The sequence below is a fragment of the Podarcis cretensis genome, assembly GCF_951804945.1.
Source record: "Podarcis cretensis genome assembly, chromosome: 8".
Lineage (NCBI taxonomy): Eukaryota > Metazoa > Chordata > Lepidosauria > Squamata > Lacertidae > Podarcis > Podarcis cretensis.
In genome coordinates, this window is record NC_137177.1 from 51,974,247 (window position 1) to 52,095,734 (window position 121,488).

At 46.9% G+C, this 121,488-nt stretch overlaps 1 protein-coding gene across 6 annotated transcripts; it reads left to right on the forward strand.

Annotated features, from left to right (window-relative positions):
• The first annotated feature begins 474 nt into the window (after nucleotides 1-474).
• On the forward strand, nucleotides 475-119,547 carry ZFPM1 (zinc finger protein, FOG family member 1). Of its 6 annotated transcripts, none has more exons than XM_079988722.1 (10): nucleotides 475-896; nucleotides 59,514-59,645; nucleotides 65,988-66,083; nucleotides 97,600-97,733; nucleotides 109,290-109,395; nucleotides 112,035-112,244; nucleotides 112,897-113,121; nucleotides 114,054-114,098; nucleotides 116,065-116,220; nucleotides 117,232-119,547. In XM_079988722.1, exons 1-10 carry the CDS (start codon nucleotides 857-859, stop codon nucleotides 119,514-119,516), a joined length of 3,429 nt encoding a protein of 1,142 aa, XP_079844848.1. In that variant the 5' UTR covers nucleotides 475-856; the 3' UTR covers nucleotides 119,517-119,547. The 6 variants fall into 6 exon arrangements, with proteins under 6 accessions (XP_079844848.1, XP_079844851.1, XP_079844847.1 ...); XM_079988721.1 differs by having other exon boundaries at nucleotides 476-896; nucleotides 114,003-114,098; XM_079988724.1 differs by lacking the exon at nucleotides 475-896 and adding an exon at nucleotides 3,975-3,993 and having other exon boundaries at nucleotides 114,003-114,098.
• Nucleotides 119,548-121,488: the final 1,941 nt, after the last annotated feature.

Consider the following 121,488-nt stretch of genomic DNA (forward strand, 5'->3'; position numbering starts at 1 on the left):
CTGTGGCATTACTTGTTGGGGCGCCAGTGTGGTTTAGTGGTTAGACTGTCGGACTAGGATGTGGGTCAAATCCCATCTGCCTACAAAGCTCAGCCACCATTTCTTAGCCCTAGCTAGCCTACCTCACAGGCTTGGTGTGAGGATAAAAGGCTTCGGGTGGGGAGAAAAACCATGGAAGCCAACTCTAATCTCCGCGGAGGAAAGGCAAGATATAGAATGCGAGCAATGAATTAATCAGATGGGTTGAATCACCGCGGAGGCTATGCCATTCGGGTCCTCACCTCTCCCCAATCCCTAATTTACTCCCCGCGCGGCTGTAGCTCCGCCCACTCCCCCTTCTTGCATCCACCTTATCCGGTGGGTGTGGCTAGGATCCGAGCGGCTGCCCTATGAGCGGCTGCGCCTGGGCCCTGCTCGCTCCGAGACCACGCCCCTTTGGAACGTTCGGCGGTTTTGATACATTTTCAGGTTCCATTGAGAAAAAAACAGACACGCGCGCAGAAGCACCCGTAGAAATCTTGCAGAACGGGAGCCGGGAGGAGGAAGAAAGAGAACGAGAGAGCGGCGCTGCGGGAAGGAAGCCGGAGCCCGCCGAGTGCCGGATCGTCAGCGGGGGACGCCGTCGCTGGCGGCGGCGGGAAGCACCAGAAGACGACGCGGAGGAGAGCGACGGAGGCGCCACCGCCGGGCGAGCAGCCCTTCTCCTCCTCCTCCTCCCGGCCAGCTCGCCCTGCTTGCCCGCCGCCCAGCCCTGGGAGCGCCGGGTGGGCATGAGAGCCGCGAGCCGGCCGCCCCCCGCCAACCTGCCTCTGCAGCCGCCGCCGCCAGAGGAAGACGAAGCCGCCGCCGCCCCGCGATGTCCAGGAGGAAGCAGAGCAAGCCCCGGCAGATCAAACGTGAGCAGCGCCGCCTCCCCGACAACTTTGCTGTCCGCCCGCTCCCCTCCCCCGTACACCCCGTTCTTGGCCGCTTCCCGCCCGGGCTCGGAGTAACGTGTCCCCCCCCCATCCCGCTAATTTCTTCGTTATTTGCTTTTCTGTGTCCTGTCCCCCCCACCCCCATGGCCAATGCATCTAAAGTTAGTGGTCGCGGTTCCCCCCGCGCCTTCCCAATTTCCAGATGTACTCAGAGTTGGTGCTTGGAGACTTCTTCCTCTCCCCACACCCCGCCAAACTCTGAAGGGTTCTCCTTCCCCGGAGGTTTTCTCCCTCCACCCTTCTTGTATATTTCTGACTGGGAAATACTCCTGCCTTGCGGCGCGCTTAGACACCCCCCCCCCCTCGCCGACGCCAATTATCCTGGAGTGACAAGGCGTGTGTCTGTGGGGCGGGGGGCTTTCTGTCCCCGATCCTTTCGACGCGGGGCTAATTGCCAGGGACCGTCCTCTTCTCCACTTCCACGCTTCCACCACTTTGATCTTTACCTTTTCCCGAAGGCTTCGGGTCAATTTCACGTCCCACTTCCATGCAACTCCTGGATCGGGTCCTCCCCGCTCCATCCCCCTCCCAATAATCTTCCTTGCTGGTTTAGGTTTTAGGTCAATCCTAAGAGTCTCCGGGCGGGAGGGGGGATTGCACGATCCCATTCTAGTCCCTCCCCCGCTGCTCAACCGCCTGCCTTTTACTTGACCCTCGTGGGAACGAACTTGGCAGTCTGCGGGGGGGGGGGATGAGGCGTCATTTTGACAGCTGCCCTGTAGATGGAGGCGGGGGGGGGGCGGCGGCGGCGTTGTCGCTCCTTGTTTGTCCCCGGATAAGAGGAACTGCTACCACCCCACCCTCGCCAGCAATCCTTCTTATTTACACAATGACCATTCTTGGAAGCTCCCCCAGAGCCTCCTCAGAAAGCGGCAGCCTGCAAGCCAGACGACCCGGTGAGGGTCTCTCTCGGGCTCCGCGGCGGCAGAAGTCCCCCCTTTTGGGGGGTTGGCGGCGCGATGTCCTTTGCCCCCCCCCCGATCTTCCTGCTCCATCCCCGCCCCCTCCTCTCCTCCTCCCCTGGTGCGATCGCCAGGCCGATAGAGCCGCCCCTGATGAGAGCCGAGATAAAGGCTTTAAAATATTCCTTTCTGCAAGTCCCGTCCTGATAAGATCGCCCTGTCGGGATGGGCTGAAATTGCGATCTTATCTCGCGCTTGACTCACTCCCATCTCGTCTTGCATTAGGAAGCCTCATCTTGAGGGACTTTTGCAAATGTTGGCGGTGCGTGTTTTTAAAGGGGAGGGGGCTTGGGAGAGGGTCTTCCTTAGGAAATTTCTTGGAGGGGGGAGAAAGTTGAGGGGCTCAGACCCTGGTTAGGTTTTAACTATCTGTGCCTGGGACATTTGGTGCCTTAAAAACACCTGCCTCTGAGTGTCTGCAGAGTGCGTTTTGGTACTCATCATTTATATCCTGATGAGCTTGTTGTCCCTGGAGGAGGAATAACAGAAAAAGGAAGTGAGAAGATTATATCTTCTGAACTAGGTGGGTGTAGACTTGTGAGTTTCACAGCACTCTTCATCAAGGAAAATGCTTTCGCATGTGCATCATTGAGGCATTGAGATTTGTATTTGTGGCCTTTGGAGGTGTGGACAGTTGAAGTGCGTGCTGTGGACGTGATGCTCATTGAAGGAGGACCCTCTGATAGTGTCCGATACAGAGAATTGTGTTGCTGGAAATCACTGGAAGTGAGGCCCCCGTGAGAATGTATCCACATGCAAGGTACAGGAGCAAGCTCACTGCTGATAATGGGTTCCCAACCAGGTGAAGAGTTATGTGAAAGTTGGAAGCTTTCATAGGCCATGCTTGGACCAATCATGGACCTTTATCCTATTTTACATCTCCTACTTGGTCATTTCTTAGTAACTATTACTGCATCTGGAGAAAAGGAAATAGTTTTGGTTTCACTTGACTATTTTTTTAAAAAAACAAAGTTTTTTTTTAAGGTACATGTTACAAAATCCCAACTCTCCCCCACTTTTCTTTTTTCTTTTTTGCAGTTGTTATATATTGGAAATTAATAAAACTGCATTTTTTAAAAGGTACATTTTAATACTCTGCTAGGTTGTGGGAAAGGGACGCAGGTGGCGCTGTGGGTTAAAGCCTCAGCGCCTAGGGCTTGCCGATCGAAAGGTCGGCGGTTCGAATCCCTGCGGCGGGGTGCGCTCCCACTGCTCGGTCCCAGCGCCTGCCAACCTAGCAGTTCGAAAGCACCTCCGGGTGCAAGTAGATAAATAGGGACCGCTTACCAGCGGGAAGGTAAACGGCGTTTCCGTGTGCGACTCTGGCTCGCCAGAGCAGCAATGTCACGCTGGCCACGTGACCCGGAAGTGTCTCCGGACAGCGCTGGCCCCTGGCCTCTTAAGTGAGATGGGCGCACAACCCCAGAGTCTGTCAAGACTGGCCCGTACGGGCAGGGGTACCTTTACCTTTACTTTAGGTTGTGGGAAGGGTCATCAAACCATAGAGATGTAGAGAGCTAGAAGGGACCCCTCAAAGGTCATCTGGTCCAAACAGTCCCAACACACACTGTCCCCCATCCAGTTTGAAACCATGCTGGACCCTGCTTAGTTTTGCAAATGTGCCAGGAATTTTTATTGCTGAACCACCAGGGGGTGCTTGCAAGGTTCCAGGTCCAATCCCTGGCACCCCTGCCTGAAACCCTGGCGAGCTGCTGCCAGTCAGAGTAGACAGTACTGAGTGAATTGGACCAATGTTCTGCTTTTGGATGAAGCGCCTTCCTATGCTCCATTCCCACAAGTTCTCTTGATGATTCTTTCTCCTCCTTGCTCTTGTGCTGCTGGTTATCTTGCCCTTCCTTGATGCTTCCGATCCACATATCCATAACCCAATTAAGTTTTGGTAATCCTTGATGATTTCCATATCCGGGAACATCAATGTTAGGCACCACCCTCTCTGCAAGTTTAACTCTCCTGGGCATTCATATTGGTGTCTCTGGATCAAACAGTTCTCTTGAGGTTCTCAAAATGATCAGTCAAAGGTGGTCTGGATTCAGGTCAGCCATCTAGGAAAGTGATTGTTTGTTTTGGGGGGGGGTTATGGGGGATTTTAATATCAACTACTGGAACATTCCCACTGGCAGGTTTGACTGCTTTTTTTCTGCTCCCTTCCTTCCTGAACAGATCTTAGCCGCTGATAAGGCAGAGAGAGAGAGATGTGTGTGTGGATAGGGAAGCAGGGCCCCATGTGATAATATTGCTTTATCTTCCCCTGGAAATAATTGCTATACTAAGCTGCATCTACCTGTTTGCCTGCCTGAGGTGATTCCTTTTACTGATAAGAACAAAGCAAACTTTTTTTTTTAGGGTGATAGTTGCCCCTGCACACACCCCTGCAATTTCCATTAATTTTTCTGAATATTCAACTTCTTCCTTGCCTCACAACAACTTTTTTTGCTTTAGCCACTCCCCTTGTTTGTGGGGGTGGGACTTTCATGCCATCAACTGCTTCATTATGTTGGATGTCTTCTATTTGGGGGGGAAAGCCATAGCTCAATGGGAGAGCATCTGCTTTGCACGCAGAAAGTCCCAGGTTCTCTCCCCTTCCCAGCATCTCCAGGTATAGGGATGAGAGAGACTAGTGCCTGAAACCCTGGAGAGCTGCTGGCAGTCAGTGTAGACTGTATTGAGCTTGGTGGGGCAACACTTTCCTATATAATAATAAGTTTGTAACAATCTGAGATCCTGCTGGGTTGAAAAATGGGTACTAAACCTCTTATATAAGGGGAATTGGCTCGATTTGACAGGTTTCCACCCATCACAGTGGAAAACCAATGTGAGGAATTTCCCATGTTCAATATGAGCTTAACTCTCCCCCCCCCCAATGCCTCCCCTGCCTCAGTTCTTTAATTTCCCCAGGTTTCAGTCCAGGAACATATGAAACAATAATGAGTGCTTTTGCGCGCATGCAGAGCGCATCTTTCCCTTGAAATATTTGGGATTAGGCATATGAGCTCCTAGTTAGAAGGAATGGGTTGCAGGTGGGATTATATCTGGAACGCTTGAAGAGAATGGGAGGGAGGCTAAGCCCCAGGGGTTTCTGCGATGATGTTTTTGGCATTCAGCTGTGCTGTGCGAAATGCTCCCAGATTCCCTCAAATGATCCCGTGACGTGCGTAATCTGTACACGAAGAGTGAAGTTCACGAGGGGGTTGAGGGGCTGGTCACGTTCGTCCATTTATTTTTGTGTAACTGGAGGATTTGTGGGTCTGTGTGAATTATCCAGTGTTGGGTGCAAACCTTTAAAAGAAGAAGAAGAAGGGAAACTTCTTAATGACAGGCAGGCTGGGGGGCTGCAAGGAAGGCCAAGCGCTGCTTCAGTTGTGGGCTTAGGAGAGGCGCAAAGTGATCTGCCTGCTTCTTTTCTTTGGCCGAGGAAAGTGGCGCCATCCAGGACTGCAGGCCTCTTAGCCGCCCCCTGGCACATGCCTAGCAGAGATCCTGTGGCTTCCATCTTCCGGAAGATGCCGTTTGTTTGGGTGGTGTGTCTTCCTCTCCCCCCCCCCCCTTTTCTCCTTTCAACTTTCCACCCTGTTTTGTCTTGCCAGGAGTTGTTAGGTCTTTCTGAGCTGCTGTTGTGCATTAATTTCCAGCTCCTTTCTTGTCACCCCCGTGCGCTGTTCTCCGCTTAATAAGGAGCCAAAGGTGATCCGAAGATGGATTGGGATGTTTGCAGGGATGGGCAGCTCTGTGAATACATTAAGCTGACTTGCACTTGAAAGCTCCAGGCTGCTGCTGCTGCGGCTCCTCCTCCAGTTTCTTCAGAGATGCGAAGGGATGATAAAGTGGAGGATGTTGATGGGAGGCCAGATAGAGATGGCCAGAACTGATGAAGGGGTTGGAGATGGCAGATAGGCACCCTTTATTGTCCCCACCCCACCCTCCATTGGCATGAAAATGGCAGTCAGCAAGAACACAGGGCAGTGAAATACGTGGGTGTTTAGAAAAATTGTTCTTTTTGTTACTTTGCTTTCTCTCAAGGGGGAGAAAAGTATGCATGAGTTAAGGCTCTTGTAACTGAGCTGCAGACCTTTTTTTCCCCTTTTTCTTTAAGTAGATGTCAGATCATCTCTGCCTTCCTGATTCATATCTGCTGACTTGAGTTTGCTTCACTGCTTCTTGGCTCCATTTCTATTCTCAATCTCCCCCCCTCCCCCCAATGCCTGATGTGAAATGCAGATAAATTTGAAAGGAGGGGGAGGAAGCCTGGGAGATTGACAGAAAGTGATTAGATGAAGATGAGACCCTGGATTATATTTAACCAGCTAGTTGGTGTACGTTGTTATTATTATTATTACTATGATAATGAATTGCTTCTCAGGCCACAGATATGCTGCCGTTTGTTTGCATTTTTTAAATAGGAAAATACTATACTAGTGGTTCCCAAACATTGCACATTTATTCAAAATTCAGTTATAAAACTATTTGGTTTAATTAATTCAACCAAATTTATGAACTTGGTCCAGTGATGCCAGATTTCAAATTCTGATAGTCGTTTACGCCTCCAGCACCCCCCTCCAAGCACCCACTTGCCTCTTAGTGCCCCCTAGGTAATTTCAGTGCCCCGGGGGGCTAGTACCACTCACTTTTGGCTTTGCCACAGGCGACACTTTGCCTGCAGGTCATCTCGAGTAGGACCGGGAGCGAACCCCGTCTGAAGTCCTGGGGAGCCACTCCTAGTCAACGTGCCATGGGGAAGTCAAACATTTAAAGCACACAATTCATTCCAAAACTCCTGGGAATTGTAGTTTACCCATCAGAGCTACAGTTCCCAGCATCTTAACAAACTGAAGTTCCTAGGATTCTTGGGGGCGGGCAGAAGTCATGTGTGTAGGATGTACTTTCAGTGTATGGCGTGGATCTACCCCTATAGACGGCCCAGTGGTCCGACTCATTCTAAGGCACCTTCCTAGGAAGATGTCAGTCAATCAACCTGGTGGGCTTGTATGTGCAAAGAGTCAGTTTTCCTTCTGTCCCATCCTGTGGAGGATGTGTGTGCCTTCCGAAGCGCCACAGCAGTTACTAGCCGTGATTGTTCACTACAGAGATGACTAAGAAAGTTGTCCCTTACCACTGGCGGTGTGAAGATCACTCCGATTTCCACTGGAGTTTAACCACATCTGTCGTTTATGGTTTGTTTATTTTGGGGCCACCCCTCAGCTGAGGTGCTTGTGAAGTGAGGGCAGTGCACAATAAAAATGATAATACAATAAGAAGTAAAAGTGCAACCTGAGAAGGGCCCAGCCTTGGAACCAGAGCATTTTCTTTCTTATAGCTCTCAAGAAGAGGAGCCTTCCTGGACCAGACCAAAGGCTTGTGTAGTGTAGCCTCCCATTTCCCAGGAGTAGGCAAGGTGATGTTTCCAAACAGGTGCCAAGAACCCCTGTTCCTCCTCAGCAAGAGGCATTGAAAAGCGTACTGACTCTGATATTGGAGGTAGAGTATAGCCTTTGTGGCTGCAAGCCATCAGTAGCCTTACACTTCCCAAATCTGTCCCAACCCTGTCTTAAATTGTTGGCCATTGCTGCATTTCATGGTTGTGAATTACGATGATGTGCTGTCTAAAGGAACTCTTCCCTTTGTCTGTTCCACATCGCCCACCACCCAGCGTCAAATCCAAACAGCGGTAAAAGGTCGGCAGAGCAGTTTGAAAGCCAGCTTATGTTATGTGCTGGCCTAAGAAAAACTACTTTGGAGAGAAAATTGTATCACGGCTGATGCCAGGCAGACCCTCTACCCTTATACTGCTCCTTTAGCTCACTGTGGCCTAGTAGGGTTGGGGAAGCTTTGACCCTCCAGCGTCAGCTGGATTCCATCTTCCTTCAGCACCAGGCAGCATGGACAGTGGTCAGGGATGATGGGAATTGTAGTCCAGTGACATCTGGAAGGCTGCAGGTTACCCAGCCCATGCTGCACTGGCTGGCAGAAGACTGATGGCTGTCAGAGGGATTATGCCCCTGAATACCAGTTTGCTGGAAGTCGCAAGTGGGCAGGGTGCTGCTCAAGTCCAACTTGCAGGCTTCCCACAGGCATGTGATTGACCCCTCTGAGAACAGGATGCTGGACGGGTCACTGGCCTGATCCAGCAAGCTCATCTTCTGTTCTTAAGGAACTTCTAGCTAGTATTTGCTGAATCTCAAGAGGTACTATTCCGCCCCTTTTTTTCCTCTGAAAAATATTTCATAAGCTATTGTTCCATTATTGAAATGTTGCAGTCTGATGAGCAGAATCCTTTTGGGAGAGATATCATGGCTTTTGAGAGACAAGTCCCTCCAGCTGAGGGCTGGGAGGCTTGGCTGCTGCAATAATTAGGACTTGGTAGATCCCATTTCCTGGACCCTTTTTATTTTTTAATGCCATTTTTCTGCCACAAAGGCCTTTTGAATAGTTCACTGTCTAAAGTTTAAATGTTTGTGAAGGGTTTGTTTAGAGCTCTTGCTTTGTATGCAAAAAGGCTCAGTGTCCAATGCCAGGCATCTCTGGCGAAAGAGGATTCTTGTGGCAGACTCCCTACTAAAAAGGCCCAGACTGTGGCAAAGGATAATGTCACTGTGGCAGCAGCAGCAGCTTTTCAGATATGCTTTTGTACATCATGTGTACATATGGTGATACACTTCCTGAATTATCCTGGGTTCATAGCATTTAGGACAGCCTCCCCCAGCTTAGTGCCCTCCAGACCTTTTGGAAAGTTAGGGCTTTCAACTGGCATTTGGTTGGCCACTGTGAGAACAGGGTGATTGATGGATTAGGTGGGTCTTGGGTCTGATCCAGCAGGGCTCCTGTTATGTTCTTACGACCACAACTTCCATCATCCCTGACCATTGGCCATGCAGGCTGGGGTGGATTTAGGCTGCTAAATGTGAAGATGCAGGGCCTTCCACTTGGCCCAGAGCAAACTAGAGAAGATCAAAAGGAGCACCTGGGGGGAGTTAACAGCCTCATTCCAGACCAGCTTCTCACCTGTTTTCAGTGACAAGCCTTGTGTGTGTGGCACATGGCAATTCCCAGGTTGAGAGGCAACCAAAGCATGATAGACTGTACCTTTGTCAAAAAGGAAGTCCTCCATCGTACAGTGCATAATTAACCTGATAGGTTAGATACATCAAGATGGCCTTAAAAGGGATTGGACAAATTCATGGAGGAGGAAAGGGGCTGTTGATGGCTACTAGTCATGGCAGTATGGAACCTCCAGGTGCAAAGGTAGTCTACTTCTAAATACCAGCTGTGACCAGACATTTGTAACTCAGTAGCAGAGCATCTCCATTGCATCAGATGGTCCCTGGTTCATTCCCTAGCATGTTTAGGAAGGGAGTGTAGTGCCCCCCAAATGAAGTCCTGGAGAGCTTCTACCACTGTAGGTGATACTGTGCTTGGCGGACCAATAGCCTGATTTGGTAGAAGGCAGCTCTCTTGTGACCCTAGCTGCTGGAAAGGCTGTTCTTGTCATGCCCTGCTTCTCCGATTCCTGGAGGCTTCTGGTTGGCTCCTGTAGAAGCAGGATGCTGGAGTTGATGCACTGTCAGACGGATCTAGCAGGGCTCTTCCTTATTTCTTCCTTCTTCAGAATATGGCTGAGTCTCTAAAAGCCAGAGTATGGTGTGAAGGCGCATGAGGCCACCACCTTGCTTAAACCTAGCACATCTGGATCAGTGTTAGGGTGGGTGACTGCTAAAGAACCAGATGTATGCCATCATGATGGGAGGAAGTGAAAAGCCAGGCTGCATCCCGGAGCACTCTTCTCACACGGCAACGTGGTTCTTTGAGAGTGTGCATCCCGGTCGCACATCCCTGCCACATATCTAGGTCAACCAACCTGTATAGCATTTGCATCACTCTCCTGTCTGTCTGGATGTTGGGTTCATCTGTCCTCATCTTATGCCGACTTTGGGCGGTCCATTTCCAGAGCCAAACCTGATGATGAGAGTAAAGGAGAAAATAGAGCTAAGTGTCAGGTGTCATCAGCATACTAGCCCCCTGAATGACCTTGCGCAGCCGCCGCCGCAGCAGCAGCATGTGGCTGTTGAAAAGCATGGGAGACAGGATGTGAGTCTTCAAAACTCTGTAGGACAGTTCACCCCAGGAACAGGGGAAGTTTCCCAGTATTGCCGCCTTCCGAGGTAGGAGCAGAACCCTGGCCAAGCATAGGCTCCCATCCTGTCCTAAACTGCGGAAGGATACTATGGCTGTTGGTTATTAAAAAGCCACCAAAAGACCCAGGAGAATCAATAGTGCCACAGTGTTTCTCCTGGTCGAGGTAATCTACCAAAGCAAGAAGGGCAATTAGTGCTCCATAGCCTGATGGAAATAGACCCAGGTAAACAGTTTCCTCCCAAAGTGCTTGAAGATAACATCCTAAGAGCTGGTCTGCTGGGGGCCCATCTAGTCCAGCATTCCTTGCTGACAGTGGCCAACTTGATGCTGAAATGGGAAGTCCAATTGTGATTTCCTGCAAACTGGTATTCAGAAGCATTTCGAATCCTCTTTTAAGGCTATCTAAGTTGGTGGCCACCACTATGTCCCATGGCAGCCAATTCCATATTTTAATAAAGTGATGGGTGAAGTCCTCTTTGTCTGTCCTGAGTCTCCCACTACCCAACTTTATTGGCTCTGGTATTATTATGAGAGAGGGAGGAAAACTTGTCTCTGCTGGATCCACTTCTTAAAAAACACAAAGCGCGTAATTTTACAGAACTCTATTTGCCTTCTCCCCTTTTACTTGCACCCCCCCTTCCCCAAACAATAAAGTTGTCGTGCCTTTCCAACCGCTTTGGCCACGAATGAAGCCCGTAAAACACAAGGCAACTTTGGCCCCAGCTAGCTGCTGGATGCTCTTCCCCCCTGCCCCGGTTCAGCCAGCGGTGGCAAGCGCCCTGTGGAGGTTTGGCACGTAATTGCTTTCACTATTAAGGGTTTTCAGAGAGCAGCCTTAAACGCAGCGTCTCTCTCTCTCTCTTTCATTCCTCTTCTTTTTTGGCTGGAGCGTAGATGCTGCGTTGAGTTAAGGCAGTAAAAGCTTGATTGTAACTGGGAGCTGATGGTGACTCCGATAAGGGGATCAGAACATCCAGCTATCAGGCCATGCCGGGGCTTTAATTTTTAAACCCACTTTTCTGTGTTCTCCTGGGCTTTTGCCCTGGCAATCGGCTATCTAGTTGTTGTTTTTTTAGTGTCCCCCCCCCCCCCGCCAAGGTTGCTGCAAGAAGTCAATCAGATAAGTGCAACCGTAACTATAAAGACTATTTTAATACCTTCGTCCACCCTTCATCCTTCATTTTTGTTTTCTGCTCCTCCCATCAGGTTTTTCTTTTATTTTATGACAAACCTACATAGCAACCTCAAGGTGCACCCTGGCACCAGTTGTTTTGTTTCTCTCTCTCTCCTTCTCTTTTGTTCTGCTGTTTGATAGTTGTGGACAGCTGATAATAAAATAAAAAAGAGAGAAGAAGTCAGGGAGCTGATCCCTAGGCGAGATAGCTGGTTACATTTATTAACTTCAAACACGGGAGTGTGGGCACACACAGAAAATGATCAAACCTTTTGGCAGCTGTGTATATGCGTTTCTGCAAGCAGTTACAGTCCTGGGCTCTTTAGATTGAGGGGAATGATAAAAGCCTGCAGATTGATCTGGTTGCGATTGGGTGGCTGTGCACATTTAAAGTTTTTTAAACAAAATCAAAAACACGCACGTGCACACACATACACCTCTCCAAACAAAGCAAAACTCTCTTGTGGGAGCACGGAGGCAGAAATTGTCTGTAAAGTTTTGTAGGAGCATTTCTCGCCTCCCCACCCCGTTCCCCGAAACCCTCCCCCCTTTCCGTTTTTTGCTTTCTGCTGAAGCAGATCTGAGCTGCTGATAAGCAAGGGACTCGATCTCTCCTCTGATAAAGATTGCCAAGTAAGATAAAGGTTTCCTTATCTCTACCAAACAGACGGCAGCAGGATTCGCCTACTACAATAACAGACCCTGGAAAGGGGAGGCAGGAGGGCTCCAACGATTTGTTCCATTGCAAATGTGATTAATGCAGGCATTTTAATTATCTGATTGAGATGGGGAGGGGAGAGAGGTTGAGCCCTTCCCCACACTCTTGCTGTAGTGCGCGCATATATATATATGTGTGTGTGTGTGTGTGTGTGTGTGTGTGTGTAATATAATGTGTCCTTTTTCTTTTCTTTTTAGACTTGATTTCTCTTCTGGGTCTGTTTATCAGCCCCAGATGTTGCTTCGTTCGAAGTAAGCTTTTAGATCCTTATCTTCCATTCTGCTAAGTGTAGCAAATATGTCTTTTTAATAAACTCGAAAGGCGAGTCTTAAATGCTTGTGGATAGTCCCTGAGCTGTGGTACGTACGGTGGTGTCGCTTAGCTGTGTTACCGGAAAATCCGAGGGCTCCCTTGGACAAAAAGTAAAGACACCAACCAGAGTAAATTGGAGCAAATCAGCAGCCTGTAGGCTTGGCCTTTATTGAACTGTTGCAACAGGGTGCTCCCCTCACTTGCAGGTGAGAGAAAAGACACAGAAAAATGGTGTGCAAGACCTTATAAAAACTTTTGAAATTCCCCTCCTCTAGGTCAAGCCCACCCCCAGAAACATCATGCATACATTACAGAAAGGAGGGGTTGAGGGAGGAGTTGCAGTGGTAACCTGAGTGTCCTGTCACCTGGCTGGTTCCCTTCTCTCCCCCTCCCCATGAGTCACTTCCAGGAGACAAAGGGGAGTTTGCAGTTTCCTGCCCCCTGAGGGAAGATCTGATCAGTGTCCTTTGTTTCAGTCCATGCTGAATCCACTCCCATATGCAAGCTCTTTGTGATCTTGATTGTCTTCTGTCTGGGATCATCAGGGTTGGCATAGCCATAACTGGGCAGGGCTCCTGTAGATGTGCTGGGATGGTGAAGGGATTATGGCTGCCCTGTATCAAACCTTCCCCATTTTGTAGTCCTTCCTTCATGGAGTAAAATAAAAATGGAACAGTGCAAATCCGATGTATGGTTGCTTTTCTTATGAATTTATAACAGAAGTGTGACGTATGTAGTGTGTGAGTGTGAGTGTGTGTGTGAAGTTTGTACAAACAGAATGATTGGGGGGGGGGGGGGTCCCTGCTACAGCTGGCAGTTAGGTGACTCTTGTCCTGGGTCTGACCTCTCTGCTGCAATGCTTTAGACTGAGTGGCTCTTGCTTACGGGTTGAGCTTAATCTCTTGCACCCTTACTTGGCTGCCTTGCTGGTAAAGGGAAGTCGGGCAAGTCAGCTTCAAGGAACCTTGGCCAGTTTAGGAGATGGAATATCCCAGATTCTACCACCTCCCAAACACAAACATACCACATGGTGTAGGATGCTTGTTGAAACTATTTGCATAGCCCCCCCCCCCCCCAATTAACAGACTCTTAAAGCAAACATACTTTTTGGAGGGTACTGCTCTTGCTGAGTGTGGAGCGTTTATTTTTTTATATGTTTTATTTATTTATATGTTATTTATTAAATTTCTGCTTCAAGGGTCACGGGGTGCTTTACAACACAAAAATACATAGCATAGTAACAAACAAAAACAATACCCCCCCACCCCCTGCAGTATAAAAAGGCACAGATAGTTTAATTAGCCAAAGGCCTAGGAAAAGAGGAATGTTTTTGCCTGGTGCCTAAAGATATGCAATGAAGGCGCCTGGCAAGCTTCCCTGGGGAGAGCATTCCACAAGCTGGGAGCCACAGCAGAAAAGGCCCGTTCTTGTGTTGCTGCCCTCCGCACCTCTTGCCAAATTCTGCACCTGCTGAAGTTTCCAAAACTGTCTTCAGAGGCAGCCCCATGTATAACACATTGCAGTCATCTAACCTTGAGGCTGATAGATAACAGAAGTTAGGTTGACCCTGTCCAGATAGGGACACAGCTGGGCGACTGGCACTGAACTATGGAGCCCTTCCCACATGCCCGAAGGGGGTCTATCTTACATGTACCCCTGTGCAGCTGCCTTTTACTGGATCCGACCCTTGGTCTTCCTAGTGGCTGGCAGAGGCTCTCCGGACTTTCCTGATCCTTTTTACTTGGAGATATCCGAGTCTGAAATTGGCACTGCCTGCCTGCAGAGCATGTACACAGTCACTGAGCTGAGTCTCATATGGGCCCTGCCAGCTCCTGGATGTCTTGTTGCTATGAATGTAACTACTTATTTATTTGATTCCTATTTGAGTTATTCTGTCCTGTATATATATGTCTACTCCAACATTAAGCCCTATTTGACTTCAGTGGAGCTATTGGGCAGCAGTCTTATTGATTAGAACACTGTTCATTGATTGAAAAAGGTCCTGCCAAGGAGTGTGTGTGCACATGTATAATTTTTAATGAAAACAGTTTTTTCAAGCTACAGGCAGGAAGGAACCCTCATTCCAATAGGCATTCCAAATTTCCCTTCTGCTTTCAAGATGACGCTTGCTATGAAGCATTACTGCATGGTCTAAAAACAAAGGGTGGTTTGTGTACTAGAAGAATTGTTTTATGCCGGTGCACATTTGATGAACCATTCGACTAAATACCAGCTTACATTCCTTTATTAAGGTGACAGCACTAATTAAGAGGGAGGTCCTGAGATTTTGGGGTAGGGGAGGAGCGAGCCTTGCTGTAGTTGAGGAAACATCCCACTTCTGGCAGATATTGGGGCAGGAATTTGGTTCAGTTTGTATTTAAAGGCGAACCAACATAATTCACACTTTCCGAAACAACCTGTGAATAGAGATGCGGCCCTCCTTTGAAATCCATACTCCTACAAATTTTGTAACAGATCTCCAGCCAAGAAATACATACGGAAATGCATACACTGTGATAAAGTGTGCATTAAAAATGCACATATCACACACAAAAATGCAATCCGCTTGGAGAAATTAGGAACATTTGCATAGAAAAAGTGCATGTTAGGAGAAATTCACACCAAAATGCAAAGGAAATACCATGAGGACTTAAACAAACCTAAAACTGATGTAGAATTATGGAGAAGACTGAAAAAATGAAAAACCGAAAGAAGGCAGAATTGAAATTCTGGCCCAACTCTACCAGTGGGGCCATCCAGAATTTGTTGGACTGTGATTCCCAGCTTCCCTGATCACAGGACATGCTGGTTCTGGGGGCTGCTGGGAGGTGCAGTTCAGCAGCACCCAAGGGGCCACGGGTTCTCAGTCAAAGTGTTGGGTGGCCCAACGGGTCAGTGTTTCTGGCTGCCCACCCAGGGAGAGCTGTGGGCAGGATTCCTGCATTGCAGTGGGTTGCACTAGCAGACCCTCAGGGTCCCTTCCAGCTGTATAATTCTATGACTTCTATGACAGGTTTCAGCCAAAGAAAATGGGGAAAAGGCTGGTTCTTGCAGCAATTTTTGCTTAGCTTTGTGGTGTGCGGGGGGACGACCCCAAATATGTTGCGTTTTCAGTTCTTAGGGTTTCTAGAGCTTTCCTTCTCTCCCCACCCAGCTTCCCTGCCATGTGCTCACCAGTTCCAGATTAGCATTTGTTGTGTTGATGCAAATCTGATGTGAGTCTTTGCTTTTGGTGTAAGTGTCAGCTCCTGCCACAGACAGACCTCACGGTCCTGTTTGCTCAGAGGGAGTTTGTGCATTTGTTTGAAGCTGGAGTGACCAGGAGTGGCTTTAGCTGGCATTCTGGTCAAGATGGGACACTTGGTGAGCCCACATGCCCCTGAAGTTTAGCCGACTCTGACCAGGGATCAAGAGTTTAGTGTGGCCGGCCCTGCCCTGTGGAACTCCTTGCTAGTAGAAGTTCAGCAGGAGTCATCCCTGTTGCCTGTCTGATGTCTTCTAAGCACTGCATCATTCAGACAGGCCATTCAAACCTGAGATTATTTGTCAACTAGCTTTATGGATGTCTTTGACCCTTTAAATGGTTTTAACTGTAGGGTGGTGGTTGTTGGTTTAGATTGCATACATCCTTGAAATATTTTATGTGAAAGTGTGTCTTATAAATCTGTAAATAAATAAATGCACACTGTGTATGCATGGGACACCCTTCTTTAATACTACTGCATAATTTCTGAATTCACCTCTGCTGTTACTCTCACACTCAGTTTGGGGCTACCTTTTGAATCCTCCTTGTGGTCCTAAAGACCAGTTCACCTTCAAAATGGCTTTGCCTGTGATTTACTGTATTTTTCACTCTATAGGACGCACCCGACCATAGGACACACCTTGTTTTAGAGGGGGAGAACAAGAAAAAAAAAATTCTCCCTCTCTGCGCAGCGCCCCTTCAGCGAAGTGGCAGGAGAAATGGAGCCCCTTCCATTTCTCCTCCCGCTTAGCTGAAGGGGCGCTGCGCCTTAACTGAAGGGGCACCTACCCTTCAGCAAAAGTAACCCGAAGCCCCCAGAGCACAGCGGGAGCTCCCGCTGTGCTCCGGATGCTTCAGGCGACTATCTTTGAACCCTGGAGAGCGAGCTCTTGCTCTCTGGGCTTCAGCAAAAGCAACGCAAAGCCTCCGGAGCGCGGCAGGAGCGCTCCCACTGCGCTTTGGAGGCTTCGTGTTGCTATCGCTGAAGCCAAGGAGCCTGCATTCACTCCATAAGACGCACACACATTTTCCCTTAATTTTTGGAGGGGAAAATGTGCGTCTTATAGAGCAAAAAATACGGTATGCTGGCAATGTTTCTGAGTTCCTTGGTCATGAATGCCATAGCTCTAGAGAAAGTAAGCCGGGTGGTGTTTTTCTTCACCCACTCTTTAAAGGCTGCAGTAGGCAGTCTGGCATCCGTTTTTAGCTTTAAATCCCCCCTTTGCTCCTCGCTTGCTGCCTGTCACAGGCAGTTTGAGCATTTTTATAGTGTGATCATGCGTGTCCCCCCAGTGGCCTATGCCTTGGAACTTTTTATTTGCTTAGGTTAGTTATCTTTCACAACAATGTGAACTTTTAGACTTTCAAGTCGCTGCATGATACTAGTCCTCAAAAAAGAAAAAAAGGAAGAGGGAGGGAAGAAAGGAAGCAACTTTTTCTCAACTAGGGGAGAGAAGAGCCGTAACTCAGTGGTTAGAGTTCTGCGCTCAGATGGACCCAAAGGTCTGAGTTGGTACAAGGCAGCTTCTGATGCTTCCACCTCTTCTTCTTTGTGAGCGTGGAGTCAAAGGGAGGCTGTGGGCATCCCCTATTGCTGCATTATCTGGCTTTGGCAATGTCTGCCTGGTAGCAGAACCCGTTCTGCAGAATTCCAAGCACATGCCTACTGGCAGCTTCTCGGCGCATAAGAGCATTGCAGGGATGGCTCCAAAGTTAATGCTGCTGGTTCCTGATTTGGCTACAACAATACTAATAGGTACAGTTTCCTGGATATCTTTCCCGGGCAGCCAGAAAGATGCACGCTTGAGCGTTCATTTTTAAACATGTGGAAGGGTCCATTTTATATTTTTAAAAGTGACTTTAAGGATGGACAGAATCCTGGCTGTGCCCTCAATTTTTTTGCATTGTCAGCAGGAGGAGACCCCTGCCTGGCATCTTTTTTCCCCCCATTCGTAATTTTCCTCCACTGCCACCCCCCAAGATCTTGGCAAGATTATTTCTCTCCCATCTCCTGTTAGCATATATTGCATATTTCCAAGCAGTAGGGATAGGAGAACTGCTTGGGGATGGGTGGAGGGTAACCTGCTGTTTTAAGTAGGAAAAAAGATTCTCTTTCCTAAACTCAGGGATGGTGGTTTAGTGTAATCTGCCTTGGATAATTTGGTATGAGCCCTCCCCTCCCTTCTCAAAATGTATGAATTCTGTAGGTCGTTAAGCAGCTACTCTTCCATTCATTTGCTCCTAATAAGCAGGGATGCTATTATGGTGTGGCCTAGGAGGACCCTCCCTCTTTTCTTTTCTTTTTTTTTTTTTTAAATCTCATTTTACTTTTCTTAGCGGGCAACTTTCCTTCTGCCAGTCAGCCGAAACTTGAATCTGCACATATAAATTAACATGCTAATTTTGTGGCTACGTACAAAGTCTTTCAAGGCTCTAGCAAGGCCCTTGCTAATAAATCAAGTGTGAGTGATTTACTAGGTACAGCTGTCCAGCTGTTCACTCAGAAACAGTCATTGGTCCTTTTAAAAACACTTTAAAAAAAAAAAAAGGAAGCCAGATTCTATACCCTGCCTATTGGGAATCCTGCTCAAATCTGCCTCCCTCTCTCCTCCAGCTTCTAAATTTTTGCTTGATAGCATCAAAATGCTTTCAAGTTTACATACCGCTATAGGGTCCAGTAAATTGCTTTTAAATATGAAATTGGGGGTATTGGGGCAGTGCAGCCTCTGCCAGGTCATAATTTATGCCCTTACTAGTGTGTCCAGAGACTACAATCCACAGTACAAAATCTGGATGCCCCAGAAACTGTACAAAGAAGCCTCGACTCTCTCTTGTTTGGTAAGAGAGCAGCCTTCCTTTCTCTGAGTCAGCGGCCACCTAGGGAGTAAAAGATTCCTCCAAGGCATATTGCAAGCTGTCCAGGTGAGATGCAAAGGACTTGGGAAACAGCAAGGAGGGAGAAGTTCTGATGGTGCAGAGATGGCAATTAGATTCTTAACTTGCCTTTTCCAGAGGGGAGGTTTAGGGTGTTGATAGTTTGATCCTCCTCAGTGCATCGGTGATAAAGAGGGCCAGTTATTTATACTGATGGGGTATCTGGGGAAGTCAGCCTGGTTTTTGGGAGCCCCCAGAAGCTGCATGGTACTGGGTTTCTCTGCTTGGCACTGTAACTTGATCAGATTCTAAGAATTGCATGGATGGGTCCAGCAGGCCGATGTTGCAACGAGAGCCTTGCGTAATGTACCGCGGCCTCCAACTTGGTTTGTTGATATTTGGGTTCATGAATGGAACTTTTGTATCAGTTTCCAGAGCGTGAGCATGAGCTTCTGTTGGAAGCTATGCGCTCAGAAGGTTCCAGTTAATCATGCTCGACGGCCGTTTTGCAATTTTAAAACCAGACATTGTATCCACAAGTGTTTCTTAATTGGGGCTTATTTTGACAATCAGAAGTAGCAGGTAAAATCCTGCTGTGTTCTACTCATGATAGATCCCAACAGAATTAATGGGCTGGGCTAAGTGGACCTAAATTAGTCCTGCCTATTAATGCCAGTTTTACACTGAGTAAAACTTATTTGGATGCCACCCAATTACATGTGCATCAAAGCAGACGTCAGCATTCCAAGGGAACCCTGCCAGCGAAATTTCACATTGTAGATTAACCTGCAGATTTTGTAATGGAGATTGATCACATCTCTGATCTGTGGGAGTCAATTTTAGGATTACAGCATTATGCTACAAGCAAAGTGTTCCAGGTAGTTCACACGGCGTGCTGCAAAGTTCAGGACAGCACCACATTTAACTTAATCCCAGACTGTTGCAGGGTTGCACGCTAGTTTCTCAAAACTGGCATCTGATCACTCAAGCCAAAAACCATATTCCAGTAACATTATCAGGGCAGGTATTAAGCTACATCTTAGCAGCATCTGATCATCCTACTGTATGTGTGTGATTTTTGACATTAATTCTGTATAATCTTAAGTCCTGTCTTTAAGGATAACATTAACTTTTTCCTTCCTGGGTGGAAATGAGAAAATGAAGCCAAGGTGTGGGGGAGAATAAATCTCTGTATTGGAATGAAGTGGAGAACTTGTGAAGGGTGAAACTGGATATAAAATAGGAGGGGGTTCTCTCTCTCTCTCTCTCTCTCTCTCTCTCTCTCTCTCTCTCTGTGTGTGTGTGTGTGTGTGTGTGTGTACAGTTTAAAAGCTCCCAGTCTTTCATTATGTGAGCCGTTGCTTTTAAAAATGCATCCGTTTGTTTTTAACGACTGGTTTTCTTGGCTAGTTCACCTAGGTCAGGGGTCACCAACTCTTTTGGAGAAGTGGACATATTTTGAAATTTGAGGGTGTGCTGGCCGTGCCAGTCATGGAAAATCTGCTGGGGGGGGGGCATAACAGCACCAGAAGGGCCAGCCCAAAGCATTTAGGCACCGAAGGCAAACCACAAAGTGGCACACACACACACACACACCCCAGACACACCTGCCTGCCTGCCAGGGAAGAAGGAGTGAGTGACAGTCTACATCAGGAACAGGGGGGGGAATAAAGACCTGCATTGGAAATGGGTGGGTGGGTAATCAAATCAACCTTAACCGATGGTTGAAGTGGGAATCAAAGGCTGTCGGAGGGTGGCCCCCCTCAAAGGCTGTCTGGAAAGCGGCCCCCCTCTCTGAATCACAGTGGGGGGGGGGTGCAGAGCCCAGGAGACCCCAGAGGGCAGCCCCTGCCATTTTCTCTCTGGAGGTGGCAGCAGTGTTCAAAATTAGCCAAGCACATTTTGCACCAAGTGACGATGCCTGGGCACCTGGATGGCGCCTGACATCTCCACCATCTGGAGGTGCATACCTGCAGTTCATTGGATCTGGGCTGTTTTCACACACTAATATCACCCCATCCTGTAGAATTCCATCAGTTATATTTTATCTGCACAATTGAAATGAATTTCCAGAACCCAAGTGCTTTTTTCCGTGCAGGAGTGGTGAATAACATTATAGTTAATTGTTGTAGCTTGCCTTCACTTACCCCCACCTCCCCACTACTGCCCTGCTCACAGTTGTGAAGAACATTCTTGCGTTATGAATGGTCTGTGTCACCATTAAGAGAAAGAGATAGGAATAGGGCAATATATATATACAGTATATGGACTGTCCCTGGATCAAGTGACTTTTCTTCAAGTTCTCAAGGCTGTCATCTGAACTAGCCAGATATTTAACCGATTGTCAATCACATCATTCGAAAAACAATACTTTAGAGCCGTCTTGCCCCCAAATGGCAACTAGACATTTTGGCAACTGTTGTTGTTGTTGTTGTTTAGTCGTTTAGTCGTGTCCGACTCTTCGTGACTCCATGGACCAGAGAACGCCAGGCACTCCTGTCCTCCACTGCCCCCCGCAGCTTGGTCAGACTCATGCTGGTAACCTCGAAAACACTGTCCAACCATCTCGTCCTCTGTCGTCCCCTTCTCCTTGTGCCCTCCATCTTTCCCAGCATCAGGGTCTTCTCCAGGGAGTCTTCTCTTCTCATGAGGTGGCCAAAGTACTGGAGCCTCAGCTTCACAATCTGTCCTTCCAGTGAGCACTCAGGGCTGATTTCCTTCAGAATGGAGAGGTTTGATCTTCTTGCAGTCCATGGGACTCTCAAGAGTCTCCTCCAGCACCATAATTCAAAAGCATCAATTCTTCGGCGATCAGCCTTCTTTATGGTCCAGCTCTCACTTCCATACATCACTACTGGGAAAACCATAGATTTAACTATACGGACCTCTACTTCTCAAGATGCTGTCTAGGCCTGTCATTGCCCTTCTCCCAAGAAGCAGGCGTCTTTTAATTTCGTGGCTGCTGTCACCATCTGCAGTGATCATGGAGCCCAAGAAAGTAAAATCTCTCACTGCCTCCATTTCTTCCCCTTCTATTTGCCAGGAGGTGATGGGACCAGTAGCCATGATCTTCGTTTTTTTGATGTTGAGCTTCAGACCATATTTTGCACTCTCCTCTTTCACCCTCAATAAAAGGTTCTTTAATTCCTCCTCACTTTCTGCCATCAAGGTTGTGTCATCTGCATATCTGAGGTTGTTGATATTTCTTCCGGCAATCTTAATTCCGGCTAGGGATTCATCCAGCCCAGCCTTTCGCATGATGAATTCTGCATATAAGTTAAATAAGCAGGGAGACAAAATGCAGCCTTGTCGTACTCCTTTCCCAATTTTGAACCAGTCAGTTGTTCCATATCCAGTTCTAACTGTAGCTTCTTGTCCCACATAGAGATTTCTCAGGAGACAGATGAGGTGATCAGGCACTCCCATTTCTTTAAGAACTTGCCATAGTTTGCCATGGTCGACACAGTCAAAGGCTTTTGCATAGTCAATGAAGCAGAAGTAAATGTCTTTCTGGAACTCTCTAGCTTTCTCCATAATCCAGCGCATGTTTGCAATTTGGTCTCTGGTTCCTCTGCCTCTTCTAAATCCAGCTTGCACTTCTGGGAGTTCTCGGTCCACATACTGCTTGAGCCTTCCTTGTAGAATTTTAAGCATAACCTTGCTAGCGTGAGAAATTAGTGCAATTGTGCGATAGTTGGAGCATTCTTTGGGACTGCCCTTCTTTGGGATTGGGATGTAGACTGATCTTCTCCAATCTTCTGGCCACTGCTGAGTTTTCCAAACTTGCTGGCATATTGAGTGTAGCACCTTAACAGCATCATCTTTTAAAATTTTAAATAGTTCAGCTGAAATACCATCACTTCCACTGGCCTTGTTATTTGCAGTGCTTTCTAAGGCCCATTTGACTTCACTCTCCAGGATGTCTGGCTCAAGGTCAGCAACCACACTACCTGGGGTATATGAGACATCCGTTTCTTTCTGGTATAATTCCACTGTGTATTCTTGCCACCTCTTCTTGATGTCTTCTGCTTCTGTTAGGTCCTTTCCACTTTTGTCCTTTATTATGGAAATCTTTGTACGAAATGTTCCTTTCATATCTCCAATTTTCTTGAACAGATCTCTGGTTCTTCCCATTCTATTGCTTTCCTCTATTTCTTTGCATTGCTTGTTTAAGAAGGTCTTCTTGTCTCTCCTTGCTATTCTTTGGAAATCTGCATTCAATTTCCTGTATGTTTCACGATCTCCCTTGCATTTTGCTTGCCTTCTCTCCCCCGCTATTTGTAAGGCCTCATTGGACAGCCACTTTGCTTTCTTGCATTTCCTTTTCATTGGGATGGTTTTCGTTGCTGCCTCCTGTATAATGTTATGAGCCTCCATCCATAGTTCTTCAGGCACTCTGTCCACCAAATCTAAATCCTTAAACCTGTTCCTCACTTCCACTGTGTATTCATAAGGGATTTGACTTAGATTGTATCTTACCGGCCCAGTGGTTTTTCCTACTTTCTTCAGTTTAAGCTTGAATTTTGCTATAAGAAGCTGATGATCTGAGCCACAGTCAGCTCCAGGTCTTGTTTTTGCTGACTGTATAGAGCTTCTCCATCTTTGGCTGCAGAGAATATAATCAATCTGATTTCGATGCTGCCCATCTGGTGATGTAAGGAGCCATTTGGCGTCTAGCTTCTACACCTGAGTTTCTAATACTGGGTGGGGGGAGACCAGCAGCACCTCCTATTCACCAAGAGGCTGCCATAGAACCGGCATGAGGGGCTGCCAAGGAGGTGGCGGATCTGGCCCCCATGGAGCCCACTACAGCTGTTGCTGCCACCGTAGTAGCAGCAGTGGACAATGTGTTCCTTGGAGGCTGGACTTGCTGCCCTTATTGATCCAGCCACCTGAGGCAGTCACCTCACCTTGTCTCATAGGTAGGCTGGCCCTGGGCACCAGGTTGGCTAAGGCTAATGCAGATCATATTGAACTCAGTGGGCCAAAAGCTACCCTGAGTTAGATGGACTAATGGAGGGATGTCTTTTGGGGAAGGTTGATTCCTATGTCCCTTTAGCACTTATTGTATATATAAATGTCCAATTTTTCGCTTTTATGACACTTTTTATGGACTGTGTAGTTTTTGGGCCATTTGGTATAGCCTCACAATGGCTGCTGCTTTTATTATTGTTGATCTACGATTACATTGGGACGCTTGCTTTTATTTGTCATTAGCCGGCATGTTTCAATGTGTTAATGTGCTTTAATATATTTAAATGATTGCTAGTTTGTTTTATGGTGACTTTAAAATGTCATAATGTCCTCACATTACGTGAGTTATTGCTGGATTGTCATGTTAGGCCTTGAAATGATTTAGTGCTTGATTGTTATTGTAATGAAGTATTGGTTTATTAATTTTGTTTCGCTGTGAACTGCTTTGAGAATATTTATATGGAAAAGTGGCATTCAAATTTAAATTGATAAATAACTTGAGGAGGGCAGGATCTTCTCGATGGCCATGTGGCCTGATTTGATCCCATAGGAACCATGCCAAAGCATTCCCATTCACATCCAGCCAATGGAAATAAATTCTCAGAGCCATGTGTTGATTATCATAGCTGAGAGCCAGTCAATAACTTCTTATTTTCTTATTGGTTTGTTTTGAAGTTTTTTTTATGAAGGACTTTTTTTGCCCTGCCCCACCTGCCAAATCCCTTAGGTCCCTCCTATGGGCACCTTTTAAAAGCTCCTCTATATCCATGTTGCCCTCTTCCCTTTTCATTTGTGGAATCTCAGCTAAACATCCATGAGAGATGACCATCCCACCTCTGCTTAAAATACCTCCAAGGAAGGAGAGTCCACCACCTCTTGTGGGAGTCTGTGCCACTTCTGAACAGCTCTTACCTGCAGAAAGTTTTCCCGACTGTTTAGTCGGAATCTCCTTTCTTGCAACTTGAAGCCCTTGGTTTGAGTCCTACCCTCCAGAGCAGGAGAAAACAAGCATGCCCCCTCCTCCATGTAACAGCCCTGAAGATATTTGAAGATGACTATCATATCTCCTCCTCTCAGTCTCTTCTCCAGACTAAACATCCCCAGCTCCTTCAAGCACTCCTCATAAAGTTTAGTTTCCAGACCCTTGATCATCTTGGTTGCCCTCCTCTGCACACATTCCACCTTGTCAACATCCTTCTTAAATTGTGGTGCCCAGAACTGGACACAGTATTCCAGGTGCAGTCTGACCAAGGCAGAATAGAGTGGTGCTATTGCTTCCCTTGATCTGGACACTATACTTCTGTTGATGCAGCCTAGAATAGCAGTAGCTTTTTTTTGCTGCTGCATCACACTGTTGACTCATGTTAAGCTTGTGGTCCGCCAAGACCCCTAGACCCTTTTCACAGGTACTGCTAGTAAGCCAGGTGTCCCCCATCCTATATTTGTGTTTGTGGTTCTTCCTGCCTAAGTGCAGAACCTTACATTTGTCCCTATTGAAATTCATTTTGTTAGCTTGCGCTCAGTTCTTCAGTTTGCCATTTTGAATTCTGATTCTGTCTTCTGTGGCATTAGCTCCCCCTCCCAGTTTAGTGTCCTTTGCAAATTTGATGAGCATCCCTTCAATTCCTTCATCCAAGTAATTTATAAAGACATTAAACAACAACAGGCCCAGGACAGATCCCTGTGGCACCCCACTTACCACTTTTTTCCAGGATAACGAGGAACCATTAATGAGTACTCTTTGGGTTTGGTCAGTCAATCAGCTACAAATCCACCTAACAGTTGCCTCGTTCAACCCACATTTTACCAGCTTCTTTGCGAAAATATCCCTGATCCAGTTTGTAATTCCATCAAAAAAAGAGAAAAGAAATCAGATTGGTCTGGCATGACTTATTTCTGAGAAACCTGTGCGGGGTCTTATCACAGCATCCTTTTCTAAATGCTCACAGACCGACTGTTGAATTATCTGTTCTAGGACCTTCCCTGGTATCGATGTCAAGCTCACCTGTCGGTAGTTACCTGGGTCTTGCCCATCTGCCTCTTCTTTACTAAAGCCCTTCAGCCTTGGAAAGCCTTCCAGGTTTCCTTGGACAGCATCCTTCAAAAGCCTTCCCTCTGCACACTTGAGGGTGTGGGAGATGTGGGAATGCCAACTTTTGCCTTTTATCAGGGGATGGTTTTTCTGGGCAGAACAGAACGAATTCTGCCTGAGTACTGCTATCCTCCACTCTTGCTCTGCTGCCTTTCTAAGGAAGTAGTAACTGCCTTTGACTTGTTTCGGCCAAAGAAGATTCCTCATTGTTCTATAGCAATGTTTTGCTGTTGTTTTTTGAAAGGATGAAACACTGACAGGAATGTAACTGTTGACCTTGGGCTGGAATAGGGTTAAGGAATGAGTGCTTCTGAGTCATTTCAGATAAGGGCCTTCCACTGCCTCCCCGCCCCCCTCCTCTTCTCCAAAATATCTGTTATCTCTTCTCTTCTCACATCAACATGCTTTGGTGACATCTCTCATTTGCCAGCAGAGAAAGGAAATGCTTTTTTCTCTAATTCGTTAATCTCCTGTTTTTATAATCTCTCTGAATATTGCCCTGTCTCTTGGTTGTTATGAATGCAAACACATTTACTCTCCCCACACAACTCGCCAAGTCTGAAAATTAGCTCTTAATTCACACAAGCATCTACAGCTGTCACTTGATGACTGGCGGCTAAATGTGTGAACAGGCTCTGCTGAGAAGCCCTGTGGTATGTGAAAGTTCTGTCTGTCCAGAGCAGGAGTTGTTATTCTGTGGCCCTCCTGAAGCTTCCGGACGCCTCTGACCATTGGCCTTGCTGGCTGAGGTTGATTGCTGGAGGCCAACAATGTCTGTAGTGCCGCAGGTTAGTTAACCCTGGCGTAGAGCCTAGAATGGCAATAGCCTTAAGCTAAAGTGGAAATATACAACATTCCAACTGGGTAACAGATTTTGTGTTCTGTCAGTGGAAGCCCATTTGTATGGTGCAGTTGTCCCTTGATGTTGCAGTCAACACACAGTTGGCATATGTGTAATATGCAAATTATTAGAATAAGTGATTCCATGCTTCATGAGAAATGGTTTCAAGTACTTAGGAACTAGCCCTTCATTAACTGAGCTAAGTATTTAAATTTGTGCTTGCTGATGTCAGACTTTTATGAAATGCCCACCCTCAGCAAAACACACACAAAAGAACTGCAGCTTTTAACTCGTTAGATGGAGTGCTTTCAAAAAAACAACACAACTTCTTTATTGCTGAAAAAGACATCCCTGGTTAACACTTTTTAAAGAACTATTTTCAACCTTGGACTTGCTGCCCACTGGCTTCTGTCTTTGTATCTTGGAAGAGGCATTCTACTCTCTCTCACCAGGTGGGAAGCCTCTTCTGAAATGGCACCTGTTGAAACATTTACCATCTGCATGTACGAAGAAATGAAGTGTGTTTTTCTCTCTCGGTTTAGTTACATGCAGACTTCTGCAGAATAAATTGATTAATTAACCAATTAAACTAATTTGGCAGGGGGTTGGACTTGATGGCCCTTGTGGTCTCTTCCAACTCTATGATTCTATGATTCTAATTTGATAATGAAACAAGATATCTTTCAATCCGGACGTAATGCCCCGGCCCCTGCAAATGAAGAAGAGGAGGAGGAAGAGTAAATCTTGTGGTGCCTCAAAGGCTTATAACGTGTTGTGGCATAAAGCTTTTGTGGACTGGAGCCCAGATCGCTCTGCATGATGGCAGCCTTTGGACTTGTATGGAAATAGAATATACTAACTTGGCTAAAGGGTTCAGTTGTGTTTCTTAGCCTGGCATTGCTGCAAACTGGCAAATACCGAAAGAGCAATTTGAAGGGTGACAGATGTATATCCAGTTGATATCCCGGTTGTTGCTGGAGTCCAGTTTCATTCAGCCCCAGGAGCATGTCAGGGATTATCTAAGTGCACCTGTCGTGTGAGAGCCAGGGTGGTGAGAATGTTGGACTGGGTCCTGGGAGACCAGGATTCAAATCCCTGCTTGGCCATGGAGCTCACTGGGTGACCTTAGGCCAGTCACTGCCTCTCAACCTAATCTACCACACAGGGTTGTTGTGGGGATTCAGTGAGGAGGAGAACCATGTATGCTGCCTTCAGCTCCTTGGAGGAAAGGGTGGGATATAAATGCAGTAAATAATAGTTTCTCCCTGCACTAGACCCTGCTCCTGTGTGTCATGCAATAGCCAATGAACTCCGAGTCACAGGAGTAGCTCAGTGGTACAACTACTATTTTATGTGTGGAAGGTCCCAGATTCAACCCCTGACATCTCTTGGGTCATAGGGCTGAGAAAAAATGGAGGCATGGAAAGCCATTTGTGTAAATGCATAAGGAACCTGTGGCCCTCCAGTTGTCATTGGACTACAGCTCCCACCATCCCTAGCCTTGGTGTCTGGGGCAGACTGGAGTTTGAGTCCAATGATCTCTAGAAGGCCACTGGTGGACCAATGGTGTAGTCCGTTATAATGTAGCTTCCTGTAGAAGCTGCAGCTCACATGTAGACTAGCCAGAGGGAGGTCTGCTTAGCCAGACTAGCCAAGGGGGAAATGGCTGGTTCTCTTCTTCCTCCCCCAGCCCCTCAATATTTCCCTGATTTGGCTAACAAGGAGATGGGTTACAGTCTGACTTCCCAAGAGCCTGGTGTTCCAAATCACAGTTCCCAGCTTAGGGGCTGGAGTGAGTTTGGGGGGGAAATACAGTCTTGGCAGGTAGTTCCAATTGTACATCCCTTGTGATCGGTGGGTAGTATTTGTCTGTCTTTCCCTCCAATTTCTTTGGCTTCTTTCCTGCTCACCCCAAGTTCCTGTCCTTTCCCGTGGTGCCAAAAGGAACACTTTCTTAGTGGCCAAAAGGGCGTGTTAAGTCTGCATGTGTGTGTTAAATTGGCAGCAATGCTTCCAACTGACAATCTTTGGTAACAGGCAAGGTAAATAAGTTTCTTAAAACTGATATCGCTGGCTGTTGTGCCACGTATTAGCTTTTCCTGTGATCGTTAAATTTATCCGCTGATTTGCATGATGTTTGCTGTCTTTTTCTCTTCCCCCCATGTTCTTCATTATGGGCAAAACGGCTTCTCTGACTTCAGTGGCAATAACTTTATTCCATGCCCACATCCGATCACACTTTTAGCGACTTGACAGGTGGCTTTTTTGTCCCACACATTTCTTTGCAAGAGAGGAAGATTCAAATGAATTCAGATGCCCTGGTCACTATATAGGAGGGGTACGAAATCTCAGATCTGGCTTGGGTGGGGAGCAAATGTGGCCCTCCAGGCCTTTCTATCTGGCCCTAGAACTTAATTCATAGTAGCAATGAATGGATGCCAGTTGAATGCACTGAAACTGCAGCGCCTGCCCAATTGCAAATTTTTTAGCTTTGTTTAGTGGAATCATATAATTGTAGGTTTGGGACAGACCAATGCAGGAATCACAGCTAAATACAATACTAAATACAGCTAAATACAATACTAAATACAAGTATAATAAGCATGCTAAATTAGATAACTATCTAGAGCATCAGAAAAGTTTCTGATGGAAATTACTCTAACTGTCCAATTCAAGGGAAATCTTCCAATTCAAAATATTCCTGAAATCCCACATCACTGAACATAACAACTGTGTTAGTTTTCAAGGAGACACAAGACTCTGTAATTGTGTGCGGGTGTTTGTATGTTTTGATATTTGCTTGTCATTTCATTTGAACTCTCTGATGTTATTTTTAGAAACTGTTTAAATTGTCATTGCAAACCGCCTTGAGAACTCACCTGGTTAAAAGGCACCCCGGTGGTGTCATGCGCTGTACATCATGATGATTTGATAACAGCACCAGTTTGAAGAACTTTGCAGCTGATGCTCTGTTGGGATTGTGGGAACACACAGAGAGAAGGGCTGCAGCTCAGGGGTAGAGCATCTGCTTTACATGCAGAATGTCCCAGGTTCAATCCCTGCCATCTTCAGGTAGGACTGGGAATGTCCCCTGTTTGAAACCCCAGAGTGCCACTGCCAGTCAGTGTAGACAGTATTGAGATAGATGGACTGAGTGGTTTGACTTGCTACAAAGTAGCTTCCCATCTTGGTATAAAGTTGCTCCACCCACTTTTGCAAAGGCCACGCCCATTTTTGCATTTGACATGCAGCCCCTGGAAGGTTGTCCACAAGGGAATGTGGCCCTTGGATTGCAAGGTTCCCCACCTTGCACCTTTCAGGAATGTGGGACATATAAGTAGACATGCATACGTTTTCTCTGCCAACAAGTGGGGTGTTTGAACAGAAGAGACCAAAGGTGCTGGGGTCTTCAGCATCGGGGTGTGTGTTGTGTTGTGTGTGTGTGTGTGTGTGTGTGTGTGTGTGTAGTGACTGACAATCCTCAGATGGCTCTCTGCTTCCACAGGAGTCGGTGTGGGTTGCTGTTTCCCCCTCTGTTGAGGGGCTCCTGTCGCAACTCTGCCATGGATGATGGCTCCTTTTGTCAATTCTGTCAACAAAGGACAAAATGAGTTGGCCCCAGAGACAGCATATTTCTCCCCCTCCCCCCATCTCTTATCCTGGAAGTCTGCAAAGGCTGAGATGTGTCATTTTGGCCTGGAGGGGAAGGGAGGGTCTTTTGTGGGGAGCAAAAAAGAATAATTCTCCAGGTGTCTCTGCAGAGTTGCTGCAAGAAATTCTTACAGTGTTCAAATCTGCATTTGTTGCACTGTTCGGTAAGATTCTTTTTCTCCTCCTCCTGATGATGATGATGATGATGATAAAGTCCATTAATGACCTTTTGGGGTTCGTTGCTTTCACATCCAATATTTTTTTAAAGAACTGTAACTGTGTTGCACAGCTGTTCCTGTGTTTGGTACAGCCACCAAATGTGTAGAGCAGGATCTATTCAAGGTTGGATATGGGTTTCTAAAAATTATTTTTATGGAAGTTGTAGTCCAAAACACCAGGAGGGCACTAGGTTGGCCAAGACTAATCTAGATAGAGATACTTGGGTTTGGGACCAGCTCTTGCAAAACAGTGACTTTGCCACATGCACACAACTAAGCAAGTGATTATTTGACAACTCTGCTGTATTCCAGCTCCTTCTGTAAGTTTTGGGTTAATATGCTAGGGAATCTGATTCTTACTGGAGCATTTCCTATTTTCTTTTTCTTAAATTAAATTTGCATCTTGCCCTTCCTCCCGCAATGGCACCTGCCAATTAATGGGGGAAATCCAACCTAGGAAGAATGATGGACTTAGCAGAGAGTTTCCTACAATCCAGGTTTCTTCGCTTAACCACCTGGGATACATAGGCCAGGGACTGCCCACATGATGCTAGATTCAAGCTCCCATCATCACCAGCTATGGTTGCCAGAGATTCCAGACCCTGAGTCTGGGCCTGAGACCTGGGAGAGGCTCCTGATGGTGTCATGGGGCGGTCCCCAGTGACATCACAGGGACAGGCGTTGGAGACAGGTTAATTAGGAGAGGGTAGCAGAGGAAGGCAGACCTCCCCACACCCAAGTGTCTGCGCTATAATTTGCAGCCAGCTCCTGCCTAGCTGAAGCTTGTAAGCTGCATGTACAGTCTTCATATTATTATTTTAAGCAACACTTGCATGCCCTCCACCTGCTACTTGGAGGGGACTGGGCAAACCTGGAGACTTAAAGTCAGATCTGACTTGTGGGGGGGGGGGCTGATGGGAGTTGGAGTCCAGGAACAACTGGAAAGCACCACTTTGGCTATCTCTAGCAGTAGGACCTTTCTGGAAATTAAGCTTCAAACAGGCCTCTGAGATCTGGGGTGCTGTGTGCTGGTTGTGTGAGATGTTTGGGTGGGTAGTGGAATCAGCCATGTGTGCTCTGGGGTTCCTTAGATTTGGGCTCCTTTTAGGAGCCCAGTGTCAGTTTTGCTAGCGCTGGTAGCATCATCCTTACTGTTCTCTAGGAACCCCTAATTGGCAAAACCAGCGGACTTTAGGGCATCACAGGTCTCTGGTGTGCACCACTCTCCAGAGAAGGCTCTGGGTTTTGCACCATTCAGGAAAGGGCAACAAAACAGCCAGCCGCTCTGCATGCATCGCCTCCTTCTCTAGCTTCCGCGAATCTGGATTGATTCATCTGGCATTTTTCTCATACCACCTCCCCCAAATAGCCCCCATTCCAGTCCTCCCCTCCCTCCCTCCGTCTTTCTTCCTTCCTTTCTTTTTCTTTTTTTCCAAACGTGGAGTTCAGTCGCTCGCTCACTCCTCTGTCTCCCAGCTGAGGCCTCTCATGCAGGTTTCAGGCGGATATGATAATGCGGGAAGTTGAACTGGCCCCATTACTGCGCCACTGATGGTTGAATTGATAAGGGCTTGATAATGGTGGAGATAGCCAAAGCTCAGTAGCCAATCGCTCAGCCTCTTCTCCCATTAACATTCCCCACCACGGGCTGGCTCTGGAGCTGCCTATCTCCTCTCCATTTCCACTCCTCCACTAGATAAGAATGGAAATACTGACTTCATAGCTCACTGATTAAAGTGTCTGGATTTCTTGATAATACACAGATAAATTATGTTTTTCAAAAAAGAAGGTAGGGATGGGAGTGTGAGGGCAGAGGAGGGGGGGGGGGAAGGAAAGAGCGGTGGGGGGGAGAGAGAGCCTTGAGTCGTTGGGCCCCCTCCCCACAATATTTCTTGTGTTCTGCCCCATGTTTCAACTACATAAAGGCCTGGCTCTTCCGGAGCGCTCTAAAAAATTTATTGTGGCCTAGACAATTAAAAAAATGCAAGCATGCGTTGAGTGAGCCTGGTGCCGTTTTAAGCGACGGTGCTGCAAATGAGACGATTGGAATTTGCTTTTTTTCTTTCTTCTTAAGCTGTTGGGAGGATTTTGTCCTTTTTTTTCTTTTTCTTTTTGCTGGGGATGGAGCAACCTTGAAGCACCAATTTTGTGCTTGTGCGTGTATCTCAGAGGAAAGGGTGGGCCGGTGGGGGTTTGGGGATCATGTCAAGGAAGACATTTCTCCCCCACAGTGCCCAGTGAAAGAGTTTTATTGTGGGTTTGTGCGGCTTTTGAGGCCTCTGGGCAGAGGAAGCAATTTAAACGGAACACGACAGACAATTTTCTCTGGGCTTTTGGTCCCAACTGCTCTGGCAAGGAAATGGGTGCACTTCATAAAGGGACACCCTATATTGTTGTTTTCCTTTGTAAAGAAAAGATCTGGGTAGCCCAGTGGCTAAGGGAGCAGGCAGAAAGGCTCAGGTTCAAATCTGTCTTCCTCTGCACTGGCCTTGCCAGGTGAACTTAGAGGGACTCACCAGTCTCGGCTTTCACCTCCTGGCTGTCAGCTGCGGATAATAAATAGCCCTGGCCTTACAGGCTTCTTTAGTGATTACAAGTGAGCACAAAGTTCTTTGACCACTCTAAGGCGTTCATAAAGGCCACATCTGCACCAGCAGATAACAGCACTGCTATACCCTTTCTAACAGCCATGCCTTCTTTCAGGAAAGAACCCCAAAGACCTTCCCAAAGAATCCTGGGAAGTGTAGTTTGTTCAGAGTGCTGAGAGTTGTTAGACCTCCAGTCCTCTCACAGAGCTACAATTCCCAGAGTTCCCTGGGAAGAGGGATTTGAGGGTTAAGCCACTCTGGGAATTGTAGTTCTGTTAGAGGAATAGGTGTCTTCTAATAACTCTCAGCACCCTTAACAAACTACACTTCCCAGAATTCTTTGGGGAAAGCAATGACTGTCTAAAGTGGCCATAGACTACTGCTACGATTGCAGAGTTAGTGATCTCGAGCTCTTTTTGTATGTGCGACAGCAATTCCTTGAACCAAGATTCCTTGGTTACAGTACCCAAGTCCGGTCTCATCACAAAATATTCCCCCATCCCAGGGGAGCTCTGCGTGACATTGCTAACACTTTCTTCACTGGTCTATGGGAGGCTGTAACCATTTTACATCTCCATCTACACCTGATGTTAGTAATATGTTTAAACGAGCATCCTTGTTTAACCTAGCTGCTTTTAGTGTGCCACTTGGATTGCAGCTCTGTGAACTCTTGGGTACTTGGAGTTTAGGGTCCGCCACAGACAGAGCCAGGGGGTCTGATTGTGATGTGGGCTTTGTGCCAGGAGATATTTTACTCTCCTTTTCAGCTCAGGAGATGTGTTTTGTCCTTGTGCCAAGAAGGGTGGTGATAAGGGGTTTGCCCCTAAATCAGGTTGACACAAAGGTCATTTCCCCCGCTCCTACAATGGGCGGTCCAAAGCATGGCATGGGTAGATGTCTGGTTCAAAGCATGGCATGGGTAGATGTCCCCCTTTTTGAATGCACTGGCATGGGAGTATTCAGGATTTGATTCGAAGAGAAGTTCTTCTGGATAAAGCTGCAGAGCATTGATATGAACACTGTGGCACACATAGTCCTTGTAAAAATGAGGATGTGTCTGAAAATGTGCAGAGAGTCATTTTTAGCTGTGAGTATCCACAATCAAGTCTGGGATTAGGGGCAAGACTTTCATTTACAACCCTATGTTAATGGGTAATTAAAACAAACTCCCCAAAATACTTTGTGGAATTGCCCTTTTAATCGCTGTTTGGCAGGATGGGAATAATTTTGCCCTTTTCACTACTCCTTTATGCATCCTGATTTTTTACGTGAATGGCTGCAAATCAGGATTGCAAGTTAGCCTCTTGCCCATTCTGCCGGGATAACTTTTATTTATTTGCTTGTTTTTACACCTCTATCCCATCTTTCCTCCAAAGGGCTCAAGACGGCATGCCCAGTTCTTTCCCCTCCCCATTTTATCCTTAAAACAATCCAGTGAAGTTGGTTAGGCTGAGAGACAGGGACTGGTCCAATTTAACCGACAGCTTCCTGAGTGAGGATTTGAATCCTGGTCTCCGAGGTCCCAGTCCGACACTTTAACCACTACACCACACTGACTCTCCAGTTCCTTCTGGAGGAATAAGTTTCCAGATCCCCTGGGGAACATCTACCCTAGCAAGACGATACATGTACAGTGGTACCTCGGTTTAAGAACAGCCCCTGTTTACAAAGAACTCGGTTTACGAACTCCGCAGAACCGGAAGTAGTGTCCCGGTTTGAGAACTTTACTTCTGTCCAAGAACGGAATCCGAACGGTGGAAGAGCACCAGCGGCGGGAGGCCTCATTAGAAAAAGCACGCCTTGGTTTAAGAACAGTTTCGGTTTAAGGACTGACTTCCGGAATGGATTAAGTTTGTAAACTGAAGTACCACTGTATATGGATTGCTGTTAGGATCTGACTAATGTTCAATTCTTATTTGCACCACAGGACTAAAGATACAACTCTCTTCATTTCCAGTTCAACACCTAAACATTTTTTTGCAGGGGTTCCTTCAGTACATTGAAAATAACCCATCAAGGAGGGGGTAAATTCCAAAATCCATAAATAATCGCCTTTTTAGGGGCTGTATTTTAATGTGTATATATATATATATATACACACACACACACATACATAAACCCTGTGCAAAATAAATGTCAGTCCTTAATTGTTCAGGGTTTACTGACCTTTGAAGTTATCTCTCTTTCAAATCTCAAGTTTTCTTCCCTCTAAATTTTCTAACTAAAGACCAGGCAGTATAAAGTTCATTTTCAATGAGCTTGCCCCATTCCAGTTGGGCTGTTCTCTTCTCTTTATTTTATTTTTTTAAAGGAACTGTGATAAAAAGCAGAGATAAGTCCAGGGCTGTTTTGTGTAGGAGTTGATATCTGCGTTATCTATCTCCCTTTTTCACTCTCTGAGCAACTCTGTTGTTTTTTACTCTTATCTCGCTCTACCAAAATGCCAAGAACAGAAAACACACAAACCCTGGTGCCTTGATAATTCATGGAACTGGTGATAAAATGTTACCATTAAATTAAAATTGCACATTATTTTATTATTTTTTATTTTTGCAAATGAAGTCAAAACACAACCCCAGGAACAAAAAGAAAAAAGAAAACCCACAAAAAACGCAGAAGGAGGAGAAAAAGAATCCTGCTCATGAGAATAGAATAGCTGACACTTTCTCTCCCCTCCCCCTTCTTTTTTTACTCTTTGGTCACGTAATAAGATCTGGAATAGGACTTACTCACATGTCTACGTGTTTCAGGGTGGGGTTGGCGGGATGGGAGACTCCTTTCATTCCAGGCCCACTGTGCAAGATAGCAAGGAATAATTTATTTTGAGCAAACTGGCGTATGGCCTAATAGATTGGGAATAAGGGTCTGATCCACCACAACTTTCTCCAGTGCAAGCCATGCTGAAAATGAAAAATTGAAATGTGTTCGAGTTGAAAAGGAGGCAGAAGGTTCCTGCAGATCCTTTTATGGAGCAAGATTTGCGCTTATGATGGTACATGGAACAGTTTTACGTGACCCTACTTTCTCTCCTGTTTGTGCCTTGCAAATGTTTTGAGGCAGACACACTGCTTTGTTTCCAATCAGTTATGTTCCCTAGTTTTCCTGCTAAAATTGAGTCACTTTTCACACCACAGACTGTTGTTTGTTTGCCCTTCTTTTGTTGCAAAAGAGCGCTCTTCCATACTACTGCTACAACAACAATTTATTAAATTTATAAATAATGAAAAAAATCTAGCAGACAATCCTGGGGGAAAAAATGCATTGAAATATCCCACCCAGCGACAAAATGCAGCCGCATTCTGGAGGGGCCTAGGTAGGATACTTTTTTTAGTGTTTGTGTGATTTGAGGGTAGGGGATTACTTTCTTCAGTGATGTACTCTGCTGAAGCTCAGTGGCAGACTACCTGTTGGAATGCAGGAAGTCCAAGATTCAGTTCCTAGCATCTCCAGTTTGGGCTGGGAGAGACCCCAGTCTAGAATTAGGAAGACAGAAAAGCCTTATTAAAACAAAAGGTAAAGGAGGTGAAGATGATACAGTGGTGCCTCGCAAGACGAAATTAATCCGTTCCGTTAGGCTCTTCGTATAGCGGTTTTTTCGTCTTGCGAAGCAAGCCCATTGACAGCTTAGCGGATTAGCGCTATTAGCGGTTTAGCAGCTTTTAGCGATCAGCTGATAAGCCGCTGAACAGCTGATAAGCGGCTTAGCGGCTTAGGAAAAGGGGGAAAAGGGGGGGGGGAAATCCGCAGGAACTCGCAAGACATTTTGTCTTGCGAAGCAAGCCCATAGGGAAATTCATTTTGCGAAGCGCCTCCAAAACGGAAAACCCTTTCGTCTAGCGGGTTTTCCGTCTTGCGAGGCGTTCGTCTTGCGGGGCACCACTGTAATTCAGACCAAAACAAACAAACAAAAAACCAGCTCCTGCACCGTCAAGGGTACTCCATTCACTTTGGTAGCAGGATGTGATCTGAGATTTGCACCTTTCCACGCATGGAGGTGCCTCTTCCATTGAAGTTCATGGGGTAGCCTGTGTGCAGAAGAGCTGTATTGCAATGCAAGAAGGGGCCTGCATTGGGACGATGAGCTAGACACAATGAGTGAAACTAAGGTACGCAAGTGGAGAACGTGGATAGAGAAGTCCCCCCCCCCCCATACTACTGGAACTGATGGAGCTGAATGTGGAAGATTCAGGACAAACCAGAGGAAGGGAAGGGCCAGCACCTGCTTTTCACCCAGAAGGTACCAGTTCAATCCCCAACATCTCCTGGTAGGACTGGAACAGAACCCTGCCTGAAACCCTGGAGAGCCACTACTGGTCAGCACAGACAATACTGAGCTAGATGGATCAATGGTTGACTCAGTATAGGGCAGCTTCCTATGTTCCTAAGGACTTACTCCATTCGTTAAACTATGGAATTTGCTACCACAGGTTGCTTAGAGGCAGTATGCCTCTGACTACAAGTTGCTGGGGAGCTCAAGTGGGGAGAGTGATGTTGCACCTGTGTCCTTACGGTCTTCTGAGAGGCATCTGATTGTCCACTGTCAAGAAATGAGAGAATGGACTAGATGGGCCTTGGGACTGATCCAGCAGCCAGTCTCTTCTCCCGTCTTCTCAGGGAGATGCTAAAGCTGTGAAAAGTTTTCAGTTTGCTGAAATTGCTATGTTTGAGGGAAGTTAAATCAAGTTACCCTGGCTCTGATCTTGCTGTCCAGCCTCTTAGGAGATTTCTTACTGCTTATGTGTTGTCATGCACAGCTTTCCTCACTGTCTCCCCCTGCCGCTTCCACGGGGTAGCACACTCCATGTGACTTCCATGCTGCCTAGAATTCTCTCCCCTCACCCCACCCCTGTGCATATTGAAGCTACTCCATTTATATTTTAACCTTGATCATTCACCGTTGCCCTAAGATGGTATAGTTCTGCCTTGACGTATCTCAGCTACAGGATTTGATCTGCTTTGGAATCCTGCTTAATACCTTATTCCCTTTGGAGACGGCATCTGTTATCAGGAAAATGTTACATTATGAAATTGAAGTGATATAGAAAACCAACGTTGAAGGAATCACTTTTTTCAGGGATTGGAAGTTTCTATTCCCTGCCCCATAAGGAATGTGAGAAGACCCGTCATAATTCCCTGTGTGCCTTTATAGAAGAAGTTTCCATTTAATCAATGGGGCTTACTCTCATGTAAGTGTTTATAGGTACAAGTCTTCAGGTACAAGTAGTGGAGCATTGTTATGGAGAAACAATCGTGTTTTTAGCAGACAGACCCACTGTATCCTGAGGCTTTGTCTGCTCTTTCCTGCCAAGGCCATGGGTTGGGTTAAATGTCAGTACACTTCACTTCAGCTAAACAAACTGCAAGGCAACATTTCTCCAAAGTTTGAAAGCTGAAACAAAAATCTCCCACCATCTTTAAAATGGCGTGCTTCACATGGTTTTATTTTTTGGGTATGAAAGTGAAATAATGGCCTCACCTCAGAGGCATCTGTTTATATTCATCTATACCTAAGTGTGTCACTGTGCTGAGTGTGCCTCCAGACTGGAAGAAGAAAAGGCCAGAACAGTTAATTATATAGAGGTATAGTGGGGAACCTCTTCTGTGTTGGAATCACTGGAGCCTTTGACTTAACTGATTTCTTTCTTTCTTTCTTTCTTTCTTTCTTTCTTTCTTTCGTGTTTTAAATTAGTTATTCATTGAAGCAATTTGTTGGCAGTTTGGGAACTATTGCCTTAAATCAAGGGTGGCAAACCTCAGAGCTGTATATAGCCCTCTAGGTCTCTCTGTCTGGCCCTTGGGACTATCCTCAGACCACACCTCTCCTTGGCCTGGGTTTTCTTGCCAGACTAGAATGTGCCCCAGATCTCTGATAATGCCTGGATGGAGGAGAGGAACTAGCCTGGCTGTACAAAGGTCAAATTCACATTCATTGTCCCACCCACTTTTGCTTCTGGCATCGTCCACCATTGGTATTGCCCCTCGGGAGGTTTCCCAGAAGGAAATGCGGCCCATAGGCTGATACAGTGGTACTAGTTGATGCCTTTCTGGGGAAACATTGAGCAGGGAATTCTTCATAAAATTCTCTTCAAGAGCAAGGAAAACTTTGAAACCCACACTCACACCCCACTGTCATGTGGCTTGTGTAACATCCCTGTTCTGTGGGCTGCATCTGATTTTTTTTTTAAACCACCACCTGAGGAAACCACAAAGGAATAGAGCTCATTCTTTTTTTTTATTATTTTGCATCTCTCAGAGAACTGTTTCCTCCAACCTCAAAACCACCTTTGCAGCAGAAATGTTTCCCTTCCTTCCACCTCTTGGATTGAGTGCAGAGTAAATTGGGGCCTCTCTTATTATTTTATATTTGAATGGCACCTGCAGGTTTGTCCCCCCCCCCCCCGTCACATAATAACATGAGGCATTTTAACTATAGACTTGATAATGTGCAAGTGCAGTAACGTGTAGAATTTGCAAACACACTGGGTTTTGCAGATGCACCCATGTTGCGTGCCTTCTCAGTAGCAAGCACAAGTTTTGCTTCTGCGTGGTGTGTGAAATGTCCTTTTGCATATGTAACAATAATGCAGTGAACTCACACTGGCTGTTGTTGAGGGTGGTAATGAAAGAGATGCTCTGCACAGGTGGTTCATTTCAGTCCTGAGTTTGTATTTCCTTCTGATGCTTCTAGCAGGCAGGTGGGGGAAACCTTTGCCAATCTGGTGCCAGCTGTGTTGACTAGGGTTGATGGGAGATAAAATCCAAAATGTCTCTGAAGTACCAGGTTGGTAAAGGCCAACACAGAGGCAGTAGGTTCCCATCTGCTTTGCTCTCCATATCCCTGTTCTTCACAGAGAGCTATAGAATCATGCAGTCTCCCGTAACCCAAATAAGGGTTTCCTTGCTGAACATTGGGGCCAGTGCATTTCACGCTTAACCTAGAAGTGTTGTTGGCTTTACTGCAAATGATTCAAGATGTTGATATTACAACCACCCCTCCCCCGCCTGCTACCCTCCAGGTGTTTTGGACTACAACTCCCACCCAGCTGCATCTAGCATGGCCAATGGCAAAGGACTATGGGAACTGCAGTTCAAACTGGACGCCGCCAGTACAAATTTCAGATCATTCTAACACAAATGGAAATGGGAGCAGAAATCACTGATCCATTCCATGTCTGGAACAAAACCAACCCAGCAAAGACAATCAGCATTCACTGTTGTTTCTAGTCTGCTAATGATACATAATTGTTTGTGCCCCCGCCCCTTTAATCCTTTGCATTGAAATGAATGGAGTAGAAGAATGGCAATGTAATTTATACAGTTTATGTAACCGATTATGTAATTTTGCCACAATGAGTTGCAAAACCAATAACACAGGTAGTTTCTGCCAGAAGATGAACCACAGCAGTACAGAACCGGGCTGCATGAGACAAATACAAGGCACAGCAACAGAGATGGTTCCCAGGTGGGTGAGTCAGTGGGCCTGAGGAGGGTGTAGACTCATTGTTCTGTACCAATGGGAAATGTCTCATGTTCAGATTATTTAGAGAGATCCCTGCTCTTCCTCTGCTGGAGGTCAAGAGGCTGACTGCCTACAGATCCTAATCTTCCCCATTCCACCGCTGCACCTCTGTCCTCTTGCCCACACCTCCAGTGCTTCACTTGTGGACAAGGTTTTCTTTATAAGAGTCTGACGATCAAACACTTTTTGATCCATTTGTTGCTTTCTTTCCCCTTTCTCTCCATGTTTTGGTCTTGCTCACCTGTCTTTATGTGTAGCTCTTTGGTAGCTCAAATGAGAATAACAGGAAAGAAGATGAGCCAGGATGATTTCCCAAGGCCCCTTTGGTTGCCTGCATGTCCTTCCCATTTATACCAGCCTTCCCCAAGCTGGTGTCCTCCAGCTGGCTTGGACGGTGACTCTCATTGGCTTCAGCCAACAGAGACAGTGGGCAAGGATGATGGAAGCTGAAGTCCAAAATAACTGAAGGGCACCAGGTCAGAGAAGTCTGTATTAGATACCATTCCCTGAGCAATTTCAGTTCTGCATAATATATGGAGCAAGATATCACACCTAATTACTAGTAAACTGCCTTCCTTCTTACTCTCTCCTTGGCATTGGATGACTGCTTCACCCTCCCATCACACAGAATTGATTGAGGTTTTTATTTTATTTTATATTTCAACAGTCAGTCTAGGAAACCGGCTTGTTGTGAAGAGACACATTTTGTGTTGAAAGTATTCCTGACAATATTCTTGGTTCCTGTTAGGGAAATAATCAGTGTGAAACCATTTTGAACGGCAATGCAAATGCTAAGCACAAATTTATTTAGTAATTATTACACACGTTACAGTGTTGAAATGCAATCATCCCCCCTCCATGGAGCTTTTAAAATGTTAATTTATTTTTGGCAATATTGAGCAATGGAGAGAATTTGAGTCTGTATCTCTCTCCTCTCCTCTCCTCACCACCCGCCTATGAACACACCCCAGCCCTCTGTTCCTTCCCTGTTCCAGACTCCCCTTTTCCCTACCCCTATCAGATGAAAGGCTCAGCATTGCATTAGAAGTCGCCGCCTCCTTTTTGCAAAGCAATCTTTTCCTATCCATCTGATGTGTCTGAGGACTGGGGATAGCTCTATTAGAATCTTTCCCCTCTCTTAAAATCTATCAGTGCGTTATCGGCCCCCATCTGAAACGTAAAGTCACTTCATTGCTATTGCCCTCGTATTTTCTTTCTCATTATTTCTCTTCTTTCCTTCTCTCTCTCGCTTCCCTTCTTAGCTTGATATGATGTGTGAGAGAGAGCGCGTACACACACACACACACACACACACACACACACACACACTATTAGTATTAGTAATCGTGTCCCCTGAAGTGAAACAATCTTTTGTAATCTATCAGTCGTTTATCGGGCCTATCTGAGAGCCGAGAATGGCCGGCCCCTGAGATGGCGCCATACTCAAGAACTGATAAAGTTACAGAGTTCAGTCCGTGATGAATGTTAAGTAACTGCACCCGCCTCAGATAGGATATGGACTTGGCAGAGAGAGGAGCTCTGTCTGAAACCAATCTCCCTGATAGCGGCAGCAGAGCTGTTTTTTCTCAGGCTGTGACTCTCCTCCTCCTCCTCCTCACTTACCCCCCTCTTCTATTTCCTTTCCCAAGAGATTTGGGGAACAGGGAAGGGTTTTTCTTTTTTGCTGAAGTAAAGCCAAAAAGTTCAGATGCTCTCTTGACCTTTGAGCAGCCATCTTGTTGTGAAGGGTGTCTTCAAAAACGCCTTTTGAGCATCCCACTGGCTTTCTCGCCTCCCTTCTTGGATATGTTCAGCTGAGAATAAATGTCATTAATTAGTGCTAGCGCCCAAAGGGCCTTCTGCCCCCACTTTATTTTGTGGGGGTGGGTTCCTGTATGCTGCATCAGCACAGGCTTACCAGGATACAATGTTGTGGATGTGACCAGGTATAGGCAAAAAAATGAGTTTTTAAATTGTCCCGTTTACATCTTGTCAGCTGTTATGAATTTTGGCTTATATCACTCTTTTTTAAAAAAAAATACTTTTTTTTTTTTTTTAAAGGACACAGTTATGATTTTAAAAGGCAAAATCTCCCGGCCCATGACCCATTGGGCATTTGAGCCTGATCTCCCAGGTCCTAGTCAGAAACTCGTAACACTAGTATAGTGGTACTTTAGCATAGTGGTTTTATTTAGTGACAACTATATACAAAATGCATTATATTAGGAGATATTGTTTGCAAGGATACATGCTTTAGTCAAAGTACATTAAAAAAAACTGTACTTATTTGGAGAAATTTGCACAAAAATGCTGATGAATTTTTGTGAGGATTTCTTGTTTGTTTTTGTTTCTTAAATGCAAATTGCTGCAGAAATGTGGAGGACAAAATTTAACGTTGGGACAATGAGATACTGCATGAGTCAAAATTGACCAATCCTTCTATCTATATAGTCTCAGTATTGTGCCATGGAGAATTAGTGGGGGTTTTTTGGTGACACTGTTTGTGTGAACAAAGTGAGCCATGGAGCATTTTCCTGATGCTTCTTAAGGACAGCTCTGCAGGATCAGACCAAAGTCCTATCTGGTTCAGCATCCTGTTTCCTGCACTGGCCAGTCGCATGCCTCTGGGAAGCGCACAAGCAGGGCCTGAAAGCTATAAACCTCTCTTGCTGTTCCTCCTTGTCAACTGGTATTCAGAGGCAGGCACCACTGCTGTCGTGACTTAGTAGTCAGGGGTAGCCTTCTCTGTTATTATTATTATTATTATTATTATTAGTCACTTTTCAAAAAGTAACTCAAAGCAACATACAATAAAAGACACATACATTAAAATTAGCATAAAGCAAAACAGAGAAAAATCTAAAGCTCATTTATATTTTTTAAAGGGCTGGCAGAAAATAAATGTTTTTGCCTGGCACCTAATGATATGTAATAATGGTGCCAGGTGAACCTCCCTGGGGAAAGCATTCCACAAACGGGGAGCACTGCTAAAAAGGCCGGTTCTTGTTTTGCCACCCTTCATATCTCCCACAGTGGGGGCACATGGAGAAGGGCCTCACTGACGATTGCAGGGTCCAGGTTGGTTCATATGGGGAGGAGTGGTCCTTGAGGATCTGGGGTCCTGAGTCCATTAATTTGTCTAATATCCCTTTTAAAGCCATCCAGGTTGGTGGCCATCTTGTGATAACGAATGGTCACATTTTAACTATGTGCTGTGTGACAAATTCATCATTTCTACCTCCTCCCTGAAACTTGCATCATTCATCTTCATTTGTTCTCATGTTATGAGAGGGAGAAAAAGTCCACTTTGAATGATTGTAGAGGATATTTATTGGCTGTTGCTTTCAAAGCGGTGCAAGCTGTTCAGATTGTGGACTTATGTACACTGCAAACTCTTAGCTGTCATGGTTTTTCCCCAAAGGACCCTGGCAATTATCAGATTCTTCCTTCTCCCCACCCCACAAAGAAGCCCAGTTTCCCAGGGAGTGACTGCTACAATTTGCTGTGCAGTTTAGCAATACCTCTTACCAGAAACTCTGGGAACTGTAGCTGTGGGAGTGGATTAGAGGTCTCCTAACAACTCTTGGCAACCTTAACAAACTACAGTTCTCTTATAATTATTTGGAGGCAGCCATGACTGTGTTTAAAGTGCCATAGAGCTTTCAATGTATGATATGAATGTGGCCTTTGTGCAGTCTGGACCTTATATGTCTTGAGGAGGTAGAAAGAATCTGAGAGACCTCTATCAACCACACTTCCTGGCTGAATCGTGGTGTTTTTAAATTAGGCAAAGAGCTCTGAAGCAGAGCAGGGAGAGAAATAGTAAAATTATTGGACTTCCGCCTCTTCCCTCCCCAGTTCTTAGCATTTTTAATCACTGGGAGCGTGTGGAGGGCAGAACGTGCAGAGAGGGCACCTGTGTTACTATGGAGACTGAAGTGGAAGGTCAGGCTCAGTTTATCATCTTGGAGCAAAATGGAGAAGGACTCCTCATTTAGAGAAAGAGAGAGGTCCCTCTTTGCTGCTGGGCGTTGCCTGCACACTTATCAGCTGCTCACACCAGACTGATATTAAACTTATCTTTGGACAAGTTTTTAAGTTGTCAGGGGAGGGCTGGAGAAGGAGAGTAGTAGAAACCAGCCCAGACTGAGGCTTTTGAGTCTGGTGCTGGGCTGATTGCGATATGATATGGGGTCTCTCTGGTGGCATACGCACCATATATTTAAAGCACATTTCACCCACCTAAAACAAATCCCAAGAACTGTAGTTTGTTTGGGGTTATTTGCGCTCGTGATTGTATTGGAGCGGACATACCGCTTTGTTTGCAATCAGTGGGTGTCTCATCAATTCCTGCTGAAATCCTGTAACTTTTCATACCCCAAACGTTCCAGGTTTGTTATTTTTTGGCCCTGCTTTTCTTGCGCTCTCTAGTCTAGCTGGCAATAATAGAATAACATTAGGGAAGCATCACAGAACAGCTAATAAAGCAGAATGATATGTGTACAGTCCAGCAAAATCTTCCCCACCATTAATGCATTATGATTGCATCAATGGCATGTTGTAGAATACATACAGTACATAAATCCGCACCAACAACTTTACCTAGTTTTTATGTGCCAGCTGAGACCATGCAGTATGTATGTATGTATGTAGTCAGGCCTTTGATGGATAATATGCTTGGACCACAGAATATAGTTAATGGTGGACTTTGGGAATTGTTTTTAATTGGTTGTTCCATTTCTTATTTTGATCTGCACTGGGCAGTCTGCAGATGAGGGATGGATATAAACAATGAACAATACATTAATAAACGACTGGCAATATTTAGCACTGATACAATGTGCTTGGTTAATACTCAAGGTGCTTCATGTATCCTAGAAATACTTAAGAACAACCTTGTAAAATAGACTGGCGTTGTCATCTTTGTGTTAGAAAGTTGGGGGGGGGGGAGAGAGAAGGTGAGTTTCATAAATGAATTACCTAGGGAAGAACTTGCTACACACTTACGGTTCTGAGTTTAAAACCAGCCAATGTCATTGAGTGACCCCATCATTCCTAGTCATAGAGGGGAAAATATTTTGTTCTCCCTGTACATATCAGCTTCTTAGGCTCCAGAGGGAAAGGAAACCCACTATGGGCAGCAGGTTTCTGATTAACAATTTTGGCATCTTTGTGGGCCTTCTATCTGTGGCTTGCATCTGGCTGAGGACTCTTCTTTTGCTTTTATCTGCCCAACATCCTCTTTGGTGGTATCCACCGCTATCTGCTCGCTCACCCATCTTCCCCTTATGCAGATAGGAGCTTGTCTGTATAGCTTTCCTTGGGCAGATGTCTCCTCTGTGTGGAGAGGCCTCGTCCAAATGAACACGCGGAGCATGAGGTAGCTTTGAGGTGAGATCCTGAAGTCCCAACTTGGTGCCCGCCTGATATCTTCTCAGACAACTCCCATCAGCCCTGGTCAGCCTGGGAGCATGGTCATGCTGGCTGGGGCTGAGAGGAGTTGCTATCCAAAACATTGGGATAGCCTCAGGTTGGGGAAGCCTTCTGTACCTCCCCTTTGGTCTGAATGGGGTTTAGCCTGATGATGGGGCTTCTGTTGGTTGACAGCTCAGCGTGTTTTTCTGAAACTTTCAGTCAAGCGTGGAGCAAGATGCTGTGTCCGTGGCTATATGTGTTCCTCATTAAGGGACTTTTTATCAACCTAGCTCTGAGTCCAGATGTTGATGAGGTTGCAGATTTATCAAAAGGTACACTTGAACCCACCTTTTCAATACCCCAGCAGCTTAGAGCAGAGCTGTCCAGTCAGCAAAATCCACATAGCATGAGACCTTTCTGGACCATACTATGGTGGGGGTGCTAATCTGATTGTGTTTGTGTTTAAAACCATTCAATTGGGTGGGGTGAGGGAATGTTTTAGAGCAATATTTCTTGTTTCTATATTTCAGAAATTATTGCATGGAAGAGCATTCAGACGTAGCATCTGCTGTCTGTAGGAGATAGTGGTATAGGTCAGGAAGAGCTCTTGTGAATAATGCTTTTTATCAGTGCTTTTCCTCACTTTAACCTGTCCCTGTTATGTTCATGCAACCAAACACTTGGTCTATAACCAAATTTAAAAGCCCTATACCCCCACCCCATGCCTTAAATGGGTACAGAATGAAGAGAGAACTTGTCCCCATCTTCCTGACTGCATTGCTATTCCTCTCCTCCATGAATTTGTCCAGTCCTCTTTGAAAGTCATCCAAGTTGGTGACCATCACTGCTTCCTGCAGGAGTGAGTTCCATAGTTTAACTGTGTTCTGCATGAAGAAGTACTTCCTTCTGTCTGTCCTGAATCTTCCAACATTCAGCTTCACTGGATGCCTACAAGTTCCAGTGCTATGAGAGGGGGAGGAAACCCTTCCTCTACCCACTTTCTCCAGGCCCTGCATAATTTTGTAAACGCCTCTCATTCTCCCCCACTTACTCACCTTTTCTCTAAACAGCCCCAAATGCTGCAACCTTTCCTCATAGGGCAGTTGCTGCATCTCCTTGATCACCAGTTTCGCTTTCCTCTGGTCAAACAAACCTGGCCCAGTCTGTCTCAGGAATTGCACAGTGAACTCATGCGCCCCACAGGGGATGACTAGCATCCTTAGGGGAAGAGCACCCATCTTCCCATGCCATCTCCAATTAGGGCCGGGGAAAGCGCCAACCTGAAACCCTGGAGGGCCACCACCAGTAAGTGTAGACAACAGTGAGCTAGATGGAGCAGTGGTTTGACTCGGTATAAGGCAGCTTCCTATGTTCTCTGCAGCTGAAACCAGATCAAAAGCTGCTGGCAGAAACAGCAGTGACTGTGGAAAAGTTATAATGAGAAAACGTTAAAGCAATAGGTGCTGGGATTTTTTCCACCCCACCCCCTTATTATAGATCATGTCTAAGGGCTTTATTATTTACACAGATATGCAATTCATCCTCACAAAAGCCCTGAGAAGTTAGGTATTAATATTCACATTTCACAGATGAAGAACTGAATTGGGTGTGTTGAAATCACATTTGTATCCCACTAGTATTCTAAGGAGCCAACACTAGTATTCTAAGGGCAGCCAACTGTATCTGTCTGTCTCTATCTATCTATCTACCTACCTATCTATCTATCTATCTATCTATCTGCACATTTTATCCTCATAACAACCCTGTGAGGTAGGACAGGCTGAGATGGTGCCGTGCCCAAGGCAGCCCAGGGAGCTGCTTGGCTGAGCATGGTTTGGAACCTGTGTTTCTTTCTTTAATACCTGGTAGTCTTTTACCGGCTTGCCAGACAGAAGGAGAAAAAGACTAGCCCAAGGCCACGCATCATAAATCACTTGGCCGAGCAGAGATTTGGACCCAGATTGTAGACCACACTGAGGTCTCTTGTCTGCCTTGTGTTCTCCTCCTGGGTTTCAAAGTGTGCCTCTCCCTCTCTGTGTGTAAAGCATCCTGCCTGTTGAGAACCCTTTTCTATTGTCTGATGGGAATGACCTCAGTTGACTGCAGGGGGAACAAGCCTCCTCCCCAGAGATTTTTGTATTATCTCCTATGGGTGGGTGTATCTATCCTATCCTGCTATCTTTGCTGCTGCAGAGCTGTTTGTCCTCGTTATGTTACCCTGCCAGAGAGCTGCAGGTTCTCTTGGAGGAAGACATCATTACAAAATCAGGAATAGTTGCAGGAGTGAATGCCCCAGCAATGTACCTTTAAGTGAAATTTTGCAAACTACCCCACCTTGCTCCCTTCCTTTCTTTTAAGTCCCTCTCTCACACATAAACTGATCCACAGGACCAGGTGTATCCCACTTCTCCAGATAGGGAGCCTGTTCCTCTTCTCTGTCTCTCCGGCTCCCCTCCCTCCCTCTGTGGGTTTGATGGGTATGTGGAAGGGAGGGAGAGGGAACAGAGAAACTGTCAGTTGTGCTGCCGAATCCCTGCCTCCCCTGATCTCCAGGCTGGTGGGAAAGTTTGAATCTGTTGCTATTTTCTAGCTGTTATCGCAGCTTCTTATCGCTAAGCTCTTGTCTACATGCCTACTTTCGGATAGTCCAGGGTCTCTCTCTTGGAAGGCTTGCGGGGAGGGACTTCTATATATATATAGATATAGTTGAGTTTTTTTAATTTACTGGATAAATGAGAAGGATCAAGAAAAGGTTTATTGTTCAGACGCTGAAAGAAGTTTAATTTGAGTGCAATGATCAAATAATTACTCATCTAATGGTGATTTGTGCTGACCCATGTCTCTCTGCTTCCTGAAGCAAATGTTTCACATGCCGTTCCTCTAGCAGCGTTTTATCCATGTGGTGCCATTGTTCATTGGATGGTACTTTATTTTATTGAATATCTTGGAGTGTGTGGAGTAGAGTACAGTAACGCCTAGGAGCTTAATTTGGCATGGGGGGGGGGAGAAGGCAGACTTGGTGCATTCACTGTCACATGTTGAGTTAAAATATCAGCTGAATATCCTTGCCAGATGGTCAGTTTATAGCACAACAAGGGGTTGTTGCTGTTTATTTATTGCATGGGGTCCAGATGTGTATCTCAAAGGAGTGCTTCTGTTGCAGGAATATCACATTTCCCTAGCATCTGCCATTGTAATGCCAGTCCTGGGGGCTATGCTGTGCTTTCCTCAGAAAGCAGGGCTTCTGTAATCTGGAAGCACTTTTTGGGATTTGGTCACACATGTGATCGGCACCTGTTGATAGTGCCTGCACTGTCATGAAAGATGAGCCCCACAGCTTTCTCTTGCCCACCCCCCACCATGTGGCTGCCCCTGCTCAGACCGCAAAGCTGTGACCCACACAGGTGCTGTAAACTAAGCAGTCCCTCTCTCCCTTTCACATTGCATGTCTGTCTCTGACTTCGACATTTTGGGTGCTTCCAGGGTTCTGAATCTATATCAGTGGCTGGAAACTGCAGAAGGGAAAGGTGCTCTCCTGCTTGGGTCCTGCTTGCAAGTTTCCCACAGGCATCATATCTGCCACTGAGAACAGGATGCTGCGCTAGATGGGCCATTGGCCTGATCCAGCAGATCTCTTCATATGTTCTTATTTTCCCTATAGAATACTGGAAATTTAGCTTTGTGCAATTAAAGAGGAGTAATGCGCTCTTTCACATGAGCACAACAAATCAACTTTAAAAACAGGACAAAAGCACTGACTTTTTGCAGTTGAGAAAGTGATGGAGAAGTGCATGGAAAAGTATCAGATGAACAAATAATGAACAGGGAGACTTGTATATGCCCCACAAGCAAATCAGAATGAATACTCATTATATAACAGAACCACCCTGGAAACAAATCAGAAATAATGCTTAATAAAGTTCATACATAGTCTAACTACCACAAAAGCTTTCTGCAAGCAATACCCAACAAAGTTTACATTCCTTTGTCTGTTGTCTGTCTCCCCCCATCTTCCCTGGCACCTTGCAACCTCACCTTGAGGTGGAAGGTGCTTCATCCAGCCTTTTAAAGTGGAAAGGGGTGATGCTCTCTTCTCCTTTCTCTGCCCTCCAGGATCAATGAACTGGACCTTGCACTGTTGCCTTTGAATTGGGACTTGCACAGCTATAATACAGCAACACAATCCTATACATGTCAAAAGTAAGCTCCATTAATGCTAGAGCAATCTCAGTGCAGGAAAGGGATGCTTTTAACAGATCATCTGGATAAACCCAGAGAGAGACAAAGGCCAGACTTGATGGAGCAATAGCTGGAGTGCTTAATTAATACTTTATTGTTGCATTGACCTTGCAACAAGACTGTGAGGGAAATGAGCAGGAAAACACCCAGGAGAGGTTGCAGTGAACTCATTGGGAGCTGAACCACTGGCCTTTCAACCCCAGTGCCTCTAATCCTTCTGCTTTGTTGGCCTTCATGTCTCTGGAGATCCCAGCCCTCTTCCCAAGACTGGTAACTGAAGATCTTTCCATGAAGCAGTGGGAGACCTGCTCACCCAAGATCATTCTGGCACTATGACTACTGAGGATTGAGGGGGGTGGGAATCACCTTGTAGTCACCTGGCTGCTATACTACTCCAGGACCAGAAGCCTCCAATATTGGTTGCTGGGGAACAGCTGTGGGAGCAAGCTATTGCCCTAAAGCTCTGATCATGGGTTTTCCAGGGGCATCAGGACACTGGGGGAAACAGGATGGTAGACTAGGTGGACATTTAATCTGATCCAAAATGGGTCTTCTCATGGTCTTATGACTCCAAAATGAAACACATTTTGTGAAGCTGACAGGTTACATCCCTTTCCTGAATGGGCATTGCTGTAGCTTAGAGACTAAGAACAGGAACGGTAAAGCCAGTATGCCTGCAGTTCAGCCAGGAGCTCAACTGAGTAGAATTGGACAAGCCCATCTTTTTTGACTTGATGGAGCTTCTGTTCCCAAAATCACAATGAGGTCATATGCTGAAGGCCATCTCTGTGAACCCCTGCCAGAGGCAATGAGAGCAGTGATGGGAAGGGAGCACATTTTCTCCTTGTGCAGCATCTTCCCAAGGGAGGGTTTCCTGGGGCCTGTGATCCTTTCTCTTCAGTACCAGGCAAAAGACTTTTTTAAAAAAAATTCTCCCAGAACTTTAAATCATCTAAAGCTTTAAAATTCTTCAAATCTGCTGCTGTTCATTAACTGCTGTCATCAGTTCACACACACACACACACACACACACACACACACACAATTATTTTCTTTTTTAACACAATATTTCAAACATTCAAACCTTCATTCCACAATTTTGAACAAGATTCATACTGGATATTGTACCCAAAGTCTATAGCCCATTTTGTCATCACTTGTTTAATTTCTTCATCTTTTGTGTGCCATTCGAACAACAAGTTATACATCTTTGACAACAATTCGGTTTCAAATCTGGATTTTTTGTTTTCAAAACCAAGATTTCTTTTGAATACACTAAATATATTGTTTACTTGATGATATTGCAACCAACCAGTAAATATTTACCCTATTTGATCATATGGTTTAAGTCAGGCTTCCTCAAACTTGGCCCTCCAGATGTTTTTGGCCTACAACTCCCATGATCCCTAGCAAGCAGGACCAGTGGTCAGGGATGATGGGAATTGTAGTCTCAAAACATCTGGAGGGCCGAGGTTAGGGAAGTCTGCTTTAAGTTCATCATTTGGTTTTTTAATGTCACTGCTTATATATTTTTATACTGCATGCTCCCCTGAAATCTTGTAGCAAAGGGTAAAGGTAAAGGTAAAGGTACCCCTGCCCGTACGGGCCAGTCTTGACAGACTCTGGGGTTGTGCGCCCATCTCACTTAAGAGGCCAGGGGCCAGTGCTGTCCGGAGACACTTCCGGGTCACGTGGCCAGCGTGACATCGCTGCTCTGGCCAGAGCCAGAGCCAGAGCCAGAGCCGCACACGGAAACGCCGTTTACCTTCCCGCTGGTAAGCGGTCCCTATTTATCTACTTGCACCCGGAGGTGCTTTCGAACTGCTAGGTTGGCAGGCGCTGGGACCGAGCAGTGGGAGCGCACCCCGCCGCAGGGATTCGAACCGCCGACCTTTCGATCGGCAAGCCCTAGGCGCTGAGGCGTTAACCCACAGCGCCACCTGCGTCCCTGTAGCAAAGGGTGGTTATGTATAAATCCAAGGTGGAGGAACATGTGGTCCTCCTGAAGTTACTGGACTACAGCTCCCATCATCCCTGACCACTGAACCATGGCTAAATAGCCTGGGATGTTGGGATCAGTGAGTGTAACTGATGAGTTTGTGAGCATTAAGGGGCACTACATCCATGCTAAACAACACTGAAGATGCCATCTAAGGGTCTACCCACACTCATGCTTCTCCCGTTCCTAGAAAGCATGGCTGTGGAAGACGTGATTGCTAAACTGCAGGTTTTCCTGGGGGAAAGTGGTAGTGCAAACTGAAGTGTGGATGATGGAACTCTTCCTTGAGCGCAGGGAACCTCCAGCCAGTGCAGAGATGCAACAAGTTCTTTGTGAGTTATCTCCCATCCCTGCCAGCCAGCCCTGTAAAGCATCCAACACGGACCCAGCTGTCTCTCAGAGGTGGTAATTAGACACACAGGGTAACTGATGAGCTAAATATGAACCTGACATCCTCCTCAAAATGGCTATTTCAAGGATTTGTCAGGGAATTATCTCAGCTGCCTTGAGCCTGAACAAGTTGACGGACAGCCCACACATTTTAGTATGTCACTCCCTCTGTTCATGGCGCGTTTGGGAGAAAGAAAAGAGAGTTGGCGATCCAAAGTTCCTTTGTGTGAGTTTACAAAGAGACTGTGGCAAAGTCAAAAACTTGACACTGGCGTTCACAAAGCTGGAAACATTCTTACTATTTATTGTGGAACTGCTGTATGTAACCTCTAATGCAATATTTGAGCTTTAGCTTTAAAAACAAAACATGCTTTTAGGGTAAAAATGTGTTTCCTTTGCATTGAAAGCATGAAAGCACGTGGGTAATTCCTGTTAAATTTTGAAACGAGAAAGGGAGTTTCTGGTTAGCACACGTTGTACTTCCTAAATTGGTGTAGTTCCTTTCCTGTTTCTGTTATCCCTAAAAAAACCTCATTTGTTCTCTACTATCCTACTGACCTTTATTCTGTGAATTCTATGAATTTTTCATTTCATGTTACAGGGAACTGTAATTCATAATTGCTTCAGTTATTTGGGGGAAGGGGGGAAAAGCAAAACAAATTGGTCAGCAAATTTAAACCAAGCAAGCCTATGCAGATCCAAATACCATGCAGTCTGTTGCAGAATTCTTGTTTTTCAGAATTCCTGTATTTCAGAAAACCTGGGGTGGTGGATAATTTTTCACCCAGCATTTCAGATCTAACACTTTCATACAGCATATCTGATCTGCTGAGCAGAGTCTTTCTTGGCCGATAGCAGCAGGAGATCTCCTACAAAAGACCCAAGACTGTCAGGGCTTGTGGAGAGGGGAGGAAGACCCCTAAACTAGGATTTGGGATCCATAGGAGATCTGCTGGTGTGTGTGGCTATATGTAATGGTCTACTGAGTGAAGTGCCTCATTGATTTGGCCCAGTTCAATCCTAGACTAATCCTAGTATTGTCTACTCTGGCAGGAAGCAGCTCTCCAGGAGTTCAAGTGGAGAGGGCCTGACTACCTGCTTCTTTTAGCTGGAGATACCAGCGGGACGCGGGTGGCGCTGTTGGTAAATCCTCAGCACCTAGGGCTTGCCGATCGCATGGTCGGCGGTTCGAATCCCCGCAGCGGGGTGAGCTCCCGTCTGCGGTCCCAGCTCCTGCCCACCTAGCAGTTCAAAAGCACCCCTAAAAGTGCAAGGAGATAAATAGGTACCGCTTTCTAGCAGGAAGGTAAACGGTGTTTGTGTGTGCTACGCTGGTGCCGGCTCGTCAGAGCAGCTTCGTCACGCTGGCCACGTGACCCGGAATTGTCTCCGGACAGCGCTGGCTCCCGGCCTCTTAAGTGAGATGGGCGCACAACTCTAGAGTCGGACACGACTGGCCTGTATGGGCAGGGGTACCTTTACCTTTACCTTACCAGGAACTGGCCAGGGTCCCCCTGCCTGCCTGCACCAAGTGTGTGCTTTTACCCCCATGAGCAATGGTCCCTTCCTTGAGATACGTATGCTGGAGCTTTTGCAGGGCATGATCTGAGCTACATGTGTGCCTCTTGCATACTAGCTACACACACACACACACCTGTGCACACCTGGTATTTTATTTTTATCTGTTAATGGAGGTGAGGTGGTGAGAACCAGTTAGTATCTGCACAGTGAAACTTTGTCGCATCATCTCAGATTTGCGCAAGTTCTTCCTTACAGTAGTTTTCAAAAAGAGAGAGAAATCCTTCCTTGTTATCAAAAAAGGCGGGGGGGGGGAGGGAGAGGAGGGAGGGAGCCCCAGTTAATCGTCTAAACGGAGTATCTGGGAAGTGAGTGGGTTTCTGGGCTCATCCTCTCTCTGTAAAGCCAGCCTTCAGTAATTCAGTTTTAAAGCATGAAAAAAGGGAGTTGATGAAATTCCACTATCAGCACTGAACCAATATGCAAAATATCTCGCTGAAAATCAAATAGCTATTATGTTTTCATTTCCATTTCAGCGTATTTGCTTAATGAAGAATAGACAGATCAGGCCGACTGAGGGAGCCTGCGTGAGGTGATAACTCCGCTAGGCTTCCAGCAATCCCGCAGAAATGAGGCTCTGTTTGCTGCCTTGGCTTCTCTCTCTTCTCTTCCATCACCCCCCCCCTCAGTTTTCTTTCTTTTTTCCTTCCCCCCTCCCTTCTGCCTTTTTTTTTCTTTTTCTTTTTTTTAAATCTACTAGCTCAGTTAACCCACACTGCTTGGCATGGGAAAGCTGATGGCATGTTTCTGGCTATCAGTGTTCTGCAAGAGCAAAGTATATGTTCAAAAACTATAAAAAGGTAAAGGTACCCCTGACCGTTAGGTCCAGTTGCGGACGACTCTGGGGTTGCGGCGCTCATCTCGCTTTACTGCCTGAGGGAGCTGGCGTTTGTCCGCAGACAGCTTCCTGGTCATGTGGCCAGCACGACTAAGCTGCTTCTTGCGAACCAGAGCAGCGCACGGAAACGCCGTTTACCTTCCCACAGGAGCGGTACCTATTTATCTACTTGCACTTTGACATGCTTTCGAACTGCTAGGTGGGCAGGAGCTGAGACCGAACAACGGGAGCTCACGCTGTTGCAGGGATTCAAACCGCCGACCTTCTGATCGGCAAGCCCTAGGCTCTGTGGTTTAGACCACAGTGCCACCTGCGTCCCTCAAAAACTATAGTATGCTTTTATTTCCCTTTTTTGAGAAAAAGAGGGAGGGGGATGTGTGCAGTAGCTAATACAGTGGTACCTCAGGTTACATACGCTGCAGGTTACATACGGTTCAGGTTGCAGACTCCGCTAACCCAGAAATAGTGCTTCAGGTTAAGAACTTTGCTTCAGGATGAGAACAGAAATCGTGCTCCGGCGGTGCGGCAGCAGCAGCAGCAGCAGCAGCAGCAGAGGGTCCCATTAGCTAAAGTGGTGCTTCAGGTTAAGAACAGTTTCAGGTTAAGAATGGGCCTCTGGAATGAATTAAGTACTAAACCTGAGGTACCACTGTATTTAATTTGTGGGTTGGGGTTCAGCTCTCCCTGGGGTACCATCCCTTCTGCCCGAGAAGTTCTGTCTGCAAGCCCTGTGAAGAGAGTCACTAAAATAGCTCATTTATGTGGAGTTGTCTCCTGTCTGCATTACAGTCGAGTCACTGAAGCAATCACCATTCCCCAGAGGCAACTGGATTAGATCAAAGGTGCAGGGCTCTGTTTCCCACAGCAGCCATCAGGATGCCTCCTGGAACCCCACAAGCAGGCGTGGAAGTGATTTCCCTCCTGTAGTTGCTCCTGAACGCAGAGCCCTCAGATGATTGTAGTGGCTGGTGAGATTGCAGTATGGCACAGGGATTAGAGTGCTGGACTCGGATTGGAGAGATCCAGGATCAAAACACCAGTTTGCCGTGAAGCTTGCTAGCTATCCTTGAGCCACTTGCCCCCCTCATCCTGCCCCACCATCTGCCTCACCTACCTTTGTAGGGTTGTAGTGCAGATAAAACTGTCTTGGTGGCAATTGTGATGTGACTTCCTTTTGTCTATATTGAACCTCCTTCCGGTCAGTTTCTTTAGGCAGTAGCCCTAAGTTCTCATATTAAGAGAGGTGGAGAAAAACTTTGCCCTGTCCGTTTCACCACACCACAAAGCCCACCTCCCCTTCGCTCAATGTATAACCCCCCCCCCCAGCCTTTCTTCATAGGCAAGCAGCTCCAGTTCCTGGAAAGCACAGGAGAGGAGCAGGCTCTTTAACTCGGGTCCTGCTTGTGGGTTTCCCATGGGCATGTGGGTGGCTGCTTTGTGAGAACAGGATGCTGAATCAGCAGGCTCCTTTTATGCTCTCTAGACCTTTGATCATTTTAGTCGCCCTTTTCCAGCTCCACAGTGTCTTTTTTAAGAATTAAGGGGTGGGGGCACAGGAATTGAGATAGAAGGGTTCTCTTGGAAGGAGCCCCCATAACCGTTGCTCATTTTACAGGCTTAAGACCACTAGGATTTGGATGCCCACAGTGAAGTTATGTCAGGTCCAAGTAAATGTGTTCCGAAAAACTTGAGCTTTTCATATTTAGTACAGATTACATTATTGAATTGGTTTTTTTAAAAAATGTATAGCCCACCCTGCATCTTGAAATCTCCTGGTGGGAAACAATAAAAGCAGTACTCTGTTTGTTCAACAGATTCTTTTTCCTCCTCTTTCTGTCCCTCCTCTTCTCTTCCCTGACCCCCAAAATATCTGGAGGTTTTATCCAACCCTCCTGGATCCCAAGATTTCCATAAGCATTGTGCACATATTTTCAAGGTTGCCTCCTTGGCCAGAAGGACCAGAAGCTTGTTTTTATTATTATTACCCTATTAATTATAATACAGTGGTACCTTGGTTTAAGAACAGCTTAGTTTATGAACAATCTGGATTAAGAACACTGCAAACCTGGAAGTAGGTGTTTTGGTTTGTGAACTTTACCTTGGAAGCAGAACATGTTGAGTGTGTTCCATTTGTAAATTGAGTCCCTCGCTGCTATGGGAAAGCATGCCTTGGTTTAAGAACGGACTTCCGGAACGGATCAAGTTCGTAAACCGAGGTACCCCTGTAAATACAGAGGTACCTCAGGTTACATACGCTTCAGGTTACAGACTCTGCTAACCCAGAAATAGTGCTTCAGGTTAAGAACTTTGCTTCAGGATGAGAACAGAAATTGTGCTGCGGCAGCAGGAGGCCCCATTAGCTAAAGTGGTGCTTCAGGATAAGAACAGTTTCAGAACGGACCTCCGGAACGAATTAAGTACTTAACCCGAGGTACCACTGTAATAATAATGGAATCTTAGGTTTCTCAGGTGGTTGTGCTGTGCCGCACATCGGGCTCGTTCAGGGCACATAAATACATACATACAGCCTCGCTAATGCAATGGACACCTGCCCCAGTGTTGATTGTTTTCTGGGGGCCTCTAAAAAAGAGAAGAGGTCTTACACCATTGCAGGGGTCAGTCTGCCCTTCCTGGGAGATGGCAAGTGCTGCTGCTGGGGGTCCAGCACCCGCCTTCACCCTGAAAAGGCAAACATTTCAACGACAAAGGAGAAGTGGGCTGGCACGAGGGGGGGGGCGTTACATGCGGTGCATTTCCCCAGACCTCAGCCACTCTCTATGACTCTAGGCATGTATATTTACGCTGGGAGAACAAAGGGCCCATAATCTATACAAAGCAGACAACAATGAGCGTGAATAAAGAGGCTGCCGGAGAAGGGAAGGCAATTTATTCTAATTCTACTAATTTCAGTTCCAGCACAATTAAAAAGGCTCTGATAATATTCAGAAACAATCGCCGGCTAACAAATCGTTTCTCTCGCTGTAAATGAAACATCGTTAGGCTAATTTTTTCTTTCACGCCTTCACGGCTCTCGGGTTCTGATAAAGTTAACCCCCTCCTCTTCCATCTCCTCCCCCCCTCCACGCACACACAGAAACTTATTTCACCCAGATGAATAAGGCCGGGGAGAGAGAGAGAGAGAGAGAGAGAGAGAGAGAGAGAGAGGCCAGAGAATGGCAGACTTTGCACCACACAGAAAACCCGCTGGCTTCTCTCGTTCGTTATTGTATTGCCCTCTTGGCAAATAGGGCTGGCCCAGATGTTTGGGCAGTGTCAGCATTGGCCATGGGGTGCACAATTAATAAAGGGGTTCATCATGCGAGCTGCTGGTGTGAAGCAGCCGTACACCCAAAAATTCTCAGATGTGTCCAGGTGTACTTTTGGTGGGGAGCGGGAGTGGGGAGAGAGGCTTCCCACCATCCTTCATACTATCAAGAACAGGTGGGCATGGATAAATCTCTCAAGGTCAGTTTCTAATTTCCCCAGTCTTTAGTTCAGCTGCCCACATTTTCTGCATTGCATTTTTTTTAAAAAGAAGAATCCTCCTGAAAATTCATGAATAATTTGGATCACATTTCTCTTAATCTACACATTTAGACAATTTCCTCTTAACAGAATGCACTGGTATATGTTATTTTTGTTACTAACTGCATTTTTGCTCACATTTTTACGGCTTGTTTCCAAACCCCCCCCCCCAATATTTGGATAAGTGCAAATTTAGGAGAGTAGTTCACATATTTTGGTGGGGAAGAACACAACTCCCCCACCCCCAGTCTCTAAAAAAACCCCCTTAAGGCAGCTGTGCCAAGGAGAGCCTAGGGGAGAGTTTCTGCCCTATTCTTCCAATTCATTGCCCCAGATATGCACACAGCAGGCACCAGTCCCCAATAGCATCTCCCAAGTAGAGCTGGGGGAAGGATTCCCTGCCAGAAACTTTGGAAAGCTGCTGCCAGTCAGTGTAGACAGTATTGAACTGGATAGACCACTGGTTTTATTTGGTATAATGCAGCCCCTTAAAGTCACACCTTTGGGTTTTGGGGAGGCATACGGAGCATTTGAATTTCTATTGCCGCTACTGTTTTTATTTGTAATTAAAGTCTGTAAGTTGTTTTATGCATGTTTGATTTTGGTTTACATTGCCCATGGTTCCACTCTGGGAGGCAGCTTAAAAAGACTTCAGATGAATGAATAGGAGGACGATGCCATGACAGATCTTGGGAATTCTAGCACAAAGCTTTTCTGTGTCCTTAATCTCCCAGTACTCCACCTCATTTTCTGTCCCCGAGTTCTAGTATTATGAGCACCGGAGAAAAATATTCCTGTTTTCCTGGTGAGTAACATGGAGCCTAAGCAATTAGCACAAGGGCAGTCACGGCCGAGAGATTTACTTGCTGCTGTTAAATTATTGCGACTCAATGCACTATAAATCACCCAGGGAACACATTCTGCCTTCTGCCCACCACATCCCTAGACAATTTTATGCTTGTGCCCTGGTATACCTCTAGAGATAACTTTTTCTCCTCCTTTTCCAAACAAGCATGCAACCAAAATCCACCCATATGTGACAGAAGAGGCTGCTGTTTATTGCCAATATCCTCTCAATCCGCTATTGATTTGCCAGGAGACCTCAAACTCTGTGGATCATTAATTGCACTGTTCTTGATGCATTAAAAAAACAAATGTAGCATGTTATTTGAGCGTCTCTTTTAAGTTGGGCTGGTGGAATGCCTGCATAATTTCTGACCTAGTTTTGCTCTTGCAGGCACCTTTGGTGAGATGGAAGAAGGGGACGAAGTTCCTTTGGAGGACCACAGCCATTCGGAAAAGGAGGGAGGCGCTTCTGACCGCGAAGGCTCCGTGGAAGGCGATTTGTCCAGCTCCCCTTGCAGCGAAAGTAAGTTCCTTTCTTGTGCTGTGCCTTAACTTGCAGGTGGTGTTGGGGTCCAGCTCCCATCAGCCACAAGCCAGCGGGGCCAATGGTCAGGGATGAAGGGAGTTGTGGTCCAGCAACATCTGTGAGGCTGCAGGTCCCTCCGCCCCCCCCCCCCCGCTCTGATAGGTGAAAGGATTGCTGTGGTCATTCTGTAGAGAAGGAAAGGCAATCTGCCCATGCTCAGAGGTGCAGTCTTTTATTACTCCTGTTTCTCATATGGGAACAGAAAAAGATGCAGCTCAGTGGTAGTGCCATGGCTCAGCGGTAGAGCATGTGCTTTGCACACAGGGGGTCCCGGGTTCAATCCCCAGCATCACCAGATACCGAGGTGGGGATCCTGGAGAACTGCTGCCAGCCAGTGCATGCAATATTGGGCCAGATGGACCAAGGCTATAACTCTGCGTAAGGCAGCTTCCTGTGTTCTTCCACTGTCTGCAATCATACTTAGGGTTTGTAACATTTGCAAAGCAGATTGTGCACATTAACTTGGAATCCTTACAAGAGACTTGTAAGATAGATCAGTACTATTGTCCCCATACTGCAGATGAACAGCCTACCCTAAGGGCTGCTCACGGCTTCGTGGGAGAGGCAAGACTTCAACTGGGGATTTCGTAGCTCTGCTTCTTATAGCCTCTGTGCTGCTGCTGCTGTTGCAGCAGCAGCTCCCTGCTCTGGCTCAAATTTCAATCAATAAATTCTGCTCTCTCCCCACAGCAATTTGTAATCTAATTAAGGGTCTGAGTTTCTTGCTACTGCGCCTTGAAAGACTGCAGACCTGGCTAGGTAAATGCTGACCTAGAAATGCAAAACACACACACACCCTGCTTCTGTCTCCCAGCTTTTTAGAAACATGAGTTGGCCCAAACAATAGTGACTGTCTTATTTGTCCATAGAAGCAGCAGGAATATTGAGGCTGTAATACTATGTGTGCTTACATGTGAGAAAAAGTCCCTAGAAAAGAGCAAGTTTAACTTCTGAGTGTTAATGTCGACAAGATCTAATTGGACTACTTTTACCTCTCCACACCTCCCTCCCTCCCTCCCCCTCCTCTCTCATTTATTTATCTATAAAGACATTTTTATTATTTAAGACGATTTTATAAATAGTTAAATGTTACAATTGAAAATAGAATTTAAAAACACATTTCTCAAAAAGGAAATCAGATAACTGCCCATGAGTCAACTCATCCTTCTGGAAAAGGCTAGACAAATAAAAAAGTTTGTGGCACCCAACAAAATGTGTGTCAATGTTTGAATGTTACAAAATAGCTTAACAGCATGCAGCAGGAAAAATACAATTGAAAACAGAATTTAAGAACACATTTTTCAAAACAAAGAAATCCGATAACTACCTATGAGTCAACTCATCCTTCTGGGGAAGGTTGGACAGATAAAAACCGTTTCTGGCACCCAACGAAGTGTGTACAGTGTTGGAGGTTGTGTTAAGGCCCCATCTGTGCTAAATATTTAAAGTTAAGAGGCCTCTGTTGCCCTCACAGAGCTACAGTTCCCAGGATTCCTGAACCCATTAAACCACTCTAGGAGTTGTAGCTCTGTGAAGGAAATAGGGGTCTCCTCTCAGCACCAAGCAGACAAACTACAGTTCCTGGGGTTCTTTGGGGGAAGCCACGACTGTTTCAAGTGGTATGGTAGTGTTTTGAAAATACAGTGCCCGCGGTGACTACCCCCCAATGCACAATGTGTGCTCTGCCAGGTAGGGCTGCCATGTGTCCTCTTTATCCAGGACATGTTCTCTTTTTCAGGGGTAAAATTTAAGACAAATTGCATCTATTTGCTTTGAATGGCCATCATGGTGTCCTCTTTTTTGCTCTTCAATATAATGTCAACCCTACCCAGGTAATGTGCTCCTGTACCTTTTAGGCCATAACAGGGTTCCCTAAAAAAAGAATATGTCATAGAACCCAACTTGGATGATGGTTATTATATTATTTACTTTTTTCTTTTCATCCCCCCCGCCCCGGTTTCTTTTCTTACTTATTTGTTGCATTTATATGGCAAGGCACCCAATGGCGTTTTAAAGCACTAAAACAAATGATATAACATGTAAAGTTGGCTGCAGGGGACAGAGGGCAGTCCGACTGAAGTAGGCCCTGATGTGTGTGCCTCCTTCGCTCGCCTCTTCTTCCTCCTCGCAGGGCAAAAACCGGCAGAAAGGGCCTGCTTCATATTCCTGCCAACCGGTTCCCATTTGGTAGTGGGACATAACCTAGAGCCTAAGTTGTGTGTTTTGGTTTCATTTTCCACTTCTTAAATGGTGGGTGTGCTTGGATCTAAGCAGAGGGTCAGCAAATTTCTAAAGCTGTTTTATTTATATATTTATATATAATAAAAAACAAGGGAGCATAAATAGTAATATTCGTAATTTGATTATCTCCCTGATAAATGTCAGGCATTATTTGGTGACCCTTGGCCATCTAATCTTTCCTCTTTCATGCACACGTATGCACACACATTGAGCGTTGAGCCAGTGTGGTGTAGTGATTTAAGAGCAGTGGACCTGTAATCTGGTGAACCGGGTTCGATTCCCCGCTCCTCCACCTGCAGCTGCTGGGTGACCTTGGGCCAGTCACACTTCTCTGAAGTCTCTCAGCCTCACTCACCTCTCAGGGTGTTTGTTGTGGGGGAGGAAGGGAAAGGAAATTGTTAGCCGCTTTGAGACTCCTTAGGGTAGTGATAAAGCGGGATATCAAATCCAAACTCTCCTCCTCCTTCTCTCATCCCCCTGGCACGGTAACTGCCATTGTCCACGCACAACTGCATAGATGTCTATTAGGAAGCTATTAATCTCTGAGGGACTTGCAGGATGTTTGGGACCTGGTGCAAGAGCAGTGAGGCAGTTTGTGGGTGGGTGGGAAGCCAAGTGTTTTGTGCAATGGCAGATTTTGACCCACCGAGCTAGTCTGTAGAAAAGGAAGCAAGAGATTCCTTTATCTGATTTTTAAGGCTCTCTACAAGAGCCTCAGGCTGAGGGGTGGGGGGTTGTGGGTTGCGGGGGGGGGGGGGAGGTTAGGGAGAGCAGAGAGCTCTGAAAGCTCCAGCCTGAACAGTGCACCTGGCACTAGCGCGTCGTGATAAAAGGAGGCGATAGCACATGATAACGCACCGGCTGCAATAACTGCTGCTCCTGTGGCGCATAGCAAAAAGCTTTCAGCGCGATGGATAACAATCAATATGCCAGCCACTTTGATTTATAGCCAAAAATAATGGGACTTTTATACCCGGCGATTGATTTATTTGATGTTAATCATCCACCCCACCCCCCCATTCCCACCTTATCACCTGTATTAATAATCACCAATCGCCGGTGACGTCACCACCCCCAGGCACCCTTTATGGCGCCAATCGATTGGGCCATGGTTGTGGGGCCTTATTTGGCGGTGGTTATTGGGGGCCTGGGTGCAAAGGCAAACATGCCCTCTGCCTGCTAATCTTTCACGCTGTCTTATGCAGATAGGCTTATCGGCAGGATCTCGAACAGCAGTTAATGGGGAAAATAATTGTCATCAAGTTGCTATGAGTCTGCCACCGGGAGAGTAGGCCCAGGAAGTAAGTTCTCTTTCCCCACCCAATTTTCTTTTCTTTTGTTTTTTCTCTTCGTCAGCCAGCTGGCGCTGGGAGAAGCCGGATGGGAGGCCTGGAAAATAAGGAAGCAACTCTGAGCCCCCCAAATCATCCAGTCACGGTTGATGTTTGTCTCACACAAGCTTAAAGTGAAGCATCCTGGGAGTGTTCTGGGATTGCCGGCTCAGTGAGCAATTCAGCAGAGGCTCTCTGTTATGTGCCCTTTCTACATGGGCTGCGTTAGGTTGGGGAATAGCCGTAGATTGGTGGAAGAGCTCATGCATTGCTCGCAGAAGGCCTCAGGTACAAACCCCGGCATCTCCCTGTAAGTGTGGGAGAATCTGGACAACTGCTGCCAGTCAGTGTGGACAGTACTGAGCGATGTGGAGCAATTGGCCTGGCTTGTTATTATGCACTTTGAATGACTTGAGAGAGAGCGTTCCTGAGCAATTGGCATGCTCATTCTGATGGCTTATTTTGTTTTGTTTTGTTCTGTTCTGTTCTGTTTTATCAAAAAGCATTCATTTTCTGGGAAGTTCTTTTTAATCTCTTTATAACAAGGTGTGATTGACCCTCCTGATATTTTATTGCCGAAACAGCTTGATAGGTAATGGTACTGTACGACATCTTTATTTTCAGACTGCTTGATACTGATTTTATCTTCTCTTTTATTTTATATTATCTTTTTCTTCTTACCTTTTTTCAAACTGTTAGCTGACCTGGAGATTTTATGGAAAGGCAAGGTATAAATGTTGGCTGTGGCTTCTTCTCTTTTTTTAGGCCTTACTGGCTGCAAATAAGCTTGAAAATAGATCGAGAGTGGCTAGTAAAACCTGATATGCCCAAGTGAGTCTTGGCAAGAGAGGTAGTGTTTAGCACTTTGCATAGCTCCTTATTCCTACTTGTTGCCCTGTCTTCAATTTGAATAAATTTTAATTTGCACAATTCATTTGGATTTTAGGCTTTTCATTAAGTTGTTGTTTTTTAAAGTAAGTATTGAGTACCAGTGCAGCATAGTGGTTAGAGTGTCAGACTAGAACCTGGGAAAGCAGGGTTCAAATCCCCGCTCGGTCATGAATCTCAGTGGGTGACCTTGGGCCAGTCCCTCTCCCTCTCAGCCTAACCTACCTTACAGGGTTGTTGTGGGGATTAAATGAAAGAGGGGGAGAACCATGTATGCCACATTGAGCTCCTTGGAGAAAAAGGTGGGATATAAATGCCACAAATAAATAAAACATTGCAAAGTATGTCTGGTTTGTGGGCTCTGTCTCCAAACATCAGGTACTGGGAAGATATAGAGATAATACACAGGTAGGGGGGCCAACTTAAATAAAATATGGGGGGGGGGGAGGTAAGCCACGCCCAACATAATCACAAGATGCAGCAGCACACACACACCATTTGAATGGCAATGCCCATCAACTGAGCTCAAATATTTTATTGGGGGAGTTGAAGGGGCATCGGCCCTTAGGAGTTGGCTGTTATGAGGATGAGTGATGAGACAAGGACTGCAGCAGTCAGATTCATTATTATCTAGCAAGCAGCTCTGTATGTTGATTGTCACCTTGTGGGGTTTCCTGCCATCCTATGCATGTCTTTCTATCCTTGGTTGGGAGCCAGTTCCACATATTAAATGTCATTATTATTCCTGGGCCTAGTTCTTAGACATCAGGTGAGAACCCAACCCATTCACTGAAGTCTAATTCTCCCAGACATTAGGTGAGGTGATAAACAATTCACTGGACCACTTCTGTCTTTGAAAACTGAAGGGTGGGGGAAGCACAGCTCACACGGTCAAATGCTCTACTAGAATTAAAATGAAATAATTTCCTGCACTTAGAAAACAGTTGTCTCCAGAAGACAAGCTAAGCTTGAATCCCTTCCTGCTGACACACCCCTCTCCAGTATGCAGGGGCTGGTGTCATTTTGGATAGAAGGTGTCAGGGAACTGCCATCAGCTCAGAGGCGAGAGGTGGAAGGGCTGTTGTGTTATAGGGAACCTCCGAAAATCTTGCGAAGTAGTTCCTCCTCTGGCGAGGAGGGAAGTCCAGTGGAGAGGAATTGGTGGGAGCAGGGGATGCTAGGGAGAGCCTCAACACCGAGCCTGAGCAAACCGGAGGGGAGGGAAGTACCCCTTTGCCAGCGCCCATTCTGCGCAGTAGGTTTAGGTGCAGGGAAGGGAGGAGAAGGTTGGGGGTCACGCGACTGTTATGCTGGAGGAGGTATAAGGACTAGCCACTCCCAGATTCTGCTAGCGAGTGAACCAGACATGAACTTGCAACGCTCTTCACTGTAAATAGCTTGCACTAATCATAAAGCCTGGAAAAGACAGGTCAGAGTCTTGCCTATTTGCCTATTTGCTCTCAAGCAACCACACCAGCACCTGACAGAAGGGGTATGGTATTCACCCATGTGCATCCCCACGTATGGCGTGAAATGGTACAGACCAGACTCAGTTCCATGCAGTACAATTATGTCCTGATCGTCCCACTTGCTGTGTGGGGGAGCTAGGTCTTTTGCTTTCTATCTCCAAAGAACACCCCCTTCTTAGCCATGGCGAGCGCTCTGTTCATGATGCAGCTGTGTGAATGGCTGTCTTAAAGCTGGGTCATGTGACTTGGCTCATAAAAGCCTGGTGCACCTGAATGGCTGACCATATTTTCTTCACAACCCTCAATGATTCTGAATGATGATTCAATGATTTCATTACTTCAATTTTCAGAGACTGAACTCAGAGAGAGCTTGGAGAGCCCAAAGGAGCCAGATAAACAAGAGATTCTGGAGAAGCCCCAGGAGCCGAAGCTTTGGAACGGGCCAGGTAAGTACCCCCGCTCCTCCTCCTGTCTTCCCTGCTAAACCAACCCAAACTCCCCTAAGTAATGAAAAAGATCTCATGCAGGTAGGAGCAGGCCTGTGCTGCTTAACTAAGTTCCAAACTGAGCACAGATCTCTCCAACCAAAATTGGTTTTTAAATGAAGGCAATCAATCAGAGACTTTTAATTCTTTCCCCCTTGATTGATTGACACCTTTTGGGGAATCCTGAAGGACAGTGTCTTTAAGAACGCGAAGACTTCTTCAATAATTTGAAGCAAAAATCGCCACGCTTAGGGAGAAAGTCCACCGTTAGTGTTTCCTTTCTACATCAAATGTGGGGATGTTACAGACAGAGCAGAGCTAAAAAGCTACTGAAGGCTAGTAAGCTCATGGGCCCTGAGTATTGCAGAAAGCCGTGAGTTTTAGGAAAGCTGGATGCTGCTCATAGTCCCCCCCCCCCTTCTCACTGGACTTTCATCTGTAAACCAACAAGTCATGCAGAGAAACAATTGGGTGTGCCAGTCTCCATCTGTCAGTGGAAAAGTCTGTGAGTGTGTGATGAGCTGGCGAACAGCAGCTTGGTTATATATGATCTGGGGTGGAGGGGGATGGATGTGTATTTAGAGTGATAGGGAAGGATCCTTAGCTAAGCACCTGCTTTGCATAGTCCCAGGTTCAATCCCGGGCATCTCCAGGTAGGTCTGGGAGAGAACCTTGCCTGAAACCTTAGAAAGCTACTGCCTGTCAGTTTAACTAATTCTGAGTTAGATGGGACCATGATTTGACTAAGTATCAGGCATAACTCCCCTGACAATGGAGGCAGAGCTTGGCCATTGTGGATTGCTTTTCTGTCCATGAATTTGCCTAATCTTCCTTTATCCAGGTTCGTGGCCATTACTGCCTTCTGTAGGAATGAGTTCCATAATTTAACAATGCACTCTGTGGAAAAAGTACTTCCTCTTCTCTGCCTTGCAGCCTCCCACCATTCAGCTTCATTGGAGCTCCATGAGTTCCAGTGTTATGAGAGAAGGAGGGACATGTCTCCATCCATTTTCTCAATGCCATGCATCGTTTCATGAACTTCTACCATGTCGCCTCTTACTCACCTTCTCTCCAGCCCAAAAAGTTTCCTCAGAGAATAGTTGATCCCACCCCCCTCGATCATTTTGATTGCCCTTTTCTGAATGAAGCCAGTAAGCTTCCTCCTCCTTAGTGTTGCCCTAAGATGGATCTAGAATGAGTTTGATCCAAATGGGCACCAGGCATCACGGTGTGTCACTGAGAATGGCAGCCTCCGTAATCTCCTAGAATGGATCAAGGATGAGAAATCTAGTTCCAAGTCTGTGAGACTGCCTCAGGTGTCTTAAAAAAAAAAGTTCGTCATTTCTTACTTATTTGTGGAGGAGGGCCCTTTGTTGTTTTCTTATCCTTCCTCCTTTCCAAGCACATCTCATAACTGCAGCTTTTGCTTTATGGCTTTTGCTGCTTCAATTGAGAGGATGACCAAATTCATCCTAGCAAATCCACAAAGACACCCGACCCCACTCCACATATACACACAGCCTCTCGGTCACTTTGTAAAGAACTCCAAAGTCCAGACTGCCTTGAGTCTCCCCCCCCCCATGCCCTGAATGCGAATCCCATCTCCCTCGGCAGCAGCAGTTGCTTGTGAGTATTATAATATTATTAAAAGGCTTTATACGCCGCCTTTCATTACAAGAAGAAATACTAGGGCGGTTCAAAGAAATGAATAAAATCCTATCCAACGGCAAAATAACAAGAACAAAACCAATTCTAAAAATGCAGCTACCCATAATTAAAAGGCACTGTGAAGCAACAACATTATAACATCCATAATTAAAGTATATAATAAACAAGGCAAATTAAAGCAGTGTAACAATAAAGAGAAACCATTAAAGCAACAATGAAAGCAGAAGATTCAAGTCAGGAGATAGGAAAGTGAGAGTCGCTTCTAAAAGTGTTTGTCTGCTTTCTTCTTCTCTTTCCCCTGCCCCAACATACACACAGAAACACACACACACACCACTCCCTGTTCAGGAAGGGAAATGTCTGTTCACAGCCAGGCTGATATCCCCAGCGCTTCCTAGATGTATTGGCCGGAAATATATCTGCAGGACTTCCCTCGCCACTACCTCCTCTGTCTCTTCCTTGGTTATCTGCTCTTTCCCACCCCAGACCTTTTGGCCTCGATGGACGGATGTGAGGCTGCTCTGCTCATCCTTGGCTGGCCACATGGCGCAGCATCCCCTCCTTCCTCCCACCCACCCTGCCTATGCCTGCTCTCTCCACTGCTGCTCTTCAATCATCTCAGAATAGCACAAGGGAGACTCAAGATGCCCAAATCCCTTTTGCCAACATACTAAGAGCAGAGTAATGGTTTATATCCAGCTTTGCTTACGGGACCCTTAACCTTGACTTTGTCCCTGGCTCAGCCCCAAGAACTGGGTGGTTGTTGTCTTCTGAAGGGGTAGGATGCTCAGCTGATGGCACAACAACCAGATAAGACAAAGTACTCCTTCAACACTTTATATTGTTTCATTGGTAATGTAAGAGGAAAAATGACAATTACTCATACGTAATCTAAGCACCACCACAAGGGATCCTGATTAAGCATTTAGCTATTTGATGCTGAATGTTATCTGTTAATTCTCTTCTATCCTGTTTCCCCATTCTTTTTCGTAGAATCATAGACTTCTAAAGTTGGAAGGGACCACAATGGTCATCTAGTCCAGCCCCCTGCAATGCAGGAATCTTTTGCCCAATGTGGGGCTCATACTCATGACCCTGAGATTAAGAGTCCCACGCTTTACTGACTGAGCTATCCATCAAAAACTCTCTTTTCATTTAAACCATTTCATGAACTAAGAACCTATACACTGACCGCTAACAATACACCCGTATATGGTAATTATTAGTGCAAATTTATTATGGTTGTTGTGATATACAAATGACATGAGAAGTCTTGGTCTGTATCATTTATTATTCCGATGATCCTTGTTGATAAAACCCAACAGAAAAAATGATGGCAAGGTTCTCCTTCATGCAACACATACTTAAACTGGGGAACTCATTCCCACAGGAGGCCACCAACTTGGTTGACTTTAAAAGAAGATTAGATAAATTCATGGAGGATAAGGCAATTAATGGCCACCAGCTATGATAGGTATACTCTGCCTCTCCACCGCTGGAGGCAGTACTGCTTCTGCATGCCAGCTCCTGGAAACCACAGGAGGAGAAAGTGGGTGGCCACTATGAGAACAGTTTGTTGGGCTTGATGGCCCTTTGGCCTGATCCAGCAAATACTTATCATGTCCACATATAATAGGGGTGGTGAATAAATTTGATTTAGTTTGCATTTAAAGGTGATCCCTCCCTAATTTGTGCTTTCCAATACAATGTGCAAACCAAAACACAGCCCTTCTTCGAAATTCGCATTTCTCTGAATTTTGCAATGTAGTTCTCTAGTCAAGCAACGTGTACAAAGATTTGTATACTAGTGTGCATAAAAATGCATGCATTGTTGAAAATTGCACATACCAAAATACATTATATTAGAGATAATTGTTTTAAAAAAATGTGCATATCAGGCAAAAGTCATATTAAAAGGTGAATGTTATATTATCCACATGAAGATATTGATGAATTTGCATGATGACTTTTTTTAAAAAATAGTAACTGATATAAAACGTGGAGAACTGAATTTAAGACTGGAAAAATGAGAAACTTGGAGAAACTGAAATTGACCCATTCATCCATCCCTTGCTCTTGGTTTATTTGTTACATTGATATTTTTCCTCTCCTCCAAGGAGCTCAATGTAGCATCAAAGGCCTCCCCCCTTTAAATCTGTGCAACAATTCTGTGAGATAAGTTAGGCTGAGAGAGTAGTAATTTGTCCATGATCATCCTGTGAATTTTGTCACCCAATAGGGATTTGAACTCAGACCCTTTAACCACTACACTACTGCAGCACATTGCATCCAGCTGCACTGGTCCTCAGTCTTGTCTGCAGATGGTGGGTGATGATAGGACCAGCACATGAGGAACTGTGTACACATGATCAGGATTGGAGCAACTTGGACACAAGAATTCTCCCACGTCTCTTCTTTTCTTATGCTCCCCAGGGACAACATATCTCTGTACTAGGAATTGAGAGGAATAGAGTGTACAGCTCTGGCTGCCCTGCGTGCCTTAAGACCATGTCTAGGCTGAGTTGGGTTGGGATATGCATATCAACCATAGCTCAGTGGATTGGTGTGCAGAAGGAGCTAAGCTCCATACCCGACGTGTTTATGAGATCTGGTGGCAGTGGATGGGAAGAAGAAACCTTGTGAGCATCTGGAGAGCCACTGCCGATCAGCCTAGACAATGCTGGGCTTGATGGACCAAGGGCCTGACTCAGTGTAAGGCAGTTTCCTATGTTACTGTGCATAAAGCACCAGCCATGGTGTCATGGTTAGAGTGTCAACAGTAGCATCCTGCAGACCAAGGTTCAAATCCCCACTCAGCTGTGAAGCTCACAGCATGAATTTGGGTCACTCAAAGGCTCAGTAACATAGGAAGCTGCCTTATACTGAATGAAACCAATGGTCTGTGTAGCCCAAACTTATCTACACTGACTGGCAACAGTTCTGATGAGTTTCAGGCAGGGTTCTCTCCTAGCCCTGCTTGGAGATGCCTGGGATTGAACCAACGACCTTCTGCAGAACAGCCGTTCTACTACTGAGCTTACGGCTCTTGGTCTCTCAATTTGACCTACCTCACAGGATTGTTGTGAGGATAAATAAGGAGGGGGGCGTAGAGTCAAGTTCCATCTTGAGCTCCTTGGCAGAAAGGTGGAATATATACAAATGTAACAATAAATAAATAAACTGCAGCCACTAGTCTTCATATCAAGTACATCTTGCAAAATATACTTTTCCCATCCTGTTTTAAGTCTGGCACCAGGTTGCTGTCAAAGCTTCCTTAGAGCCCCCCTTATATTTCATTGCAGCTTTCTTAAAAGGTCAGGAAAAACACCTTTTACTGTTTTCTATCCACTCTCTGCATGGAGGGCCTTCCTTGCATCTGTGGAACCCATGCAAGTCTGAATCTGCATGGTAGGATCTTCCTTGTGTAGACTTCTGCCACTGCATGTTGTGGGTGTTCTGTTTCTAATTTCTGTTGACGAGATGTGAACTGGGACTCCAAAGTTCTAGCTTCCAGTTGTGTGAGGGAAGTGCACTCTGAACATGCTCATATGCACCTTCCTACCAGAAAAGTCCCAGATGTTGTAAATGTTGCAGTCAGTGGTTTGCTTAATTAAGTTCCCTGAAGTTGAAAAATAGGTCCTGACACTGTATCCTGGATCAAATTCATAAGCAACCAGAGTAAGGGTGGCAAGTTGCTTCCTCTTCCTTCCCCCCCCCCTTGTTCCTCCCTCCTCCCCCCACCAGCCCCCACTGGAGTTGGTTATTTGCATTCTTTATGTAAAAGAGATTTTATTATCGCCACTGTGCAGCCCATCTCCACTCTGGTAATTGGAGTGATATTAATTTCTGTGTGGCTGGGAGTTGATGTGAGTCCGGCGATGCTGCGGCGATAGGCTTTTCCTTTCTGCGCTAACCGCCGCGATAGGCCTTCTATCAGTCTCTGTGCAGGCACCACACTTATCAGGAATGGAATGGGTAAAAAAAAAGGGGAAAGAGGAAAAAAAGGGAAACTTTGAGCAGCCTGAATTTCTTCTTTATCTGGCAGGATCCGCCGTGTGTCAGCAGTGGCAGGCTAGGAGGATGCTGTGTGGAGGCCAGGCCAGGCGGGTGGGTGGGGGTGGAGAGAGTTGTGTTTTTCAAAGCTCCTGGGTGCCATCCAGTTTTGTCCCTCCCAAATCTTATTTTGCCAAATCTTCCTGCAGAGCCTTGCTGACTTCTTGAGTGGCCAGGTTGGTGTACCTCAAACACTTTGCCCAATCAGGCACCTGTCGGCATCCTAGGTGAACATGGGGTGCTGCCTTATAATGAGTCAGACCATGGTCCATTGAGGCTCAACATTGTCGCTAGTAGCGTTTCCGGCCATGGCTTGAACCTGGGACCTTCTGCATGCAGAGCAGGTGCTCTGCCACGGAGCTGCAGTCAAGGTGAAGTTCTGTAGGCACAACTTTATGGCCATCATTTGTTAGATAGGGCTTCCATGACCAGACTGGGGGCCAAGCCCATCTCCCCTTTCAGGTTCCTCACTAGCAGAGCTCCGGAATCATCTGCAGCTTCTTTCCATGTTCTGTGTTTCCTTTTCTTCCTTTGGTCCCTGGAAGGGCATGGGAGATCAGTAGAGGGCTGGCTGGTGGGAGTGGGGAAATCCTTCCCATTCAAGTATGAGAAAAAAAATGGATTGGGGGCTGATGAAGGATCTGAGCATGCCTTCTACCTGTTGCAGGGCTGCTGCATGGAACTGAGAAGCATAGGGGGAAAGCTCACTTCCATGTACTCAGTGCACTAAGGTTTTCTTGGGAAGTTGTAAAAACTTCTCCTTTGGACCCCTGCAAGAAAAGCTTGGCTGGGCACATCTGGCAGGGATGCCTGAGCATCTGGAATCTTGCATTGGAATAAGACAAGGATAGGGAATATCTAGCCCTTCAGATGTTGCTGGATTACAGCTCCCACCATCAGTTTGGGTTTCTCTCATCTTACCATTTTTCCAGTCTGAACTTCAGTTCTCCACATTTCCACATCAGTTTCAGGTGTGTGTGTACGTGCACATTTTGCGTAAATCACACATTTTTGCAAATGCCAATATGCATTTTTGTATGTCACTTTCACTTATATTTCCATTTCTATACACACTTTACCTTAATATATGCACTTTCATACATGATTGCTTGGCTGGAGAACTGTGTTGCAAAATTTGGAGAAGAGCAAGTTTCAAAGTGGGGCTCCATTTCAGTTGGTGTATTGTTGTCTTTAAATGCCAACTGAATTAAATTTCTACTCCACCTCTGTTGGCTATGCAGGCTGATAGTGTCATGAGACTCATTACATTGTTTCCCCATTCTGATTCTGTTAAAAGTATTAATGAAAATCCAAGACAGACGTTTTCAAGGTGCAGTTCTAGGAAGAACCCTGGCTACTTAAGAAGCTGGCAAAGGATGTCCTTATATGCTCCTCCTCTGATTTCAACAAGCCAATCGCCATCTTGGATGGGCAGGACCAGGCCTGCTTTGGAAGCTTCTTCCCTGGAGACTGCAGTCACATGGCCCACCACATGGGGCAATGATCATCACTTCCTGAAATTATGTTGATCTAGTCCAGGGTCCTGCTTCCCACATGGAGAGCAGAAAGGCGCAGGAGCCTTGTCCCTCAGTTGCACCCCCCCCCCTAATCTGAATATAGAGAAGTTTACTGCTTCTGAACCTGGAAATTTCAGTTGTGTGTACTGAAGGTCCGTTTGTGAGGAACCCTTCCTGAAGGGCAAGGATGCTCTAGCACATCTCTCCAGGGATGTGCTATGGGGCTTGGAGTACCCCATTGCTCCTGTTTCAAGTGCCCAGTATTTTTGCACCACTCTTCCTCCAGCACAGGCCTCAGCAGGGCAGGCTGCCAGGCGTGGTTGGGTGGGAGAGGATGAGCAGCCGTCCTTCACATTTCTGATAGCCCCGCACATTCATGCGCCTCGCTGAAATGAGAAAGTCAAAGGAAGGAGAAGAAAATGAGAGGGAATTTTTTCCTCCCTTCTCTTTCTCTTTTTAATCTTTGCTATGACCTTGTTCGCTGGAGGGGTCTTGGCTGCTTTAAAATTCTGATATGCAAATAGCTGATAGCTATAATCTATAATCCTCAACTTGGGAGCGTTTGCAGATGTAGCTGCCCATTCTGTTTGACTTCCTGTTCTTGCAAGTCTGGCTTGTGGCGTGTGTGTGTTTCCCCAAAATAAAATAAAAAAAATGTTTAAAAACCTCCTGAGAGTTTCTAGTTGCTCCCAATAGAGTGGGTTGCCATTTCTGTAATGTGCCCCAGAAGTAAGAGGGAGGGGAGGAAGCGGGCAAAGTCTCCCGAAGTTGTTTCTTGGCAGATCCCATTCTGTAGCAAAGGTGGCCTGGACTAGTCGTTGGAGAGTAGCTGGCTGGTTGTCGCAGGAGCTTTCAGTCTGCAGCAGCCAATCACAAAAGGAGTGTTGGTGGCTGAGATCCTACGGCTGCAGTGGCCTTGTTAAAATGCTATTGGTGAGAACAGGGAAGATGGTGGAACATTATATTGTTGTCCACCACCCAAATCTCCAAGCAGTGCAAGATTCCAGGGGTCCCAGGTGCTTATCCATGGTTCCTTTTGGGAATGAGGCACAGTGGAGACTGAGTCTTTTTGATATATTGTTTATTTGCACATCTATGCAACCTGAGCCTATGATGGAGGGGTCCTCAGCATCAACACCCCAAGAAGTTCTGGTTTCTCCCATAGCTGCAGCCCTGGATTCAAACACAGACCAACCATCATGCACTGACCCTCTCTCCAGCTTGTTGCCTTACCAGCCTGCAACCTTTTTCCTTCTAGGCCACATCACAGCCAACTCTCAGTTCTGCTACAAACTCTGTTTTCTAACCAGGGCCCCCACTCATTTGCCACCTGGCCCAGAGTCCCTTCTCTTTCTTCATGGCCCATCACCTTTCCCTTTGTTCGTTCTTAATGGTTCCACGGTGATTACCCTGTGAGGAAGCTAGCCTGGCCTATGTTGTAATCCTTGCTGGATCCAGGGGTTCAGGAGACTTGATTTACTTCCAACACTGACTGGGTCTAGGAATTTAGGGGAGTCTGGCACCGCCGAACTCACAACACTATTCTTCCTATGTGGAATTCTTTGCTGTAAGAACTGTCTTCCCCCAAAATTTGTACCCTCCAGTGTTTTGGGCTTCAACTTCTAGTGCTGTCTGGTCTGATGGGAGTTGTAGTGCAAACTTCCTAAAAGGAGTGCCAGGTTGCATTGGGTTGGGGGCACAGCTGCCGTAAGAGCTGGAAATAACTACTGGATTGATACCTTTCAGAGGGAACTGGGCAAGGTCAATGAAGTCAGGTCTATCTGCTGCTATCAGTGTGTAAATGGAGTCCTCATGTCCAGCAGGTTTTTTGTGTTGAAGTTGCTCCAGCCCCTCTGGCTTCGTATAGCTTGAGCCCTTGTGTTCTTTGTACCTGATATGGGGCCCCTGTTCTCTTCGACCACCTGTGTGGCGTTAGGATTTAGCCCCCAAGTATTTATTTATTACATTTATATCCCAGCTTTCCTGCAATGAGCTGAATACATACTTCTCCTTCCCATTTTATCCTCGCAACAACACTGTGAGGTAGGTTAGGCTGACAGCAAGAGACTGGTCACCCAGTGGTCTTCATGCCTGAGTGGGGATTTGAGCCCTGGTCTCCCATGTCATAGTCCAATATTCTAACCGCTACACCACCCTGGCACACTGATGGCGCAGACACACCCCTGGTTGATGTCTGCAAGTGAGAGTCTCTTCCCATTGCCCTGAGTGTTGTTGCCTGCACACAGCCACGCCCACGCACCGGCTTTGAAACCTGGGCTGATGCTCTGTGTTGTTCTGTGCTAATAAGCCAGGCAGAGCTTATTATGGTCCCGCATCCAGATCAATATGTGCCTCAGCATCATGGGATTAGCAGAGAGGGCCCTCCTTCCATTGCAGCTTCTCCTGTGCTGAGTGATATCCATGCCTTGTGGATAGATCAAGCTCCGCAAGCATATTTAAAAGAAGCGGGGGAGAAATAATTGGGTTGTGACGGGGCACCTTCTCCACCTGTAACTCAGCCTTGTGTTTTACTGCCCTATTTCCTTTTTATGGGCTCCTTTGTTTTCACACCCTATCGAATATTCAAATGTATCTGCGACCCCTGAGCCTCTTTATGGGGGGTCGTTTGTCACCTTTTATTTCTTTTTTGTCTCCCGGTAAAGAGCTCTTGCCATTAATTACAGGGGCTAAGGACCTTCCCGCCAGCCTGCTTTCTCCTTCCTTCAGTAACTCGGAGGGAAAGAAGGCTGCTGCGTTCAGATGCCTGAAGCTTTTGCTTTTTCACTCCCCCTCCAGAGAAGCTGCTAACATCCCCTTGCACCCAAGCCCACGGGCCTTACCTTTACCTGCTCATGTCTGTATCTCACCTTTCGGGGACTCCAGGGAGGTCTCCTATCCAGCCTCTGGCCTGACGCAAACCTTCAGCTAGGTTGCCACACAGCATGCCTTCAGAATATTCCCCAAGACCGCATTCCTGAGCTAGTCCTTTGGCTCTCAAAGAAAAGTGGGGGGGGGGGTAGGAAGACACAACTCCTTGTAAATTTTCCCTGAATGATCTGTAGGTGGTTCTTAACTTGCCACAGGCAAGCGTCTCTTTGTAAGCCTGCACTCTTCATTAGCAGGCCCCTTCCGTATTTCTGGGCATAGGTCAGCTAGCATTAAGGCATGTTGCTCATTTAACTGTATGAGTTCTAGGCACTCAATTTAAATACATGAGGGAGAAAACAATATTTCTAAAGGGACAAAAGCAAACATCCTTTCATCAACATAAGAGTTATCCCCTCCCCTTGTCTGTCATGTAGAGGACATGCTGGTTTTAACCTGCCGGGTTGTTTTTTCTAAAACATATAGTTTTAAAAAATAATACTTGTTTTTCAATTTGCTGACCGACAGGTGTAAGCATCTGCTTAGCTTTCCCACCAAAATATGAAAGATCAGACCAAGATCAGACCAAGGTGAGCTTATGTATCCCAGCATCCTGATTTCCACTCGGGCCAAGCAGATGAGTCTGGGAAAGCCCAAAGAAGGCATGGCAGAAATAATACTGTTTTCCAGAGTTGTCCCCCAACAGGAACGCTGCATTTGAGCATAGATTTCCCTCCAGACATGGAGGACCTGCATGTCTCCTCCAGCAAAAGTCTTCTTCTGGGCAGGGGGTTGGACTCGATGGCCCTTGTGGTCTCTTCCAACTCTATGATTCTATGTCACTTCCAAGCAACCTTCAGTTCCAGCATTCTCAGTGTTTAGGAACCGGCTGCTACATAAGCAGTTGCCTTGCTGGATCAGTAAAATCTACCCTGTCCACCTTTCTCTTTCCAACTGTGGGTGCCCTTGGGAAGCTTGCGAGCAGGGCATGAATACTGTTGGCTGATTGGACCAAGGTACCCTGCCACTGGACTTGGAGGCTCCATTTTCCTATTACAGCCGATGATCATGGATATTGTCTGAGCCACAGCCAAGGGGCGACTGTTGCTATCGAATTAAAACAGTACACACTAACCCCCCCCCCCATTTCCCTGGCCTTTATTTTTGCTCCATCTCCCACCCCCAGCCCAGCTCTTTTTCCTTTCCTTTCCTTTCTTTTTTTATCTGTGCTGCGACTCCTGTCTGAGTAATCTCTCCCCGCCTGAAGTTTTCTCTGCAAACCTCAAGGTTTATTATCAGGCAGCACAGGGCAACGCGAGGCGGGACGGCCCGTTCTGATGGACAGGGCAGGGTTGGCCACCATCTTCCTGATTATCTTTTTGTGCTTTGTGTGTGCGTGTGTGTTTCTCTTCCCCTTCACATTGGTATGTGTGGGTGGGAAAAATTATTCCAGCTATTTTTCTTTATCGCTCATAGCAGAGTTTTACACTAGATAGTCCTATTTGTTTTAGATTACCGTGCTGGAAGGGAAGGGAGGGCTGGGCTGCAGCAGCCTGTTGCATTCTGGGGCTGAGGCCAGCCTTGATCCATGAAGCACATGATGCTTTGCAAAACATCCCAGGCGCTGGTGTGTTCCTTGTATTGAGAACTGGTGTGGTATTAAGAGTCTAGTGCTTATAGTGTGTTGAACTGAGACCACCCTGACCTGGGTTCACTTCCGTTCTCAGCCACAAATTTGTCCTTAGCCTAACCTACCTTGCAGGGTTGTGGTGAGAGGAGAAGGTAGGCAGAACCCCTTAGGCTAATCAGAGTTCCTGGGAAGGGAGGGCAAGCAGGAGAAATAAATCTGCTTTCCTCTGTGCATGCTCAGGAACACCCTTCTGATGCCACACCAGGTGTTCTAGGGTTAAATGGCTCTGGGGTGACGCCCTGTGTGTTCTGCCGGACTATTTAAGCAAAACCACTTAGGAAGGGAATTTTTGATGGGGGGGGGGGAGAAGCAAGGTGGGTCATGCTGGTGCTGATAAGGCAGGCCAGCGTAAAACAGAAGAAAAGGCAGTGAAGAGTCCCTCCTTTTATGAGACACAATAACCCACACCCTGGCGGGGGAGATAGGATCACGGTTCATTCCAGGCCTGAATACACCGCCCTTGCCTCCAGGATATGATCAGACCCTCCAAAGCCCATCTCCCTATTGTCCCTTCTCCTTGGAGCTGATGGTATCAGGGACCAGCCGGCCAGGACTCCGGTTTATGAGAAATTCTCTAAAGGGGTGTGTGGGGAGGCTGGAAGCAAGGTGGCGAGGGGGCAGGGTGGGTGGGATAAAGAAATAAGACCTGGTATTGGGGGTGGGGAAATGGCAGGATGCTGGGGCTTCGGGCTGACGGGGCAGCCCAAAAATTGGTGCGGGGGTGCGAGTTGAACTATTAAGGCAAGGTTGCGACAGCGTCAGAATAGAAGGAGCTTCCTTCTGGGTCAAACCAGTGGCCCAGCTAGTCCAACATCCTGTTCTCACAGTGGCCCCAATGGAAGCCCACAAATAGGACACAAGAGCAGCAGCAGCAGCAGCAGCACTCTTTCCCATTCGCAATTCCCCTGTATACATGTGAACGCTTGGCTAGCTGGCTGTTGCACCTGGAGGACACATGTAGGTGCCCTTGCACACTGCCTTGGGTCCCCACACTGCTGTAAGAAGAGGGGTGAATGTGAAAGGAGAAAATGGCAATGTACATGTAGTGGTAGCTTTATTACTCGGAAGTGGTCCTCTGTATCCTTCACCCATTGGCAAGGGAGGATCTTTTGAGCTTGAATGCTGTCCTCCCCTCATGGAGGCTGGCTCCACCTCATTCTTGTAACGGCAAGCCACAGTTTTCTTTGGGGATCCTAGGGCAGCTGTTTAGGAGGCTGCCGTTTTGCGGCAGATTCGGCATCATGGCCAAAGGTCTCTTGTTCCTTTACGGGATGCTTGCAAGGCCCGTGATTAGGGGTAGAGAAGTTGAAGAGTTCTAGCAGGAGCGGAAATTGCCAGTGTTCCCTTATTCATCCGAAACAGAAATCATTCCAGTGAATATGATCGGTATTCACTGTTGTTTTTCTGTCTTCAAACAATATGGAATCAATGACCTCACCTCCTATTTACATTGCATTTCCTTTGCACTGAGACAAGCGAAGTGATAATGCAGCATTAATAAAATAGTTAATTATGTCCGCAGCGGACAGCAAGATGGAAAACATAGCGTTTAACAGAAGCTAAACTGCAGCGGAAGGGAAACGGTGCTGCAATGAATGTGGGGCAGAATGCAATTCAGTGCCTTTTTGCATCTCTAATTAGGGATAAGGGCGGCACATTGGCTACCTATGAACGTTTCCATAGGTGCTGAGGACAAAGTACGTGTCCAGAAGGGGAATGCTTGTACTTCCTCTTTTCCCATTCCCTCCCGGCTTTCTCCGCTTCCTCTGCCACCTCCCCCTGTCAGATTTTAGATTGAAAAGCTCCACAGGGCAGGACTCCACCTTGTTCCCCGTTATGCTGTAAAGCGTCATGCATGTTGACGGGTCTCCATAAATAATGATAGAAAGAGCAGCGATAATAATGGTGGCAGCTACTATCCCAGCGCCAAAAGTTCTGGCTACGTTCTGCACTCCACAATTAAATCACTATCAAGCTGCTTTGAAATCTTTGATTGCCTCCAAAGAATCCTGCAAGTGGTAGCTTGGAGAGGAGGGTCTCTGAAAATTGTATGGCAGTTCCCCCAGCTCTTTTTGCTCCCAAAATTCCTCGGTGGGTTGTTGTGATGGCTTTGAAACTGGCTTATATTTGAAGTATAGGCATGGCCTTTGCCGCTCAGAATTTGGGTGCTCCACCCCTGCCAATCGTTGCACAGGGCAGCCGCTTAAAAAATTTGATGGTAGTTTGAACTCTTCCCCCCCCCCCACTGCCACCGCCCACCCTGGTATAATCCAAATCCTGATGTGTTAAAACTGTTGCCTCCGTTGCCCTGAGCCTGCAAAGAAGAAAGAGAGTAGAAGGGGGCTGTGCCTTAGTCACGAAACTGCCTTATTGGCAAAAGAGCTCACCTCTTGTCCTGTAACTGTGACCCTTTGCCTAAAACTCCTGCCTTGGAGGTTGGGGGGAGGGTAGACAGGTCCACGTTGCTATCCAGGCTTGGTAAGAGCCTCCTCCACTAATGGGGTCAGGGTTTGCAGAGATAAAGATTTGCTGTTGTTAACTGTGTCAAAAAATCAATAAATCCCCAGTGATGCTTGGCTGCGATAGGAGAGGAGAAATCCCCAATAGCCAGCTAAGTGGCGGGGGCTGGGTATGTGCTGGCAGTGAGGTAGGGAGGGGGGGTCGGCGGCGGTCCGGATAAGCGGAGACCCTACAGAAGAAGAGAGGGGACTTGGGGGTATGTGAATTGCCAGCCCCATACTTCCTGAAATGCAGTCCTCGGTTACCAGGGCGCCATTTTGAAACGGAGAGGGACAACGGTGAGTGGATGTCAGCAACCCAGACGCAAAGATGAGGGGCAGAGCAGAGCTCTGAAGACTGTTCCTGCCGAGGGAGGGAAGGAGGGCCACGTATCGGATGGGCTGTACCTTGCCCCACCTTGCCTTGCTGGCAGGTCTGAGCCGCTGCGGCTTGAGCGTACAGAGGTGCGACAGGGCTCTCTCTCTTGGTGGGGAACTTGCGTTGGCAAGCTAGAGAGACCTGCTCCCTGAAGCCACTGTTGGCAAGGAGCACAAGGGCTTAAGTTTGGTGGCGCAATTTCATCACCCAAAGTTCAATTTCTGTTCACATTTAGTCCTGGGATTGTGAACAACTGGGCTAGGGGGAGGGAGGGACATTCCTTTTTAAGGTGAATTTGCCTGGTGTGCAACAGTATAGATGTGTGTCAGAGAGATGTCAGAGAATTCTGAGAAACCAGAAACAGCAGCAGTAATTGTCAGTGTCTGCTTATTTGTTGCGTGTCCAGAACAGAAATCAATCCAGCATATATGAATGTTTTTGTCTGTTGTTGTTGCTTTCAGTCCACAAACAATATGTAATTGATTTCACACACACACCAAATTTGCACTATTTCCTTTGCACTTTAACAGAAGGAGTAGAATAAGGAAATGACAACGTAACCTATGTGATGAATTATGCAATTTATGTAATTTCAGCATGGCGGACAGTGAGACAATGTAGGTATTGGCAGAAGACCAACTGCAGCAGAACAGAAACGGTTCTGCATGTGATGGATACTGGATGTAATGGAAAGCCATGCCTTCTTACAAGTTTGCTTCCCCTCTTCTGTGGGCTTCTGACTCCTTAGATTCCACTAATAGGCAAGTGGGAATCTGCCACGGACATGGGGGAATGAAGGAGGGACCCCTCCAAGCCCCTCCTCTTTTTCTCTTTGTCTAATTTTAACGCCCAACAGCTCCTTTGTTATTCCCAAGGCTACCCCTGATTACTTGAGCATCTGAGCTGCCAAAGCTGGGATAATCTCCTTAGCCCCTTTAGAGATATTTTCTTTTGTATGGGAAGGTGAAGTGTAAAGACGTTGCTTGTACGCAGCTTAAAAATGCTCCCCAATCGCCCCCTTCCATCTTATCAGGCTGGTGCTATCACGCATCGTTTTGCTACTTGAGTTGTCAGTTTTAAAATATGTATAATTCCCTCTGCCTCGTGTTTGAAACTTCTCAAAAGGAAAACCACCTTTTTTGACAAACATCCTCTTAGTCCATTTCATCAGCACCTGTAATGGTTATAAGGGGTTACTTGTGCGTAAATTGCCGTTACTTTCAGCTAGATTGCCTGGCTAACCATGCCTCGGCTGACAGCCCTTCACTCTGTGGCCGTTCAGTCGCTTGCAGAATCCGTCAGTGGGCGTTTCTTGAACCTCTTCCAGCATAGAAGTTGTTTGACGCCAAGTCTCAGCCTACTCTCCCTGCGCGGAACTCTTCTGCGCAAGGAAGGAGTGGGCAGAGGTGTGCCCGTGCTCTCTCCACTAGTTTCGGGCGAAGAGTCTTGGAGACCCCTCTCCGAATCCTCCATCTCCCTCCCTTCTCTGCTGGTGTTGCGCTGAATTCCTTCCCCTCTGCTGGTCCCCTCTCCTGCATCGCTCGGGAGCCTTGCCTCCACCTCTCGCTCCGATGTCAGTTCCCTGACAGCACCCCTGCCCATCAGAGCCGGGGAGGTGTCTCTCAGAAGCTCACAAGTTTGGGTATGATGGCACCGGCCAGCCCTTGTTTCTGGTTCCCAGCTTATAGTATGCTGTCCCCGAATGTGGAGGTGGGCAAAAAGCAAGTCCATCTTTGCACAGTGCCTAATTAACTGATTGAATTCCCTGACACATGATGTGGCGGCCCCCACTACCTTAGATCACTTTAAAAGGGAACAGCACAAGAGTGGGAAGAGGAGCAGGCAGTCAACCGTTATTAGATATGATGGCTAAACTTATTTAGTTATAATAATTTACATCAGCCTTCCAGGTCCCATCAGTTCCAGCCAACTGAGTTTTTTGTTGGAAGATTCAGGACAAGACCAAAAAAAGCACTTCTTCGCACAATGCATAGTTAAACTATGGAACTTGCTCCCACAAGAGACAGTGATGGCCATCAACTTGGATGGCTTCTTAAGAGGATCGGGCAAATTCATGGAGGACAAGGCTATCAATGGCTACCAGCCATGGTAGTTATGCTCTACCTCCATGGTCAGAGGCAGTAATGGTTCTGAATACCAGATGCTGGAAACCACAGACAGGGAGAGTGCTCTTGTGTTTGGTTCTGCTTGAGGGTTTCCCATGGGCATTTGGTTGGTCACTGTGAGAACAGGATGCTGCTCTCTTGTGCATGTTGACCCTTTATATGTCACCTGAGAGACTTACGGTACCTGTTCCCTTGAATATCTTCAATGAGAGTCACCAAAAGGTGAAGTCAGTTGCCATCATGCCTCACTGGTTGGGTTCCCTAGCTTGCCACTTTGGAAAGCAGGAAGCTAGGCTACATGAGTCCATCTACACAGCTTAGGTTTAAGCCAGTGATGGCCAAACTTGGCCCTCCAGCTGTTTTGGGACTACAACTCCCACCATCCCTAGCTAAGAGGACCAGTGGCCAGGGATGATGGGAATTGTAGTCCCAAAACATCTGGAGGGCCAGGTTTGGCCATCACTGGTTTAAGCTATCTGAAAGACCGTTTTCCCTCATAAGAACCTGCCCCGAGTTTTGAGATATTCGGGGATACCCTTCTCTCGGCCCCGCAACCTTCACAGGCATGCTTGCTGGGGTCATGGGAGAGAGTATTCTCGGTGGCTTCTCCAGATTTTTGGAACTCCCTCCCTAGAAAAGCTAGACTGGCTCCCACCTTGCTGACCTTCCTTCGGCAGGTGAAGACTTTCTCGTTCCAACAGGCCTTTGGGAATTGACTGCTTTTAGTTAAAAGGATGGTGCCATGCTGTTTTCATTGTAATAAATTTATTTTATTGTAATAATTTATTAGTAGTAGTAGTATGTTTTAAACAGATTTTATTTATGTACAGTTGTACCTTGGGAGTTGAACGAAATCTGTTCTGGAAGTCCATTCAACTTCCAAAACGTTCAGAAACCAAAGCGCAGCTTCTGATTGGCTGCAGGAAGCTCCTGCAGCCAATCGGAAGCCGCAGAAGCCCCATCGGATGTTCGACTTCCAAAAGAACATTCGGAAACTAGAATACTCACTTCCGGATTTCAATTATTCAGGAGCCGATTTGTTCAGGAGCTTTCGAGATCCAAGGTACGACTGTATATAGTTTTGATTCTGTCAATGATATACCGTATTTTTTTCGTCTATAAGACACTCCCATGTATAAGATGGCCCTTAATTTTTGACATTATTTTTTAGGGGAAAAACCTTATCTTATACACGGAAAAATATGGTAGTTTTAATTCTACCAATTTTTAATTGTTATTTTTCTGGTTCTTGTTTTTATCGGTAAGCTGTTTTTAGTCCCATCAGGTTAAAAAGGTGGGGTATAGAGAAATAAAATGAATAAATATTCTTGATCTGAACCAGCAGGGCACACACTGTCTTTCTGCAGCCTTTGAAATGTTGATCGCCTATGAATCTTACAAGAATGCAGGTCCTTCCAGTATGGGTCAGTTAGGTACCAAGCTGGAGTTGGATCTGGGTTGAAAATCCCATCTTTGCCATGTCCTGGGATGGCCTACCACATAGGACAGTTGTGCAAGTGAATACAATGAAATTTTGATGTCCTGTTGAATCACAATGTGGATAATCCTGGACCCTTCTTTCAGGTTAGGTTCTTGGCCCAGAGAGATACCACCACAGTCAGGAGAAAGCAAAAATAAGACTTTTTTGCTTTTGCTTGCATGGGTGAGGAGGTGACATTAGCTGAGAATTTCTTATTTCTATTCTAGAGGAGCTAACTGCAGCCAGCACTTTGGGGAGTGGTCGGGTGGCAATCTCCCTTTGTATTTTTCCCATTTCTGTTTTAATAAAACAATTCTTACTATCTTGCTTTTTTTTTTTTAAAAAAAAGAAAGCTTTGCTGTCATCCTTTGAAAACGTTTTTATCCTCCACATTGTAGTTAGGGGCAAGCAAACCCAAGGGCCACTGCCTGCCTCTACATGCTTCCTAGTTCCTTTCTCATTATCTTAGGCCCCTTTCCCAGCAGTGCTTTTTTTATCAGCTTATGATACTAATAGTTAATATCCTCAGTATAAATAGTGCTTTGTAGAATAACACAAGGTTGGGGTGTCTTCTATGTTCATGTTGCTCACAGTCTAACTTTAAGCAGCGAATAAGTCGATCAAGGGAGAAGAAGGAAGGAGCAATGAGACTCTTGTCATTGCAACTTGACAACGTTCCATGTGGCAGTTCTAATCACGTGATAGGTTGGTTCTCTGTTGCTTCCAGGTTGAACACTGAACTCAGCACCGCCGTATCACTTCCTTTTATCCTTTCGAATCTTCCGTTCCTGGGTAAGGTGATTGAGAGAGCGGTTGCTGAACAGCTTGGTGGGTTTCTGGATGAAACATCGGCTCTGGATCGGGTCTGGATCCATTCCAGTCTGGCTTCCACACTGGTCATGGGACCGAGACGGCTCTGGTTGCCCTAACAGATGATCTTCGTAGACAGCTGGATCGAGGCGGGTCGGGGCTGCTGATTCTTCTAGATCTGTCAGCAGCTTTCGACATGGTCGACCACGAACTTCTGGACCACCGCCTTGCCGACGTGGGGATCCAGGGCACAGTCCTTCAATGGCTGCGCTCGTTTCTCCCTGGTCGGGGACAGAGGGTGGCGCTTGGGGAGGAATTGTCATCATGCCACTCCTTGGTGTGTGGAGTACCTCAGGGTGCGATACTCTCCCCGATGCTTTTCAACATCTTTATGCGCCCCCTCGCCCAGCTTGTCCGGAGTTTTGGGCTGGGTTGCCATCAGTATGCCGATGACAGGACTTCCGGGTTAGCGCTTCCAGTAATGGCGGAATTCCTCTGATTGGGAGGAGTTTGCTTCGTAGGAATCCGGGTCTGGCCGCCATGGCGAAGGCGGAGACCCACTAGAAATCACAGGCGGGTGAAGCCTGTGAACGTGGGATTCAGCTGGCACCTTTTGCGCCTCCCCTACTCACGGGGAAACCCGGTTTCGGGGATCCGGAGCGACGTGGGGTTAGCGGCGCGGTGCTTCGAATTGACTGCTTCTTCCATGGAGCGAAGCCGCATAGCTGTTGCCGGAGAGCGCTGACTTTTTCCTGTGGACAATTTGATCTTAAAGCAACTACCCGTGAGTAGAGCGGAGAATTGGATTTTTAAACGTCTTAATTTGGTGCCGAAATGGGGAGGTCTAAAACAGGAAGTCCACCTTCCCCTTTTGTAAATAGATTGAAGCAATGAGAATGCAAGCTGAAGTCTCGGAAAGCCTATTGTAAAGGACAAAATTTCCATTAGTAAAAATTACTAAACCCCCCTTGGTGGCAGGAGAAGAGGGGGGAAAGATTTGGACTGAGTATACCTGCAGGAGAGAGCAAACAGAGTTAATATACCACCGCTCCGATCCTGGAAACGGGCTGCCAGCAGGACTGACCGTGATTAGAACATTCACTGACAGTTAAATAAGAGGAATACATTGTTTCCATGGTCTCCGTCTGTGTTTAAAAAGGAGTAAAAGTAACAGAAAATTGAAACTAACTTTATTGTTTGAATTGAGTTTAAAAGGACTAATACAAATAGAAACTGTTTCCCTCTAGAGGAACTGTTTCCCTCTAGAGGAAGCTTTTGAAACTGTCACAAGAGTTGAGCTGGGGGAATTTCCAGCTGCAAGATAAAAACCTGTGAGATTCTGGGGACCTTGAATCGGTTAAGAATGTTGACAGAAGAGGCCTTAGTGGTTGTATTATGTAAGATAAGTGACTCACTGGAACAGCTTCACAAAAAGGTGGATGTGGTAACTACCAAAATTGACAATTTGGGACAAAAAGTGAACACCAATATAGAAACTATTCAGAAACTGACACAGGAATCTACTTTGACATGGCAAACTGCGGAGAAGGCTAACCTAAAGTAATACAGGAGAGAGAGAGAGTCCCAGCCTTACAGATGCAATTTGATGACCAGAAGTTGATGCCTGCTATGACTGAATTTAAAGAAAATCAGATTTCGAGGATCAGAGCCCTACCTGAACTGGAGAAGGAAAGTTTGACAGATTTCCTTACACAGGAATTTGATGACTTTTGGGACCAGGACTTGGGTCAAGAAGAGATTAAAACTGTGAGGGCTCTCAGACTTGGAAGAGGAGGGAAAAGAGAAAAGAACAAAATAAGAGACTGTTGGAACTACCAGAGGAACTTAGAAGAACAACAGTCAAGAGTGGAAATTTTGAAAGACATCCTGAAATACCTTTCGGATCTTAGATTTAACTACGGAGATTTGGTTGCCCTATCGAGAAGGAATAAAATCATCTTTAGGTGGGAGTTTCCCCGAGATCTACTCTTTAGCCTCAAAGGAAGGAAAATGAAAATAAGATCAGTGGAAGACAAAGTAAAGTTCATGTATAAATATGAAGAAGACTCGCAGAAGGGACTTGGAAAAGAGTTAAGAGCATCGGACAGAAGATCACCAGGTTGATGGACTACAGGGAATTGGCGGATATGACTGGCAGAATCCGGGACCAGGGAGAAGAGTCGGTGGAAGAAGATTGGAAAAAGTTTAAAGACTATTTATAAAAATATTGTAAAATAATGAGTGTTAGAAAAATGTTGGAAAGGAGCTATATGGCTTTAGTAGAAATGTTACAAGGAATTAAGTACAAATAGATTATTAGAGTATTAAAGGGAAAATAAAGTTAAAATATGTTAAGATAATTATATATTAAAGGGAAAAATAAGGTTAGATTATGTTAAGATAAATTACAGGACAGAAAACAGAGGAAGATGGAAAGGAATTGCTGAAACAGTTAATTAAAGTGGAATACAAAAAGGGAGGTGTGAGGAGGTCGTTGAAACAAGTAAATGAAAGTTAAGATACTGAACTTATTAGATGTGTTTTAAATTGTGTTTGTTTGGTTTTGTTAATTTAATGTTTGGGGGTTGGTGTTGTGTGGTGTTTTTGTTTTTGTATTCTATTGTATTGTATTGTATTGTATTGTATTGTTTAATTCTTTGTCTTTCTTTTGCAGTCTTTAAAATGTTAATAAATATTATTTATAAAAAACAAAACAAAACAGTATGCCGATGACACCCAACTCTATCTGTTGATGGATGGCCATCCTGACTCGGCCCCAGACACACTGACCAGATGTTTGGAAGCTGTGGCTGGATGGTTACGTGGGAGCCGGTTGAAGCTAAATCCTTAGAAGACAGAGGTCCTGTGGCTGGGACGGGACGATATGGGATTGGGGGGGCAACTCCCATCTCTTGCGGGGGCGCAATTAGTGCCAGCACCGTCCGTTAAGAGTTTGGGTGTAATCTTCGACACCTCCCTTTCCATGGAGGCGCAGATTGCAGCTATAACAAAGGCGGCATTTTTCCATCTCCGCCAAGCTAAGCAGTTGGCTCCTTACCTCTTTCGCCCTGACCTAGCCACTGTGATCCACACGACGGTCAACTCCAGACTAGATTATTGTAACTCGCTCTACGTGGGGCTGCCCTTGAGACTGACCCAGAAACTCCAGCGGGTGCAGAATGCTGCAGTGAGACTCCTTATCGGGTCTTCGCTGCGGGATCACATTCACCCGGTGCTATACCAGCTGCACTGGCTCCCGGTGGAGTACAGGATCAGGTTTAAGGTGCTGGTTTTAACCTTTAAAGCCCTATACGGCCTAGGACCCTCGTACCTAGGGGACGGCCTCTCCTGGTATGCCCCACAGAGAAACTTACGGTCTTCAAATAACAACATCTTGAAGGTCCCAGGCCACAGAGAAGTTAGGCTGGCCTCAACTAGAGCCAGGGCTTTTTCGGCTGTGGCTCCGACCTGGTGGAACACTCTGTCACAAGAGACTAGGGCCCTGCGGGACTTGACATCTTTCCGCAGGGCCTGCAAGACAGAGCTGTTCCGCCAGGCCTTTGGCCAGGGCACAGCCTGACTCCCTCCTTCAGCAATCTTTGCGGAGCTCTGGCCCAATGGTGGCCAGTGGCTTGAATTTAATTAATTTTATAATGAATGATTTTAGAGTGTTGTTTGTGCTGTACTTTTGTACTGTTTTATTGTTGTTAGCCGCCCTGAGCCCGGCTTCGGCTGGTGAGGGCGGGATATAAATAAATTTTATTATTATTATTATTATTATTATTATTATTATTATTATTATTATTATTTCCTGTGGGATGCAGTCTACTTGGTGCTACTCTTGTGAACCAAGCAGGCATAAAACTCCCAGAAGGAGGCAGCCATGTTCGCGCAAGCAAAAGGGAGCCTTTTTCCTCACCTTACCAGAAGTGGTCCTTTTCAGGTTTAGAAAATAAAGATAGTAGATGCCCAATGCTGGATATATGCAAGATCAAAGGTAGTGCAGAGGGAATGAGTAGAGGAAAGTTTAGTAAGTCAGCTGTCCCTTGAAAGCTGGTTGGCAGTGAGGTGAAGGCAAGTACAGAGGAAGGACCTGTGGAACGCTTGGCCGCAGGATGTTGTAACAGGCTAAATTAGGTGACATACATGCTTAAGCAGTGGGTAGTGGCCACACTAAGCCAGATAAATGCACAAGGACACACACACATGCAAATTCATTGAAATGTGTAAGGAGAATTTATTTCAGGCTGCTAAAAGGCTTGTGCATGGGCTGTACCATGCTGCCCTTGCACTTTTGACTGGCATCAGTTGGCCCACTGTCGAAAGACACAATTGCTGAGCTATCTGGACCCGGAGTGGCAGGTTTGAGTTGCTTCTCATCTCCCCCAACCCCACCATTGTGGCTGAGATCCTTCTTACTCTGCCTGAGAGGCACCCTCAGGGAACGGAAGCGTTTTTCAGACGGCGTCCCTCGCCTTATTTTCTTTTTTCCTCCATTCCTTTTGTAACTTTATTATCACAAGCGCGCAGGCCGATACCAGCCCAATTTGGTTAATGATCCCGGAGATAAGAATTATTCCGATAACTTCCAGGCCAGCTGGCTTGCGGGAGCCAATCGGATGCCGGCTTTGCCAGGAAACTGATGGGGAGATAAGATAAGGGAGGAATTGTATTAACCTGCAGGGTGGTGAAACTGAGCGCCAGCACCACCGATCCCAAGATTAGGGGCAGTGAGACGCACGCACACAAGCAGAGCAGGCGGGAGGGAGGGAGGGGAAAAATGGACTTTGTTCCTTGCGATAATCTGCAAGATTGTTCTGACCATTAGCTAGGCTGGGCTGGGCTCTTATTAATAGACACGTCATGGCTTCCTTTTCGTCCCGGATGGGGCTCAGAGAGCTGGCGTGTGTGAACAAGTGTGTTTGAGGGTCTCAAGTGACTCTCAAGACTGTGGAATCTCCAGCCTTTCCTGCCCCATTGTAGTATTTCATGTTCCCCATGCTCAGATCTCTCCGTCACTTGTGCAGTCTGCATAGGGCTTTATGGGTAGACCCAGATATGCTCACTTAAGCATAAGGTTTGGCACAGTTCACCCTTTAATTCAATCCTACCTAACCCTAGCCTTTCCGAAAACAATACATCAGGCGTTCCCAAACTCGGCCCTCCAGCTTTTTTGGGACTACAACTCCCATCATCCTTAGCTAACAGGACCAGTGGACAGGGATGATGGGAACTGTAGTCCCAAAACAGCTGGAGGGCCAAGTTTGGGGATGCCTGCAATACATGAACAGAACCACAGCTGCCCTTCCTTCTCTGAAGGTTGCAGTGTAGTTCTCCAACCCCAACATGTCTAAATAGGTGTGCATAAAAATGATTATTAGTAAAATAATAATAATAATAATAATAATAATAATAATAATAATAATAATAATAATAGCATCAGCGGGTGTATTTTATTAGCAGAAAATGCTTACAAAAATGTGTTTCTTAGTCAAAATTGCATAGAAAAATGCCTCTTTGGGGGAAATGCACACAAAATATTGTCGAATTTTCATGAGGACTTTTTTTTTAAGGTAAATATGTTGCAGAATGGTGTGGAAATGTGGTGAATGGAGATTAAGACTAGAAAAATGCACGATGAAGAGAAACCAAAGCTGACAACCAATTTGCTGTCCTTCCCTCTGTCAGCTTCTATGAGTCCCTTGAAGCCTCACAACAATTCAGCAAAGCCCATTGCAAAGACGGCAGCAGCAATGTTGTTTGAGATGATGATGGCAGTCAGGAAGGGTTTCTTATAAGCAAGAAGACCTTCATTTGGTGGGTGAAGGAGTGCAGGAGGCGGGTCTTACGACAAGGGGTTCTACAGGGCTTAAGATCTTAAGAGCCTGGTTTTTGGATCAGACCAAAGGGAGCCCATCTCCTCCAGCATCCAGTTCCCACAGGTGCCAACTAGATGCCTCTGGGAAGCCAGCAAGCAGAACCCAAGCAGCGCAGCAGCACTCTTCCCACTTGCAATTCCCAATAACTGGAATTCAGAGGCCTACTGACGCTGAGCCTTGGGGTTTTTTAGAGCTATATTCAGACAGCCAACCATCGTCCATTCCCTGAAAGGGTACAAGTTGCTCTCTAGCAGACACAAACATGAGTTGGGCACATTTACTTTGCTCATATGTTGTGTGAGCCCTCCAGCTTTGAGGTACTGTTAACTATTGACATCTCTCTACAAACGGGCCCCAGTTAATCAGATTACCAGCGGTTTCTGCATTGCCCCCTAGCAGCTGGAGGTTGGCTGGGCTATTCCTGGCCAGGTGGCTCAGTGCTTCTGGGCAGGGAGGCGGGAGAGCAGCTGGAGAGCCTCCTGGCCTCAGTGCTGCGGTTGGGTTTCTGCTCTGCTGTGCCTCGGTTTCCACCTTGCTTTCCTGGAGCTGCCCTTCAGCATCCGCCTTGGCTTTCGACGAGGGGAGTAGTTCCTGTTATGTCCTTTTTAGCAAAATCCGGCAGGGACGGAGGGGGGGAAGCGGCTCGGCTTGCCCTATTTTCGTCCCCTTGTGTCTGGAACGGTTGCTTTCTTTATCAGTGGCTGTGTGTTTTCTCTGGTGGGGATTGATACACAGAAGATGGAGTGCTCTGACATGGAAAGTGTCAGGCAAAGGCTCTTATCTTGGAGACATGGTCGCCTGACCCAAACGCAACTGATTAGCCAGCAACAAGCTGGAAGAGGAGGAAAGGGGGCAGGAGGAAGGGTGGCAGTTGGGCACAAAACAGGTTTGTTTGCTAAGCTGGACAGAACTTGCTCATTACTGCTCACTTGGCTGCGGCTCTCCTTGAGATTCCCTAACGGGAGGAACCTTTTTGCAGAGGGCTGACTGATCAGAAACTGGATTTCACTCCCTCGCTTCTTCCCAGACGGGAGTGATGCATTTCAGTAGAGGCTGTCCTGGTTTAAGGGAGGGGCCATAGCTCAGTGGCGGAACATCTGCTTTGCATGCAGAAGGTCCCTGTTTCAATCCCTGGCTTCTCCAGCTGTGGCTGGGAATGGTCTCCTACCCAACACCCTGGAGAAAACAGCCATGGCTGTTGTGAGTTGTGAGTGGATAGGTGAAGGCTCCATTATTACCATATCAGCAGAACTTGACTGGACCAGCAGAGGCACACCTTAAAAAAAAATGCTGGGAATTGCATGGTCTGTGAGAAGCCCCCAGAATGGAGGCAAGATCAAGGGCAGGGTTTCTTATTAGTGTGCTCTTTCTTGGGACAGAAATGTAAATGAAGTGTAGCCTCAGTAAGATGTTGCCAAGTGCACAGAAAAGAATTTAAAGGAGCACTCCACAGACGGCAGCTCCCCAGTGACCTGCCACTGTGCACAGGATGTCTCTGCTCTTGCACATGTTGTCTTCCCATGCGCAAGGCTGTTGGGTCTGGGGATCAGTTGCCATGGCTAAAGAACAGGAGTGAGGAGTTGGCTTCACCCCCTTTCTTCTGGGTCTCCTGGAGGCATCTGACTGGCTGCTGTTAGATACAAAAATGGCCATAATGTCTATGTATGTTACCTTCAGGATCAAAGGCTGTATGCCATGGAATACCAGCTGATGGAGAGCAAAAGAAAGCGCTGTTGCTTTCATGCCCTACTTGTGGGCTTTCCGGAGGCATCTGATTGGCCATTGCCCAAAACAGGATGCTGTACTTCGGCCACATCCTCACCATGCGGTTTATCTCTATGATACCACTTTAAATGGTCATTGATTCCCCCAAATAATTATGCATGGTGTAGTTTGTTAAAGGTGCCGAGCGTCGTTAGGGGACCCCCATTCCCCTCACGTTGCTTCAATTCCCATAGCGGTTTAACAGTCAATCCCTCTTCACAGAGAACTCTGGTAATTGTAGGGAATAGTGGCCTTTTGAGAACTCTCTGCACCCATGAAAAACTACAGCTCCCAAAATTCTATGGCTGTTTAAAGTGGTGTAATAGCACATTAAATGTATGTTGTGAATGGGGCCTTAGATCAGTCTTTGATCTGAGCCAGCAGGGCTCTTGTACAGGTTGAATCCTCCCACTCCTCGTGTGCGCAAGGCCACCTTGGGAATTTTGCTGAAGCTGCTCTGAGCCCAGAAACTCTCCAGCCATGGTCTCCCCTCCCTTCACCTCACCTCTGCCCTGATAAGCTTTAGCACATGGGGACCTTTGCCTCCCTGTCCACCCCAGTGCCTTTGATGTGTTTTGGTGGAACGAGCAGTCTGATTCCAAGGCCTTGTTTCCCACGCAAGGAGTTGGATCTGGACCCTCGCCAAGCCTCCCTCCTGCGCCTCTGTCCGTCGCTCCCTCGGAACACCTCGACTGCAGGGCTTTGGGGAGGGAGGGAAAGAGGGCGAAATGCAATGCCGACCCCTTTCTCCACTTTCAGATGTACAAAGGGGGACTGCTGGGAGTCTCCGTTTAACATCCATCTGAGTATTGCTTAGCTGCCATCTTATCTGTCCGCTGAAAGATGAAGGTGCAGCTAAAACATTTTAGGCTGGTCTTCCCAGCCGATTTACATGTTATCTAACCCATTAAACCGAGAGGCTTATCGGACCATCAAGGCCATTACAGCTCAAAGCCGTCTCAACCAAGGGTCCTAATGAAGCAAAATAAGAGGCTCCCTTTTTGATGGAGGGATGCCAGCAAGCTTTGATCCGTCCCCGTCCCCTGCGTTTCAGCTCCTTGCAAAGTAACCAGAGAGGGGCCACAGTGGGCTGAGGTGATGCCAGGAAGGGTTGTATCTGTCCATTTTGGTTTCTTTCAGTTCCCTGTTTCTTCCCATCTTAAGTTCAGTCCTCCACATTTCTGCAGCACTTTGCAGTTTCTAAAGGTCCTCATAAAAATTCATCAGTATTTTAGTGTAATTTCTTCTTTGCATTTTTGCCTAACATGGACACATTTTTGCAAAGCAATTTTCCCTAATATAATGCATTTTGGAATATTATATTTACTGATACAGGCAGTTTTATAATGCTCTACTCTAGAGCATGCATTTTTCTACACGTTACGTGGCTGGAGAACTGCACTGCAATATTCAGAGAAGAGCAAATTTTGAAGGATGGCTGTGCTTCGGTTCTTGTATTGTTTTGGAAATTACAAACCTGGTAGTTTCACCTTTTAATCCAAACTGAACTGAATTTCCCCCCGCCCATCCCTACATCATGCCCAGACAGGGAAAATCCAGTGCTTTCTGAGTCATCTTACAAAGGTTGCTGCAAACACAATCTCTTACCTTTAACCATTGTTGTTGTTGTTATTAAAAGCACATTGATGGATTTTGTGTAACTCAAAAGCTCATCAGGCAGTGTAGAGTGGTGGAAATTAAACTAATATGCCATAATGTTGACGTTCTAGAAAAGTTAAGTAGGGTTGCCTGCACGAAGGAAGGATCTGTGGTTCAACTGAAGAGTATTTGCTTTCAATTTAGAAGGTACCAAGTGAAATCACTGGCATATCAGGTAAGAGCTGGGACAGACTCCTTGCCTGAAACCCTGGAGAGTTGATGCTGCCAGTCAGTGTAGATAAAGTAGAGGGACCCTATGGTCTGACATTGCCCCAAGTTCCTATTAAATCAGCTATTTACCCTGAAGAGATAAATAGAACAAACTATTTACCCTGAAGAGTTAAATAGCTGGCTTACTGGGCCGCACACCCTGGACACCCAAGTGGACAGAGATGCCACTCACAACACCGGCAGGTCCTTGAGGAGGTAAAAGGTGACTTGCCCAGTCCCTCTCACTTTTGTGGGAAACACGTCCTAAATATTTTGTTGAAAACCCTTTAGGATACATCCAACAGTTGCTTGATGCTGCCAGAGCAACCTGGAAATCTTACCTTAAGCAGATGCGGCCATCTTGGATGTGGCTGTGCAATTTTCACAGGGGGACCCCATATTTAGCTGAAGCACCAATTCCACCTTTGAACTGAGGTGACAGCAAACCTGTTCATTGAAAGCTCTGGCTTCAGAATGTGGGCAGCTAATCGCAGTAGAAGGCCACAGGGGAAATTTTCAGAAACAACAGGCGAGGGACAGGTGAATATCTGGAAGAAGAGCTGCTTTGATTCTTGTTCAGTAGGTCATTGGCAGCAGTGATGGTCAATGGTCATCATGGTGGCTGGCATAACCACACTCCCTAAACTATAGGCAGCTCTGCCGATCCTATATGTGCTCATATTCTCCTCCAGCTTATTTGGAAAGCATAAAGGGATTCCTTACGCACAGTGGACATGCGTTTGTGGTACTGGGGAGGTGGAAGACGTGGTGCATTCTCTTTTGCACTTTCCATCGTATAGAGAACTCAGAGCTCATTTCTGGAGGAGACCTTTGGAGAGCAAGAGCTGGCTGGGCCCTGCCTGATATTATTTGCAATCTGTTGGCAGAACATGGTAAAACCATTGCAAACCAGGTGGCCACCTCTGCAGTAGCAGCTAAAAAAAAAATCCCTTTGTGTTCCTCTTTAACCAGGTCTTTGGCTGTTTGACATCCAAAGCCCTTTTAAAATTAAAAAAAGTTGGAGGGAGTGGTTGTTGGGTTGTTTTTGTTATGTATTTTGTGTTGTTATATTGTGTTTTTATGTTGTAACTGCCCTGAGACCTGGGGTATAGGGCGGTGTACAAATTTAATAAATAATAATGACAACAATAATAAAGGCTTTTGTCATGGAATGCAAAAAGGGATATCCACAATAGTATTGCGACATTGTTGTTCATCTTGGTTTGTGCTGATAATTATTGGTGTCAGTTATTATTAGTGCTGTGCTTTGTCCTTGTTTCTCTGGTGTTTGCAATTGTGCCACACATAAGTACCATATATCAATGCAAATGTGTGTTTTTTAATTAAATTTTGAATTATAACAAATAAATAAATAAGTAAAATATCAGAAGTCAGTGAAATCATATGCAGCATAAATTCCAGCATGAAGAGGGAGAAGGTTACAAAGTTTACTATGCAAACAATAAACCCACCAAAGTAAAACCTCACAAGATCCACAGCTTTTTATAGGCAGGAAAGACTGTCTAGCCATGAGCTTCATCATTTGTAAATGAAGTCATGCTATATTGCAAAAAAAAAAATAGGGTGTTTGTCTCTTGTACTGTGTTCTTCAGCAACTTTTAATTTATGGGAAATATTTTCTAGAAGAGCGTTTGCCCTTCTAGATCTTTGATCTGTAAAACTGCCACTGTTACAGGTGACACATGATACCCATTCCACATCTGTAAGAAAATGATATTTTTGTGTGGTTGCACCTACACTTTGGAATTCCCTGCGTATTGATACAATGAAGCAAGCAGGTGCCTTCGTTGTATTCTTTGGGCCATCTACTAAAAGCACTTTTCTTTAGACAAGTCTGCCCAGATACATAGAATCTGATGTGCTTTTAGTTTATTGCTACTTTTACTTATCTCAATGTTTTACTTGTCTTTACTACATATGTTTATTTTTGTAAACCACTTTGATGGCTTGTTTGTTTTTACAATCAAGCGGTATATAAATTGTAAGAAATAAATAAATAACATTTGCAAATAACATTTCCTGCCCCCAGTGGCCTCGGGGCTCGCTCAGCTGGGGACAGGAGCCTTTCTGCCCCCCACCCCCTGGCTGAGCAGCAGGCTAGGGCCAGCTGTATTGGCCACAGCCCATGAGGTACTGGGGTGCAAGCGCCTTGGTTCCCACAATGAGAACTGTGGCAGTTTCACTTGGCATCTTGCCATCTTGGGCCAATGCAGTTTTTCCCAACATTGCGGTATATCGCCAAACCGCGTTGTTTTGCTGGTGATGTTGAAAACTCAGCATCGCCCAGCCCTAAGACATACATACCTTCACTCTGCAGAAAGCAACAGTGCATAGTATAATTCCAATTTATTATGCTCAGCCAACAGCCACAGGAAATATGTTTGTAGAATTAATTCAACTTATTAAGCATATTGAACTTTAAAGGAAGATCTTCCCCAACCTTTATCTTTTAATCAGGAAATGTGAACAATTTTGCAAAAGAAGTGCTTCTGCTTCAACTGCCAATGTGAAGTAGGAACCTCATTAAAGAATAAGAAATAGTACCTAGCCTCTGCTCAGTTATTTTGCTCATGCACCGAGGTCTTCCATGCTTTCACAAGCAAATTTGAAAACCTCATTTTCACCTGACAAAACAAGGAGGGTCCATCTGTCACCCTGGTGTGCAACCAGATGGCACCGTCTCTCCCACTCCATTGGTTGATAGATGTTATGGGAACATTGTAATCTGGCCATTTCTGTGGTTTTAAGAAAGGACAAAGCCCACGCCACCTACAGGGGTAGGGAGGTCTCTCCTTACCGAAGAAGCTTCCTTGATTTCTGCTTCCCTGATCTCCCTTTTTTTCCTCCTGTCCCATCAGGTGAACTGGAGCTGATGACATCAGAGGGCGAGAGCAAAGTGCGTGCCAGGCAGAACGTGCCTGAGGGATTGTCTTGGGGTCCGTACCAGGGGAATATCCACAGTGAGCCTGCTTCTCCAGGGAACAGTGAGCCAGTAAGTAAAGCAGTCAGTAAGTCAGCAGAAATGAAAGCAAGCATCCCTCTCCTCTTTTCCTCTCTGCAGAAAAAAGCTGCAATGCCCTTTGGTGGGTGGCATCATTTTTATCCCACCTTCCCTCAAGGAGATCAAGGCAGTCCATGGCACTCCAGTTTTATCCTTGCAGAAATCCTGTGAGTTAAGGGATGGGCAGTTGTAGAGCACCTGCCTTGAATGCAGGGGGTGCCAGGTTCAATCGTCTGCATCTACAGGTGCCACTGCCAGTCAGTGCAGGCAGTTCTAAGTTCCATGGACTCTTAGTCTGGCACTCTGGCCACTACACCATCCTGGCATTGGGGCTGAGCTTGCACCAGATGGCATTCCTAGCCTGGCTGTCATTTCAGACCTTCCTGCACTTTTAAGGCAGTCCCTTCCACTTCCTGGGACTTAAAAAATCTATTTATGTTGTCCAGTACAGGTGTAAGCATGGATATCTCAGTTGGTTAGAGTGTGGTGCTGATAATGCCAAGGTTCAAGCCTTGTATGTTACAGCTCTATATTCCTGCATTGCAGGGAGTTTGACTACATGATCCTCAGGGTACATTCCAACTCGACGACTCTATAATTTTATGATTCTAAGCCAATGTGGCTCTCTCCAGATGCCTTGGGACTACAAATCCCATCAGCCCCAGTCAGCCTGGTCAGTTATCGTGGATGATGGGAGGTGTGGTCCAAGGCATCTGGAGGACACCGTCTTGGCTAGCCCAGCCCTCGCAGCATGTCTCAGGCATCTCCACAGGTAATAAGTGGTGGTCATCATAACCACACCCCAAGGCAATGCTTCTGATTCTTTCTGTTTCTCACTTACAAGCAGCATCCTTTTAGCACAGGCCAAGCTACGAGGCTGTGTTTAGCACCACACACAAAGTGCCCGTCAGCAGGAGGCAGCTTCTCCCATGCAGTTAATCTCATTAGTGTGGCTCATGGCAGGGCTATATCCCATCAGCATCAGGTTCTTAAAAGCTCCTTTCTGCACAGGCCTGTGGTATGTTTTTGAAATCCCGGCTGGAAGGCCTCTACCCTGCTGGGTTTAATTTCTGGTTTCCCCAGTTGTCTTGCCCTTCTGTCTCGGAACTGGTGCTGCTTCGCTTATTCATCAGCGATCTGGAGCTGGGCTGAGCAGGGAGGTGGCCAAGTCGCAGGTGACCCCAAATTGTTCAGGAGGCCAATGAACCGAGCAAAGCTGTGAAAAGCTTCAAAAGGATCTCTCTAGGCCCTGTAATGAGCAGGCAACAAAGTAGTAAATGAGGCCCAATGTCAATCAAGTAGGAGCAAGGCTTATTGCAACCAAAAATAATCCCATGTGTATCCCAGTTTCATGGATGGCAAATTGCAGAGCCTGTAATTCCCCCAGAGCAATTTTTTTCCACATCAGTGCCTCAGCTTGGAACATAATACGAGCGCCTTTGAGGATGCACAGAGTGCTTTTCTTCTGCTGCTAAATACCTACAGCCAGCTGCTGTATTGGAGGTGGCTAGCCAGATCTTGTTGGACTTCAACTCCCAGCTGCCCCAGCCAACATGGCAAGTAGCCCAGGGCATGATGGGAATTGTAGTTCCGCAACATCTGGAGGGCCACAGCTTCCACACCTCCATCTCATTTGGGTCTTCATTTCTCCGAGAGCAGGGGTTTGCTGGCTGACCCCACTTCCCCATTGTGTTCATGTGTTCAGCCCCACCACCCTCCACACAGGTGTCTGCATTGGGGAGCTTCCAGACTGGCCAGGAAAGAAGTATTGGGGTCATTGTGGACAGCTCCCAATGGTGACAATGGAAATGGGAAATTCTATGTTAGTGATGATTAAGGAAAGGGATTGAAAGTAAAACAGCAAGAATTACAATGAAGACAGGATATAAATCTTAAAGTGGACCTGCCTTTGGAACAACTGGGCCCCATCCGCACCGTACATTTGAAGCAGTATCATACTACTTTAAACAGTCACAGATTCCCCCAAAGAATCCTGGGAACTGTAGTATTTTAAGGGTGCTGAGAGTTGTTAAGTGACCCCTTTTCCTCTCACAGAGCCACAGTTCCCAAAGTTCCTTGGGAAGAGGGATTGGTGGTTAAAGCACCCTGGGCGTTGCAGCTTTGTGATGGGAATGGGGGTTCTCCACAAGGCATCTCTTCCATAAGCATCCCAGGTCACGAGGTTGGGTAAGGCCCCTCTCAGCCTGAAGCCATGGAAAGCTGCTGCTAGTGAGTGTAGGCTTCCCTAAAGTAGCTGGACTGATGGTCTATCACAGAAGAAGGCAGCATAATATGTTGTTTGTGCATCTTTGGCTTCTGTTGTTTAGTTTGTTCCATTTGTGCTCCTCTTGGGTGTCCAAACCTGGGTTTTGTATTGACTTACAAACCCAGTATCTCATCCTCACAACCTCTTTTGGCCCTGCTTCCTTTTCCTCTTAAACTTCTCAAGTTTTGGCAGAAGAGGGGAAGGACGTCAGAATCAAGATTGTTTTGTGGGGTTGTGTGTGTGCATGAGTATCTCATTTTGTGCAACAAGTACACGTCTGATTCCAATAAAAATATTGCAAAACCTTTTAGAACAAATGATAAGAATAATATAGCAATGTGCATGCCTCCAAAAAACCAGCTATGGACATGATTTATAACTAGGCTCAGGGAGTTCTGAAATGACTTGGAATTCAGAAAAGGGGAAGGGGGTGGGAGACCCAAATGATACACCCTTCCTCCTACAAGAGAGGAGTTGGGCACTGGAGAGGAGCAGCAGTTTGGCCCCTTCCACCCCCTCTTTGCCCCCCACTGGAGGAGGCAGGAAGAGCAGAATGGGAGCAGGTTGGTGCTAACTTTCTTTGGAGGATCTTGTTCCATAGCTCTGGGTCTGTCTGAGCCCTGACTGTATTATTGCCATTGCTGCTGTTAGATTTATTACCTGCCTTCAGCAGAAGGAACCTGGGGCAGGTCATAGCAATGTAAAAATACAACAGTCAAAGCAGTTTGAAACAAATTACAATCACAACTAGAGTGGGTCCTAAAAATAGACATCTCAAGTAGAGGAGGTGGACACTGTCAGTGGCTACTAGCCATGATGGCGATGCTGTACCAACCTGGTCCAAGGCAGCTATGTTTATGTATACTAGCTGCTGGAAACCACAGGAGGGGAGAGTGCAGTGGTGCTCAGGTCCTGCGTGAGAGTTTCCCACAATCTTCTGGTTGGCCACCATGAGAGCCGGATGCTCAGCTAGGCGGGACCTTTTCAGCCTGATCCAGTGTCCCTAAGTGCCCAAAGGTCAGGGCAATGAGGTGCATCTTCAGCATATGCTGAAAGTCACACTTCTGTGGGGGAAGGAATTTCCAACTTGGGGGGGGGATGCCTGGCACCCCCATACCCACAATGTTTCATGCCCTGCTCTATAGGTGGTTAGGCTGCCCCCAAGTGCTATCCAAGGGACCTTGGCCTGGGCAAGACCCGATCTCTGCCAGTGGGAAAAGGAGGCGGCGGCGGTGGCTCTTTTGGGATTTCTTCCAACTCTTTTTTATGGGGCTTTGTGAAGGATGTGGGACAGAAAGCCCTGGCCTCTCCTCTCCTCTCCCTTCTCTTTCTCTCTCTCTCTCCCTCCCTCCCCCCCCCCAGCTCAAGCCTCCCCGTTTATCTTTTTTTTTTTTTTTTGCCAAATTAAATCCTTGATTAACCCTTATCTTGCCAGTTTGGCGGCTATCTCTCCTGTGGCGCCGTATGTCCAGACAACCGGTACGGGATGATTGATTTCTTAAAGATATGCCGCTGCTTTTTTCTGATACTTCATTTATTGTCTAAATATTTTTGCTCCCATTTCAGCAGCTTCCCTTATCAAGTCGTGTTGATGATTCCCAGCCCTGCCCTCTCTCTCTCTCTCTCTCTCTCTCTCTCTCTCTCTCTCTCTCTCTCTCTCCTCCCCCCCCCCGCCCCAGTTTCTTCCTTTTCTTTATATTTTCAGTTGCCTCCCTTCTCTGTTGTTTTTTTAAAACCCAGAAGACAGAGGAAAGGGTTGTTGCTCTCTATGGCCGAAAGTGACTATCAGTCTCTTTTCTTGCCTGGGGAGGGGGAGATTGGGGAAGCACAGAAAAATGGGTCTCCCAACTATCTTTTCTTCAGTAACTGGTATGAAAAATCTCCAGTCTATGATGGCCATTAGGGAAGGGAAAGCAGGAAGCTGCCTTATATAATCAGGCTATTGGTTCATCTAAGACAGTATAGTTGTCTCTGACTGGCAGCAGCTCTCCAGGGTCCCAGACAGAGAGAGAAACATTTCCCATCTTCTGCTGGATGACCCTCTTAACTTGAAAGTGCCAGGATTAAATATGTTCAATATGTTGATTATTATATTTATTTTCCACCCTTCACCAGAAGGCCCCAGGTTGGGTTACAGCAATATAAAATGCAGCATTCAAAACAGTTTAAAACAGCTCACAATCACAGCTGCAGTGAGTCCTAATAGAGACAAAAAGAGAAGCGTGGGGCGGGGTGTTGCCTTTGCACCCTGCTTGTGGGAGCAGCCAGGAGGCACGTTACGGGAATCCGGGTTGCTGGACTAGATAGATCTTTGAACTGATGTAGCTGCCCCCTCCTCAGGCTCCCATGCCATTGATGGGCAGCAGAATTGAGTCTGCCAGGCCCTACTAGGAATGAGGGAGGAATCTGCATTTTGCAACAGACCAACCTGACCTGATGGCTCCAACCCTGCTTGTGGATCATAACACAGCTCCCAGTTGGACGGTGGATTTTGCAGTGCATTTGCAGTCTGCAAAAAGTGCACACCAAAATCCGCATGTTGTGTCAACAGTGCATATAAAACGCGTGTTTTGAGGTGAATGCATTGAAGAGTGTGTGTTTACACTAAAAAGTGCACACAGGATGCATGGGACAGGCTCACGACTGAGTGGCAGCGAGGCTGAAACAAGATGGAATTAACTGCTCAGCCCATCCCTAGTCTTTGTCCATCCTAATGCAGCTTTGTAAAAAAAATAGGCTGTGTCCAGCTTCATGCTACAATGCCATAGGCATATAGGAAGCTGCTGTGTCAAATCCATTGGTCCACCTGGCTCAGTACTGTCAACTCTGGCTGGCAGCGGCTCTCCAGCTTTTCAGGCAGAGGTCTCACTCCCAAGCCTGCCAGGGATTGAACCTGGGACCTTCTGCACGCAAAGCATCTCTGTGAGAAGATGCCATTAGCACACATTCTCTGCATCCTTACCCCTCGCTGCAAGACTGGCACTCTTTGCCACAGTGAAGTGTCTCTCCCCAGCCTCAAAAAAAAAGGGCAAGCAAAAAAACCCAAACCTTCCTGTGGGGAGGGCCGAATCATCCTGGAAGTTAATGATTAACCAGCGTGACGGTTCTCCCTTCCCTTGTTTGGCAAGGGGTCCGGCTGCCCCAGATAAAAAAAAAGTCCCAAGCGGATGTTGCTCAGATACAGTTTCCGATGGTTATCTGGGCCGCTGCAGATTGGAGACACTGACCTCTTTGTTAAGGGGAAAACAAGGAGGGTTTCTCTGCCTTGCCTTCCTGCCCGGACCCACTTACCACGGAGGGGCTGGCATGGAGAGTGTCCGGGAAGGAAGCCACACCTTGCTTGCCAGTCTGTCTCTCTCACAGCCCCTTTATGCTCCCAATGGGGCATTGTGGGGAAAGGGGGGGGCTGTTTTGGGGAGCCAGGTTGGCACGGATGCAGACCTTTGGGAGCTTGTCGCCTGGAGTTATTTGTAAGAGACAGTCTTGTTACTTGACTCCAGGGCGCTCTCGAGAACCTGGGGGTGGTGACGACAGGGCAGGGCTAATGGAGCAACAGAATGAGCCACTTCCAATGTGTCCGTCGTGGTTTGTGCAGGCATCTTTTTGCACCCATATAGCACCATAAGCCTGCAGGGAGCTTTGCAGGTGAGAATGTGGGGGGAACTCCTTGCCCCAAAGAGCTGTGAATAGAGTTACAGTGAATGACTGACTTACAGAAGGGCAGCCTTTGCCAAGCTGGTTCCCATCCTGGAGCTCTGGACTACCGCTTGTGCCCTTGGGGCCTGAGGGAGAATTGTAGCCCAGGTAGGCACAAATATTGCAAAAGCTGCTGTTTATAGTAAGGGGAACCTTGCACAAAGCCCCTGAATCTTCAAAGGAAATGTGGGCTTTCAGGAGGGATCCTGGGAGAGGTGGCTTTATGCTGGGTAGTGATTCCAAATATATGGGGCAGCAAAGGAGAAAACCTTTTTTTTATGGAAAAAAACACATTTTATTGAAAATTTGGGGTTTATATGCCACTTTCCGTGACCCCTGAACCATAATGAAAATACCAAATGTACAAACAGTTGAACTAAACTATAACAGCAAGCGATTAAGAACAAGTTAAATAAATAAAAGTATTCAAGGACGTAAGTAGCCAAATGCCCATCTAGTCTAGCAACCTGTTCTCCTAGGGGCCAACCAGATACCCTAATAGGAAGCCTGCAAGCAGAAACTTAGTTCAACAGCACCGTCCCCACCCACTATTCACTGCAACTGGTAGTACACAGACTTACTGCCTCCAACAATGGCAGCAGAACATAGCCATCATGGATAGCCTTATCCTCTGTTAATTTGCTTAATGCTCTTTTATAGCTGCCTGAGAGTGGGTGGCCATCATTGCACCTTGCGAGAGAGAATTCCATAGTTTGTTCACTGTGTGAAGATGTCCTTCCTTTTGTCTGCCTTGCCTCCTCCAACACTCAGCTTCATTGGACATCTTTGAGTTCTAGTATTATGAGAAAAGGAGAAAAAACATCTCTCTGTTTACTTTCTCCACACCATGGATCTTATATGCCCCTATCATGCCCCCTTTACTAGCCTCCTACCCCCAGCCAAACTTAAAAGGCCTTAATGTAGTAAATGTTTTAGGGTTGCTCTAACCCAGGGGTTGGCAAAGTTTTTGTGGCTTGGGCCAGTTCACGGTCCCGCAGATGGCACGGTGGGCTGGAGTGTGCACACGCGCGCATGTGCAAACACTATTTATGGCGCAGAGGAGGCGTGAACAACTTCCCATTGGCTGCAGGAGCTTCCCACAGCCAACGGGAAGCCGGCCAGTGTCGCAGAAGGCGGTTCCCGCTCTGCTCCACGCTGGTTTAGTGCAGTGCACAGGAGCCAACCGAGCGGGCGGCAGGGGTCCATGGGTGGTTAATGACCCCCATGGGCCACTTGTGACCCATGGGCCTTAGGTTGCCGACCCCTGCTCTAACCAGTTGATTATTCTGGCTTCCCTTTCAAGGATGTAAATCAATGGGTGAGAGGTGCCAGTTCGCCCATGGTTTCCTATGGATGCAGCTGTTTGCAGTTCTCTTCTCCCTAGTTTTACTGAGCAAGAGCCAATTGCACCCACTTCACTGATCGCTGGTAGTGTGCAAAGGAAACAAACCACAATCCCTGGCTTAGCATCACATCCAACCCAGAGATGATGGTTTGTTTCACTTGTAGCAGAGCACAGTCAGTAAACCCAAGAGCAAACCTTTAGCTACAGATCTTGGCTTGTTGCAAATGTTGCAACCAAAACAAGCCGCTCTCCCCAGTTCAGATGTGAGTCTAAGCCAGGGATTGTTCTTTGTTCCTCCCTAGCAGGGAGGTGCATAGCAGGTGCCAGTGGGCCATGTGTAGTAAGCCATGATGGCCAAATGTGGCCAGTGAACCGGGTGAACACTGAGAAGCCAGGGGGGGGGTTGCCCCCCTGCACAGCTCAATAGGGAAGAGAGCTAAAGCCTTTGAAAATTTTGCTTACGCTCCACAATTTATTCATGACAACTTTGATTTAGTTGCGCCAAAATGTTATACAGTATATGATATGGTAAATTACTTTTAAGTTTACATTCTAGAGGAGGGATCTAAAGGAGAGTACTGTTTGATGGGGGAGGATGGCATGGGTCCCCTTCTCTATCTTTAGCGAACCATTATCAGACAGTGAAGTGTCCCATACTGAACGGAGGCTTTGGGCATCTTTCCACCCAGTGAACATGGCCATTCACTGTGGCCCCTGTGTACCTTTCATGGCTTTGTGGCCAGCCAGGAGCAGAAATGCTGAATCAGCAGATTGGAGAGAATCATCCACCCCCCCTTTTTTAAAAAAAGACCCAGGCATGTGGATGTGTCTTCAGTGACACACTTCTCTTCCACCCCCAAGATATATCTTGCTTGCGCTCTCTCTCTCTCTCTCTCTCTCTCTCTCTCTCTCTCTCTGAAGTTAGGAATGTTTCTTTTCTTGCAGCATCAGCAAAAGTGTGTGCGCATGTGTGTAAATGAGGGGGGGGGAGAGTTGTGTGTGTGGTGCATGTGTGTGCGTTTTATCAAGCCGTGAGCACTCTGCTCCTTGGAGTGATAAGCTCTAAACCGACCAAGACTGTCAGTCTGAGTTGGAGGGTTTAGAAATATTGGGACGAATAATTAGATTTCATATCGTTACTGCTGCAGCCATCGAAGGATCAGGCAGATTAATTTTTCTCCTCTCTCTCTCTCTCTCTCTCTCTCTCTCTTTCCCTCCTCTGCTCATTAATATTCATTAGCGGCACATGAAGGCAGAGAGGAGCCGAGGCAAAGTTGCGGGGGGGGGGGGGGAGAATGAGGAAGGCCAGCGCTGCTGCTCATCTCAAAGAAAGTGTCTCTCTGCCCAGGGCATGGCTGTAAACCCTGTGGATCCTCCAGGTGTGGTCCAGGCCAGCTCCCATCATCTCTGACGATTGGCTGTGGGGCTGCTGGGATCTGGAGGCCAGGCACACCACAGCTTCCCAAATCCTGACCCAGAGCCGCCTCTTCCTCCATCCACACTCCCTCCAACCTTTCCTGAGCCTTTTCTTATTGCACACTTTGTAAGGCACAGCAGTTAAGAGTTAAGCACAGTATTCCAAGTATAGTCACACCATCTTTGTTTTTGCACCTTTGTTCCTGAGATGGAGCACCCATACGTACCTAATGCTGGATTTAGGGCACTGGAGATGCACATGTTCCATGAATTAGCCTGGGGGTGTTCTTTTTACTTCTTCTTTCGCCAGAGGCAGTGTGGATGCTGAATTGACAGGACAGAGTGCTTTGCACTAACCTGCCACCTTTTAAAGAGGGGGACATAGATCTGTGGGTCACCTGAAGGGGGTGTTGTCATCCATTTGTTTTTTATTTATTTACTGCACGCTGGCAAGCATAAATGTGAGCGAGGCAATTTGCATTCATTAGAGCATGTGTCTGCCCTGGAAGGTCTCATAAAAAAAAAACCTCCCTAGGCTTCGGCCAACACTTCTTCTGGACACAGCTTTTTTGTTGCTGTACCAGTCAGAGGTTGTACTCAGGGCAACCCTGTTTAGCTCTGAGGCCTTGCCATTCTTGATTCACCGGATCTTTTGACTCTCGCAAGCCTCCTTTGGGCTGGGACTAGCCCCAAGATCAGTCTCATACACACAAAAGTGAATGGTTCATCATTTTCTACTTGGGCTCAGGGAACACCTTTTATGTTGGGATCAGGGGAGAGAGGGCTCAGACCAGACACCTGTCAAATCTAGCCAGTGCTTACAAGTGCCACTTCTTTCATGGGGTGGAAAGAAGCCTCATGTGGCAGTTGGGCTTCTTGTCATGGCTTTGGGCCTTGTGGCTGGCTTGGTCTGCCCCCAAACAGGGTGCCATCAATGGCCGCGTCAGCAACACAAGGATTGTTCGCCCGGCCCGGGACGCCGCCGAGGCCCTTCCTCTTGTCTCCCCCAAGCAGCGTGAGGCTGCTCCAGCCCTGTCCCATCCCTCCTGCTTCCCTCCCTCCCTCCCTCCCTCCCCCAATCTCTTTTCCTCTCTCTGCATGGCTGAGGTTAGGGGTGAAGTGGCTGTTTCCTCCCCAGCCGGTGATGGTCGGCCCTCAGGTTAAGAAGAAGAGGAAATAACAAGCTTGTTGTGTTCGCAGTCACGCTCCGCCAGCCGTTGGCTGTGCCACGGGGTTGCCCAGGCAGCAAGCAGTGGGCTCAGTTTCCCCATGGGGGGGTGGGCTATCCAGAGGCGGAGGCCTCTCTGTAGGACGCTTGCTGGGACCCCTTTGTTAGTGTCACCCTGAGGGGAGTTAAGCCTTGGCTTGCTTTCTGGGAGACTCAAGGATGGCAGACTGACCTGTGTGAGAGAGCGAGGGTGGAGATGGGAGCAAAGTGGTGTTCCCCAGTTGTGTACTCAACCAGGCATGCAGCTGCTACGACCTGCAGCACATTCACACCATACTTTTAAATCACTGTGATGCCACTTTAAACAACCAAAGAATTCTGGGAGCTGCAGTTTGTTAAGGGTGCTGAGAGTTGTCAAGAGGCCACTATTCCCTTCACAGAGCTACAATTCCCAGAGTTCTCTGCGAAGTGGAATTGACCGTTAAACCACTCTGAGAATTGTAGCTCTGTGAGGGGAATCTCTATGATACTACTTTAAACAGTCATGGCTTTCCCCAAAGAATTCTGGGTGCTGTAGTTTGTTAAAGGTGCTGAGTGTTGTTAGGGGATTCCCATTCCCCTCACAGAGTTACAGTTCCCAGCGTGGTTTAACAATCAATCCTTCTTCACATAGGGAACTCTGACAATTGTAGTTCTAGGAAGCCAACAGGGGCCTCATAACACCCTTAACAGGCCACGGCTCCCAGAATTCTTTGGGGGAAGCCATCTCTGTTTAACGTGGTATCACAGTGCTTTAAATGCATGTTGTGAATGTGGCCTTGGTCTTCTCATCTTTGTCCTAGATTTGGCTGTGATCATCAGTTCCCTCCCTTGCTACGTGACCAAACTGATCTTGCCACTAGGCCAGTGAAAGGATGAATCAGCTGCTTGGAGGTTGGCCATCTCTGGATCGAAGCAGCCATACAGACATATACCGCTCATCATCCGTGCACATTGTGCTTCCTTTCCCTATCCTCATGACTCCTCATGGGAGGAAAGGCTCCTTGCACATGTGGTGGGAGGGTTTATGTGCCACATGTTGGGCTGGAGCATATGGGAAGGGTGGGACACTTCAGGGCCTGGGACCCATCCTTCTCCAACTGGCCCTCAGAACTTTGCAGGCTACACCGGAAGCGTTTTTGCCTGACTGAAATGTGCCTTTGAACCCTGGTAATTCCTCTTGTTTGTCTGCATGGAGGATAAAGAGGGATGGGTGTAGAAACTAGCCTATTGTACATTTGGTCAAATTTACATTTGTTGTTCCACCCACTTTTGACACTGGAACCTCCCACCACTGGCATGTGGCCCCTGGAAGGTTGTCCATTCAACCTCTCCCCCCTCCCATTTATGAAACTTATGCAAGTGTCTATTTTAGAAGAATTAGCTCGCTGAGACGTTCACACAGGGCATTTCAGTGGATGGTGTATGACTTCTCTTCTTGAGTTGTAGCCCAAAATATTTGGAGGGCCCCTGGTTGACAAAGGGTGCTCTGTATATACACACACTCCACACAATGTGGAACCAGGGTAACAGCTGAAGTGAAGAAACCACAATGTGCTGGTGAGGGTCCGGTTGTGTAAGTGACACATATGTTGTTTTTTATATTTCTGTCTCTAGCCAAACCCACCTGTGACCCTGGTGCTGGAAGATGACAACTGCTGGCTGTTGAAGCTGCCCTTGGTTTCTGGAGAAGGTGATACCAACTCTGTGATCTACAAGAAGGGTAAGTATTTGGACAATGGCCTCTTGGCACCTGGCAGAAGTTGGAGGCATTTGATCTGTAGTGTTTTCGCAAAACAAGAACAGCGTTGCTTAACAGAGCCAGTTTTTTGGGGGGTTTTTTTGGCACTTAAGGGCAGAGTTGGATTCCTAAGGGTTTTCTTAAGCCACAACCTAGTCTTTCTGTAATTGGTCCATTCTCTGGGCAGAGGGATGTCCCACCCCTTTTCATCTTCTCTGAACATCTTCATCTCCTCTCTCCAGTTTCCCTTTGATTAAGCCACACTTTGGCCAACCCTTGGCCCCTGTCTGCAATATGAGGATAATCAAACTAGCCCACCTTAGAGGGTTGTTGTACATATTACAACATAACAGTGCAGATTACAACACAGTAGTGTGTGTGTGTGTGTGTGTGTGTGTGTGTGTGTGTGTAGGTAGCACTTTGAGCTCACAAAAGCACTCTGTAAATGCTCAGGGTGATGGTGATGATTATCGCAACATATACAACACCATTAGTGTACGTAACTGCCCTTCAGATTATCATAGGCAACAAATCGGCCTCTGCCCTCTAAGATAAACAATATGGAAAATAGCAGAGGAAAGGAGAGACGAGAATAGCAAGGAATGAAGGTGGGCAAATTACAGTAGCATGTACCCAAAATATAACTACTGTTGGGCATGAGGGTTTGACAGTTAAGCTAAAGCCCACTTGGGGAAAAAATGGGTTTGGAGACAGATTTCAAGAGAAAGACATGAAGGCAGGCAGATGTGGTACTGTGGAAACATTTAGGGAGGGTGTTCCAGCCATAGGGGAGGCCAAGGATAATAAGCAAGGGACCTTCAGGTGGCTGGGAGTAAAAAGAAAAAAGAAAAAAAGCTATGGGCAGCAGAGTGGCAAAAGGGAGGGAGAAGGAAATGGTTAATGCTAGCTTTTGGCAAGCCATGGGCTGATGCTGCCACCTCTGGGTGGTTTTGTGTATTGCATGCATCAGCTACTACAACATTATTCTTATTCAGTTTATTTGGTCCCACTTACATCCTATCCTTTTGCCTCCAAGGGGACTCAAGAGTAACGGTTTAGCTGCAGCCTAACCCTGCAAGGTACATTAGCCTGATAGTGATTTGCAAAAGGCCGCTTAATGAACTGTGTATGGATTTGAACCTCAGTTTTTCTCACTTTCAGGTTTTAATTGAGAATTTATTTCTCTGGGACTCCGATCTATGTGTACCAATAGCCATGATGCAGTGTTAAATACCCAAACAGGTTTTCCCCCCTGAAAAACCAAAAAAAGATCCTGGGACAAACAAAACAAAAGAAGGAATCTGTTTCTTACCGTCACTCGGCTGCCTTTTCATCCTGGCCAGTCTTAACATATCCCATGGCATTTTCCAAACAATATCTAAGCTAAGCAAAGAGCCTTAACTGCCTACCCAACAAGCATGGCTTTCTTTTGGGACATTTTACTCCTCTGAGGATACACTGGAATTTAGCTCAGGGTGGAAAATATCCCCCCCAATCCAATTGTCTTATGCTTTTCAGGGGGTTATTCAGAAGTGGGCATGAAGGAGAAATTTGATTCAGTTCACATTTAAAAGCCAACCTACCAAATTCACGCTTTCTGAAACAATACGTGAACCAAAACTCAGCAAACACTTCAAAATTCAGACTTCTCCGAATTCTGCATTGCAGTTCTCCAGCAAATGCATACATTAGAGTAAAATGCACATATTATGGTAAACTAAGAAGTTGGAAGTAGAGAAGTAGGGAGAGAGAGTGCTGCGAGTGGAGGGCTGTCCTTTTTCCATCCTTGGGACCCCCTCCCAGGAAACTCACCCAACTTTCTGCTCCCTGGAAGTGGGAATGTGCAGTGGAGCTGATTAACTGCTGAACAGCTCCGTCCATTTTGGTGCCTGCCCATGAAAGCAAGCCTGGAGTGAGAGGCTAGGGTGATGCCAGCAGTTTCCAGGAAGAACCCTCTTCTTTGTCAAATTATGTGGGTGATCTGTGAGCTTGTTTGGTCCCTGAGTGAGAGTCAGAGTGGATGGGTGGAGTCCTGGGTAAGAGTGAGGAGACGGCGTGGGTGTGTCAGATGGAGACACAATTTATGTTGGTCTATCTTTATTAGCCGTTTGTATTAATGTAACATTTTTGTCATGCTGGCCACATGACCCGGAAGCTGTCTGCGGACAAACGCCGGCTCCCTCGGCTTATAGAGTGAGATGAGTGTGCAACCCCAGAGTCGTCTGCGACTGGACCTAACGGTCAGGGGTACCTCTACCTTTACCTTTAACATTTTTGCATATGTAACAGTGTGTATTTTTGTAACATTTGTTTTTTAAGTTGTCTTTGCTGTTGCTGCTTTAGTTTTCTGTACACCGCATGGAGATATTTTTATATATTAAGTGGTACAGGGATGGTGCAAAGAAACAGCATGCAAATATGCATTATATCAGTGGAAACTACTTTGTGATAATGTGTATATTAAGAGAAATTAGCTCTAAAATGTTGATGATAAGTGTAGAGACCTGAACTGAATACTTGGGAAATGAGAAACTGAAAGAAACCCAAATGTGACCATTCTTACTGAGAAGTGGCTAATCTAATTTAATGGTCTTTCTCCCCACCCATTGCCATATCTGCAGATGATTCTATCTGGTGCAAAACCACCAAAGCCATCTCAGAAGGAGACGCACTGAGCGCGTTTGTCATGGCTGAGCCAATGGGGATTCCCAACCACACCGTGAAGACTGAGCCTGAGGGGCCTTCTTACCCAGCGGCACTGGCCCCTGAAATCCAGCTTCTGCCACAGCAAGCGGGCATGGCAGCCATCTTGGCCACAGCGGTTGTGAACAGTAAGTACCCAGGGTATGGTCCATGCTTCTTATGCCCCCTGGATCCCAAATTTAGGGCACCTCAAGGTGGTCATTATTGTGTGGAAGGGCAAAACAGACATTGAGGTTTGCTCAGTTAAAGAGGATGAAAGTGCTTTGTCACCCTAGCACAATAAATGCACTCACTTTAAGCCAACAATGTGTACGTAGCCCAAGTCTTGTACAGTAATACCTCCGCAAACGTCTGCCTCATCCAGCGTCCATTCTGGCGAACATCCGCGACAAACCCAGAAGTACTGGAACAGGTTACTTCTGGATTTGCCGCATGCGCAGCAGTGCTAAATCATGCTTCGCACTTGTACAGTAGTGCAAACTGCTCAATGCGCAGATGCAATGCTTTGCCCTGCATCCTTTTCGGCTTTGGACATTGTGGGGACAGGATGCTGGACTTGATTGGCTACTGGTCTGACCCCATAGGTCTCTTCTGGTGTCCTTATTAGAAGGAATTTCTGGAGGCTACAGTCTGTTCAATAGCAGGAGAGACCGTCACCTTGGGAGGTGGCGGACTCCCCTTCATTTGATGCTGGAGTTGAGGAATCCAGATGGATATAGCTGGTGCTTCCTTTATTTTATTTTCTCCCTCCCTCTCCCCGACTTTCTCCCTTCTGTCCAGAGGACGTCTTTCCCTGCAAGGACTGCGGAATTTGGTACCGGAGCGAGAGGAACTTGCAGGCCCATCTGATGTACTATTGCGCCAGCCGCCAGAACGCCACGTCTCCCACGGTGGATGAAAAGCCCAAAGAGGCCTATCCGAATGAGCGCATCTGCCCTTTCCCCCAGTGCAAGAAGAGCTGCCCCAGCGCCAGTTCCTTGGAGATACACATGCGGAGCCACAGTGGTACGAGGGTGCTGCCTCTGTCCTTCTGGGATGGGGGAGGGTGGTCGCTTTGGGCTTGTTGGAGGAATGAGGAGGAGGTGTTAAAGAAGACTGAACTAATTGGATTGCAGGAGGACAGCATTTCAGAAAGTGGGGGGTGTATGTGTGAGAGAGATGGAGACAAAGAGTGCAGGCATGCAAAAGACACAGCAAGGTTTAGAGCAAAGGTAGCTAACCTCCTGCCCTCCAGATGCTGTGGGGATCTGGGTTGGCAAAGCATTTTGGCAGGGGGTGCTTTTCAGCTGCATCCCAGAAACGTTGCAGAAGATCCTGATATGTTTCTCTGGGAATAGTCTACTAAAGTGTTGGGAATCTTAGGTGAAGTTGTAGCAGAAGTTACCCCCAGTTCCAGTCACCACACAGAGGCAGCTTAAGGTCCCAAATTTTTACTGCAGCAGAAGATAAGGCTTCAGATGTTGATATGTGCATATAGTTTGTAGTCTTTGCAGATGCAGATACGGATACAGATACAGATACATACATACAAGTAAGAAGTATTTCTGTAGCTCCAGCCATTTGAAGCATAACAGGCTCCGACTCACTTCTCAAGACTGACCCTGACACACAGCACAAGTCCCACTCACTGACTGATGAGCTGACACACCTTAATCACTTATATAGACAGCACTGGGCTGTTGACATAGCAGCTGGTTTGGCTGTTGGCTTATCCCATACATGAGGCTATTTGTGCATCTGAAAAAAGTAACTCCTTCCTCCATGTCCAGTTTCTCCAACATAAAGGGCACTGGAGTGCTCTGGGCCCTTCCCTGCTGTTTGGGTGATGGAACAAGTCTTGTGGTCACCTTTCTCATGCTGTTGTCTCCTTCTGGCTTCTCTTTCAGGAGAGAGGCCATTTGTGTGCCTTATCTGCCACTCTGCCTTCACCACAAAAGCCAACTGTGAGCGTCACCTGAAGGTCCACACAGACACACTGAACGGTAATCCCCAATCAATATTGGAGTGAGAGATCCAGCTCACAAGCAGTGCTCTGTAGAGGTAGACCACTGGCAGTACTGTTTAGATAGAGCACTGTTTGGTTTCAATGGGGACAGGCTTATTAGAAGTGGTTCAAACAAAAAAGTGAGATGGTCCCCATCCCAGAGTATGTTAGCCAGTGCGGTGTAGTGGTTATAGTATGTTGGACCTAGAACCTGGGAGGCTGGGGTTCACCTATGTGGTTCACTGGCTGACCCTCGACCAAAGTCTACCTCTCAGCCTAACCTACCTTGCAGAATTGTTGCAGGAGCTGAGTGAGGAGAGGGGAAGAACCATGTACCTGTATTGGGATTTTTGTTTCTTTATTAATTTTTTTATTATTATTATTAATTTTTTAAGAAAGTTTTTCTTTTACAAATTATTTGAACACGATCATATTCCATATATTACAAATTTTTGACTTCCCCCGCTCCCCCCGCAATCCTCATACTTTTATATTTATTCCGCATTTCCTTTATAATTATATTGCCAGTTTGTAAATCTTTACAGCTCTTTTCCCTTTTACAATACCCTTACTCATTCACAAAGCCTCTTTAAATCCAACTAGCGTTGTCTGCTCATCACAAATATTTTCCAGATAAATCGTAAACTTTCTCCAGTCCTGAGTGAACTTGTGGTCTTTCTGATATCTAATTTTCCTTGTCAATTTATCTAGTTCGGCAAAGTCCATCAGTTTCCGCCTCCATTCTTCCAGTGTCGGTGGTTCCTCTTGTTTCCATTTTTGGGCCATTAAAATTCTTGCCGCAGTCACTGCATATTGAAAAAGTTTATAATCACTTCTATTAATTTCTCCTCCTGTAATTCCTAACAAAAAGGCTTCTGGTTTCTTCACAAACGTATATTTAAACATCTTTTTCAATTCATTATATATCAATTTCTTTATTAAATTTTTATACCGCCCTTCATCCAAGGATTGCAGGGTGGTTTACAATATAGAAACACAAAAATACATAGCAAAAGCAATACCCCTGGATCCAACCACAGTGGAAAAGGCCATGAATTGTTTAATTAGCCAAAGGCCTGGGACAAGAGGAATGTTTTTGCCTGGTGCAAAAGTATTGAAGGTGTCGGGGTGAGCCTCCCTGGGGAGAACATTCCACAAACAGGAAGCCATCTTGAGCTCCTTGGAGGAAAAGGTGGGATATAAATGAAATAAATAGACACAAAAGTGCTGGTCCTCCTGCCCGCTCAACGATCCAGTGGCAACTCATGATGGCATTATACCACCTTGAGGATCAGGGACAGTACGGGTGGTATTCAGCTCAGTTTTACTCAGAGGAGACGTATTAGAACTAATGGACCTAGCTTAGTCATTCATTTACATGGGTCTGTTTTGAGTAAGACATAGCTGAAAACCACCCAGTGGCTCTGAGCACCAGCAGCTGGGAATCGCAAGTGGGAAGAGTTGCTGATGCACTCTGAGTTTTGCTTCTGAGCCTCCCAGAAGAGGCATCTGAATGGCCACTGATGCTAGAACAAGATGCTAGACTAGATGGGCTAAGGGTGGTCTTAGGTGGCCTTGTTCTGCATGTAGCGTAGCAGAGCTGTCTGGAGGTCCTTCTCTTTGCAGTCAACAGTGCTTCCCTCCATCAGCTGACCTCACACCCTTGCTAATGCGTGGAGCTCTTGCTCACCCACTTCACACTCAAAGCCCAACAAAATATTAGGCCATGGTTCAGTGGTATAGCACCAGCTCTGCATTCAGAAGGTCCCTGGGTTCATCCCAAGCATCTTCCATTAGGGAAGCAGTTGAGTATCAGGGCTCAGAAAGGACCCTTCTCTGAGACCTGGGAGAGCTGCTGCCAGTCAGAGTGGATGGCACTGGATTTAGGTGGGCTGGTAGGCGGTCTCAGCCTGAAGGCAGCTTCATGCATCTTGATTTCTTAACGCTCTCCCTTGTTTCTACAGGTGTCTGCCACAGCTGCGGATTCATCTCCACCACCAGGGACATCCTCTACAGTCACCTGGTCACAAATCATATGATCTGCCAGCCAGGTTCCAAGGGGGAGGTCTACGCCCAAAGCACCACCATTGCTGCCCCGGCCACCAAGCCCCTGGCCCCAGGTAAGTCAGACACGTGACATGGTGTGGTTTGGGTCTAGAACTAGGATCAGGAAGAGATCAGGTTTAAATCCCAGCTAGGCCAGCCTCACAGGGTGGTTGTGAGGATAAAATGAGAAAGAGCACACCACTTTGAGCTTCTTACAGCGGAGGTGGGATAGAATTTTTATGTTGTGCTTCTTACCATCATATTAATAATTGTTTTAATTAATATATAATTTATTTCAGTGAGTCTACTCTGAGTAGGACTTAGCTGTATGAAATTCATTACCATTAATTTTTACTTTATTTAATAATATTATTAAGGGGATGGCCTGCCATAAATTGTTTAAATTCAGAGATTTGAGTCAGTTTGGGGGTTGTGTCCACAGAGGGGCTTATCTGTAGGTGTCACATATACAGCCAAGCATTTGTGGAAGAAGCATGCTTGGGGAACTAATGATGAGATGAACGCCCCTTGTCAGGCTCAGAAAGCAGAATTGCTTTCCTCTGTGACTTGGAAACGTCCTCAGTTCATTCTGAGTTTGATTCCAAGCTAATTCAGACCTCATCATGGCCCTCATTATGGGACTGTGGTAAAGCAACAGGGTCTGAATCTTCCCATTCACCTGCCTGTCTACATGACTTGCTGCCCCCACTCTTTGGCTACCTAGAAGCTTGGAGCACTGGGCAAAGTAGTTTTCCTAGTGCTATTGGCCAGTAGTGTTGGGCCAAAATCCCTTCCATTCCACTACTAGCCAAGCATTAAGGAAGAAGGTATGTGGCCAGTGTTGGGGAGGAATTGGAGTGGAGCAGGACTTGTTCTTTTCTAGGTAGGATTTTAATCTGAGCCCAAGAAGAATCTGGGCAGAATAATTTCCATTTTGCTTCCCAGGCAAGCTTTACAAGCAGCCAAATCCGTAGATCTCTGAGCCGAAAATTACAAGATTCAGTGACAATGCTACAGCCAGCCACCTCAGGGCTGTGAGGATATGGCCGAGCCACTACCTAAGCACCTCTCCCTTCTCCCTACAGGTCTGAACACGCCGGGCCCAGCCTCCACCTTCAAGTGCAGCTTCTGTGGCTATGTGGCTGACTGCTTGCCCAGCCTCCAACAGCACGTGGTCCTGCACAGCACCGCTGCAGCTGTACTGCCAGGCCTGGAGCCCAAAGCTGCCCAGAGCCAGCTGGACACCCCTGCCAAACTGGCAACACAGGGGGTAATGGCACCTCCTACGGAGGAAGCGGCAAATGGCTCCCCACCCCAAGAAGGTTTCTCCTCCACACTGGGGGATGAGGTGACAGTAGTGCAGATCAAGGAGGAGCCTGAAGACGAGGGGGAAGCCCTCAAGGGGACCTCCCAGACAGGGGCAACCGCTGGTCCTGAGCTGGAGCCAGACGCCTCCTCTCGCGCATCCTCTCCACATAGCCTGCATTCAGTAAAGGTGAAGTCTGAAATCACCAGCCCCACGCCCGGGTCCAGCCCAGTGCCCAGCGAGCCCGGGTCGAGCACACCTGGTGGCACAATATTTCTCCCCCAGTACATGTTTGGCCACGAGGCCACGGTGGTGCCCCAAGCTTCAGAGATCCTGGCCAAGATGTCGGAGCTGGTGCACAGCCGCCTGAAGCAAGGCCACACCGTGGTGCCCCCTGTCCTCTTCCCAGGCACCCCAGTGCCCAAGGGCGCCACCTGCTTTGAGTGCGAGATCACCTTCAACAACATCAACAACTACTACGTCCACAAGCGGCTGTACTGCTCCAGCCGCCGCTTGGCAGAGGAGAGCCCCCCCGGCCCTCGCAAGCTGAAGGCGGCTCCTTCAGTGCCCCCCAAAGGCCCTCCCACACCTGGAGTCCTCCTCTCGCCCCCACTGCCAGGAGACAGCAAGGCCACACATGAGGGGGAAGCTGGGCCAGGCGCCAGCCCACCCAGTGTCGCAGAGGTCAAGCAAGAGATCAAGGTGGAGGAGGGTGGGGCTAAAACCAGCCCCTCCCCTGAGGCCGATGGGACGGGGCGCATCAGTGAGGACAGCCGGAGCCCGGGGGGCAGCTCCATGGAGGAGCCAGATGATGACCCCAGCCGGACTGTGTGCGAAGCCTGCAACATCCGCTTCAGCCGCCATGAGACGTACATGGTGCACAAGCGCTACTACTGTGCCTCCCGCCACGACCCGCCGCTGCGTCGGGCTGGCACTGCGGGCAAGGTGCCCTTCCTCCCCCAGCCGATCCGTACACGCAAGCGGCGCAAGCTGTACGAAATCCACAATGCCGCCAACCAGCTCAGCGGTGCCCCGGATGCCACACCCCCCGAGGTGCCCCCCGTGGTCCCAGCTCTTATTCCTGTGGTCAAGGCTGCCCCCTCCCCTAGCTCGAGCCCCGACACGGACGGCCCCATTGACCTGAGCAAGAAGCCCCGCCTCCACAGCGGTGCGGAAGTGCTGCCGGCCTCCCTCCTGCCGCTGGCCGACTACCACGAGTGCACGGCCTGCCGCATCAGCTTCCACAGCCTGGACAGCTACCTGGCCCACAAGAAGTACTACTGCCCGGCCACACCGTTGCAGCCCAGCACACTCGAGCAGCTGCAGAAGATCAAAGGGGCCGTCCCAGCTGTGCCGAAACCTCGGGGCAGCCCCGAAGGGCTGAGCGAGGAACCTGAAGCAGCATTAGTCAAAGTAGAGAAGGGGGTCCCTTCTGTGAGCCCTGCAGCACCCCCGGCTGCCTTTCCTGGCCTGGACTCGCTTCCGCAGCGCTACCTGGATGCCAAAGCCCTGCACCTCCCAGGCGCCAAGGTGCCCCTGGTGGTGTGCCCCTACTGCCCGCTCAACGGAGCCATTAAGGGAGACTTGGTGGAGCACTTCCGCAATGCCCACGGCCTATTTGTTGCCAAAACGGTGGCTGGCGCCACGTTGATAGAGGCCACCCGGACGCTGGCAGAGGGCAGCCTGCTCCCACCGCTGCCCACTGCCTCCCCGCCACAGCCCCTCCCCAGACTGCGCAAGGACAGCTTCAACGGCAGGGAGCCTCCTGCTCCTTCCGTCTCCAACGGGAGCCCGCGCCCTACCGTCTCCCCACAGCCCCTTCTCCCCCTTTCCCCTCCTGCCCCCTTGCCCATCTCCCCCTTGCCCGAGGCAACACCCAACGCCCCTCCTGGGTACACGGACAAAAGCATGCAGACCCCACTGGGCAAAGGGCCCCCTACCCCTGTGGCCAACGGCAACCACAGGTACTGCCGCCTCTGCAACATCAAGTTCAGCAGCCTCTCGACCTTCATTGCCCACAAGAAGTACTACTGCTCCTCACACGCTGCCGAGCACGTCAAGTAAAGCCTCGTCCAGGCCTGGGTGTTGTTTGGCATCCCAGAATCACAGCCTCTGGTCACTCATGGCTATGGGGGGGCAGGGACGTAGGGCTTGGGGGCAGCCAGTCATGATGGACTCTCCTGCCGTCGAGAGCGTCCCATGCCCCCTGCTCTGGACCTGGGGAAGGGTTGTTTTTGCACTAGGGCTGTGGAAAGGGGGCAGGTTCTTCCTTAAGGTGCCAGTGGAGCCCTGGAGGGGGGGCAGCCAAGTTGCACGCAGGGGCTCGGAGGAGCTGAAGGAAGCCATGGGGATGTCTTCCTTACAAAGTGGGCGCCCCAGCTCACAGACTCGGTGTAAACCCTTCCTCTCAATCCCAGCGCTAATAAGAGATCAGGGATCACTCTACCCCACCCACCCCCTCCTTTTTACATCTGGGGGAGTTTGAGGCCAGTTTGCGGGAGAGGTGCACTGCTCTGCCCCTTCTCAGCCCTGATGGTCTAGAATGAATTGACCTGAAAACAATAACAGTGGCGGCATTTCAGAATGGGCAGCAGCTGCACAGGTGAAATCTTGGGGCAAAGGGCCAGGTTGCCAGCTTCTGAATGGGAGCCTCTCTGCTTTTCTAGTGAATCCACCAACTCAGCCAACCCCTCTGGAGGCCCAAGTTGCTTCCTGTCTCTGCTTTCTATTTCCCCAATGCCTTTCTCCTAGGTTTTGGGGACTTTTCTCCACCAGGGGTGTTAGGGAAAGACCTCTCATACCCAGAGAGACCCCCAAGATATAGTATTTTTCGCTCTATAACACGCACCTGACCATAACACGCACATCGTTTTTAGAGGAGGAAAACAAGGGAAAAAACATTCTGAATGAAACAGTGGATGAATCATTTTTGTGCTTCATGCTGTGGCCACAGATATGTGATCTGATGGTGAATTTGGGGTGACCAAATGCAAAAATCCTGAGAATCCCTGTGGATCCATGCTTTGTAACCACATTTTTGCACCATTGCAGCCCCAGGCAACAGTGGGTGCGTGATTTTTGGGGGGCAGGCTGTAGCCATGGACATGCTATGTGATCTGATGGTGAATTTGGGCTGACCCAATGCAAAGATCCTGAGGATCCATGTAGATCCATGCTTTTTAACCACATTTTAAGTGGGGAGGGAAGGAAAAACACAGAACGGACAAGGAGCACGAGAGGGGTGTGCAGAGGAGCAGCTGGCTAAGAATGCAGGAGAGGGGTATAACGGGAGGGAGGAAAGGAAGGCAAAAGTTTTCCCTCACCTACCGACCCAAGCCAGCCAGCTCGCGCGCTCTCTCTCTCCCTCCTGCATGTTTTCAGCAGCACGGAGACACTCTGCTTTCCCCTCTGCTTGCCTGGAGGGGAGGGGCTTTCCGTGCTCTTTGTTCCGTTTGAGCAAACACAGCAAGGAAACAGAGGTGGGTGGGCAGTAAGACCCTGAGGCAGAATGCAGGAAAGCAGCCGCTTCCTCTTTTCAGGTTTCCCTTCTAGGAGATGCGCGATTTGATTTTTGCCTGATTTTTTTTGCCTCCCCTCGCGCCATTTGGCTCCAGGGACCACACATTCGCTCAATAACACGCACAGACATTTCCCCTTCCTTTTTAGTAGAAAAAATCTGCGTGTTATAGAAGGAAAAATACGGTATCTGTCTCCTTTTTATTTTTTCAGGGCCTCACTTTAAGCCAGGGTTAAGACAGCAGCTCCCCCACCCCCACATCTCCTTTTTCTGCCCCACTTTTTTTTGCTTTTGGCATATGAAGTCAGAATGATGAAGCATGTACAGAGTGCATCCCACCATCGGGCACACACATCTTTCTCTGTTGGGAACTGGCTCCCCATCATCCCAAAGGCTTATGAGAGGTGGGAGAGAGCAACTGTCTTCACTTGGCAGTGAAGGAGCTATTCTCTGTATATGCTCAAGGGAGACCCTGATTTCTTGACATGCCTTGATGTCTGAAAACGTTATGGGGTTAAA

Excerpts from the sequence above, each read along its gene's own strand:
- ZFPM1 (XM_079988721.1), top strand. The coding sequence starts at position 857 with ATGTCCAGGAGGAAGCAGAGCAAGCCCCGGCAGATCAAAC. Across the intron at positions 97,734-109,289 it reads CTCCAGGGAACAGTGAGCCA|CCAAACCCACCTGTGACCCT; the intron begins GTAAGTAAAGCA and ends TTCTGTCTCTAG. Across the intron at positions 112,245-112,896 it reads GGCCACAGCGGTTGTGAACA|AGGACGTCTTTCCCTGCAAG; the intron begins GTAAGTACCCAG and ends CCTTCTGTCCAG.